Here is a 143,214-nt window from a genome sequence, read left to right on the forward strand (position 1 = left end):
ACAGATGAAAACATCACAAAAGCGTGAAAAAACGACTAAAAACGCTAAACCTAACCCTAACCCCAACCCCAACCCTAACCCCAACCCCAACCCTAACCCCAACCCCAACCCTAATCCCAACCCCAACCCTAATCCCAACCCTAACCCTAACCCCAACCCTAACCCTAACCCTAATCTCAACCCTAACCCTAACCCTAACCCTAACCCTAATCTCAACCCTAACCCTAACCCTAACCCTAACCCTAATCTCAACCCTAACCCTAATCCCAACCCCAACCCTAATCCCAACCCTAACCCTAACCCAGACCCTAACCCTAACCCCAACCCTAACCCCAACCCCAACCCTAACCCTAACCCTAATCTCAACCCTAACCCTAACCCTAACCCTAACCCTAACCCTAACCCTAACCCCAACCCTAACCCTAACCCTAACCCTAACCCTAACCCCAACCCTAACCCTAACCCTAATCTCAACCCTAACCCTAACCCTAACCCCAACCCTAACCCCAACCCCAACCCTAACCCTAACCCTAACCCTAACCCTAACCCTAACCCTAACCCCAACCCTAACCCTAACCCTTATCTCAACCCTAACCCTAATCTCAACCCTAGCCCTAACCCTAACCCCAACCCTAACCCTAACCCTAACCCCAACCCCAACCCCAACCCCAACCCCAACCCCAACCCAAACCTAACCCCAACCCTAACCCTAACCCTAACCCCAACCCTAACCCTAACCCTAACCCTAATCTCAACCCTAACCCTAACCGCAACCCTAACCCTAACCCCAACCCTAACCCTAACCCTAACCCTAACCCTAACCCTAATCTCAACCCTAACCCTAACCCTAACCCTAACCCTAACCCCAACCCCAACCCCAACCCTAACCCTAACCCCAACCCTAACCCTAACCCTAACCCTAACCCTAACCCTAACCCTAACCCTAACCCTAACCCTAACCCTAACCCCCTAACCCTAACCCTAACCCTAACCCTAACCCTAACCCTAACCCTAACCCCAACCCCAACCCCAACCCTAACCCTAACCCCAACCCTAACCCTAACCCTAACCCTAACCCTAACCCTAACCCTAACCCTAACCCTAACCCTAACCCTAACCCTAACCCTAACCCTAACCCTAACCCTAACCCAATCTCAACCCTAACCCTAACCCCAACCCTAACCCTAACCCTAACCCTAACCCCAACCCTAACCCTAACCCTAACCCTAATCTCAACCCTAACCCTAACCCTAACCCCAACCCTAACCCTAACCCTAACCCTAACCCTAACCCCAACCCTAACCCTAACCCTAATCTCAACCCTAACCCTAACCCTAACCCCAACCCTAACCCCAACCCTAACCCTAACCCTAATCTCAAACCTTAACCCTATTTTAAAAAGGCCATAACTTTTGATAGGAACGTCGTAGAGACTCCATTCTGGTACCAATGGAAAGCGTGTGGCCATAAATAGGGGGGTAGGCGACGTCTCAACAAATGAGCACCTAAGGGAAAAAAAATAGGCACACAATTGTTTAAGATCAAAGGGTTCCCGATGTCCGATAGCAACGAAACCAGCACGAGTGCACTCAGCATCCACGAAATAGGGGGGGTAGCCCAAGTTTCAAGTCTCTAAAATAAACCTAGCCCCTAAACCCTAACCCTAATCCTGAACCCTAACCCTAACCCTAATCCTTAACCCTAACCCTAGCCCTAATCTCAAACCTTAACCGTATTTTAAATAGGCCATAACTTTTGATAGGAACGTCGTAGAGACTCCTTTTTGGTACCAATGGAAAGCGCGTGGCCATAATTAGGGGGGTAGGCGAAGTCTCAAAAAAACGACTAAACAGAAGCAAAACACCACAAAAATGTGAAAAAACAACTAAAAACAGACGCAAAACACCACAAAAATGTGAAAAATTGACTAAAAACAGATGCAAAACACAAAAAAAATGAAAAAAATGAAAAAAACAGAAGCAAAACACCACAAAAATGTGAAAAAACAACTAAAAAGAGACGCAAAACACCACAAAAAGGTGAAAAAACGACTAAAAACAGACGCGAAACACCAAAAAAACATGAAAAACGACTTTAAACAGATGAAAAACACCACAAAGACGTGAAAAAATGACTAAAAAGAGATGAAAACACCACAAAAACGTGAAAAAACATCTAAAAACAGATGAAAAACTCCACAAAAATGTGAAAAAACTACTAAAAACAGATGAAAAACACCAAAAAAACTGAAAAAAACTACTAAAAACAGAAGCAAAACACCACAAAAATGTGAAACAAACAACTAAAAAGAGATGCAAAACACCACTAAAATGTGAAAAAACTACTAAAATCAGACGCGAAACACCACAAAAAGGTGAAAAAACATCTAAAAACAGATAAAAACTCCACAAAAATGTACAGAAACTACTAAAAACAGATGAAAAACACCACAAAAACGTGAAAAAACGACTAAAAACAGACGCAAAACACCAAAAAAACATGAAAAACGACTTTAAACAGATGAAAACATCACAAAAGCGTGAAAAAACGACTAAAAACGCTAAACCTAACCCTAACCCCAACCCCAACCCTAACCCCAACCCCAACCCTAACCCCAACCCCAACCCTAATCCCAACCCCAACCCTAATCCCAACCCTAACCCTAACCCCAACCCTAACCCTAACCCTAACCCTAATCTCAACCCTAACCCTAACCCTAACCCTAACCCTAATCTCAACCCTAACCCTAACCCTAACCCTAACCCTAATCTCAACCCTAACCCTAATCCCAACCCCAACCCTAATCCCAACCCTAACCCTAACCCAGACCCTAACCCTAACCCCAACCCTAACCCCAACCCCAACCCTAACCCTAACCCTAATCTCAACCCTAACCCTAACCCTAACCCTAACCCTAACCCTAACCCCAACCCTAACCCTAACCCTAACCCTAACCCTAACCCCAACCCTAACCCTAACCCTAACCCCAACCCTAACCCTAACCCTTATCTCAACCCTAACCCTAATCTCAACCCTAACCCTAACCCTAACCCCAACCCTAACCCTAACCCTAACCCTAACCCTAACCCCAACCCTAACCCTAACCCTAACCCTAACCCTAACCCCAATCCCAACCCTAACCCTAACCCTAATCTCAACCCTAACCCTAACCCCAACCCTAACCCTAACCCCAACCCCAACCCTAACCCAAACCCTAACCCTAACCCTAACCCTAACCCCAACCCTAACCCTAACCCTAACCCCAACCCTAACCCTAACCCCAACCCTAACCCTAACCCCAACCCTAACCCTAACCCTAACCCTAGCCCTAAACCTAACCCTAAACCTAGCCCTAAACCCTAACCCTAGCCCTAATCTCAAACCATAACCCTATTTTAAAAAGGCCATAACTTTTGATAGGAACGTCGTAGAGACTCCATTCTGGTACCAATGGAAAGCGCGTGGCCATTATTAGGGGGGTAGGCGACGTCTCAACAAATGAGCACCTAAGGGAAAAAAAATAGGCACACAATTGTTTAAGATCAAAGGGTTCCCGATGTCCGATAGCAACGAAACCAGCACGAGTGCACTCAGCATCCACGAAATAGGGGGGGTAGCCCAAGTTTCAAGTCTCTAAAATAAACCTAACCCCTAAACCCTAACCCTAATCCTGAACCCTAACCCTAACCCAAATCCTTAACCCTAACCCTAGCCCTAATCTCAAACCTTAACCGTATTTTAAATAGGCCATAACTTTTGATAGGAACGTCGTAGAGACTCCTTTTTGGTACCAATGGAAAGCGCGTGGCCATAATTAGGGGGGTAGGCGAAGTCTCAAAAAAACGACTAAACAGAAGCAAAACACCACAAAAATGTGAAAAAACTACTAAAAACAGATGAAAAACACAAAAAAAATGAAAAAAATGAAAAAAACAGAAGCAAAACACCACAAAAATGTGAAAAAACAACTAAAAAGAGACGCAAAACACCACAAAAAGGTGAAAGAACGACTAAAAACAGACGCGAAACACCAAAAAAACATGAAAAACGACTTTAAACAGATGAAAAACACCACAAAGACGTGAAAAAATGACTAAAAAGAGATGAAAACACCACAAAAACGTGAAAAAACATCTAAAAACAGATGAAAAACTCCACAAAAATGTGAAAAAACTACTAAAAACAGATGAAAAACACCAAAAAAACTGAAAAAAACTACTAAAAACAGAAGCAAAACACCACAAAAATGTGAAACAAACAACTAAAAAGAGATGCAAAACACCACTAAAATGTGAAAAAACTACTAAAATCAGACGCGAAACACCACAAAAAGGTGAAAAAACATCTAAAAACAGATAAAAACTCCACAAAAATGTAAAAAAACTACTAGAAACAGATAAAAACACCACAAAAACGTGAAAAAACGACTAAAAACAGACGCAAAACACCAAAAAAACATCAAAAACGACTTTAAACAGATGAAAACATCACAAAAGCGTGAAAAAACGACTAAAAACGCTAAACCTAACCCTAAACCCAACCCCAAACCTAATCCCAACCCCAACCCTAATCCCAACCCTAACCCTAACCCCAACCCTAACCCTAACCCTAACCCTAACCCCAACCCCAACCCTAACCCTAACCCTAACCCTAACCCTAACCCTAACCCTAACCCTAATCTCAACCCTAACCCTAACCCTAACCCCAACCCTAACCCTAACCCTAACCCTAACCCTAACCCTAACCCTAACCCTAACCCTAACCCTAACCCTAACCCTAACCCCAACCCTAACCCTAACCCTAACCCTAATCTCAACCCTAACCCTAACCCCAACCCTAACCCTAACCCTAACCCTAACCCTAATCTCAACCCTAACCCTAACCCTAACCCCAACCCTAACCCTAACCCTAACCCCAACCCCAACCCCAACCCTAACCCTAACCCCAACCCTAACCCTAACCCTAACCCTAACCCTAACCCTAACCCCAACCCTAACCCTAACCCTAACCCTAATCTCAACCCTAACCCTAACCCTAACCCCAACCCTAACCCTAACCCTAACCCCAACCCTAACCCTAACCCTAATCTCAACCCTAACCCTAACCCTAACCCCAACCCTAACCCCAACCCTAACCCTAACCCTAATCTCAAACCTTAACCCTATTTTAAAAAGGCCATAACTTTTGATAGGAACGTCGTAGAGACTCCATTCTGGTACCAATGGAAAGCGTGTGGCCATAATTAGGGGGGTAGGCGACGTCTCAACAAATGAGCACCTAAGGAAAAAAAAATAGGCACACAATTGTTTAAGATCAAAGGGTTCCCGATGTCCGATAGCAACGAAACCAGCACGAGTGCACTCAGCATCCACGAAATAGGGGGGGTAGCCCAAGTTTCAAGTCTCTAAAATAAACCTAGCCCCTAAACCCTAACCCTAATCCTGAACCCTAACCCTAACCCTAATCCTTAACCCTAACCCTAGCCCTAATCTCAAACCTTAACCGTATTTTAAATAGGCCATAACTTTTGATAGGAACGTCGTAGAGACTCCTTTTTGATACCAATGGAAAGCGCGTGGCCATAATTAGGGGGGTAGGCGAAGTGTCAAAAAAACGACTAAACAGAAGCAAAACACCACAAAAATGTGAAAAAACTACTAAAAACAGATGAAAAACACCAAAAAAACTGAAAAAAACTACTAAAAACAGAAGCAAAACACCACAAAAATGTGAAACAAACAACTAAAAAGAGATGCAAAACACCACAAAAATGTGAAAAAACTACTAAAATCAGACGCGAAACACCACAAAAAGGTGAAAAAACATCTAAAAACAGATAAAAACTCCACAAAAATGTAAAAAAACTACTAGAAACAGATAAAAACACCACAAAAACGTGAAAAAACGACTAAAAACAGACGCAAAACACCAAAAAAACATGAAAAACGACTTTAAACAGATGAAAACATCACAAAAGCGTGAAAAAACGACTAAAAACGCTAAACCTAACCCTAACCCCAACCCCAACCCCAACCCCAACCCTAATCCCAGACCGAACCCTAACCCTAACCCCAACCCTAATCCCAACCCCAACCCTAATCCCAACCCTAACCCTAACCCTAACCCCAACCCTAACCCTAACCCTAATCTCAACCCTAACCCTAACCCTAACCCCAACCCTAACCCTAACCCTAACCCCAACCCTAACCCTAACCCTAACCCTAACCCTAATCTCAACCCTAACCCTAACCCTAACCCTAACCCTAACCCCAACCCTAATCCCAACCCTAACCCTAACCCTAACCCAGACCCTAACCCTAACCCCAACCCTAACCCTAACCCCAACCCTAACCCTAACCCTAACCCCAACCCTAACCCTAACCCTAACCCCAACCCTAACTCTAACCCCAACCCTAACCCTAACCCTAACCCTTACCCTAAGCCCAACCCTAACCCAACCCTAACCCTAACCCTAACCCTAATCTCAACCCTAACCCTAACCCTAACCCTAACCCTAACCCAACCCTAACCCTAACCCTAACCCTAACCCCAACCCTAACCCTAACCCTAACCCCGACCCTAATCCCAGACCGAACCCTAACCCTAACCCCAACCCTAATCCCAACCCCAACCCTAATCCCAACCCTAACCCTAACCCTAACCCCAACCCTAACCCTAACCCTAACCCTAACCCTAACCCTAACCCTAATCTCAACCCTAACCCTAACCCTAACCCCAACCCTAACCCTAACCCTAACCCTAGCCCTAAACCTAACTCTAACCCTAATCCCAAACCTTAACCCTATTTTAAATAGGCCATAACTTTTGATAGGAACGTCGTAGAGACTCCATCTTGGTACCAATGGAAAGCGCGTGGCCATAATTAGGGGGGTCCTGACGGTTTTAAGAAAATAAGAAATTGCTCGACTTGTCAGGGTGCCCTTTGTTTCCTCCTCACTGCTCTGATATTAAAACGCTTCCACACTGAAAACAATGACTTTTTGTTAAAGTAAAATATATTAAATGAATCTAAGAAATTATATTATTATACACAGTAAAGTTAAAACTCAGTGGGAACTACAATATCTTAAGTAAACATTTGAATATTAACACATTTTATTCCTGTAATAAGTCACTGAATAGGAAGAGTTCATTTTATTCCATATTTACAGCCATTTCCTGTAAATGTGACCTTTTGTTCTCGTCTTTGTGTCGTATCTCAGGAACAGAAGGTCGGACGCACTCAGGGCTCACACCGTTGGAAAGTTCGTACATAAAAACACTAAAGAAACCAACTGCATGCCTCTACGACCTTCTGTCACCGAGTTACGGACGAAACAGTCTCACTGCAAACTCCCATCATGCACTGGGGCACAGATTTATCAATAAAACTGCATTTTCTCACCAATACCGCATCAGAAACACCAAGTGTGACACATCACTGTGTTGGTCTGGATCTCAGGATCATAAATATACTTATTAAGAAGAAGAAGAAGAAGAAGAAGAATTACTTTGTTAATCCCGCAACAGGAAATTCAATTTTTTCACTCTTATTATTCATGTTACACACACATGCACAAAAAGAAGACCAGCGCCCCGAGCAGTTGGGGGTTCAGTGCCTTGCTCAACAGCACCTCTACAGCCACCAGTCAACGCTCCATTCATGGTCCACACAGGGACTGAAACCGGCAACCCTCCGGTTCCCAGCCAAGCCGCCTATGGACTGAGCTGCTGCCGCCCCAAACACGTCCCACTGCGACAGAGAAGTCCTAATGATGATGATTCAGCACATTTACTGCTGACTGTGAGGGAAATATTCATGTTAAGCATCTTTATAATGATTCAACAGGAGTGTGTTAGTTTGTGTTCATGCATAAAAACACTAAAATCTACTTTCTATAAAAGATTTTAATGAATTTAGACAAATATAACTGAGAGTTTTAACAGAGTCAAGTCACGTTTACTCAGTTTAAATGAAAGAACATGACACATGATATTGTTGCGTGACTTTTTTTTTATATTCAACAGAAAAATTAACTTAAAAAATGGAGTGATAAAGATTTTATGAAGTAAATCCTTCGTTATTTTCCAGTGCTTCCACTATAACCACAGATACTTGCACTAAACAACTGTTTTCAGTCCGTCTGTGATATTTTTATCCGTCCCAATCAAATAAACCATAAATATATTCATATTTAGACACGTTGCTGTTTCGACTTCTCCGACAAAGCGAGGGAGTTTAGCCCCAGAGCTCCATAAATCCCGGCTGTACCCAGCGTGTCCCGGCCTTAATGAGCAGCAGATAGTGGAAGTATGTGTGAGGGGGCAGACGCTGTGGACACACACTCTCCTGGAGCTTCTCCTGGGTCTTTACATGGAAGCGTGAACACACACGGACAACGTGCAGCAGCCACAGGGCCGGAGTACGGAGACGCTCGCTCGGCAGGCGTTATGTAACCCCGCCCCCAACCCTGCCCCCTAACCCTGCACCCAAACCCTGACCCTAACTCTGCCCCCTAACCCGGACCCTGCCCCCTAACCCTGCTCCCTGACCCCTAACCCTGTCCCTTAAGCCTAACCCTGACCCCTAACGCTGCCCCCTAACCTTAACATTAACCCTGACCTTGCCCCCTAACCCTGCCCTCTAACCCTGACCTTGCCCCCTAACCCTGCCCTCTAACCCTGACCTTAACCCCTAACCCTGCCCTCTAACCCTGACCTTGCCCCCTAACCCTGCCCTCTAACCCTGACCTTAACCCCTAACCCTGCCCTCTAACCCTGACCTTGCCCCCTAACCCTGACCTTGCCCCCTAACCCTAACCCTGACCTTGCCCCCTAACCCTGACCCTGCCCCCTAACCCTGACCTTGCCCCCTAACCCTGACCCCTAACCCTGACCTTGCCCCCTAACCCTAATCCTGCCCCCTAACCCTGACCTTGTCCCCTAACCCTAACCCTGCCCCCTAACCCTGACCTTGTCCCCTAACCCTAACCCTGCCCCCTAACCCTGACCTTGCCCCCTAACCCTGACCCTGCCCCCTAACCCTGACCTTGTCCCCTAACCCTAACCCTGCCCCCTAACCCTGACCTTGCCCCCTAACCCTAACCCTGCCCCCTAACCCTGACCCTGCCCCCTAACCCTACCCCTGCCCCCTAACCCTGACCCTGCCCCCTAACCCTGACCTTGCCCCCTAACTGTGACAAAATGCTGAATTAAATCAGCGAAGGCTTATGTAACCGGGGAACCTCGGGAGGACCCTTAAAACAGTTAAAGTGTATAAGTGGCTAAAATAGTTTAAAGTAATAAATAAACGCTTAAATAAACCAGACAATTCTTCTTCCATACAATCAAAAGTCCGTCACACATTTGTCTTCATCATCATTTTTAATATCATCTCTTTTCAAATACATCAAACTTATAAATCTAATATTCATACAAACACACAACAGTGGAACATGCCGACGGAGTCAAACGCCTTTCACTGAGTTACAGCTGCAACCAGCGACAAACAAGTATTAATATTCATATTAAAATCATCAAAACAAGAAACTTAAAGGACTTTAAACCCTGTGTTCTGACCAGAATCACCTGCAAACGCATGGATCAGGATCAGGGTCAGGGTCAGGATCAGGGTCAGGGTCAGGGTCATAAACAGTTGCTGGTTGCAGCCCTACCACACACGTGTGTTCGGTCACGCGTGTGTGTTCATTCATAAACCCTGTCGTTCGGCTCTGAGCTCATATTCTTCATGAAAACAACAGAAACACGTGATCACAGAACGAAGGCACAGCCAAAGCAGAGGAGCGCCGCCCCAGTGCTTATGGGTGGTTCCTGTTGTTGGAATGCATAGAGAGGGAGAATTCTTGTGGATGGGGAACAAACACAATAAATATCGTTTCAAAACAATATTTATTGTTGCTGGAAATTACTAAGTGCCACTCTTCTCTTCCATAAAGTCTATTATTATTGTTTCAAAGGCCACGGATGAAAAGAATCAGCATGTTTCAGACGCTGCAGCTGCAGAATCATCTGCATAAATAAAGTTTATCATTATTAATATCTGACGCTTCAGTCAGACGTCATTGTGCTTCATTATCAGGTGTGTTAGTGTTGATTAGTGTCACAGTGTTTATCTCTAAAATCAACAATATGTCGTTATTAAAGTGACATTTCTGGGTCTTTTTCTGCAAATTCACTCGTCAGAATCCAGGAGAGATGCTAACAGCTGATGTGGCTAACAGTGGTTAGCTCAGGGCAGCACGGTGAAGGCATTCAAAGGTCTTTTTTTAAACACTAATGCTGCTGAAAATAACAGCAAACCTCTGCAGCAGCATGAGAAGAGTCCCTACACACAAAACAAAGCACCAATGGGCTCCTTCCACTGTAATGGACTTTACTATGAGAGGAGCTGGTACAGGGGCCAGTAGGTAAGTCTTTAAAACACTCTTTAATAAACTCTGGCTTCACTAACTACGCTGATGACGCTTTGTTGTGTGTGTAGGGACTCTTCTCATGCTGCTGCAGAGGTTTGCTGTTATTTTCAGCAGCATTAGTGGTTAAAAAAGACCTTTGAATGCCTTCACCGTACTGCCCCGAGCTAATCACTGTTAGCCTCGTCCGGCTGTTAGCATCTCTCCTGATTTCTACCTTAACATTCAGGTAAACTCGTCTACGTGAGTGAATTTGCAGAAAACGTCACTTTAAACGTAATAATCCAAACCGGAGTCTCAGTGTTTCATCACAGGCACACACTTCAAGTAATTTCAGGAATGAAGGAGGAGGATTCAAACCTACGCACTCGTGATTCAGCAGCAGGTCGTTAAAGCGCCCGCCCGTGTGAGGCGCAGGACGCCGTCACGTCTGGATTCTGCCCACGCTCACAAACAGGAAACGGTTTCTGTTGCATATAGAATTAAAGTCTTTACAAAAATATAGAAATGATCTGAAATAATCTGCAGGTAAAAAACAAACATGAAGAAATATATTTTATATTTTCTACGCTTTGGGTGAGTCGAGGTATTTCTGGGTGTGAGGGTTCAAACACGCGGCTCCTCAGGGTCCCGTCCAACATCCTGTCTGAGTGAAGGAGACGAGGCGGGTCAGCGCTGCTGCGTGAGAGGACAGAGACGGACCCAGAGACTGTTTACTGAACTGGACTCTGAGCCACATGCATGGGACTGAATGGGGCCCAGCACAGATTTAGGATCCAGGACCAGGACCAGGACCACAGCCACATGCATGGGACTGAATGAGGTCCAGCACAGGCCAGTTCTTATTTGATTGGAGGTTAAAGTTTATGAATAATTAGGGGCGTGGCCTCTTGAGTGACAGCTAGCCTCTGGCCCTCACTTCTCCTCAGAGGTAAACGTCAGCCACATGGACGTACGCCCCTCCCCCCAACGTCACATACATGCCCTTTTTTGGTCAGAGGAAATGAGGCGGAGTCAAAGTCAAGATGGCCGCTCCCGTAGACGAGGTCGACTGGATCAAAGTAAGAGAACGGAGCTGACGGAGACGCTGCGTCTGTTCTTTACACAGACTTTAAGACGTTACGTTTTTAACTTAAGGCTATAAAGACATGACGCGGCTAACCCGGACAGATTGTTCCGGTGTTGCTAGGCAACTATAAAAGCAGAACTGGAGGTAACTCTTTGGAAACATGTCGCACAGACAGCTGCCACACGGCCCGTGATCAGGGGGAGATCGAACCCACGGAACGACGTCACAGGTTCACTGTGCAGGCGTCAACACAGACACAGTTTGAACACTAAGAGACGCTACGTAACGCCCTTCCAAAATAAGACTTCCTGTCCGAACCTGGTGTTCCCGTAGTTTGAACAGATCTGAGTTATTGACCTTTGACCTCTTTCTAACTGAGCACAGAGCTGATCCTGATCGTTCACATGTTCGGACGTTGGTTCTGTTTTGTTTCAACGGAGCGTTTGGACCCGGAAGTCTTATTTTGAAAGGGTGTTAGGTCATAGTAATAAGGAGTGAGCAACTCTGACCAGAACCCTTCACGGCTAACTTTAGCTAGGTGCTAACTGAAGCGTAGTATGCCAGGTTTGTGTTGGGTAGGATCGAGCATCCGCCACGGTGAAGAGCGCAGACAGTGACTGAAACACACACACACACACACATACACACGCACACACACACGCACACGCACACACAGACACACACGCACACACACCTCTCTTCTAACACAACGGATGAGTTGAAATGCTAAATTGGCGATGGTCAAGAATTCTGTGATTCCAAACAACACGACAATGACGAGAACATCCAGACGACACGTTATGGAGCGGATCTGTCACACACTGGCACGGACGACATGGAGTTAAAAAAACAAAACAGTTGGGCACTTACACGGGTGTTCAAATCCAAAATGACCAGCGATGACTCATCATATTCACCTTGAGTCACGGCCTAAAGGAAGGAAAGTGTGTCCGTCTCAAAAGGCCCAACATGGCGTCTCTGTTTACTTTGTTTCTCCGGAGCAGTTAAAGGAGCAGGGAGCAAACGCGTGCACACGTGTGGGCTCTGCTGCAGCGACACATACACACACAAGGCGAAGGGAAACCGGACGGCGTGCTGCTGCTGACACGTCCCCCCGCGTTGATCCCAGCTCATCAGAGGACGTCCAGTCAGCGAGGCACTTTGGAGCGTCGTTAACCGTGTGTTCACTACGATTGAACACGACAGAAAAGTGCACTCACTGCGTGTTTCAACAGCACTAACTGATGCTTTAAAGTTTTACGTCACAAAAAAACAACAACAAAACATCTTTTTCAGACCATAAGTCGCACTTTTTCATGTTTGTCTGCTCCTGAGACTTAAACTCAGGAGTGACTTCTATATTAAAATATAACACGTCACACGCATTGATGACGTCATGGCGATGCGTGGCTTTGTTTCCAGATCTTTCCGTAGACCTCAGAGTTTTTGTGCGTCTTGTCGACTGTTTTTGAATCTTTTCATCGACCAAATCTGCAGTAAACACTCCACCTCCGCATCACACCAACGTGAACCTTTCACCGCCATTGTTTGAAATGTCCGCGCATGGTCCCGACTTTGCGGGACTTTCTTGGTGTTACCGCTTCATGCATCCTCTCAAAAATGCGACTTATATGTTTTTTTCTTCTTCATTACGCATTTTTTTATCTGGAGCGACTTAAAGTCTGGAAAATACGGAACTTTCCTGCATGTTGGTCACTGAAGTGTGAGGTCATTTACACAAACACTGATCCACATTCACTCTACTGCCTCACATGAGACGCGTACGGAAAGAGTTATTTCCAACGCCGAGAGCATCGTGTGTTCAGTTTGTCAGCAGCGTTACAGAAAAACCACTTTCCATGAAACTCGGTCGATCACGGGACGGAAACCAATTATGTCCTGCTTCTCCGCTGTTAGGGAGAGAAGGAGGAGGACGTTTCCCAGCATGCACCAGCTCTGGGTGCTGTTGTGTGGCGGTGCTTCACAGCTCCACCTACACACCTGATGTGCACGCAGAGTTCCCCCAAAGACTCTCGACTACACGCGGAACAAAAAGTTTCCTTTCTCCATCGTCTCCTTCTGAGCACATTTTACATTTCTGTTTCTAAATTTGAGCACTTTTGATGCAGTTTGGCGTATTGGCTGAGTTTAATGTTCTCTTTACTGCAGTTTTCAGGTGAATGCACTTATTTTAAGTCACTTTGCGTCAAAGCTTCAGCTGAATGAACGTAACGTAATTATATCAGAGGTGTTCGTTTGGCACGGTGGACAACAGGACCCTCCTGGCAGCTCTCTCCTCACTGTGCACCCTCTCTTTTAACTGCCCTCGTCTGAACACAAGCCTTCCTTTTTGTGAGCTCAGCATTTAAACATCTACAGAAGCAGCAGGAAGTTTTACAGCGAGGCCACGGGAGAAACCACGGCGTCGGTGCGGCCGCGCCTCTTTTCTCTTAAAACATAATCTGGGATCGTGCGGCTCCATATCCATCTTCTCTACAAAAATAACACTTTACATCTATTAACTACCTGATTCAGCATCTGCGCACATCCGGACAGACACAAGCCTTTGTGTGTGTGTGTGTGTGTGTGTGTGTGTGTGTGTGTGTGTGTTCTTCCAGTCCCAGCCTGGTAAAAAGTGGGTTTCTATCGTGTGAGCAGGTGCAAATAAAGCACCTCGCCCCCACACAGTTGGTAAAGTCCATAAACCTCTAAAATAATCAGCCTCCACTGATGCTGACGCTGTAAGAACACCTCCGTGTGGTGCTGTCGTCCTTCGAAACATTCTTCTGAGTGACTACATCTATGATCCGCCTGTCGCTGCCCTCCCTCACGCCCCCCCTGAGCTGAGTAGTGCGGTAGCTGGGGGGTCAAAGTGTGTGGGAAGGATCACAAGGCCGTCTCCTGCACCGTGTGAGCCGTCAGCTGACACGAGGGAAGAGCGACCCTCGTTTCCAGGTCCTCCTCGTCCGTTTGCGCCCGGTCACTCTCCATCTCTTTGTCCTCGGTGACCGTGTCCTCTTTGCAGTACGCCGCTCCGTTGCCGTCTCTCTTGGCCATCTGATAAGGCTGCGCGTTGGTTTCTTTGGGCTGGACAACAACGAGAGAAGACCGCTGATGCTCAGGTCACAGTAAAGGAACAAAGGAAGAGCACAGGAGTGTAACTGTGAGGTTACCTTGTGAGGAGCGGACAGAGGAGTGACGCAGCAGAGCTTCTCCCTGTAGCGTTCAGGCAGGAAGAAGAGCAGCGTGCCCAGGACTGGAAACACCGTGCCGGGGGTCAGGTCCTTCTCCTTCATAGGTCCTAACACGTGCACAGGAGCAGAGACAGGAGGCACTGATGATGCTCATCCAGCACATATGCTGAAAAATGACCATAGTGTGTGCACAAGTCTTTTCTATCATACACACACACACACACGTGTTTCAGGGCGCCCTCCCACTGTGCCTCCGTCCCGTGCCCCGTGCTTTAGGGTCCTTGTCCCCCCCTCCAGGCCCGTTTGTACTCACACTACCTGGGCCTCGGAGAATGCTTCTTGCTGCCTATACGTCATCACGCCGTAACACGTCACACGCATTGATGACGTCATGGCGATGCGTGGCTTTGTTTCCAGATCTTTCCGTAGACCTCAGAGTTTTTGTGCGTCTTGTCGACTGTTTTTGAATCTTTTCATCGACCAAATCTGCAGTAAACACTCCACCTCCGCATCACACCAACGTGAACTTTTCACCGCCATTGTTTGAAATGTCCGCGCATGGTCCCTCCTTCTTTTTTCTACGTCCCAACAGGCGCACAGGAAATGACCTCAGAACCGCCGTAGGCCTCGTGCTCGTATTTACTAGCCCACCTCTCCCAAACGGGTCGTGGACGGCAAGCGTGCCGCTCCTAGACGTGGTACGGTTGCACTCACACTGGTCAAAGGAACCAGACTTTAGCCCTGACACGTGCTGGGACACGGTACGGAGGCACAGTGGGAAGGCACCCTTACTCATGCCCAACAAACAAACTCAGTGGTTTGCAAACACAAAAACATCAGTCACAAACTAATGCATTTTGTTATCAAATAAGAAACGTACCAATCAAACAAACACAGAATGTTTTACACAAACAAAGAAACTTATTCCTTCAAAAAGAACAAACTAAAACATCTACAAGTGCGAAACTCAATATTCTGCATCGATGGTCCACACAAATGTCCTGTAATTTACCCTCAACCACAGCAGATGGTGCTGTTGGGTTAATTTGAGGACGCCAGGACGATATAGAGGCAGAGGTTGCAGTGGGCCTGGCTTAATTGCGAATGACAGGTCTCAAAGATGGAGAGCTGTCAATCAAACCCACAGCAGCCGAGGTTTTTCAGTTGAACTGGTTGAACTAAAGACACTTGAGCAGTCGGCTCCTCAGTTACATCTTATTTCAGGAGGACAGCAGAATCATTGTTGAGGTGAAACAGTTGGTTTTGAAGCTGACTTGTGTGAGTACCTGTGAGCAGGCTGACGATCAGCCCCACCACCACCACAGTGGTGGAGTTATGAGCGCTGTACCACATGTAGGACAGCGAGTAGAGCGCATCCACACCCGTCGGCCTGGAGGAGAGGGGGAGAGAGGGGGGAGACCAAAGATGAGCCTGTCTGATGATCATTAGGCCTGCACTCGACCTGCAGGGTTCCCACACCTTTCCAAAGTCAAATTCAAGCATTTAAAAAGGTGCACTGTCATGATTTTCCACTTTACAGCTGTAGAAAACTACACATCTGCCTTCAGTACACACATATAGAGATTATTTCAGTTGTTCATCACATTAAATTAGAGGTTATTGTGCTTTAAACAATGAAATTGATGCTTATCTTTCTACAGAAGGACGAACAAATTAAAGGAAACAAACGCTTCATGTTTGTAAGAAGAATTTAACGTCGGAGCTGCAACGATGAGTCGACAGAAATGAAATCAACTAGTTTGTAAATCATCAAGAGTCATTTTTCAGTTTCCTAAACATGCAGATCTTTTCTCTGCTCCGATAGAACAAACATTTCAGGCACGTCGGACGCTTCCTGCAGAGCTCAGTCAGAGTAACGGCGGCGCCACACGTCTGTGACACACGTCTGTGACACACGTCTGTGAGGGCAGCTCTCGGGACTCGTGCGTTACCTTGGCTTCACCAGAGTCGTCATGACGGTGGCGGTCATGTTGTCGAACAGCGGCAGAGCGGTGCCGTTCAGCGGGGGCAGTGGGTTGGGACCGGACACGCGCATCAAGAAGCTGCCGATGCCGATCCAGAAGGCCATGGCGAGGCCCGCGACCAACCCGACCACTGCACCCTGAGGAGGGAACAGACGGGTTTGTTCAAACCGCCACTCAAACCAGACGTGAACAGAATAAAGTCACATGTGAAAGGACTCACGGTCGGGTTCGCCCACGGGAAGAACATCCCCAGACAGAAGAGGCCCAGCAGAGGACCCCCCACCATCCCGAAGATGCTGAAGGCTGCCTGAGGACACAGAGGACACGCAGCGACAGTGACTCTTCGGCCCAGCGTGTGTGTGTGTGTGTGTGTGTGTGTGTGTGTGTGTGTGTGTGTGTGTGCTACTAAACTGCACTGAGGGAGCCATCCCAATGTGCCTCCGTCCCGTGCCCCAGCTTGTTCACGGCTAAACTCTGGTTCCTTTGACCAGTGTGAGTGCAACCGTACCACGTCTAGGAGCGGCACGCTTGCCGTCCACGGCCCGTTTGGGAGAGGTGGGCTTTAGTAAAGCACGTTTGCACATGTACGAGCACGAGCGTGCGCACGTGTACGAGCACGAGGCCTACGGTGGTTCTGAGGTCATTTCCTGTGCGCCTGTTGGGACGTAGAAAAAAGAAGGAGGGACCATGCGCGGACATTTCAAACAGTGGCGGTGAAAGGTTCACGTTGGTGTGATGCGGAGGTGGAGTGTTTACTGCAGATTTGGTCGATGAAAAGATTCAAAAACAGTCGACAAGACGCACAAAAACTCCGAGGTCTACGGAAAGATCTGGAAACAAAGCCACGCATCGCCATGACGTCATCAATGCGTGTGACGTGTTACGGCGTGATGACGTATAGGCAGCAAGAAGCATTCTCCGAGGCCCAGGTAGTGTGAGTACAAACGGGCCTGGAGGGGGGGACAAGGACCCTAAAGCACGGGGCACGGGACGGAGGCACAGTGGGAGGGCGGCCTAAACTGCAGTGATGTTGCCGGTTTACTTGTTCTCTCACTGCTGCAGAACTTCCCTGTTCTTCGGTCGAGTGCTGAGAAACATCTGAAACAGAGCTTCTTCTCTCCGTGCTGATGTGTGTGCGATGCATCAACGATTACATTTCTGTCTCCGGTGATTTTTGCATTATTTCACCACGATTCCTTTGTGAGAAGCGCGTTTACTCAGGTTCCTGTCACGGACGTATCACACGTCACGTGAGCACCGGCCCAGGAAGTGTGTCGGAGTTTCCCGAACTATTTAAGGTCCCATTAAAGTTTCAGGATCAGAAGAAAACGTAAAGATGGAGGTTTATCAGCGTCACAGTGTAGCAGCTAACGGTTGCTACGATGCTAACGCTGGTTTAGCCGTTTACTGCGTCTCTGCGTCCGACCTCACGTGACACCAGAGCACGACGCTGATCATGTGACGGCCCCTGAAGTCCATAAAACTCTATTTAAACGCACGTTTGCATCAAGATCGGTTTGAATTGTGTCCGAATCTGGATCAGAACATAAACTGTGGCGTCTTCGTGGACGTGACACCGTCATCATTCGTGGTTACCTGCAGCACAGATCCCATGATGGAGGCGAGGTAGGCCATAGCCAGACACACGAGGCCGTAGACCAGAGCTGAGGACGGGGAGAGGACAGAGACAGAGTTAGTGTTTGATTCTTCATCCCTCACTTTAATGAAGCTGCTCACTTCTGCTCCCTTTGCATCACAACCACCTCACAAACATCCTCTCACAGTGAGACGGAGGAAAAGTAGTCCCCGCCCTCACATCCTCCCGTTTCCATGACTGTAACTAAACTCTCCCTCTGCTGCTGGTTCTGAACTCAGCAGCTCCTCAGTCTGAACCGACGCCGTCACGTCTCTCCGGCTTCAGCCTCGCTCCGCTGGCCCCCTGTACGTTTAAGAACGGGTTTTAAGATTTGACTGATCTCTTTTAAGGCTCGTCGAGGTCTGGTCCCAGAATCCAGGTCAGACCTGCTGAACCCACACGAGCCTGTTCGCAGCCTTAGATCCACGGGCGGCTCAGAACCAGAGGTGACGGCGCCGACTCCGTCAGAGCGCTGCAGCTTTGGAACGAGCTGCCCGCGGAGATGAGTCTGAATCAGAGTCCTCTTTGAAATCAATGCTTCAGACTCTTTTTTACAGACTTAGTCTTATAGTCTTTTTTCATCTTTCATCATCTTTTATCATCTTTTATCGTCTTTTCATCATCTTTTATCATCTTTTATCGTCTTTTTATCGTCTTTTATCGTCTTTTATTGTCTTTAACAGTCTTTTTATTATCTTTTCATCATCTTTTTGCCGTTTTTAATCATCTTTTAATCGTCTTTTTATCGTCTTTCATCTCCATGGAGCTAATCTTGTATTTGTATGCAGCCAATCACTGACCAGCGTGATGACGTGTGCTGACGACGCTCTTTGCAATAAAGTGACTCAAGACACAAAATCTCAGGACATCAGCCGACTGTGAGACGGACCGATCAGATTCAGCTGTGAAGGGTTTTAGACGGGGACGCTCTACAACGGTCGTATCATAATCATAACACCTCGCCCGGTGCTCCTGATCGGCTCGATCGGAGCCTGAAGTCCCTCCCTCTCATCTGGTGATTAGAAAAGAGCAGCTACGATTTTAAAAAGACGGATGAAGTGAAAGAAAAAGGACAAAGCAGCGGGAAAAACCAGAGACACGAGATCATGTTACTATCACTGCAGCACTGGTCTTACCGAGTCCCTTGGACAGCAGCGTAGCTTTAGCTTCAGTCATGTTGGGAAAATACGGTTTAATCAGGTCCTCCATGGTTACCGTCGCTAAGGAGTTAAAGGCTGAGGAGATGGTGCTGGAGGGAGACAGAAAGGGGACGTTTACGGCTCGTCAGGAATACATTTCATTTCATATGTGATACTCACTAACAGACGTCATTCATGACTTTAAATGTCTGACGTCTGGCTGCATGCAGGTTAATCACAGTTGCACCAACATGAGAAACGGTCGTGGTTGGTGCCCACACCTTTAGGGATCAGCTGGCTGTGCTTAACTATGCCGTCAGAAGACGTTTCCCCTATCATCCAAGAGGCTTCATAAGTTCATGTACGCACCTGACCAGGACCAGGACCAGGACCAGGACCAGGACCAGGACCAGGACCAGGACCAGGCTGGGACTGGTCCAACTAACTGGTGTGAGATCCAGGTCTTTAACCTCTCACAGGCAGATGATGTCACTGGAACCCTTTGTGCTCCAAAGTCACAGGAGGCCCTTTGTGAACACAAACGTCCTCCAACGTCTGTCGTCAAGACTCAACAGAGCACTAACCAAGTCCAGACCAACTTCCCGTCAACCACTGGACCAGGACCAGGACCAGGCTGGGACTGGACCAGCACTAACCAAGTCCAGACCTACTTCCACCAACGACTGTCACTCTAACGACGGTCGTTGGCACTTGGAGCACAAAGGGTTCCAGTGACATCATCGGCCTGTGAGAGGTTAAAGACCTGGATCTCCACACCAGGTAGTTGGACCAGTCCCAGCCTGGTCCTGGTCCTGTCCTGGTCCTGGTCCTGGTCCAGTCCCAGCCTGGTCCTGGTCCTGATGCGTACATGAACTGATGAAGCCTCTTGGATGAGAGGTGAAACGTCTTCCTCGACTAGATGTGAACGTTTCCTTTGACCGTTGTTTCATTTACCTGAGCGCTCCGCTGAAGAGGCACGCCACGAACAGACCCGCCAGCCCGGGCAGATCCTTGAACACGTCCATCACAAAGTACAGCACCATCTGCACAACACGAGTAAACATGAGCGTGCACCTCCAGAGTCAGCAAAGACGTGGATATTCACTACGATGCAGGGAAACACTGATGCACATGAATGAATGAATGGACCTGGTCGTTGGTTTTGACGTAGCCCTTGTCCAGAGGGCTGTCCTCTCCGTAACGAGCGAACATGACCAGACCCATGAGGCAACCCAGACACAGGACGATCTGCTGGCACGGGAACACCACGTACACCGACCTGGAGGGACGCACGGGCAGATGAGACCGATGGAGACAAGATGGCCGACGTCATTAAAAAGGTATAGGTATAATATCTATACTTCTACTTCTACATTAGCCTTTTTAAACTCTAGTATCTATACTTCTACTTCTACATTAGTCTTTTTAAACACTAGTATCTATACTTCTACTTCTACATTAGTCCTTTAAACACTAGTATCTATACTTCTACTTCTACATTAGTCCTTTAAACACTAGTATCTATACTTCTACTTCTACATTAGTCCTTTAAACTCTAGTATCTATACTTCTACTTCTACATTAGTCTTTTAAACTCTGGTATCTATACTTCTACTTCTACATTAGTCTTTTTAAACACTAGTATCTATACTTCTACTTCTACATTAGTCCTTTAAACACTAGTATCTATACTTCTACTTCTACATTAGTCCTTTAAACACTAGTATCTATACTTCTACTTCTACATTAGTCCTTTAAACTCTAGTATCTATACTTCTACTTCTACATTAGTCTTTTTAAACACTAGTATCTATACTTCTACTTCTACATTAGTCTTTTTAAACACTAGTATCTATACTTCTACTTCTACATTAGCCTTTTTAACTCTAGTATCTATACTTCTACTTCTACATTAGTCTTTTTAAACACTAGTATCTATACTTCTACTTCTACATTAGTCTTTTTAAACACTAGTATCTATACTTCTACTTCTACATTAGCCTTTTTAACTCTAGTATCTATACTTCTACTTCTACATTAGTCTTTTTAAACACTAGTATCTATACTTCTACTTCTACATTAGTCTTTTAAACACTAGTATCTATACTTCTACTTCTACATTAGTCTTTTAAACACTAGTATCTATACTTCTACTTCTACATTAGTCTTTTTAAACTCCAGTATCTATACTTCTACTTCTACATTAGTCTTTTTAAACTCCAGTATCTATACTTCTACTTCTACATTAGTCTTTTAAACACTAGTATCTATACTTCTACTTCTACATTAGTCTTTTAAACTGTACTCACATGACGGCCTCTTTCTCCGTGCGTGAACTGAGGTACCTCTGGACCTGGGCCTGGTTGACCCCGTACAGAGCCAACATCAGGAAGACTCCTCCCACCCCCAGAGTCCAGAAGGTGTGGCGCTCCAGAGGGTCGGGGTTCAGGCTGCGCAGCAGAGAGCGAACACGACACGAGCGCTTGAATACGGACGCACTACGACACGTAAAGGTAATGAGGAAGGCGGCGTACTCACTCCAGTCCAGCGATGCGGCTGCCGTTCATGGCCTTCTTCCACACCTCTGTTATGCCCCCGGCCTGATTGGCCCCCACCACGATGACGGCCAGCTGGCCCGCAAACATGACCACCGTCTGGAACACGTCGGTCCAGATCACCGCCTTCAGACCCCCCTGAGACACGGGAGCAGCAGATTCACTTCGTTAAACTACGTCAGGTTAAGTTTGCATGAGTGACAAGAATCAACCTGGAGTTCAGTATGTTATCAGAGACAGTTCGACAGGCTGAGTGGAGGAAAGATGCAGGTACTCACCAGAGCAGTATAGACGGTGCACACCAGCCCCATGGCCAGCACTGCCCCCCACAGGTCAAACCCTGTCACTGCAAGTGAACAGAGAGCATTACCAAACAGTTCACACAGGAGCGTAAACGTGTGTTAAAGTGTCCTCTAGGAGCAGAAACGTGTGTTAAAGTGTCCTCTAGGAGACCAAACGTGTGTTAAAGTGTCCTCTAGGAGACTAAACGTGTGTTAAAGTGTCCTCTAGGAGCATAAACGTGTGTTAAAGTGTCCTCTAGGAGCATAAACGTGTGTCAATGTGTCCTCTAGGAGACTAAATGTGTGCTAAAGTGTCCTCTAGGAGCATAAACTTGTGTTAAAGTGTCCTCTAGGAGACTAAATGTGTGCTAAAGTGTCCTCTAGGAGCATAAGCGTGTGTTAAAGTGTCCTCTAGGAGCATAAACGTGTGTCAATGTGTCCTCTAGGAGCATAAACGTGTGTTAAAGTGTCCTCTAGGAGCATAACCGTGTGCTAAAGTGTCCTCTAGGAGCATAAGCGTGTGTTAAAGTGTCCTCTAGGAGCATAAACATGTGTTAAAGTGTCCTCTAGGAGCATAAACCTGTGTTAAAGTGTCCTCTAGGAGCATAAACGTGTGCTACAGTGTCCTCTAGGAGCATAAACGTGTGTTAAAGGGTCCTCTAGGAGCATAAACGTGTGCTAAAGTGTCCTCTAGGAGCATAAACGTGTGTTAAAGCGTCCTCTAGGAGCATAAACGTGTGTTAAAGTGTCCTCTAGGAGCATAAACGTGTGCTAAAGTGTCCTCTAGGAGCATAAACGTGTGTAAAAGTGTCCTCTAGGAGCATAAACATGTGTTAAAGTGTCCTCTAGGAGCATAACCGTGTGCTAAAGTGTCCTGTCCTTCCAAACGTCGATGCCGTCTCCAGGAGCATCAGTAACTGTGTTCCTGTGGTAGCACTGAGGTGAAACATGAGACTCTTACCTGCATTAAGTGCCAGGGCCGGGGCGTACAGGACCACTCCCATATAAATGACCTGCAGAGGAAGAGTACTGTTTTAAGTATCTAAGTATCTGTTTAGGGAACATTTTGTCCCAGTTGGTGGTGATTCGGTCGCCCAGAAACTAAAGTACGAGGAAAGCATGACGCAGACAAAGATACCATCTGAAAGATGAAGGTCACAGTCCCACAAATGCGAACCGTCTTGTTGAAGCGCAGCTCCAGATACTGTGTGGGGGGAGGGGGGTCACAGAAGAAGGGAACAAACACACAAAAGGCAGATTAGAGACATTCGTGCAACATTGTTCTGACGCACCAGGCTGCAGATAATGACCCACTAAAGATGTTCACATGTTCCTGTTGAACGTTAACGTGTCAAGGATGAGCAGATAAGAGCCTGATAAGGAAGATCCTGAGAGAAGAGTGAGAACAGAGAGAACTGGGGTCAAACGGCGTTCACCTCGTAGGCGCTGGACAGCCGCAGTCTGTAGAAGACCGGGATGAAGACGTGAGCCGGGATGAGCAGGCCCAGGAAGTAGGAGCAGCCCAGGAACCAGTACTGCGTCCCGAAGGTGTACACCTCCGACGGAGCGCCCAGGATGGCCACGGCCGACTGGAACGTGGCGAGCAGGGACAGGGACACGGGCAGGCAGCTCATGGAGCGGTCGGCCATCAGGAACTCCTGCGGAAAAACAAAATGGAGGCGTCGGAATAGATCCACAGCTTTTTCCCCACGACAACGAGGCGCACCTTAGTCTGGGGAGGGTTATTATTATATACGACGCTGTGTTCCTTTATCAGGAGAGGAGAAGCAAACGTGGGTCAACGGATTTACTGAGGCCGCGTTTATACGCAGCTTTAAGTCATTTTCTCATGTTTTTGTGGTGTTTTGCGTCTGTTTTTAGTCGTTTTGTCATGTTTTTGTGGTGTTTTGTGTCTGTTTCTAATCGTTTTGTCATGTTTTTATGGTGTTTTCACCTTTTTTTAGTCGTTTTGTCATGTTTTTGTGGTGTTTTGCGTCTGTTTAGTCGTGTTTTTGTGGTGTTTTCATCTGTTTATAGTCGTTTTGTCATGTTTTTGTGGTGTTTTCACCTTTTTTTGGTGGTTTTGTCATGTTTTTGTGGTGTTTTGTGTCTGTTTTTAGTCGTTTTGTCATGTTTTTGTGGTGTTTTCATTTGTTTTTAGTCGTTTTGTCATGTTTTTGTGGTGTTTTCATTTGTTTTTAGTCGTTTTGTCATGTTTTTGTGGTGTTTTAATTTTTTTAAGTCGTTTTGTCATGTTTTTGTGGTGTTTTGCGTCTGTTTTTAGTCGTTTTGTCATGTTTTTGTGGTGTTTTGCGTCTGTTTTTAGTCGTTTTGTCATGTTTTTGTGGTATTTTCATCTGTTTTTAGTCGTTCTGTAAACATAAAAACATAAAAAGGTAAACCCCCCTCCAGAGTGTGAAACATTAAATAAATTCTAAACATTACACCAACATTTAGATTTGGAGGTTAAACAGAAAGTTGAACTTTTTGCTGTATATCTGGCGGCTTAACCCCAAACAACACGTCGTCGTCTTCGCTTCAACAACAATGTTTCTAACCGTGAAACTCTGTTTACAGCAGCAGCTCGATCTTTTCAGGTCGGTGAAGCCGTCGTGTTCTGACACCAGGAAGGATCTGAAATGCCGTAAAGTGAGCGGGAGTAAACGCGTTACAGCGGCTCCTGGGGGCCACACTTCAGACTGAAGCTTGTGCTAACGTGGCAACAACGTTGATCCTGTAGCTCAAAGCATCTGCGGACTCGCGTTGACCACGTTTCAGCCCTAAATCAGTCGCCTGCCTTTCGTACGTGTGTTCGCTGCTTTGTCAATTGCGTGATTCACTGGTCCATCGAGATATTTCTCCTGTTCTTGGTGTGAGAGTAAGTGAAAGAGATGAGCGTCTTACCTGTGTCGTGCGCTGGCGCCCACCCGAGAAGGCGTGGAAGAGGCCGATGCCGGCCGAGGCCACCAACAACAAAGCGAAGATGACGTAATCCACCGTGGTGAAGTGCATCTGGACGACCTCCCCCATGATGACCGTGGCTGTGGGGTGGGGGGAGGAGACTGAGGGCTGTTGGGAGCACGACCTCTGGGGCTGATCACGACCTCTGGGGCTGATCCCGACCTCTGGAGCTGATCACGACCTCTGGGGCTGATCCCGACCTCTGGGGCTGATCCCGACCTCTGGGGCTGATCACGACCTCTGGAGCTGATCCCGACCTCTGGAGCTGATCAGACCTCTGGGGCTGATCCCGACCTCTGGGGCTGATCACGACCTCTGGGGCTGATCCCGACCTCTGGGGCTGATCACGACCTCTGGGGCTGATCCCGACCTCTGGGGCTGATCACGGCGTCAAAGAAAGCCCCTCACCCATAGGGAGACCTGCAGAGATCTGGAGGAAGAACCACAGGTGAGGAGTCGCTCGTTTTACTCCTCTCTCCATCAGAAAGTCGTGCACAAATAAAAACACTCTGGGAAAAAACTAGTTCTGCATGAAACACAGACGCAGAACTAAAGATTATGTAGCTGCCAGACTGCGGAGCGGGAGGAAACAATGAAAGGGCTCCTTTCAAAACCACAGTTTAATATAAGGAACATTATCTTCTTTGCATTAAATGTCGTCTACGCTGGCGCCGTAAAACAGTTTCTGTCAGACTCTGCAGATGGAGACGAATAGGAACTGCGTTAGAGATGATGGGTGAGTTCTAGAGGAGGATGAAAAAGATGCGTGACCGACCACAGAGGTGATCGTAATATTTAACATATTCGGCCAGAACTCATATTTTGAAAGGGTGTTACGTCAGAGTGAACAGGCGGATCAGAGTCAGGATCACAGGATGCTGGTGTCCCTTTAAACTACAGGTGCTCTTGCAAAAGGAAACAGATAAGACAGAAAGAAGTGCAGGCACTCAGGTGGGTTTGAAAAAATTAAAAACACTTTATTTTAGCGGGTAGACTTTTATTTAGTCCTGGTCGCTGGGCAGAACGATCACAGGGTGCTGGAGCCGCATGTGCCGGTCCTGAGCGGGCGCGGTAACGTGGCGTGTGCACGGTTCGCTGTCGTTCACACACAGCCAGCCAACAGGGGAATGATGCACACTCAGGTGTGTCGCCACAGCTGTAACGCTTAACACTCCCTCATGATTAGTGACTAAACTCCACATTTGGTTTTTTAATTTACCAGACCATAAGGAGCGTCTGTGGACTCACCACCGCTCTGCCGTGCTCCATGACTCTCGTGACTGTCGTCATTAGAAGAGGCCAAGTGACGCTGGACGACGGCGTTTGAGCAAAACAAATCAATCCATAAACAAATGCATCAAGAATCCGAGCAAATGTCACGACCAGTTGTGTCATCTAATATTTTATTCCACTACTTTTGATGAGGTTTCATGTTTCCACCATCGTTTCAGTATCAGAAAAGAGAGATTTTAGGCCGGTATCGTACCCACGCACCCACCAACACTGAGCTATAGCAGTAAAACAGAAGCGTAACTGTCTTTACTGTGATTAAGAGACACACACCCAACAAAAGCACACACTGCGTTGTGTTTGTGTCTAAATTACAGCCTCATCATCACAGCAATGAGTCCTACGCAACAACAACAAAGTATGCACGTACTGTAGTCCTCTCCTGAGTAAAATAACAAATATAATAAATATAATAAATAATAATATACCTACTAAGTTCAAGCTGCTGCTGCTCTCAGACGCTCTGGCTTCACCACCTCAGGTCACAGTCGCTGTGGAGGAGAAACAGAGGAGGGAAGTTCACTGTCACAATATTGTTCCAAGTGATTCGACACCTGTGCGATCCTTGTTCTTCTGGGCACACATCGTTTTAACCAAACAGAACTTTTCCCTCCTGATGTTTTTGCACAGAAGATACACAACAGCGTTCCCTGCAGGGGGCGTTAGTGCTCATCTGGAAACCCCTCTCATGTTCCACGACACAAAGGACCTTCTTCTTCTTCTGCACAGAAGGTTACAAACGTATGAGTAAGGTGAAGCGTGGGAAGAGAGAGCGAGCTCCACGTGTGAAAGACAGAAGATCGGTGTAGCTCTGTGTGTGTGTGTGTGTGTGTGTGTGTGTATGTGTGTGTGTGTGTGTGTGTGTGTGTGTGTGTGTGTGTGTGTGTGTGCAGGGAACAGAGCAAAGAAACAACTGCAGAGTCTGGAAACATTTAGGTGAGAACGGGATTCATTTACACTAAACAGCCGAACGACTGAGGGCGCCCTCCCACTGTGCCTCCGTCCCGTGTCCCAGCACGTGTCACGGCTAAACTCTGGTTCCTTTGACCAGTGTGAGTGCAACCGTACCACTTCTAGGAGCGGCACGCTTGCCGTCCACGGCCCGTTTGGGAGAGGTGGGCTTTAGTAAAGCACGTTTGCACGTGTACGAGCACGAGCGTGCGCACATGAACGAGCACGAGGCCTACGGCGGTTCTGAGGTCATTTCCTGTGCGCCTGTTGGGACGTAGAAAAAAGAAGGAGGGACCATGCGCGGACATTTAAAACAATGGCGGTGAGAGGTTCACGTTGGTGTGATGCCGAGGTGGAGTGTTTACTGCAGATTTGGTCGATGAAAAGATTCAAAAACAGTCGACAAGACGCACAAAAACTCCGAGGTCTACGGAAAGATCTGGAAACAAAGCCACGCATCGCCATGACATCATCAATGCGTGTGATGTGTTACGGCGTGATGACGTATAGGCAGCAAGAAGCATTCTCCGAGGCCCAGGTAGTGTGAGTACAAACGGGCCTGGAGGGGGGGACAAGGACCCTAAAGCACGGGGCACGGGGCACGGGACGGAGGAACAGTGGGAGGGCGCCCACAGTTTTGTGTTTGAGTTATTCCAAATGTTAACGCTAAGACTTTAATTTTAACTACAAATGCACTTCCAAACATTATCGTTCTCCTTGAGTACTAATAATCAGTATCAGCTCTGACAAATGATCCGTTGTGTTTCACTCTCAGATCAGTCTGGTGACGTTTGAGCAGTTTGAACCAATCAGCGTTGGTTTCTTTGGTGGATTGAAGTGAAACAGAAGAGACTGTTGAGTGTAAACAACATGGAGGCTTCCACGGATGAGATGAGCAGCTAAGGAGCGAGCCGCTCTCTAACTCTTTGTTCTCTGGATCCTTCTGTTGAATATGGACCGGGCTCCTGAAATTGGGCCTTTGATCCGTAAATTCACGTTAAACACAAAGGGAAAATCTCCTTTACCCACATGTTGTTTCCTTTCTGAGCTTTGCCTCCACGCTGTTAGCACGTCACACGCTTCACTCGTCTGATTGGTTGGTTTGGCCCGTATGTTGGTGACAGACAGATGGTTTATCCAATCAGAAACCAGGATTTTCACCCCTTCACAAAAGATCTTTAAACAGAGTTCACATGGATCTGCTGAGACCAGGAGAACCAAAATCTGGAGTCAGGTTAAATCTGTGTGTGTGTTTGTGTGTGTGTGTGTGTGTGTGTGTGTGTGTGTGTGTGTGTGTGTGTGTGTGTGTGTGTGTGTGTGTGTGTGTGTGTGTGTGTTGATGTGTACGGACAGGCCTGTCTGTGTGATACTCCGCTCAGGTTTGATCAAACGCCGGCTCTTGACCCCATTAAACCCGACTCTGGTCACTGAGGCTTAATATTCTTAATCTACCGGACGACGACTGGATGGGAACAGAAGCCAACACCATCATGTGATCGGCTGTTTAACGTCGGAGCACACTTCAGAGCGGCTCCATCACAAAATCCATTCACTACCTCTGTCGTCCTTTAGCAGAGTTTATGCAGAACGGCCTGGTTTGGCTCTGTGTGTGAGCCCGTGCTGTCATGAGGACCGCAAATCACCCGCGGAGGTCAGGGAGGCTGCGGTTGCCTGGCAACACAGGGACAATGATTGCACATGACAATGGGTTTAGTGGGAGCAGAGGCGACGGCACCAGTGCTCTCACCCCCCCCCCAGCAGGTAGAGCCTGGGAAGGCTTGCAGCTGCAAAGGCTTCACAGAATCCTATCAGAGGTCGCCGCTGCCGCACGCTTTCATTCTCCGCATCAGACATTTAGGTCCTGTTTCCACGGCAACGCTCCCGGATGATAATGACAAAATATCTGATCAAATGTGCCTTTCATGGTAGCAGGCTAACATTTGCATGCTAACCCGGCTGTGGTCGTTCGTGTGGTTGTGTTTCCATAGTAATAAGATGGTTTAGGAAGACGTTGTGTTAGCGTTAGCTCTGTTATGCTAATTAAATCGCCCTTGAATCCAGCCTGCTGTCTCTGACACAGACACTAGATGCTAATGCTAAAGTGGAGCAGCGGAGGATTGTGGGTGTTTTCCAGTCTGTTAGCGTGGGACTGAGTCGAACATCAGTTTAATCAGAAACGCTACTGCTCTTCACTCCTGGAGCTGATGTGAGCTAATGCTAATGCTAATGTGGAGCCGCTGGAATCTGCTCCAGAGACACGGGACTCCCACTCCCTCTAGCTGCTAACCTGTGCTGTTAGCCTAGCTCCCAGTCGCTGGAGATAATGTGGCTAATTCTGTAAACATCAGCCAGATGGAAGTACGCCCTACCCCCCAACGTCACATACATGCCCTTTTATGGTCAGAGGAAATGAGGCGGAGTCAAAGTCTGACAAGATGGCGGCTTCCAGAGGAGAATATGATTGGATCAAGTTAGAGAACGGACCTGACAGAGACGCTACGTCTGTTTTTATACAGACTGTGGTGCGTGTGCGTGTGCGTGCGTGTGTGTGTGTGTGTGCGTGCGTGTTGCTAATAAAGAAGTTCATGTTTAAGTACATGTGATCTTAGAAAATCCTCTTTTTTTACCGTGGTATCGAATCGACATCGAGAATCGTGTCATTTCCCTGGAATCTGCACCGACGACTGAATCTTTGTGGCGTTGTGAGATCTCTAACACAAACATGCAAACATCTTTGTGCACCCACGGCCCCAGACCGGCCGTATCTGTGCAACCCAAAGGCCAATAATGTGAGTAATGATTAAACCTTCAGCTGAACCCTGGCCTGCCCCGTAAAACCACCACCAGCAGCAAACTGAGATACACAGGAGGCACCGGCTGCTTCATGAACCACACAAAGACAAAACACCGCTGATTAATGTGCTTTAATCTGTTCTGAGAGACAGTGTTGTGAATAAAGACGTGCACGCGCTGCTCCACTGAGGCCAGATAACACTGAAGAAACTGTGACATGCGTTCTTCTTTGGTGATAATTGTTAACGGACACCAGATAAAACTGGTCTGAACAGATAACTCCCTGCTCCCTCTGCAGACGACCTGAGTAAAGACACAAACACTTCTTCTTCACGTCTGGGGAGGTGGAACAGTGTGTTTAAGTGTCCTCTAGGAGCATAAACGTGTGCTAAAGTGTCCTCTAGGAGCATAAACGCGTGTTAAAGTGTCCTCTAGGAGCATAAACGTGTGTTACAGTGTCCTCTGGGAGCATAAACGTGTGTTAAAGTGTCCTCTAGGAGCATAAACGTGTGTTAAAGTGTCCTCTAGGAGCATAAACGTGTGTTACAGTGTCCTCTAGGAGCATAAACGTGAGTTAAAGTGTCCTCTAGGAGCATAAACCTGTGTTAAAGTGTCCTCTAGGAACATAAACCTGTGTTAAAGTGTCCTCTAGGAGCATACACGTGTGTTAAAGTGTCCTCTAGGAGCATAAACGTGAGTTAAAGTGTCCTCTAGGAGCATAAACCTGTGTTAAAGTGTCCTCTAGGAACATAAACCTGTGTTAAAGTGTCCTCTAGGAGCATAAACGTGTGTCAAAGTGTCCTCTAGGAGCATAAACGTGTGCAAAAGTGTCCTCTAGGAGCATAAACGTGTGCTAAAGTGTCCTCTAGGAGCATAAACTTATGTTAAACTGTCCTCTAGGAGCATAAACGTGTGATAAAGTGTCCTCTAGGAGAATAAACGTGTGCTAAAGTGCCCTCTAGGAGCATAAACGTGTGCTAAAGTGTCCTCTAGGAGCATAAACATGTGCTTAACTGTCCCCTCACAACCCCCCGGGAACTGCCCATGTGTGTAACAGTTAAACAGGTTCATTCAAAGCAAAAGATAAATATTGTCTTGTTGTCGTACTCGGCAGCACAGCAGGAAGGTATAGCACCATTATAACACTATCATAGCACCATTATAACACTATCATAGCACCATTATAACACTATTATAGCACCATTATAACACTATTATAGCACCATTATAACACTATTATAACACCATTATAACACTATTATAGCACCATTATAACACTATTATAGCACCATTATAACACTATTATAGCACCATTATAACACTATTATAGCACCATTATAACACTATCATAGCACCATTATAACACTATTATAGCACCATTATAACACTATTATAGCACCATTATAACACTATTATAGCACCATTATAACACTATTATAGCACCATTAAAACACTATTATAGCACCATTATAACACTATCATAGCACCATTATAACACTATCATAGCACCATTATAACACTATCATAGCACCATTATAACACTATTATAGCACCATTATAACACTATTATAGCACCATTATAACACTATTATTGCACCATTATAACACTATTATAGCACCATTATAACACTATTATAGCACCATTATAACACTATTATAGCACCATTATAACACTATTATTGCACCATTATAACACTATTATAGCACCATTATAACACTATTATTGCACCATTATAACACTATTATAGCACCATTATAACACTATTATAGCACCATTATAACACTATTATTGTAGCATTATAACACTATTATAGCACCATTATAACACTATTATAGCACCATTATAACACTATCATTGCACCATTATAACACTATTATAACACCATTATAACACTATCATAGCACCGTTATAACACTATTATAGCACCATTATAACACTATTAGCATGTTAGCATCATAATGACCTTAAATATCAACATGAACTCATTCATTCCAGCTGCTGAGCTAATGTTAGCCACACACACACACACACACACACACACACACACACACACACAGACACACACAGACACACACACACACACACACAGCACGACCTTTAATAAACACGTGAACCGGATGACGGTAACGGTAACCGGGCTCCACATGCTCCTGTTGCCCAATAACCTCAACTTTCCCCCGCCGCCGCGTGCACCGCCGCGAGCCTAATGGCGTCCACGTTACCCGGTAACGCTCGCGCCCTGACCCGGGTAACCGTGGTTTACACCGACAGAAGCCGGTAGAGCTCTTACCTGGGACCCTGCTCACCGACACGGACCCGGTGCATCGCGGCTCGTGCCCGGCTGCTCGCGGTGATATGTGAGGTCACGCGGGGAGGACCGCCCACTCTCCTTGAGTCTCAGCGCGTGATGCCTTCACGTGCGCCCCGTAAACTACAAACCGGCTGAGTCAGACGGTTTTACCTTTAGTGTGTGTGTGTGTGTGTGTGTGTGTGTGTGTGTTTGCTGCGGCTGCCTTAAAGTGTTCTCTAGGAGCATAAACGTGTGTTAAAGTGTCCTCTAGGAGCATAAACGTGTGTTAAAGTGTCCTCTAGGAGCATAAACGTGAGTTAAAGTGTCCTCTAGGAGCATAAATGTGTGTTAAAGTATCCTCTAGGAGCATAAACGTGTGCTAAAGTGTCCTCTAGGAGCATAAACATGTGTTAAAGTGTCCTCTAGGAGCATAAACGTGTGCTAAAGTGTAGGAGCATAAACGTGTGTTAAAGTGTCCTCTAGGAGCATAAACGTGTGCTAAAGTGTCCTCTAGGAACATAAACGTGTGTTAAAGTGTCCTCTAGGAGCATAAACGTGTCCTAAAGTGTCCTCTAGGAGCATAAACGTGTGTTAAAGTGTCCTCTAGGAGCATAAACGTGTAGTAAAGTGTCCTCTAGGAGCATAAACGTGTGTTAAAGTGTCCTCTAGGAGCATAAACGTGTGCTAAAGTGTCCTCTAGGAGCATAAACGTGTGCTAAAGTGTCCTCTAGGAGCATAAACCTGTGTTAAAGTGTCCTCTAGGAGCATAAACGTGTGTTTAAGTGACCTCTAGGAGCACAAACGTGTGTTAAAGTGACCTCTAGGAGCATAAATGTGTGTTAGTGTCCTCTAGGAGCATAAACGTGTGTTTAAGTGACCTCTAGGAGCATAAACGTGTGTTACAGTGTCCTCTAGAAGCATAAATGTGTGTTAGTGTCCTCTAGGAGCATAAACGTGTGTTAAAGTATCCTCTAGGAGCATAAACGTGTGCAAAAGTGTCCTCTAGGAGCATAAACGTGTGCTAAAGTGTCCTCTAGGAGACTAAACGTGTGTTAAAGTGTCCTCTAGGAGCATGTTTAAGGGAAGCTAATTTACATAATCCTCCATAATTCCGATTTTCCCGAGGTCCCTGAAGCCGGCAGAGCTCGTGCTCCGACACACGCGCTGTTTAAGTGAATCATTGTGACCCTGACTGAAGTTTCGGGACCAGAATCCACGGGACCAGGTCCTAGAGAAGGGGTCGAGTGCACCTCTGCTGTAGGGACCGCATCACGGTTATTGATCACCATGGTGACGGCCGCCATCACGGTAATTAATCACCATGGTAACACAGCCATCACGGTAATTAATCACCATGGTAACGCGCCGATTGGTTCCGTGGACTTGTAATAAACACACGGTGGTCTGGATCTTACCGGTTCTGTTCAGCGTTGATGGGGGTTCCCTCTCCGCTGAGTCCCGGGGTTTGGGGGGAACCGGACCCGGGGACGTGATCACCGGGGGCTCCTCCGGTTGGGTTAAAGCAGCTGCGACTGTTCCTCCTCCTCATCCTCCGGTGACTCATTGAATTAAAGATCAGAAACAGCTTCGACTGTACTCACGCATCTGTGTGTGTGTGTGTGTGTCTCTGTGTGTGTGTGTGCGCGCAACACACCTAATTTCCCCTCACACAGATTTTCTTTCTCCTGCAGTAACTGAATCATTTCATGTCACCTCTCATTCTGTCATTTACCCTCACACACACACAATAACACATTTACAATAATAGTTTATTTAAAATCATTCAGCCCTGGGATTAAAGTCTGTTTGATCTATTTGTTTCTCTACACTTTACTTTTCTATATTTATTTAACTAAGTTTATTTGGTTACCTGTTTGTTTACCTTGTGGGCAGCGGCTCCTTAGGTCTGTGCGCCTCCGTTACATTTAACTGACATTCATCTGGTCTGGATGAACCCTGGGCACCTCCCTAGGGAGGTGTTCCAGGCACGTCCAGCTGGGAGGAGGCCTCCGGGAAGACCCAGGACCAGGTGGAGAGATTAGATCTCCACACTGGCCTGGGAACGCCTCAGGATCCCCCAGTTAGAGCTGGTTAATGTGGCCCGGGAAAGGGAAGTTTGGGGTCCCCTGCTGGAGCTGCTGCGCCTGCGACCTGATCCAGGATCAGAGACGGGAGCTGCTGCCCGAGACCTGATCCTGGATCAGAGGCTGGAGCTGCTGCCCCTGAGACCTGATCCGGGATCGGAGGCTGGAGCTGCTGCCCCTGAGACCTGATCCGGGATCAGAGGCTGGAGCTGCTGCCCCTGAGACCCGATCCGGGATCAGAGGCTGGAGCTGCTGCCCCTGAGACCTGATCCGGGATCAGAGGCTGGAGCTGCTGCCCCTGAGACCTGATCCGGGATCAGAGGCTGGAGCTGCTGCCCCTGAGACCTGATCCAGGACCAGAGGCTGGACCTGCTGCCCCTGAAACCTGATCCTGGATCAGAGGCTGGAGCTGAGTGGGTGAGAACTCAGTCATGGTTGCAGGAGCACTGAATGATTTTGGGCTTTTATTGTGAAAAACAAAACACGTTAAATCAACAAACAGATTCTTAAAGACACTTTTTTAAATGTGGTAAAGTCGTTTGTTGCTCGTGCACGAGGGAACGCCATCACGACCATCCCCTCGCGGTCCCGTTGCGTGTGGCGTGTAGCACCGAGGAAGCCTTTAACAGATAGTTTACACAGTTTACAAGTGATTCAAAAGGTTTTCAACAAAGAGCCCGACTCCCTCCGTCCCCCCGTCTGTCCTCAGTCTACTCTGGGTCCCTCTGCTGCCCCCCCGGCCTGTGACCAGAAGAGTGTGCGTACGGAAAGAAAACACTATTTTGGTTCCTTAAGAAATCAGGCGTCTTTATAAATGCTGCTGAGAGTCCGTCCTGCTCGCCGCCGTCCTCCTCCTCAGTTCAGCTGTCGGATGATGGCGTTAATGTCTGTGTTGCGGAACCCGGGGTTCCCGAGGTCCTTCAGGAGCCCGGCCTTGTCCTTGGCGGCGTGACGCGCCACCGACAGCTTGAAAGGCAACAGGAAGTTGTTGGCGGCCCGGAAGCCCTTCCCGACGGCGTAGATCTCGTGAATCAGGTCCTCCAGACAGATGATGCCGTGTTTACCTGCGAAACAAGGGAGAGGGGGTTAACGTCAGGACACAGACACGTACGCAGCCTTTGGTCTTTACGCCGCGTTCATGACGATATAACGATGTCTGAGGCACATCACAGCCTCACAGACCGCCGTTGCCTAAGATGCTGCCTCCGCGTTTGTCTCTTTAAGAGGTACGACTGTTCGTTCCTGCTCCGTGTGTGAACACACACGTGCGTTCTCCTGGTTCCTGCTCCGTGTGTGAACACAGACGTGTGTGTGAACACAGACGTCTGTTCTCCTGGTTCCTGCTCCGTGTGTGAACACAGACGTGCGTTCTCCTGGTTCCTGCTCCGTGTGTGAACACAGACGTGCGTTCTCCTGGTTCCTGCTCCGTGTGTGATCACAGACGTGCGTTCTCCTGGTTCCTGCTCCGTGTGTGAACACAGACGTGTGTTCTCCTGGTTCCTGCTCCGTGTGTGAACACAGACGTGCGTTCTCCTGGTTCCTGCTCCGTGTGTGATCACAGACGTGCGTTCTCCTGGTTCCTGCTCCGTGTGTGAACACAGACGTGCGTTCTCCTGGTTCCTGCTCCGTGTGTGATCACAGACGTGTGTTCTCCTGGTTCCTGCTCCGTGTGTGAACACAGACGTGCGTTCTCCTGGTTCCTGCTCCGTGTGTGAACACAGACGTGCGTTCTCCTGGTTCCTGCTCCGTGTGTGAACACAGACGTGCGTTCTCCTGGTTCCTGCTCCGTGTGTGAACACAGACGTGCGTTCTCCTGGTTCCTGCTCCGTGTGTGAACACAGACGTGCGTTCTCCTGGTTCCTGCTCCGTGTGTGAACACAGACGTGTGTTCTCCTGGTTCCTGCTCCGTGTGTTCTCCTGGTTCCTGCTCCGTGTGTTCTCCTGGTTCCTGCTCCGTGTGTGAACACAGACGTGCGTTCTCCTGGTTCCTGCTCCGTGTGTGAATACAGACGTGCGTTCTCCTGGTTCCTGCTCCGTGTGTGAACACAGACGTGCGTCCTGAGTCAAAATGGTGGCAGCGTTGTAGACGGCGGTGGTCTGTGAGACACTAAAGACGTCCCAGAGTGTGGCGGCTGAAAAAGAGCGTGCAGAGACATTTACCCATGTGCGTCTCGATGAAGCTGTTGTCGGTGAGGGGAACCCTCGCCTTGCCGACCCTTGTCTGTCCTCTCTTCAGAATGAGCTCACGAACCGACTTCAAGTTGGGGAATCTGTTGGAAACATGAAAGTTTGTTTGACATATGCAAAAACAAACAACCCCCCCCCCCCCCACACACACACACACACACACACACACACACACACACTAATCTGTCAGCGGCGTGTGACTCACCCCCAGGCCACGTAAGGCTCCACCACCTTCATCATGGCGACGGACGACTTGTTGATTTTGAAGAAGGCGCCGCTGAAGATCTTCCTCAACCGCAGCATCTGCACCACCCGCATCACTTTGGGGCTGACGCCTTTGATCCTACAGGAGGAGGAGGGATCACACACGTGCACACGAGTGGGTTTTTACTGACGCACAGACACGAGCACAGCTGTGGAGTTACACGTTTGTTGTTACGTCACAGCGACCTCTTGTGGTGGAGATCCCCCTCTTTAGGTTTAGGACCCTGTTTTTTCTGTTTTCATGCTGTTCTGACGTTGTTCTGAGACGTAATGGGATTCCACCTTATGTTGAATATTATAGGAACGTTCGTGTATGATGATTATACAGCAGATAACAAGTCTGTGTCATTAATGTTGTGGTTTTGTTTTATTTTGTGTCATTTCAGTTGATTCCCTGGCGAACGGCACAGTTACTGTTCAGGTGCTAGTTAGCTTAGCATGTGTGTAACGGAAAGCTAATAAACAAGTGGAAGACAGTGATCAGATGTTTCAGTGTGACACTGTTTCACTGGTTTAACGCGGAGTTATTACTTTAATAAACAACAACTGTATTCATTCACTAGACTAAACCAGAGGTGACAGGTGTGTTTCCATCAGGGTCAAAAGTCTCTGCTCGTACAGTTCCAGGTCACGTCCTCTCAAAAGTCCGTTCACTCTCCGTGTTTCATTAAAAAAAGCCCCAGAGGGGTTAAGAGACTCTGGAGGTGACGGATCACTCTGGATGGGTTTGGATCTGCGTTGATCAGCTGATCAGTGACACAGCGGAGCTCCGTTCTTTATACAGAATAGAAACAGGGTCCTGCTCTCCCACAGGGAAACACACGGACGCTCCAGAGACTCACGTGCACATCAGGGGCGTTTCACCTGCGGACCTGCTTCCGTGGCCGTGACTGTGTCGAGAGAAATTCTAAGGAAAGCCCTTTGAGGCCAGAGTACTCACTCTCTGATGCGGACTGCGAAGGCTAGCCTGTACTTGGCCGGAGGCAGCGGGGCGGCCGGGCGGTGCTCCGATCTCTGGATGCGAGTTTCATCCCGGTATCTTCGGTGGCTGTCTTTCAGGAAGTCTTCCAAACGCTTGAACTTCAGGGGTTTACCTTTGGAAACCTGGAGAAACAGAGGAATGCACATGAGTATAGAGCAGGACGTAGAAGCTTAATACACACACTGGCCTGCTCCAACATTTACACACAGTCCTAATGCTTTCCCTCTAGCGTCAGGGTTAGCCGGGGATGAGTTCAGTGAGAAAAGGGCTCAAAATGTGCTCTCCTCAGAAATAAGGCTGTAGTAAAGAGGCTGAAGGTCCTCGGGGCAGAGGCCGCGGGTTTGACTCAGACCTGTGTCCCTTTGCTACACGCCCCCCCCCCTCACCCCATTTCCCGTCTGTCCTAAATAATAAAAGGCTAGAACACTGACAAAACAGTTGTGCGGTTACAGGAAACCGCGTGTCCGTGCCCTGAACGTTCTACGGACACGAATCACTGACCTTCCTCTTCTCCAGCAGCGCCCGCTTGGCCTCGGTGGCTTTGATGGCCTGGTACGTTTTCCTCTTCTTCAGGAGGAACTCAGGGACCAGCTTGATCACCTTCTTGGACCTGGGAACAGGAGCAAACACCAACACCAGTGAGTGGAGACACAACCAGGAGGGGTGCGTGTTACAGCTCACCGGCTTTATTATTATTAACACTCTATACAGAAAAAAACTCTATACAGTCGTTACATCACAGTCATCACAGTGTTTCTTTATAATATAACTATGGATTAAACAGGGTTCCATCGTTTTCTATTGAATTAGACCTTTATTTACAGATGGGAGTAGAAAAATGCTCAAACTGATTTCTGATGAGCGCGTTGGTGCACTTTGTATCAGATACAGACTCCGTCACTGTCATTCATCTAAAGCCATTTACTGCGCTGAAGACACTTTAGTTCATTTGTACAGGAAAGTTCAACAACAAGGTTATTAAAAGTGCTTCACGTTAAACACTAAAAGCATCGGGAGAAATAACACATAAAACATAAATTTAAAACACAAATTAAAACATAAATGATTAAGATGCATAAAAGGTCATTTTTAAAACATCAAAGATAGTTACAGTTGCAGAAGTTACGGTGCAGTTCACTGAAAAGCAGCAACAAACAGAAAAGTCTTCAGTCTTGATTGAAAAGAGTCTTGATTTGTTCCAGATTAAACTTTACTGTTAAATATTAACATTAATATCAAAATATGAAGCTTTTTAAAGCCTGCAGATCTTCAGCTTCTGTCTTGTCAAACTATTTTAATCATTTATGCTCAAACTGAACCTTTGGGCCTGTGATGGAAATATTACATTATTACATATTTCTACAAATACATATTAAATTATTATTTCACCTTTTCTTTCCCATTAAAAGCGACGGCATCGTTAAAAACAACTAAAACTGTGTTTCGTGAAAACAGAAGGATAAGAAATTAATTTAAGAAAATTGGAACATTACAGTGGTAAATGACATATTTCTATTATTGAACCTTTATGTTTCACAATAAAATCACGAGATGGAATTACACCAAAGATGTTTCTCGTATCACCAGAAGGAGAAGAAATTCAATCATATTTCTATTCTATAAACATTAGTTGTGAAAGAAAAGGGGATACAATTTCAAGAACCAAAATCAAAGCACGTTTCAAACCTTGCAAACATTAAAATAAAAGCATTAAAGGATTTAAAGCTCCTGTGTGAACCCTGGGATCTGCACCCGTGCAGCTACAGCTCCACAGAAACACAGCAGTTAACTTTAACTTTCAGGGTTTCACCTGAAATGTGATCACTGGATTTTTCAGCCCAGAATTAAATTTAAGAATTAAATACTTCTCCATGTGCATTCAAGAGTTGGTTTACAGTGTTAATGTCCTTTAAATCTGTCCGGACAGAAGAATTTGGAGCTTCTTTGCTGTAACTTTGTCCCTGAGATGAATAATAAATACATAATAAATGAATAATGTGCCATGGAAACACTGGACACACGGCTGTGACACACTAGTTTATCTATAATTCTTTTAAAAGCTGACAAACATTGCACCATCTCCACTGTGTACATTTGGCCCCATGTGAAACTAAGCCTCCTAAACACGGACTTTTCTACCTTCCTGGGCCCTCAGCTCGGTAAATATCGGTCTCTGTGGTGTTGTTAGAACATGAACCTCTTTAATAAACTCTAAATAAAAAAGCTGCGGTTAAAGAAAGAGCGGATGGACTTCGATAACGTTTAAAATATGAAAAACATACTCAGATTCAGCCATGTTGATGTCGGGAGACTCAAACGTCGCTCAGAGATGACGTCAACGCGCCAGTGGATAGAAGAAGAATGACGTTGACGTTTTTACGTACTACGTCATTACGTTTGACGTGTACGCTGCGCGCGGGAGCTTTGGTTGCTGAACAGTCTGAGGGAGACGTTAGGAGGCGAGTCAGGACGGAACCGCGGCTAAACAACAGGTTTTTAATGTTTATGATTAAACACATTTAACATGTTAGAGTTTTATTAAGCTGGTCGCTTCGCTGTGACGCTGTTTTCACCAGTTTGGAGGTTATTTTATAATATTAACGCCGTATTAATGTGAAAACAGCGCTAATGCTAACGAGCTAACAGCGTCAACCACTGTTTAACCTGAGCCTGAGACTTAAACAGCGTTTCTGCCTAAAACACAGCGTTTCTGCTTAAAACACAGCGTTTCTGCTTTAAACACAGCGTTTCTGCCTAAAACACAGCGTTTCTGCTTAAAACACGGCGTTTCTGCTTAAAACACGGCGTTTCTGCTTAAAACACGGCGTTTCTGCTTAAAATACAGCGTTTCTGCTTAAAACACAGCATTTCTGCGGGTTTTAAAGTCTGAAAAGTGCTTAAATTATGGATAAAGTGCTTGAAAATACTTTTGGTATAATGTATATAAAAAACACACCAATTCACCTGTACATTAAATAAACACCAATAAGAACCTGTATATTCAATAAACAACAATAAGAACCTGTATATTAAATAAACAACAATAAGAACCTGTATATTCAATAAACACCAATAAGAACCTGTATAATCAATAAAACACCAATAAGAACCAAAACAAAGCAGCCAGAACATTAGAAAAACAATATTTATTCATATTTTTGGAGCTGCCATCATATATAACTGTGCATTTCTTTAATTTCTCATATATCTATCATTTACCCAAACACCTCCTTTTATATTTCATGGAAACACGACGTATTTTATGTCGTGCTGCAAAAATGAAATAACAAAACTTATGTTTGACACACGTGTTCAAATACAATAATAATTCACTGTCTAAGAAAGGCCATGACATGAGCTTTAATAGTGTTTATTTATTTCACTAAATCATGATTTTTTTGTTTCCATAAATGAATGTGTTTCTGCTTCCTCTGCGTTTTTGCTCAGGTTTTCACACCATCACCATGGCGATGAGGAGCGACACCAGGGTGGAGACGGAGGTAGAGGAGGAGGAAAACTTTGGGCCGCAGCCTCTGAGCCGACTGGAGGTATTTGTCCTGAAAACAGAATTAACCTGCGCGTAACAGGAAGGAAGTCGGCCATTTTCTGTCGGGGGGGTCGAAGTCTCCGTATGTGACGAGACGAGTGACAGCAAAAATGTACTAAACCAAAATAGTTTTCACGTCGTCTCTATGGGAAGAAATCAAACGTGTGTAACCGATTCACTGACTTTGTTTCTCCGCCCAGAGCAGAAGCTGGCACACACACACACACACACACAGACTGATCAGATCAGTGTAGAGACGGTTCACATGTTTAAAACACACAAACAGCGATCGATCGACTTGGTAAAATGGAAACCTATCTGTTCTGTTCGGTCGTCACACAGCTTCTTATCTCGCTCTCTGTGGAACAGTGCCTGTGTGTTGTCGGGCGGGGTTGTTATCCTTAACCTCCGTGAGTACCGTAGGCCTCACCGTAGGCTTCGCCGTAGGCTTCACCGTAGGCTTCACCATAGGCTGCACAGCGGCTAACACAAGTCCTATACAGAGACACCTGCAGCACCACAGCTGTCTGCTAAAATCCCCCCTGTAAAGAAAATACCATGTATCTGCTCGTCACACCCCTTATTCTGAATGTATTGTATATTTTCAAAAGAACACAATAAAAATGTGACGCTGAATTTGAAACAGCACATTCTGCATCTATTATTGATTTGGGCGGCAGCAGCTCAGTCCATAGGTGACTTGGCTGGGAACTGGTGGCTGGAGAGGTGCCAGTTCATCTCCTGGGCACTGCCGAGGTGCTGTTGAGCAAGGCACCGAACTCCCAACTGCTCGGGGCGCTGGTCACTGGCAGCCCCCTCGCTCTGACATCTCTCCATTAAGTGTGTGTGTGTGTGTGCGTGCGTGGTGTGTTTTCTCAGTCAATTCTTGCTCTAATATCTTGTATCCTCTGTCTCTGCGTGCAGCAATGTGGAATCGGTGCCAGTGACATCAAGAAGCTGGGGGAAGCCGGTTTCCACACCATCGAAGCCGTGGCCTACGCGCCCAAGAAGGAGCTGCTCAACATCAAAGGCATCAGCGAAGCCAAAGCCGACAAAATCCTGGTAAGAACCACAGTGGTGTTTCAGTGTCCCAGAGTAAACCAGACTTTAGCCGTGACACGTGCTGGGGCACGGGACGGAGGCACAGTGGGAGTGCGCCCAGAATTGGCCTCTGTGACAGACTCATTCAAATGGATACACACACTGTTTCTAAATGACATCATTTTAAATGTGTTTCTCATCAGCCGACACACACAACAGTGACATAAATGTTCTGTGTTCAGAGATTTTATTTCATTTCTCCTCCCATCTCAGACTGAAGCTGCCAAACTGGTGCCCATGGGTTTCACCACAGCGACCGAGTTCCACCAGAGGAGAGCGGAGATCATCCAGGTCTCTACGGGCTCCAAGGAGCTGGACAAACTCCTGCAGGGTGCGTACGTCTCGTTCATGATCCCTGCTCGTCCTGTGGGAAAGCAGCGTCCAGCCCGGACTGGGAGGGCGCCGCACAGACGGGAGGAACAGTGAACCTTCATTTGACCCGTTGTTTGTCCTGCAGGTGGCATCGAGACGGGCTCCATCACAGAGATGTTCGGGGAGTTTCGGACGGGGAAGACCCAGCTGTGCCACACGCTCGCAGTCACCTGCCAGGTACAGTCCTTTATTTATGAGGAGGAGGAGGATTATTAATGGATATATGTCAGAGCGAGGAGGCTGCCAATAGCTCAGTGCCCCGAGCAGTTGGGGGTTCGGTGCCTTGCTCAACACCAGTCCACGCTCCATTCATGGTCCACACGGACTTAAACCAGCGACCCTCCGGTTCCCAGCTGAGTCACCTATAGACTGAGCTACTGCCGCCCCAATATATATAATATACAAACATATCCCAAGTAATGTTGTCAAGTTAAAGCGTAGTACCAGCGTAAAATTGTTTTTCTGCAAATAAACTCATCAAATAATCCGTAGATGTAACTGTGACTGGGTTCCTCTGTCCTCTCCGTCCGCAGCTCCCCATCGATCAGGGGGGCGGAGAAGGTAAAGCCATGTACATCGACACAGAGGGAACCTTCAGGCCGGAGAGACTCCTTGCTGTAGCCGAGAGGTGAGTCGGCACTTTTCCTGTGTTTGCAGCAGAAGGACGATCTTCAAGCTTAACAGTTTAGAAGGATGCAGATGGAAGCGCAGACACCCTTTTGTTTGTTTGTGGACGTCAGACGGAGCACTTGATGTTGACCTCTCTGCTCTCAGGTACGGGCTGGTGGGCAGTGACGTCCTGGACAACGTGGCCTACGCCCGAGCCTTCAACACAGACCATCAGACCCAGCTGCTGTATCAAGCCTCCGCCATGATGGCTGAGTCCAGGTCAGTCCGCACCACGCGCTTGTGCTCGCAGAGTGTTAACTTTGTACTTCACCTGCTGTTGGGTGTAAAGACATAAACACGGTGAAGTTCCAAACTGCAAATGAACACACGCGGTGCACATGGAGCAATCATGAAGAGTTTCCAACAGTTATTGAATTGACCTTAGATGATTCTGATGACACCCGGGGCCGTATTCACAAAGGTCGCATGTTCTGCGTGTCCCTGCAGCTAACGCTCTCTCTCTCCGTGTGTCAGATACGCTCTGCTGATAGTGGACAGTGCCACAGCTCTGTACAGGACGGACTACTCCGGCAGAGGCGAGCTGTCGGCCAGACAGGGACACCTGGGACGCTTCCTCCGCATGCTGCTCAGGCTGGCAGACGAGGTAGGCGGCTGGACTGTGTGTGTGTCGGTGAACTGTCGAGGGTCTGAAACACCCTGATGTCACACGTTAGGACCACAGAGCCGGTGGTGAAGTGCCTTTAAGAGGCTAGTGTCAAATCTGATGTCTGTCCCGTTAAGAGTAAAATGAACCATAAAGAGGGGCGTGCTCTTGGACGGGGCTACACAGCGACCTGTGAATCAGGATGGAGGTTCAGCCATGTGTCTCCGTGACACCGTGCACGTTACAGAGTCCGTACGGGTGCTTGGACTTTAATGTTGTGTTTTAATATGATTACATTTCTTATCCCTCTGGTGTTATGGAACATTTTGGTGTTTATAGCATAAAAACGTCTATTTTAAAGTGACTTTAATGGGGAAAAATGAAGGTAAAATAATTATTTTCAATATGTTTACATGTTTTTGAAGAAATACGTAATTTACCTCAACTGTGAGGTGCAGGAAAAGCTTGAGAATGACCTTGAAAGTGCTCGAATTTGACCTTGGAAAAGATGCACGAACCCTGACGCTGTGAACTTTGATCCTCTCACGGTGATTTAACGTCATCAGAGTTGGTTGGAACATTTTGGTCGCCCTAAAAATGTCTTGATCAGTGTTTGGTGGTTGCACCTGGCTAATCAAGCTAGCTAGCATTAGCATTGGCTTGGTAACTTAAGTGAAACTGCCAATTTTCCATCAGCTCGGTGTGAACGCTGCACATGCAGGTGAATGGAGTCAGGGGCCACCACATGAATCAGCTCGTTAAAAACCAGCATTTAGCTTAGCACACGTCCCCAGCTCTGCGCTCTTGTCCAAATATGGTCGTTTGTGGCTCCAAAAAACAAGATGGCGACCACCAAACGCCAAACTGGAGGCTTCAGAACGCTGGTTTCCATCCAGACTTCCGTTTGATTCTGGTTCAGTCACATTCACACCTCAGTCCAGAAGGACGATGCATCTGAACTCAGCCGTCTGTAACATGAGTGTTTTTGCCTCCTATGTCACAACAGTTTGGCGTTGCCGTGGTGATAACCAACCAGGTGGTAGCGCAGGTGGATGGGGCGGCCATGTTTTCTGCAGATCCTAAGAAACCAATCGGAGGGAACATCATGGCTCACGCCTCCACCACGCGGTGAGTGACTCAGTCCGTGTCTGGATTCATCCGTACGGGATCCTTCAAGTGCATCTGTGAACGGCTTCATGACAGGGGGGGAACGCTAACGCCCAGTTCAGACCAAAGATCCGCACCAGTAAGACGAGAGGAGATCGTCTCCACAGCAACGCCTCTCTTAACTTCTTTCTAACCTCCGACTCTTCAGGCTCTTTTCGTAGCTGGATGTAATTTACAGCATTATAAAATATAAACGAGGGCAGAGACAGAGAGAAACTCGCTACAGCGCTCGCTCTCGTTGAGCCTCTGTCCAAAACGGCCTTTTCCACCAGCTCTTAATGACTTTTCCAGCAGACTTCGCTCAGACTTGATTTTCGTTCTAAAAGCAGCTGCTGCAGATTTGTGGAGCTGAGTCTCAGGAGCCGACATCAGCCGGTTTGAATCCAGAGGAGACGGGTCGGTTCACGCCGCTGAAACCTTCCAAAACAGTGTTGTCACGTTGTGAAGCTTTGGTCTGAACTGGGGTTAAAGGTCACGGCCTGAGCTCGATGACTCTGCTGTGTATTCGTTCTATAATGACACTTACTCCTCGTCTTTGCAGCCTGTACCTGAGGAAAGGCCGAGGAGAGACGAGGATCTGCAAAATCTACGATTCTCCGTGCCTGCCCGAGGCTGAAGCCATGTTCGCCATCAACGCCGACGGAGTGGGCGACGCCAAGGACTGAGGAGGAGAGGCAGGCAGCAGCGAGGCGGTGCTGAAGGTCACTGTCACACCTGCTCCACTTACTCTTGGACTGAACTGCACACAGAGCCTCGGGCTGACGGGGACTCAGGAGGGGACGTGTGATTAGGTGCGAGCGGCTCAGACGTCCAGGCTGCAGCTCTGGAGCTCAGCGCGCTTTAGTTTCACTCACCGAAGCAGAAACTTATGACGTAGTGTCTCATTATTACAAGATCTGCCACGACTGATACTATTATGAGAAACTACCACATCACTACAAGAACCGCGTCCCATGATTACGACTCAGCATCTGCGTAGTTCCACACACACGTCATGATAACGAGGTCGTGATTGTGTCAGATCCACTCTCATAAATACGCACGTTCATGTAATTATCAGATCGTTCGTGTGTAAAGATCGGATAATCCTGAGACACTAAGTCATAGTCAGAGGTCGGCTTCTGTCCTCGTTGAACGCACCTCCTGTGTTTTCATGTAAAGCGCTAAAAAAAGTCATTTTGTACAAACTATTTAAAGTAGTTTGAGATCTTTTCTTTGTCTTTATTTCTGTTGAGTCCTCGTTTGTTTCCTCAGAGTGCTTCAAACTCTTTCTTTTCTTCTTTTTACGTCTTTTCTTCAGTTTCACATCTTTCACTTCGTCCTCCTGTAGATAAATTAAATTAGTTTTACCATTAAAGTGACTTGTCTCATTTGTTACGTCAATATCACGAAGGGATTTCATGAGTTCATCGCATAAACCTGTGTTAAAGTGTCCTCTAGGAGCATTAACGTGTGTTAAAGTGTCCTCTAGGAGCATAAACGTGTGTTAAAGTGTCCTCTAGGAGCATAAAAGTGTGTTAAAGTGTCCTCTAGGAGCATAAACGTGTGTTAAAGTGTCCTCTAGGAGCATTAACGTGTGTTAAAGTGTCCTCTAGGAGCATAAAAGTGTGTTAAAGTGTCCTCTAGGAGCATAAACGTGTGTTAAAGTGTCCTCTAGGAGCATAAACGTGTGTTAAAGTGTCCTCTAGGAGCATAAACGTGTGCTAAAGTGTCCTCTAGGAGCATAAACGTGTGCTAAAGTGTCCTCTAGGAGCATAAACCTGTGTTAAAGTGTCCTCTAGGAGCATTAACGTGTGCTAAAGTGTCCTCTAGGAGCATAAACGTGTGTTAAAGTGTCCTCTAGGAGCATAAACGTGTGCTAAAGTGTCCTCTAGGAGCATAAACGTGGGTTAAAGTGTCCTCTAGGAGCATAAACGTGTGTTAAAGTGTCCTCTAGGAGCATAAACGTGTGCTAAAGTGTCCTCTAGGAGCATAAATGTGTGTCAAAGTGTCCTCTAGGAGCATAAATGTGTGTCAAAGTGTCCTCTAGGAGCATAAACGTGTGTTAAAGTGTCCTCTAGGAGCATAAACGTGTGTTAAAGTCTCCTCTAGGAGCATAAACGTGTGCTAAAGTCTCCTCTAGGAGCATAAACGTGCGCTAAAGTGTTCTCTAGGAGCATTAACGTGCGTTAAAGTGTCCTCTAGGAGCATAAACGTGTGTTAAAGTGTCCTCTAGGAGCATAAACGTGTGCTAAAGTGTCCTCTAGGAGCATAAACGTGTGTTAAAGTGTCCTCTAGGAGCATAAACGTGTGCTAAAGTGTCCTCTAGGAGCATAAACGTGTGTTAAAGTGTAGGAGCATAAACGTGTCTTAAAGTGTCCTCTAGGAGCATAAACGTGTGCTAAAGTGTTCTCTAGGAGAATAAACGTGTGCTAAAGTGTCCTCTAGGAGCATAAACGTGTCTTAAAGTGTCCTCTAGGAGCATAAACGTGTGCTAACGTGTTCTCTAGGAGCATAACCGTGCGCTAAAGTGTCCTCTAGGAGCATTAACGTGTGTTAAAGTGTCCTCTAGGAGCATAAACGTGTGTTATAGTGTCCTCTAGGAGCATTAACGTGTGTTAAAGTGTCCTCTAGGAGCATAAACGTGTGTTATAGTGTCCTCTAGGAGCATAAATAAGTGCTAAAAATGCGCTATATGTTTTATTTTGTAAGCGGTTTTTTTTAACCTTTTATTTTGTAAGTTGAAACCGGAAACGGTCCGTCGATGGCGTCACCTGTGACGTCACACGTTGGCAGCATCATTGGCCCGTTAGCTAACACGCGCACACACTGACGTGATGTAAACAGCGCGTTTGTTTGTTTATTATTAACATTTAAAACGCGTCGTTTCATTATAAAAACATATAAAAGCAGAGAAAGTGTCACAGCTGCGTCACTGTGTTATTTATGTATTAGCTGGTTAAGGCTAATGACATTAAGCTAACAAGCTAAGTGAGCTAAGCTAATTAACCAGAGGAGGAGGCTGCAGCAGACATGACTGGGGACCGTTAAAGCGCTGCTGTTATACACACATATATATATATATATATTAATATTATTATTGTTATATAAACGGGCCGTGTCTGGAGCGGGGATGAACACGCCGCTCGGGAGGACCGGGCTCCTCGGGCTCGCGGTCACAGCCACGGCCGGCTGCGGGCTGGTTGCGTTCATCATCTACCGGGAGATCAGCAGGAGAAGAGCCCGGAGACTGGGGCTGGAGGCCCGGGCACCTGCACGGCTGTTTGACGGGGCGGAGGAGGCTCTACTGCTGCGGGAGAGTCTGGACACACAGGGTGGGTTTACTCTGTGTGTGTGTGTGTGTGTGTGTGTGTGTGTGTGTGTGTGTGTGTGTGTGTGTGTGTGTGTGTGTGTGTGTGTGTGTGTGTGTGTGTGTGTGTGTGTGTGTGTGGTGCCTGCCACTATCAAAAGTTATTTTCCATGACTTGTAAAACAATCTCTCTTTAGTTATGATGATGAGTTTGTACCACATGTTAGTAAGGATCAGCCAGTGTGATAAAGTGTCCTCTAGGAGCATAAACGTGTGTTAAAGTGTCCTCTAGGAGCATAAACGTGTGCTAAAGTATCCTCTAGGAGCATAAACGTGTGTTAGAGTGTCCTCTAGGAGCATAAACGTGTGTTAAAGTGTCCTCTAGGAGCTTAAACGTGTGATAAAGTGTCCTCTAGGAGCATAAACGTGTGTTAAAGTGTCCTCTAGGAGCATAAACGTGTGCTAAAGTATCCTCTAGGAGCATAAACGTGTGCTAAAGTGTCCTCTAGGAGCATAAACGTGTGTTAAAGTGTCCTCTAGGAGCATAAACGTGTGTGAAAGTGTCCTCTAGGAGCATAAACGTGTGCTAAAGTGTCCTCTAGGAGCATAAACGTGTGTTAAAGTGTCTTCTAGGAGCATAAACGTGTGCTAAAGTGTCCTCTAGGAGCATAAACGTGTGCTAAAGTGTAGGAGCATAAACGTGTGTTAAAGTGTCCTCTAGGAGCATAAACGTGTGTGAAAGTGTCCTCTAGGAGCATAAACGTGTGCTAAAGTGTCCTCTAGGAGCATAAACATGTGTTAAAGTGTCCTCTAGGAGCATAACCGTGTGCTAAAGTGTCCTCTAGGAGCATAAACATGTGCTAAAGTGTCCTCTAGGAGCATAAACGTGTGCTAAAGTGTCCACTAGGAGCATAAACGTGTGTTAAAGTGTCCTCTAGGAGCATAAACGTGTGTGAAAGTGTCCTCTAGGAGCCTAAACGTGTGCTAAAGTGTCCTCTAGGAGCCAAAACGTGTGTTAAAGTGTCCTCTAGGAGCATAAACGTGTGTTAGTGCCATCAGAGAGTTAGCGGTGTTAGCGTTAGCTTGCATTTAATTGGTGATCAAAGTGAAATGTAATATAACATCCATCTCTCAGTATAAACTGTATTTGATATAAAGTCCAAACCTTCACCTCGGTGTGTGTGCGTCTCCTCCTGCAGAGGCGGAGGCCCAGCAGCAGGCCCTGGCGGCGGTGGAGGCGGTGGTGCAGGGCCTGTCCCCGGAGCAGCAGCTGGAGCTGAGGAAGCAGCTGGACCAGGTGCTGACCTGCGTGTCCTCGCTGCGCTCAGAGGTGGCCGAGCTGAGGGGCGGCCTGCAGGACATCGCTCTGCAGATCATCCAGGACGTGAAGTGAGTGGCAGCATCCCCCTCCCTGGGCCTCTGAGTGCGACCACGCTTAAAACACTGTTTTATCCGTGTGGACCTGAATCTCCACACATGGCTGATAAACATGCTCCGTGTTCTGATCCGTTTAACTCCAGGAGCAAGTGTTTGACTGATGCATGCGTGTTCTTTCTCCCCCGCGTTCAGGAAGGGGGTGGAGGACAGTCAGCGGGTACGCCGGCGACGCCACGTGCACAGGGAGCGCACTGACTCCACCGGCTCCAGCTCCATCTACTTCACTGCCAGCCAGGGCGTGACCAGCACGTACGAGACCAGCGAAGGGGGGTACGTCAAAAACCTGTGCATACATGTTAGCACACGTTTATGCTCCTAGAGGACACTTTAGCACACGTTTATGCTCCTAGAGGACACTTTAACACACGTTTATGCTCCTAGAGGACACTTTAACACATGTTTATGCTCCTAGAGGACACTTTAGCACACGTTATGCTCCTAGAGGACACTTTAACACACGTTTATGCTCCTAGAGGACATTTTAACACACGTTTATGCTCCTAGAGGACACTTTAACACACGTTTAGTCTCCTAGAGGACACTTTAACACACGTTTAGGCTCCTAGAGGACACTTTAGCACACGTTTATGCTCCTAGAGGACACTTTAACACATGTTTATGCTCCTAGAGGACACTTTAACACACGTTTATGCTCCTAGAGGACACTTTAGCACATGTTTATGCTCCTAGAGGACACTTTAACACACTTTTATGCTCCTAGAGGACACTTTAACACACGTTTAGTCTCCTAGAGGACACTTTAACACACGTTTATGCTCCTAGAGGACACTTTAACACACGTTTAGTCTCCTAGAGGACACTTTAACTCATGTTTATGCTCCTAGAGGACACTTTAACACACGTTTATGCTCCTAGAGGACACTTTAGCACACGTTTGTATTCTAACTGAGCTTTAATGTTGCATCTGTTTAAACCGGAGCTCACTTTAATGTGCTGTTGTTTGTTTAAAGGCTCCTTAATGAGCTTCTTAACGAGCTTCATCAGCTGCTTCCTGTTAGTCTCTAAACCAATTACAGGTCGTTACATCGAACCAAGTGTCACTGACACTGAGTCACTGACGGTGCCGACTGTTTCAACACAGACTGATGTGTTGAACGCTGAGTCACCTTTATTTTATCGGCACTTTTCTTTAAAGACGAGCAAATAAAACCAAAATGATCTGCGTCAAGAAGATACATGAGTTTAGTTCAGACCTGCAGACTGGGCTCCCACATTCATGTTAGATGCCATGTGTCAAACCCACAGGTTACACATCACTAAATAAAGGCGTGTGTGTGTGTGTGTGTGTGTGCGTGTGTGTGTGTTAGGTACTCGACGGCCTACGCAGAGTCGGACTACACCGACCGTGACACGGACAGAGAGGAGGGGGGGCGGGAGCCTGAGGAGGAGTCTGAGGAAGAGGAGGACAAGAGCTGTGCCACGGTCCTCACCCTGCGCCAGGAAGACTCCCAGGAGGAGGAAGGGGTGGAGGAGGTGGAGGAGGAGGAGGAGGAGCAAGAGGAGGAGGAGCAGGGAAGGCTGCAGCCGGTGACTGAGGTCCCCAGTGGGGAGCTGGCTCTCCTCCTGGCTCAGAGCGACGTCCTCCACACGGGAGACGCCCGTTTAAAGGCAGAGGGCTTTCGTCTGCTGCAGGACAACAGGACAGAGGTGAGGGACAGGCCGAGGGCGCAGAGCCATGCTGAGGACACCCGTGATTATTACAACGACAGAATAAAGTTAAACAGCCTGATATGAACCGTGCAGCGCGTAGAAATACACAGACGATGTGTGAGGAAATAAACCTGCTCTCACTTTGCATCATCGTTGTTCTTGCTGCAAAGTGTTTTCTGTATTTTTAACGTAACATTAGAAAATGCATTTCCTGAGGAAATATGTGTGGAAATGCTTTAATGCTTTAATGCTAAAGCTACACAGAGAAAAGGTTCATGTTTGCAAAAATATTTTTAAAAAGCTGAATATTAGAAATAACCTGCGTGTATGTAACGGCCGTGTGACGTCTCCAGGTGTGTTTATGTGGAGGGAGATCGTTTTAAAGGTAAAACGCTGTTTCAGAATGAAAACACAGCGTAAAAGTGTAGCTGCAGCTGCACAAAGAGAGAAAATGGGTCAGGAATTCAAATTCAAATGAGGTCAAATCGTCCGAAGAGCGGCGTTTAAAGAGCGCGAGGGCCGCTCTGAACCCTGAAACCATGGTGACAAGAAAACCTTCAGGAGAGACTTAAAGGAAGACGCTGAGTCCGCAGGTGTGAGAGTCGGAGCACTCACTGCATTAATGGGGTGTGTGTGTGTGTGTGTGTGTGTGTGTGTGTGTGTGTGTGTGTGTGTGTGTGTGTGTGTGTGTGTGTGTGTGTGTGTGTGTGTGTGTGTGTGTGTGTGTGTGTGTGTGTGTGTGTGTGTGTGTGTGTGTGTGTGTGTGTGTGTGTGTGTGTGTGTGTGTGTGTGTGTGTGTGTGTGTGTGTGCGTGCGCGCGCAGTACGGAGACAGCAGGGAGTTTCTATGGCGACTGGCTCGGGCTTACGGCGACATGTACGAGTCTGCACAGGACAAACAGGAGAAGACGACCTACGCGCAACAAGGTAAAGCACACAAGCGTATAATAATATATATATATTATAATTATAATAATAATAATGATTATATTAAGTGTTGACTGTTAGGGCGCCCTCCCACTGTGCCTCCGTCCCGTGCCCAGCACGTGTCACGGCTAAAGTCTGGTTCCTTTGACCAGTGTGAGTGCAACCGTACCACGTCTAGGAGCGGCACGTTTGCCGTCCACGGCCCGTTTGGGAGAGGTGGGCTTTAGTAAAGCACCTTTGCACGTGTACGTGCACGAGCGTGCGCACGTGTACGAGCACGAGGCCTACAGCGGTTCTGAGGTCATTTCCTGTGCGCCTGTTGGGACGTAGAAAAAAGAAGGAGGGACCATGCGCGGACATTTAAAACAATGGCGGTGAAAGGTTCACGTTGGTGTGATGCGGAGGTGGAGTGTTTACTGCAGATTTGGTCGATGAAAAGATTCAAAAACAGTCGACAAGACGCACAAAAACTCCGAGGTCTACGGAAAGATCTGGAAACAAAGCCACGCATCGCCATGACGTCATCAATGCGTGTGACGTGTTACGGCGTGATGACGTATAGGCAGCAAGAAGCATTCTCCGAGGCCCAGGTAGTGTGAGTACAAACGGGCCTGGAGGGGGGGACAAGGACCCTAAATCACGGGGCACGGGACGGAGGCACAGTGGGAGGGCGCCCTTAAACTGGATTAAGGACCCTGGGACTGTGGAAGATTCCCAGCAGAAACGGAGCTAAACAGCTACTTGAGCTATTCTGCTCAATTTGTGCACACAGGCCCTTCAAGAGTTCTTTAACTGAGGTGTGTGTGTGTGTTTGTGTGTGTGCGCGTGCGTGTGTGTGTGTGTGTGTGTGTGCGTGTGTGTGTGTGTGTGTGCGTGTGTCTGTGCGTGTCTATGCGTGTTGTGTGTGTGTGTGTGTGTGTGTGTGTGTGTGTGTGTGTGTGTGTGTGTGTGTGTGTGTGTGTGTGTGTGTGTGTGTGTGTGTGTGTGTGTGTGTGTGTGTGTGTGTGTGTGTGTGTGTGTGTGTGTGTGTGTGTGTGTGTGTGTGTGTGTGTGCGTGTGTCTGTGCGTGTCTATGCGTGTTTGTGTGTGTGTGTGTGTGTGTGTGTGTGTGTGTGTGTGTGTGTGTGTGTGTGTGTGTGTGTGTGTGTGTGTGTGTGTGTGTGTGTGTGTGTGTGTGTGTGTGTGTGTGTGTGTGTGTGTGTGTGTGTGTGTGTGTGTGTGTGTGTGTGTGTGTGTGTGTGTGTGTGTGTGTGTGTGTGTGTGTGTGTGTGTGTGTGTGTGTGTGTGTGTGTCTGTGCGTGTCTATGCGTGTGTGTGTTGCAGGGCGAGAGGAGGCGGAGTTGGCTCTGAAGAAGGACGGCCTGACCGCTGAGTGTCATAAATGGTAAGATGGTTCAGCTCGTATAGTTCCTGTTGCCCCGGTAACCGCTCAGCTGTGCTCTGATGTCCCGTGTCCTTCTGTGCTCTCGGCTCCAGGTTCGCTGTGCTGACAGAAGTGACCTCTCAGCACGACAGCATGCACAGCAAACTGAAGAGCAGCCACATCCTAAAGGTGACTCAGGCACACCGCGCTGGTGTTCAGCTCCTGTTGGGTTCAAGCACAGTTTTGCTTTACTCTTGTTTGGTTTCTCCGCTCAGGAGCATCTGGACCGAGCCCTCGCCCTCAGAGACGACGACCCCACGTGCTTCTACCTGCTGGGCCGATGGTGCTACGAGGTGAGACGAGGGGCTGCATGTGCCTGCTACTGTTAGAGGTTCAATGTGTAGAAGGAGCAGAACGGCTCCCTCTAGTGTCTCAAGATCGTCGTTGCAGTGAAGTCTCCTCCTGCTGGACATTAGAGAGACTGCAGCTTTAAGTGGTGTTTATAACAGTGTGTGTGTGTGTGTGTGTGTGCAGGTGGCCACTCTGGACTGGTTGGAGCAGAAGGCAGCTGCGGCCCTCTACCAGAGCCCCCCCACTTCCACGCTGCACGACGCCCTTGAGAACTTCCTCAAGGTACTGATTTAAGAAGATGTCCGCTGCTTCATTTAAGGGTCCTTGTCCCCCCCTCCAGGCCCGTTTGTACTCACACTACCTGGGCCTTGGAGAATGCTTCTTGCTGCCTATACGTCATCACGCCGTAACACGTCACACGCATTGATGACGTCATGGCGATGCGTGGCTTTGTTTCCAGATCTTTCCGTAGACCTCAGAGTTTTTGTGCGTCTTGTCGACTGTTTTTGAATCTTTTCATCGACCAAATCTGCAGTAAACACTCCACCTCCGCATCACACCAACGTGAACCTTTCACCGCCATTGTTTGAAATGTCCGCGCATGGTCCCTCCTTCTTTTTTCTACGTCCCAACAGGCGCACAGGAAATGACCTCAGAACCGCCGTAGGCCTCGTTCTCGTACACGTGCGCACGCTTGTACTCGTTCACGTTCACGTGCACACGTGCTTTACTAAAGCCCACCTCTCCCAAACGGGTCGTGGACGGCAAGCGTGCCGCTCCTAGACGTGGTACGGTTGCACTCACACTGGTCAAAGGAACCAGACTTTAGCCGTGGAACGTGCTGGGGCACGGGACGGAGGAACAGTGGGAGTGCGCCCTGACTGAGCGTTCTGGAAGTGATGATTTACAGAAACATTGGGAGCAATAGCCCACTCTCCTCCTCTCTCTCTCTCTCTCTCTCTCTCAAACACACACACACACACACACACACACACACATACACACACACACACACACACACACACACACACACACACACACCCCTCAGAGAGCACTGGTGTTGATTGTAAAACCCAAATGTTTGTGTGGTGATTTGCAGGCAGAGGAGCTCAGTCCAGGCTTCTCCAGGACGGTGAGACTCTACATCGCTCAGGTAAAAGATCAGAGACGCACACTTTTAATAACGTTTCACTCTTTAAAGTTTATTCAGTTACTGAATGTTTCCTTGTTTTGATTTTGGAGATTCTTCACGTTCAAACAGAGAGAGACGAGTAAAACCACGGTTTGAGAATCAGTCGACGAGACTTCCGTTTGTTTTCTACAGATCTCAAATCTAAAAATAAAAAGTATGTCATGTATGACATTGGGCGACTGTGGCTCAGTGGATTGTCCTCCACTTGAGAAACTCATGTGGAAGTGTCCTTGAGCAAGACACTGGACCCTGAATTGCTCCCCGTGCTGCACATGGGTGTGTAAATGTGTGTGAATGGTTAGTTTAGATGGCGTGTAGATGTCCACTGCATCAGTGTGAATGTGACAAACACTGTGAAAGCACGGTGAGTCGTCAGAAGACGAGACAAAGTTCGTCCCAAACTCTGTATTTGTTGCATGTTTCTCTCCAGATGTGTAACGTTGAGCCTTTCCAGTGCAGCTCCTTGTTCTTGTCGTGGTGTTTCTTCTGTTTGATTCTTTGGTTACAGCCACGGTGACAAACAGCTCTTTACCTTCAGACACAGATCATCTGCTGAAAGATCCTGTCCTCCATCTTTCTTTGGGGCGTTTTTCTGGTGTTTTGCGTTTGTTTTTAGTCGTTTTGTCATGTTTTTGTGGTGTTTTGCGTTTTTTTTGTCGTTTTGTCACGTTTTTCTGGTGTTTTGTGTCTGTTTTTAGTCGTTTTGTCATGTTTTTGTGGTGTTTTCATCTGTTTTTAGTCGTTTTGTCTTGTTTTTGTGGAGTTTTGCGTTTTTTTTTGTCGTTTTGTCACGTTTTTCTGGTGTTTTGTGTCTGTTTTTAGTCGTTTTGTCATGTTTTTGTGGTGTTTTCATCTGTTTTTAGTCGTTTTGTCATGTTTTTGTGGTGTTTTGCGTTTTTTTTTGTCGTTTTGTCATGTTTTTGTGGTGTTTTGCGTTTGTTTTTAGTCGTTTTGTCATGTTTTTGTGGTGTTTTCATCTGTTTTTAGTCGTTTTGTCACATTTTTGTGGTGTTTCCATCTGTTTTTAGTCGTTTTGTAATGTTTTTGTGGTGTTTTACGTTTGTTTTTAGTCGTTTTGTCATGTTTTTGTGGTGTTTTCATCTGTTTTTAGTCGTTTTGTCATGTTTTTGTGGTGTTTTGCGTTTTTTTTTGTCGTTTTGTCATGTTTTTGTGGTGTTTTGCGTTTGTTTTTAGTCGTTTTGTCATGTTTTTGTGGTGTTTTCATCTGTTTTTAGTCGTTTTGTCACATTTTTGTGGTGTTTCCATCTGTTTTTAGTCGTTTTGTCACATTTTTGTGGTGTTTCCATCTGTTTTTAGTCGTTTTGTAATGTTTTTGTGGTGTTTTACGTTTGTTTTTAGTCGTTTTGTCATGTTTTGTGGTGTTTTCATCTGTTTTTAGTCGTTTTGTCACGTTTTTGTGGTGTTTCCATCTTTCTTTGGGTCGTTTTTGGGGAGGGGTGGATTCAGTGTGTCTGCAGAGACTGGTAGTATGGATGCTCATGTGTGTGAACAGAAGAGTAGACGTGTGTGTGCTTTATACTCACGGGCCAGCTCTCAGAGAACCTGGATCTGATCTTAGGGGACAAATATAATTACACCACGGGCCAGATTTGGCCCACGGGCCTGAGTTTGACCCCCCTGCTTTAGGGCTTCAGAGTTTGTGGCTCCTTCTCTGGGCCCAGGGTGTCTCTGTTAACCTTCCTTCCCTGTGGCAGCACCAGCACATGTGTGTGACTGTGAGGATCAACTCTAACCGTCCTGTTGTTCGACTCTTAGTGTCACAAGGAACTGGGGAACATCTCTGAGGCCACCAACTGGACCGAGCTGGCGCTAAAGATGCCCGGAAACTCCCGTGACGTAAGAGCGCTTAACTCTCTGCAGCAGCAACACGACCCCCCCCCCCCCCACACACACACACAAACACACGTGCTGAACTCTTCCTGTCTCCTGTATGTCCCAGGGTGAGGCGGGTAAACTGGAGGCTCAGCTGCGAGTCCTGACCCACGGGAAGAACTGAAGGAAGTTCTCCTGAGACCCGGGAGACGGAGCCGCTCAGCCGACGGCTCTGATTGGCTCGTCAGGCCGCCAGTCCACGGTCGACCAATCACACACGCACCATCGGCTGTTTCATCTTTCCTTCACCGGTGGAAACCTTTGTCGTGCTGTCACTGTGAAATGAGATGGAGTTTATTAATGATGTGTAATTATTTTCTTTAATATGGCTGAATATTGATATTTGTAACTTATACTACAGCGTAATGTTTGTTTGTTTGCCTTTTTCTCTTAAACTCAGAGTTTAAACACAAGTAACTTCTGTTTTAGCACAAAAATACTTAAAGATTGAATCTGCGGAATCTTTATTAAAGTGATATTTTTAAGCAGCCAATAGCGTTGGGCGTTGCTGGTTGCCAGGGTTGTCTGTTGTTGGGTGCAGCTACTGTAGGCTGGCACTGGGTGAAATGGAGTTAGCCAATCCTGCAGCTGCTTGGGAGCCTCAGTGAAGGGGGCGTTCTTTGTCCCAGCAGCTGAGTGAGCGGAGACGGGCAACAACCAGAGTCACTATAGGCCGAGCATTCACTCCATGGACTGAGAGAAAGGAGAGGAACGCCATTCAAACGCACGCCCACATGGCTACGCTGCTCCTTGATGCTAACACCACTTTCATCTGCACTTAGCTGGAACGGCTAATGCTAACGGCTAACGCTAACTGTCAGTCAAACTCCTCTAATCCTTGTTTTGATGCTGTGATTTTCTGGAGGGGACGGGTTCAAACAGGCTCAAACAGACTCCGGTCTCCTGGAGCTACTGGGCCGGGTCTGACCAACCTGGCAACCCCACTGCTGGACTTCTTTTTTGTTGTTGAGACGACGATCTGGAGACTCTAGATGGAGCTGTTCTGCTCGCTCTACACATTCAAACTTTAACTCAACACACTTTAAACATCAGTTTTGTTTAAAAGCAGAAAAAGTGAAACTCACGCACAGATACAAGAGAGGACTCATTTATTTTTAATATTCAGTGTTTTTCTCGATGTTTTTGAGGAGATGAAGGGACCAGAGCTCAGATTATAAATCTATCAGTGGAACGAATGAACCACGGCACTGATGCATGTGAAAGAGCAGCTGCTGCAGTTTGATCAGGGATGTTTTAAGAGGTGTCACTGTAACATATTTATATTTATATATATATATGTAATATAATGAACTTTATTCTGTGGGTCTTTAACAAGAAGTTTGTTTTGTGGAGATGAACGACAAACGTAACAACTCTAACCCTTGTTTTCCACTCGTTCCGTAGAGAACGTAAAGTAGAGAACGTAGAGTAGATAACGGTAGAGTAGATAACGTAGAGTAGAGAACGTAAAGTAGATAACGTAGAGTAGAGAACGTAGAGTAGATAACGTAGAGTAGAAAACCTAGAGTAGATAACGTAGAGTAGATAACCTAGAGTAGATAACGTAGAGTAGATAACGTAGAGTAGATAACGTAGAGTAGAGAACGTAGAGTAGATAACGTAGAGTAGATAACGTAGAGTAGATAACGTAGAGTAGAGAACGTAGAGTAGATAACGTAGAGTAGAAAACGTAAAGTAGATAACGTAGAGTAGAGAACGTAGAGTAGATAACGTAGCTCTGATCGTCTGCAGAGAACCACAGAGTCGTGACTTCCTCATATTTCCTGCACCTTATTTTGCTTTGAGCGTGTTTGCTGCTTTTTGAACTTTGAGTTTTTGACGTTTTGATATTTTCTGAGGTGAAAGTAAAGCTGCGGTTTGATTCCAGGTTGTTCCTTTTGTGATTTGACGTTTGTGTTTTTCTATATTTCATTTATTCTTTTGGTTCGTTTTGCAGTTAAAGTGTTTAATTTCCTCGATATTCTAATCTGTGAAATCAGAAGTTAACGTGCACTGAAATGACACTGACGGAGAAAAAACTGAATAAAAATGTTTTTTTTTGTATTTGCAAACTTGTGGTTGAATGAGTGTGTGGAACATCGAGACCCTCGGTTGAGACACGCGGGGCACGGACGCGCTCTGCTGCAGGCGTCTGATAAAGTACGTGTCGCCCCTTTCCCAGCATTTTAGACTTGGTGGGTTTTCACTCGCAGTTATTAATTTCTCCTCAACGACAAAGGAAACTGTTGAGGTGCGTTTGAGCAGAGAGACACTAAAACCTGCAGGACAGAGGCTCCAGGAGGAGGACTGGACACCCTCAGGGGCCGTGTGTGTTTGTGAAAGCGCCCCCAGAGAGAGACTTCCTGTCTGGTCCAATCAGGAAGCTCCGTCAGCGTCAGTTCTCTGAGTGTCCACTAGGGGCAGGTTTCATAAGAGAGCAGTTTCTCATTGAGCCCCATGTTAAACAGGCCGTTTACACAGCATCATTAAACCTGTTTAAGGACAAAAGAACATTCTAGTCTGTGTGTTTAGCTCAGGTCTCCATGACAACACTGAGGGGGAGGGGCTAGTTTTTATTTTATCGGAGGTTAAAGTGTATGAATAATTAGGAGCGTGGCCTCTTGAGTGACAGCTAGCCTCTGGCCCTCACTTCTCCTCGGAGGTAAACGTCAGCCAGATGGACGTACGCCCCTCCCCCCAACGTCACATACATGCCCTTTTTTGGTCAGAGGAGTCAAAGTCTGACAAGATGGAGACTCCTGTAGACGAGGACGATTGGATCAAGTTGGAGAACGGACCTGACGGAGACGCTGGGTCTGTTTTTAAACCGTCAAACTTCAACTTTGATCTCTTCATAAACGCAGAATTCAATGATTTGCGGATCCTTTCAACATGTTTTCAACTGAATTCACTTCAGAGAAAAGATGTTAAAGGTTCAAACTGATGCAACACGTTCCACGAAGAGACGAGGAAACCTGTCAAACGTGTCTGGAAGACGCCGCTGAGCCCAGTTTCTTCTGTCGGCCTGAAACCAGAGACGGATGAACGCGTCTTTGTTTCCTTGAGCTGCTGCTGAAGCGCCAAGAATGCGTCTGATGGAAGAACAATCACTGATGAGTGAATCAGCTGCAGGGAGGAGGCGTCGGTCGGCTTCAGACACTTCAGGATAATCATCATAATAATAATAATGGTGCTTAAAGGTTAAACACGTCAAATCTTTATTAAAAGCATTATTTAAAACAATAACAGCCGCGGGCGTTTTGAGGGGAACAGGATGAAAGTTTAAATTTTCCATAAAATAAATGAATTTAGTCTGAATTAATATTTTTTAAAGGGAGTTTACAATGATTTTCTGTTTCCATGGCAGCAGCCAATCACTGTTTTTAGCATTAAACCATAAAGTCCTACGCTCCGTAACGTTGTAATGCCGTAAGCACTGTTCCCGTGGTGTGATGTCATCGATGACCAGCTGCTCACGTGAGCTGGTGACACAGAAATCTGACGACAGGCGACATTTAAAGACGTAAACGGTGTGTTTCCATTAAGGTCGAATCCCCAGAATGAGGCGGCTCTTTCTCCCTGAAACGCCCCTAACGTGCACGTGAGTCTCTGGAGCGTGCGTGTGTTTCCCTGTGGGAGAGCAGCGCCCTGTTTCTCCCTGAGAGAAGCCGGCTGCTGATTGGACGGAGCTCTCAGCAGGATGTGACGTGTGGTCGAACAGACGCCACAACAACACGGAGGAGAGGAGGAGACACTTTTATCCAGAGGAGAAGAAGAACACAGGAAATGATCTGTGCACGGGCATCTGTGCACGGGCGTCTGTGCACGGGCGTCTGTGCACGGGCGTCTGTGCACGAGCGTCTGTGCACGAGCGTCTGTGCACGAGCATCTGTGCACGAGCATCTGTGCACGAGCATCTGTGCAGGAGCTTGTTAAATGAATCTTTCAGGTGGACTGTGTTCAGAGGTGAACAGGTGCAGAGGGAACAGGTGCAGAGGGAACAGGAGCAGAGGGAACAGGTGAGAGGGAACAGGTGCAGAGGGAACAGGAGCAGAGGGAACAGGAGCAGAGGGAACAGGTGAGAGGGAACAGGTGCAGAGGGAACAGGTGAGCAGAGGGAACAGGCGCAGAGGGAACAGGTGCAGAGGGAACAGGAGCAGAGGGAACAGGTGAGAGGGAACAGGTGAGAGGGAACAGGAGCTGAGGGAACAGGTGCAGAGGGAACAGGAGCTGAGGGAACAGGTGAGAGGGAACAGGTGAGAGGGAACAGGTGAGCAGAGGGAACAGGCGCAGAGGGAACAGGTGCAGAGGGAACAGGTGCAGAGGGAACAGGTGCAGAGGGAACAGGAGCAGAGGGAACAGGAGCAGAGGGAACAGGAGCAGAGGGAACAGGAGCAGAGGGAACAGGGGCAGAGGGGCCAGGGGCAGAGGGAACAGGCGCAGAGGGAACAGGTGCCTCCGTCAGGTCAAAGGTGATTGATGCGTTGAACAAACACTCGTGGGTGGGACTGATGGGGAATGCAGACGGACTCGTTTGGTGTATGAACACAAACGAAGGCTTGGCTGCTCACAGGAAATGCTTCCAGGCACAGGTCAGGTGACGGGACGGGTTTGTGACAGTACTTCCTGTTTGAAGGTGGAGTTTACGGTTAAACCAAGAGCTTTTATAGGTCAGTTCCAAAAACACTCGATCCTACACTTTCCAAATCAGCAGCATCGGTCATGAGAGCCGGGGGAGCTAACGTGCTGCTGCGGAGCTAACCGTGCTGCTGCGGAGCTAACTGCGCTACAGCAGAGCTAACCGTGCTGCTGCAGAGCTAACCGTGCTGCTGCAGAGCTAACCATGTGCAGGTGTTCGGTTTCTCCGGGCTCCACCTGAGTGTCATCGTGCATTCACACCAGAAGCCATGGAGGCGCTGAAAGCGTCACGGTGCCGTTCAAAACCAATGAAAATGAAGCAATGACACATGATGTCGCTTCGGTCCATAGGTGACTCAGCTGGGAAACGGAGGGTCGCCGGTTCAAGTCCCTGTGTGGACCATGAATGGAGCGTGGACTGGTGGCTGGAGAGGTGCCAGTTCATCTCCTGGGCACTGGCAGCCCCCTCGCTCTGACATCTCTCTATTAATTGCATGTATATAGGTCCTGTTTGTGCATGTGTGTACTTCAGGCCTCTGTGTGTGTGTGTGTGTGTGTGTGTGTGTGTGTGTGTGTGTGTGTGTGACCTGAATAATAATAGAGTGAAATAATTGAAAAGGGAATTCTTCTTCTCCTTCCTGTGGGGAGCACAGTGCTGGAACTGGAAATGGATTTCTGTTCTTTTAAAAGCATCAGATCCCTGTTAGCATTAGCATTAGCATCACTTTCATTCAGCCCAACAGCAGAGCAGTCTGAGCCGGGGGTTAGCTTCGGTTAGCTTCAGTTAGCTAGCCACCGCGGCTGCTACCTGCGATTGAAGTGATGATTAAAAATGTGACAAATATGAGCAAGTGATACTTAACGATTCTCGTTAATCGCCTCCATCTCTTTTGGTGTGAACGCGCGGTGACGGATATCGAACCTGTGACACAAATGCCGCTCAACTGTTTTCTGACTCGTTTATGTGAAAATAGACATTTTGAAAAGTTAATTTAGCTTTAGCACTTTATAAAATAAGCTTTTAAGGCCTTCAGCAGCCTGTGGAGGTCTGTGTTCACTCTCAGGTAACACCCTTTCAAAATAAGAGTTCTGGGTCCAAACGCTCCGTTGAAACAAAACAGAACCAACGTCTGAACATGTGAAGGATCAGGATCAGCTCTTTGCTCAGTTTGACCCTTTTTCATCCAGAAGAAAGAGGTCAAAGGTCAATGATGATGTTTTTAAAAACTCTGTTCAAACAACAGGAACACCAGGCTCCAACAGGAAGTCTTATTTTGAAAGGGTGTTACATAGGGTCTGAACAGCGGGATAAGGGCCCTCCAGGATCAGGGCCCTCCAGGGTCAGGGTCCTCCAGAGTCAGGGTCCTCCAGAGTCAGGGTCCTCCAGGATCAGGGTCCTCCAGGATCAGAACCCTCCAAGATCGGGGCCTTCAAGGATCGGGGTCCTCCAGGATAGGGGCCCTGCAGGATCAGGGTCCTCCAGGATCAGGGTCCTCCAGGATCCTCCAGGATCAGGATCAGGGCCCTCCAGGATCATAGTCCTCCAGGATCAGAGCCCTCCAGGATCGGGGCCATCAAGGATCGGGGTCCTCCAGGATAGGGGCCCTGCAGGATCAGGGTCCTCCAGGATCAGAGCCCTCCAGGATCAGAGCCCTCCAGGATCAGGGTCCTCCAGGATCAGGGCCCTCCAGGATCAGGGTCCTCCAGGATCAGGGCCCTCCTGGATCAGGGTCCTCCAGGATCAGGGCCCTGCAGGATCCGGATCAGGGTCCTCCAGAGTCAGGGTCCTCCAGGATCAGGTTCCTCCAGGATCAGGGCCCTCCAGGATAGGGGCCTCCTGGATCAGGGCCCTGCAGGATCAGGGCCCTCCAGAGTCAGGGTCCTCCAGGATCAGAGCTTAATCTTATTATTATGACTTTTTATCTCATATTTATAACTTTTTATCTCATAATTATAACTTTTTATCTGTTTATTTGGTTTAAAACGTTGACAAATGTTCACAAACATTAAAAACATAATAAATAAAGACATTAGGACCGTAGAGCTGTTGCTGAGGGGCCGGGTCGGGCTCAGCTTTGTCCGTCCTCCTCTCACTCTCTCCGCCCTCTTTGGTGATAAAGCAGCCGAGCAGCAGCACCGGTCAGCGGGGGAACGACACAGACGCTGCCGCTGAACACACGCAACATGGCGGAGGAAGGCAGCGAGCGGCCGCGGTCCAGCCGCTCCTGAGCTCCGGTCCTGATCTCCGGCCCCACCGCAGCAGAAGAGTCCGGTTCCTCTGGAGCACGGAGCCGGGACGAGTTCAGAACAAGAGCGTGGAAGTGGAAACAAAGATGAACCGAGCAGCCGCAGGTACGAGACCAGGCAGGGGCGGACACAGGCTTTCTGCAGGGCAGGGGCGAAAACGGAAAAAAGGGCACTTTAACACCGATTATGCTCCTAGAGGACACTTTAACACACGTTTATGCTCCTAGAGGACACTTTAGCACACGTTTATGCTCCTAGAGGACACTTTAACACACGTTTATGCTCCTAGAGGACACTTTAACACACGTTTATGCTCCTAGAGGACACTTTAACACACGTTTATGCTCCTAGAGGACACTTTAACACATGTTTTGGCTCCTAGAGGACACTTTAACACACGTTTATGCTCCTAGAGGACACTTTAACACACGTTTATGCTCCTAGAGGATACTTTAACACACGTTTATGCTCCTAGAGGACACTTTAACACACGTTTATGCTCCTAGAGGACACTTTAACACACGTTTATGCTCCTAGAGGACACTTTAACACACGTTTATGCTCCTAGAGGACACTTTAACACATGTTTTGGCTCCTAGAGGACACTTTAACACACGTTTATGCTCCTAGAGGACACTTTAACACACGTTTATGCTCCTAGAGGATACTTTAACACACGTTTATGCTCCTAGAGGACACTTTAACACACGTTTTGGCTCCTAGAGGACACTTTAACACACGTTTATGCTCCTAGAGGACACTTTAACACACGTTTAGGCTCCTAGAGGACACTTTAACACACGTTTATGCTCCTAGAGGACACTTTAACACACGTTTATGCTCCTAGAGGACACTTTAACACACGTTTATGCTCCTAGAGGACACTTTAACACATGTTTTGGCTCCTAGAGGACACTTTAACACACGTTTTTGGCTCCTAGAGGACACTTTAGCACACGTTTATGCTCCTAGTGGACACTTTAGCACACGTTTTTGGCTCCTAGAGGACACTTTAACACACGTATTTGGCTCCTATGGCACTTTAGCACAGGTTTTTCAACAATTGGGCCACGAGGCCGCTGCCCCCCCCTGTAAACTGGTGTCTTTCACTGATAAAGTCTCAGATGTAGCCTCCAGCGTCCTCATCGCTTCACAGGCTGCTGCTCATCAGCCAGCTCTCTGTGAAGGCGGTGGGGAATGTGCTGGGCCCGTTCCTCCTGTGGTCACACGGCACCGACGGTTGGAAACTCTCGTCTGGCATGTTTTTAATATAAATAATCATTTCCCACACTCCTTCCAGACGTCCAGGAGTCGGTGCAGGAGCGCGTCCCCTCATCGCTGCCTGCGGATCATGTGCTCCACTCTGCAGCCGTCCTGTTCCCTGGTAGCTATTAATCCTTTTCTCCTGCTCTTCTGTCCGCAGCACAGAGGTGTGGATAAAGCTGTGGTTCCCACCCTGCTTAGGGTCAGGTACTCACAGCCCTGTTAGATGAACAAACTGCACTATTCACTGTGTAAAAGTAGATGTTGTTGTTTCTTTCCATACCGTTGAACTGTTAACGCTCGATCACATTCACTGAAGTGGACGCTCTGCTCCGATAGAACGTCACAAATCATCCGCGCCTCTTCGTGCAGGTAGAGCTTGTTGTTTGTTCCGTATCATCCTGTCGACTCAGCACAGTTCACAGTTCGTGCACACGCCACAGCCTCCATGTAGCGTGTACTCCATGCTGTTTATGGACACGGACGCATTCACAGGAATCTGGTGCACGTGCACTGACGAGCACTCGATGGGAGGGAGGGAGAAGCTCAGTGGGAGAGGGGGAGGGGCCAGACTTGCCGACTGCAGCTTTTGCTAACGTTAGCGGGCTCCGTTTCTAAGCTGTTGTTAGCTAATGTTGCACCCTGTTGGCTGTTATTTTCCAATCGTCAGTAAAATGATTAATACGTGTAAAACGTGACACACAGAAACTTTACTTTCAACTGTTTATCCATTACTTTTACTTTTAGCTTTTTTACTACAACTTATTAAAGCTGCGGTCGGCCAGTCTGGCAACTCTCACGCCCCTCCCCCTCTCCCACCGAGCTCCTCCCTCCCTCCCATCGAGTGCTCGTCAGTGCACATGCACCAGATTCCTGTGAACGCGCACGTGTCTTCTCTCATCAATAAACAGCATGGAGGTAGAGTGGCTAACTTACTCACAGATTACTGCTAACGTCATTTAGCGTATGCACGGACTGAACGGCGCTGAGTGGACAGGATGAAACGGGCGCAGTGGATCTTTTTGCTACGTGCACGTAGAGGCACGTTTCTTTTCTAAGACCGGATGATTTGAGTGTCGACTTCAGTGAATCTGATCATACTAACGTTACAGACCGGGACTTTAAAACCCTTGAGCTCCCTGTTTAAAGTTCTGTGCTCACCTGATAAATAGATTTCACAAACTGCAGCATCATGTCCGGGTATAACAGTCGACTTCATCATGATCTCCTTTTGTCTTCACATTAGAGGAAGTAGTCGCCCCGGGTTGGGAAACACTGGGGGGTTCTCGACTTGGAGAACTCCTCTCAGACGCTGATAACGTCCTGCACAGACTCAAGATACTGAAACTTCACAAACACTTGATTGATTGAATTAAGCTCCCGCCCGCGTGCTGGACTAAAGTGATGGTGTTCTCTGTTGCTTGACTGTTGTTTGCCGTGCGTTTGAGATCCTCTGGCGTCTCTGTGTGCTCAGGTACTTTTGATCAGCACGGCTGCCCTCTGATCGTGTTCCCAGCCGACGAACAAGCCAAACTCTGCTCCAGCCTCAGCAAAGCAGAAGTGGTGGACTTCATAAATTACTTTCTGTGTCTGCACAAGTACGTGGCGTCCGACAGGTTGATCGCGTGCGTGCGCGTGCGCATGCGCGTGCGTGTGTGTGTGTGTGTGTGTGTGTGTGTGTCTCATCTGTGCTGATGGTTGGATTGTTCTCCGTCCACAGTAAGAAGCAGGAGAAGGACAGTTTGGTGTCGGTGGTGGCTGATCTGAGACACGCCTCGCTCCCTACGACCAGGTTCATCACTGAGACGCTGCTTCTGCTCGAGGTAGAGTTCAGCTTTCCAAAGATCGTCTTCAAACTACGGCAGTCTCAGGAGGATAAGTCGCACTAATGAATAAGAAGAAACACGTGTAGAAGTCGCATTTTTCGGGGGGAAATTTATTTGATAAAATCAGAGACGGAGAACGGATCCTTGAACGCGTTCCTCTGCCGCTCCATCGAGCTTTTAGCTGTTTCTGTTTCTTCAGTGCAGTTTGAGAATCCTCCTCTTTTCTCTCTCACTCCACTCTTTCTCTCTGCTGCTCCGTCACCGTGTTCAGCTGCACCTTTCTCCACCTGTAGCTTGTGATCTGCAGAATCTGACTTTCTCTTGTGTTCAGTCGTTCTCAGTCGTCTTTATCAGTTGATGTTTACATCTTTAGAGGTTCAGGAGGAACAGGAGCAGCAGATACAGGCTCACAAGACAAGTGCGCCCTCTGTCACTGTGAACAGTTATTATAGATTAATATAGAAGTCGCACCTGAGTTTAAGGGCGCCCTCCCACTGTGCCTCCGTCCCGTGCCCCGTGCTTTAGGGTCCTTGTCCCCCCCCTCCAGGCCCGTTTGTACTCACTCTACCAGGGCCTCGGAGAATGCTTCTTGCTGCCTATACGTCATCACGCCGTAACACGTCACACGCATTGATGACGTCATGGCGATGCGTGGCTTTGTTTTCCAGATCTTTCCGTAGACCTCGGAGTTTTTGTGCGTCTTGTTTGGGGCGTATCCACTCTTCTATAAGGTTTTGCAAAGATGAGGGTCCTTTTTTTACAGGCTTCAAAGTCTTTATACATCATCAAAGTCTGGACAGTTGACCTCATGCAGTTGGTTGAAGTAAAAAAACTTCTTCTGTTCCTGTTGTTGTGGAGGTTGAGTTCACATCACGGCTTCCTGTCGCATGAGCTTGTGATTATCCAGCTGCAATATCTTCAAGATGATGTGGATTAAGGAGACCAGCAAACAGACTGGAGACCAAGATCCTAATGTACTTTTGTTATTTAAAAGGGTTTAGGGGGATTTTTCCTCTTTATTAGTCAGAGGAAACAGAACTGACAGGAAACACGGGGGAGATGGGCGTCACATAAACCCTTAGGCCACCAGGACGTCCCACAACAGTCTAAATGCTGATAGGAACGCATTTCTAAAAGATGGAAATGAATCATCCTGACGAGCTGTCATGGTTCTGCCCCGTGCTTTAGGGTCCTTGTCCCCCCCTCCAGGCCCGTTTGTACTCACACTACCTGGGCCTCGGAGAATGCTTCTTGCTGCCTACACGTCATCACGCCGTAACACGTCACACGCATTGATGACGTCATGGCGACGCGTGGCTTTGTTTCCAGATCTTTCCGTAGACCTCGGAGTTTTTGTGCGTCTTGTCGACTGTTTTTGAATCTTTTCATCGACCAAATCTGCAGTAAACACTCCACCTCCGCATCACACCAACGTGAACCTTTCACTGCCATTGTTTGAAATGTCCGCGCATGGTCCCTCCTTCTTTTTTCTATGTCCCAACAGGCGCACAGGAAATGACCTCAGAACCGTTGTAGGCCTCGTGCTCGTACACGTGCGCACGCTCGTGCTCGTACACGTGTAAACGTGCTTTACTAAAGCCCACCTCTCTCAAACGGGCCGTGGATGGCAAGCGTGCCGCTCCTAGACGTGGTACGGTTGAACTCACACTGGTCAAAGGAACCAGACTTTAGCACACAGGACTCATGTTGGTCCATGTTTTAAGACATCAGCTACCCCCCCATCTCTCCCCTGCACACCAGGGACGTAACACACTGACGTGGTACTGTTGAACTCACACTGGTCAAAGGAACCAGACTTAAGCTGTGTAACGTGCTGGGGCACGGTACGGAGGAACAGTGGGAGTGCGCCCTAAGGGCCAGCCTGCATGGCTCGCTCATCGCTGGATTCTGCTCAACCCTTTTGTCATTTCCTGTGGGAACAGAAAAGTCCAGAACTGAATTAGGTTTGAGAAGAACCTTCTGCTGCAGGCGAGTTTTTATTCAACCGCATGACAGGAAGTTGCTCACTGAGGGGATTTGGCCGTTTAATATAAAAAAAAAACCTTGGGAGGTAAACTTTCCTGAATGCATCATTTCCCTGTTACCCTCACTGTTACTGTGAAGGGTCCTAATGGGAGGCTGTGACAGGTGAGCAGGGGGCGGGGCTTAGAGAACAATGGGTAGAAAACGTTTGTTAGAGAGGACGTTTGTGTGCGGGGGTGACGTGAGAGGAGCTGGGGAGGGTTTTCACCTGGGTGCCAAAGGAATGGAGCTGTTTTTATGGTGGTTCCTTCACGTCGTCTGTGGAGACGATGTGCAGGGACCGTAACCATGGCGCTGACGCCTGCAGACTGAGCTGCACGCAGGATTTCCTCATCTAGAATCTGTATTTCTCTCCTTCTGGGGGTTTCAACTCAATCCTGGACTTTACATTTTAGTTTTTCGCTGGTGAAAGATAAAATAAATATGATTTTTGATTAGACATGATTCCTTTGGGTTAAAGGCCCCACTGAAGTAGAATATTCCAGGCTCAGGTCGACATGTGTTAAATAAATGTCTGATTATGGAACACTTAAAGCTTTTGGTGGTTAATGCTGAGAGAGTCTGATTAATGGGGTTCAAAGCAAAGGTACCTACTTCTTTTACTTAAATTTACAGTTACTCTCAAACTGAATAATGAGTCAAAGTAATAATTAACCTGGGAGATTGAGGGGGTGGTTATGATCGTGCATATTGAAGTGTTACGCAGAGCGATGATGAAACAGCCGTTGGGTCTCTCTGCCGTCGGTTCTGTGTGAATTCTGCATGAACAGGGTTTGGATCGGCTCCTCTGTGGACAGTGACGCGCTCCACTTGTGATCGCAGAGCTCTGTCTCACAGCATGAAGTTTGTTTTATTGATTCAAAGAGCTGCTGTCTCTTTAACGTGTGCGTGTGCGTGTGTGCGTGTGTGCGTGCGTGTGTGCGTGTGCGTGTGCGTGCGTGCGTGCGTGCGTGCGTGCGTGCGTGTGCGTGTGCGTGTGCGTGTGCGTGTGCGTGTGCGTGTGTGTGTGTGTGTGTGTGTGTGTGTGTGTGTCGACAGTGGACCGTGAGGGTCGTTGGTCACGTGTTTGCTTATTTAATAAAAAAAGCTCCAGTGAAATCACATTAAATGAGCAGAACTCTGTAGAGATGCTGCGTGTTCACACCCAGAGCTCCTCCGTCAGCGTGCAAATCGACATATTTTAAGATTTTTACTAATTACAAACTGCTGCGACAGGAAAAACCCTGACTCGTGACGACCACTCTGTCTTAAGTTACGTGTGGTCTGAACTTGATTTGTGATTTATTTCTTTTAGGGTTTATTGACTTTTTGCGTTGCCCGTAGAAAGCAGGTACTTCCTTGGAAGAGTGTTAACCCAACGAGCCTTTAGGTGCCTAAGTGTAGCCCGTCTCTGACACTGGGACACACGCAGAGGTGCTCGTGTACGCGCTCTCTCACACCTACAGACAAGCTTCGACGTTCATCAGTGAGGTGTTAACGGATGTATGTAAGAAAACATTTCCGCTGCACTTTAACACGTGTTGTTCTGCTGCTTCAAAAGCAAATAACCCTCACAGTAACAATGACATCATCATCATATCAGTTAAAAATGGTCTCAAAATGGCAAAATATTCACTTCTCGCAAAACTTTCTGGGACAATTTATCGCCCACCGACACCCGTCTTAATGAAATCATTACCAAAGAAGTAAATAAATGTGTTTCTGAGCTGTTTCTTTCCCTTTGTGTTCCAGCTGCACAGGCGGACGGTGCACTGCGTGTACATCATTCAGCCCAGGAAGAAGGACGCTGTGAGGCTGCTGCTGAAACTCCTGTTCCCCTCAAAGTCTTACGCCGCCTCTTTCAAGGTGAAGGAACGAACACGTCACGTCCCCCGGGGTTGTTTCAGATTTGACTTCAGTAGGTAACACTGACCTCACCTGTTATTCTGCAGAAAGTTCTTCTGAAAGAAGTCTCGGAGCTCTCCAACTACATCGACCGCAGCCAGCTAACGGCGTCGTTGGGCGGCTACTTCATGTACTGTCACCAGAGCTGGGTCGCCTTCGTCAAGGTAACTTAAGGATGCTCCGGTGTTACGACGACGCTACAAACTCATCACAGCTGTGCGAGCGGGAACATCGGAAACATGTACCCACTGTTTGGACACATGTACCCGCTGTTCGGAAACACATACCCGCTGTTCGGAAACACATACCCGCTGTTCGGACACATGTACCCGCTGTTCGGACACATGTACCCGCTGTTCGGAAACATGTACCTGATGTTCGGACACATGTACCTGATGTTCGGACACATGTACCCGCTGTTCGGACACATGTACCTGATGTTCGGACACATGTACCTGATGTTCGGACACATGTACCCGATGTTCGGACACATGTACCTGATGTTCGGACACATGTACCTGATGTTCGGACACATGTACCTGATGTTGGGGACATGTACCCGCTGTTCGGACACATGTACCCGCTGTTCGGACACATGTACCCGCTGTTCGGAAACATGTACCCGCTGTTCGGAAACATGCACCCGCTGTTCGGACACATGTACCCGCTGTTCGGACACATGTACCCGCTGTTCGGACACATGTACCTGATGTTCGGACACATGTACCTGATGTTCGGACACATGTACCTGATGTTCGGACACATGTACCTGATGTTCGGACACATGTACCCGCTGTTCGGACACATGTACCCGCTGTTCGGACACATGTACCTGCTGTTCGGACACATGTACCCACTGTTCGGACACATGTACCCGCTGTTCGGACACATGTACCCGATGTTCAGACACATGTACTACAAATCACAGTATCAAAACAAGGATTAGAGGAGTTTGACTGACAGCTAGCGTTAGCCGTTAGCGTTAGCCGTTGCAGCTAAGTGCAGATGAAAGTGGTGTTAGCATCCAGGAGCAGCGTAGCCATGTGGGCGTGAGTTTGAATGGCGTTCCTCTCCTTTCTCTCAGTCCATGGAGTGAATGCTCGGCCTATAGTGACTCTGGTTGTTGCCCGTCTCCGCTCACTCAGCTGCTGGGACAAAGAACGCCCCCTTCACTGAGGCTCCCAAGCAGCTGCAGGATTGGCTAACTCCATTTCACCCAGTGCCAGCCTACAGTAGCTGCACCCAACAACAGACAACCCTGGCAACCAGCAACACCCAACGCTATTGGCTGCTGCCATGGTTGTATTAATATTAAAATATGAATTTAATAAAGATTCTACAGATTCAACCTTTAAATATTCTGACCTGTTGTGAAACACAGAGCTCCAAAGGAAGTCTCATAACTCTGTCTTATGATCAGTCAGAGTTGGAAACACAGAGGTAACACTGTCCTCTGCAGCGGTTACACACACACACACACACACACACACACACACACACACACACACACACACACACACACACACACACACACACACACACACACACACACACACACACACAGAGTGCTGAACCCACTCAGTCGGGGGATGATTTCATGTGTGAATCCATTCATTGGCGTCGGAGCAGCCTGCGTCTATTGTCCGTTACCGTGGTGAAGCTCGTGCAAATGCCTGGCGTGATCAGCTGACCCTATTACCAAGTGAAAGGAGCCCCTCTCCCCGTCACATTATACAGTCGCTCATGTTCGTCTGGGCCGTGATGGAAGGATTAATTAACCCCGGCAGCTCTCTGCTGATAGGAAACCTGTTTAAGATGTGCAACGTAATCTCCACTCGACCCACATTTACGTTGTGGGTGTCGCCTGATTGCAGCATTATTATAAAAGTATTACGCTATTAAAGTAAGAGGAAATCAAACGTTTGAAACCCACACTTAAAGCTAATGACATGCATCTGCTAATAAATATGTTCTGTGATTATTAAACAACACTTGCATGTTTTGGGGTTTATTCTCATAATTAACACGATGAACAGGACGAATGGTGTTTCCACACTGATGCTGTTGTCGATGTGAGATAGCAGCAGTTTTAACACGGTTTTCATATCTCAGTGTTTAATACACTCTTATGGATTTACTTCGTTTTATTGTAGTTTTCAATGTGTTTGTTTTTGAGTGAGATTAATTCCCACACCTGTTGTGTTTTAGATGAATCAAATCAAATGCACAGATATAAAAAGTAACGTTTACTGTATCACAGTAACCAATGACGCACGCGTTCGGGTTCACTGATGAATGAGGACGTGTTCTGTTCTTATGGTTCGTTTGGATCTCTGGCAAATAAAAAAAGACAACGTTAGTGAAGCCAGAGTTCATTAAAGAGTGTTTTAAAGACTTACCTACTGGCCCCTGTACCAGCTCCTCTCATAGTAAAGTCCATTGCTGCTTTGTTGTGTGTGTAGGGACTCTTCTCATGCTGCTGCAGAGGTTTGCTGTTATTTTCAGCAGCAGTAGTGGTTAAAAAAGACCTTTGAATGCCTTCACCGTACTGCCCCGAGCTAACCACTGTTAGCCACGTCCTGCTGTTAGCATCTCTCCTGGATTTCCACGTTAAGTCGTTACACAAAATTCTTACTTGATGAGTGTATTTGCTGAAAAACTGCAACTTCAGCTGCAGCAGAGTAACGCGAGACCAGCTGCTCTCTGTTTGCACCTGCACACACACGCCCACGTGCACGCGTGTGTATCAGAAATAACCTGCGTCCATATTAACACACGCATGAATATCACATGAGCAGAGAGAGATCGTCATGCATGCAGTGCTTCTGTGCTCACTGATCCTTTAGTTTGAGTGTTCTGGTGGTTTTCCAAATATACACAGGTCCAAAGTTCCAAAATATGACCGTGTTCATAACATGATGTTCATAACTGTGGCGTTTGAATGGACTGCTACTCTGTGCTGCCCCCTGCAGGAGGTCTCTGGGTTTGTTCAGGAGTTCCTGTCTGTGGTGCAGCGGCTGCCCTCGTGCATCTCCACCCTGCAGGCTCTGTCCCGGCTGCCGCTGCCCTCCACCTTCAGCGAGCTTCAACACTTCTGTTCCACCAACGAAGCCAAGTTCAAGCAGCTCAGGAGGTCTGACTGCTTGTTTTTTGACTCTCAAATCTTGATGAATGAATAAAGCAGTCTTCTAAATGTAAATACAGAGTGTAACAGTTTCCCCACAGTGGTAACGAGTATTCCACCCGTGCAGATCTCAGAAACACTGAAGATAATATTTTCTTTTACCCGTCAAACTCACCCGTGTTAATATGCATTTGTATGCAGGGAGTTGGGGCTGGACGAGCTGCTGCGGCGCTGTGAGACTGTGGTGGAGAAGCTGCGTTACCCTGAGAGGGAGCCGAGCTACCAGGCGATGGCCGGCACCGCCCTCTTCACCCACACCACCTTTGACATGCTCCAGAACCACAGCAGGTACCGCCGGCTCCCACAGGGCTCAGCCTCAGGGAAGAGAAGGCCTTTATCTTAATCCTCTGTAATGCACTTCCCACACATACCACACCGTGCTGCAGCGGTCCGGTGTTGCATAACCGCTGAAAAGAATCTGAGCAGGGTGGTTTTTCTTGGCGTTGTTAATCCAAACAGTCATAGTTGACATTTTATGGTAATTATGTGACTTTTTTACTAATGTGTCTTTGCACAACGCCCAGATAATGCTGTGCTTTGGAATTTTGTTGGTGTGTGAGCAGTTTGAGTGTCCGAGCTTAAGCAACATTGCGTATTATTGGTAATTCTTGTGATTTGGTGCAGCTACAGTTTGAGTTTCCCTGCAGTTTGACCTGAACCTGAATATAATCAGGGTTTTAGTCACCATGGAAACAGCGTCCCCCGGGTCAAACCAGAGTTCACAGACCTAGAGTACTCCTTCAGTCCCTGATTCTTCCTCATGGAAACATCTTCCCCGGAGTAATCTTTCTGGTCTGCACATGCTCCGTGGGTTCGATTCCCCCCCCCCCCCCCCACTCCACTGCAGCGGCTTTAGACCCGGAAACAGAAGAAACCAGGAAGCAACGGCGCCCAAAACAAGGTGAAAACACCAACAACAATAAACCCAGGGAGGACTTCACCATGGCAACCAGCATCAGTACCAAGAAGAGGCGTTTGTGTCCTGGTTCTGTCCAAAAGTCGGCCATTTTCCCCACGCTGTGATTGTGACAAAGGTGAAGGTGGAAATAAAGGCGTGTTCAGAGCAGCTGGATGTTGGTGGAGCTCCACCTACTGTACCGGAGGAAGAGTTACTCCCTCATTTCACCATTCAACCCCCGCACATGGACACCAGGGACCTTCAGTCAGCTGGTTGTTCCCTGAACCGGGGGAAGAACGCTTTAGGGAACTGATGGAAAACACACTAAAAGTCATAAATATGGACGCATGCATTTGTTATGCTGACATCACTCAGCATCACAAACTAGCTGGTCGACCACTTTTCTAACACAAACATGGAGCAGGTGCAACAACACGAGACACAGCGAGTGGCTCCTATCACTAACTAGTCCAGCAGCTCGGTGTTCGTCCTGCAGCCTCTTCTTTCCTAAAAGCTTTCTCCTTTTTGCTCCATCACTCTCTTCACTCCTCTTCCTCCATCTGTCATCTTCGTCTCTGCTTTGATGTCTGCTGAAGGCCTGAAACACCGACACTCTCTGGTGCTCTGAACCCCCAGTCCTGGCAGTACGGTTAACCGCTAACTAGCTAACGGAGCGGCAGTTAGCTGTTAGCATTACTTTAGCAACAAGAAAAGCTTAATGTCGGAGCATACCTATGTTCCTCGCTTTGTTTGTGACCGGTCTGATGTTCCGCATTTCACAGAAAGGCTCCTCTGTTCCCCGGTCTGTTATTGTTTCCACCATCAGTGCCCAATTCCCCTGAAAATCTGTCTCTGTAGACCCCAACACTACCCCCTGACCCTGACCCTGACCCTGACTGTGACCTCTGACCCCAACAAAATGCTGAGTTAAGTCCGTGGAGGCAGATGTGTCCGGGGAACACAGGGATGAGCCCTTTCTGGCCATCAGGAAACTGTAAATCAGAGTCGAGGCAAAGCAGCCGGAGTACATCAGAGGAACCAGGAAACATGGAAACAGTGCAAGAACAGATGTTGAAGGTGCAGATGTTGCTTTAGGACCGTTGTATTCCAGAGTTTCCTTGCTCAAGGAATAACCTAAGTCCTTTCATTTTGGTATGTGAAGCTGTTTTGGCAGCGTCTCACTGGCCTACAGTACCTGTAATAACTCTGAACTGATGAAGCAGCTGTTGGATAAAGGTCTCTTTGATGTTTCGCAGGATCACTGCAGCTGTGGAGAAGGTGGAGCTGCTGTGGCAGCAGGCCTTTGCGAAGGCCCATCTCCAGCTGCAGGTGTTCCAGCTGCGAGAGGACGGGCTGCAGGTGAGTCTCAGGGAGCTTTAACACCCAACATATAAAGGAACTGTGGTGCTTTAGAGCTGGTTTGAGCTGTCAGTCAAACTCTGAACAGGGTCGAGGTCCCCTGAAAAGTCCAGGTTGTGTATCAGACGTCCACCGGAGATCCAAACCCATTCAGAGCGATCCGTCACCTCCAGAGTCTCTAAATCCCTCTGGGGCTTTTCTTAATGAAACACGGAGAGTGAACGGACGATTGAGAGGCCGTGGACTGGACCTTTACCCTAATGGCCTACAGTAAGTGTTTCCCTCTGTGACCTGAATGTGTTTCTGCTTCCAGATCACAGAGCTGATCAGAATTCTCCTTGAGGAGAAACTCCAGCCGTACAAAATCGAGATCGCCAAGGATGCAGCCAAGGCGGCGATGTTGGTGTCGCAGTTCGAAGAGTCCATTCACTCTCCTGCTATGGTAGGCCTTCAGCTGGTGTTACTACTCTGTCTAACGTGTTGTAGAGCAGCTTGAATCCGACTCTATTGGGATTCAGTCTTGTAGGATTGGGTGATCCGGTGTGGGGGGGGGGGGGGGGGGGTAATGTGGTGTTTAATGGTGCTCATAAATAAGCAAAGTAAACTCTCAAAACCGTACACCTTTTCAAACTCATGTTTCTCTCTTTCCCTGAGCAAAGACGTTTTTAAAACTTCATTCAAACGAAACAGAAACGAGGTCAAACCCAAATCTGGAGACTTCCCAAATCCTCCTCCATCCTAGAGACAAACGTGTCCCTGGTTCTGGTCTTAGTGGAGACTTTGGTGACTGTTCTGCACCCAACACTCTGCAGTTAGTGTCCTCACTGAGCAGAGGGGGCTACTGGGAGCCCCTTCACTCTGCAGTTAGTGTCCTCACTGAGCAGAGGGTGCTGCTGGGAGCCCCTTCACTCTGCAGTTAGTGTCCTCACTGAGCAGAGGGGGCTGCTGGGAGCCCCTTCACTCTGCAGTTAGTGTCCTCACTGAGCAGAGGGGGCTGCTGGGAGCCCCTTCCCCGTCCCAAAGCACTCCCAGGCGCCACTTTCTCACCACATTTAGAGACTTTTCACAGCTTCTTAGAACTAGATTTAGAAACAGAGCCTAGAGCAGTTTAGCTCCTTATTCAGAGCATCAGGGAAAAGGGAGACATCTGTGCTGGGCCTCATTCAGTCCCATGCATGTGGCTCAGAGTCCAGTTCAGTAAACAGCCTCTGGGTCCCTCTCTGTCCTCTCACGCAGCAGCACTGTTGTTGTTATGTGACGCCGCGGGGTCAGAGGTCGGAGGTGGGGCCTTGACGCCGTCCTTTAACAAAGTCTGAGCTTTCACTGTCCAGACCACAACGCCATGGGGGCGTTTACAATCTTCACACTCTGGGACCAGGTTTCTAAAGATCATGTTTTCAGGCTCCGATAACGAACCAGACTAAACCAGGCTGAACCAGGCTGAACCAGGCTGAACCAGGCTGAACCAGGCTGAACCAGGCTGAACCAGGCTGAACCAGACTGAACCAGACTGAACCAGACAGAACCAGACTGATTTACTTTGTTCACTTCTATCTTCACACCTCTCCCCTCCCAGGCCCTCATCGGCTGTGCTGAGGACGTGATCCAATCCGTAGCAGAGATCCTGGTGCTGGACGGTAACACCAGGGAGCACTGGGTCCTGAATCTGCAGAGGCTGAAGGACAAACTCCACTCCGCTGTGCTCTTTATTCTCCAAACCCTCAGAGCCGTTTCCAGCTACCATCATTTCTACAACAAGGCGAGTCGTCAGCGTTTGAGCGCTCAGCGACTCTGTCTGGACCTGGAAAGTAGTCCACTGGTTCTCAAACTCGGGTTCTCAGGCTCTCTCTGGTGGTTCTTGAAGGAATTAATATAATACTGAGAAAATACTTTAAAATAGGCATTTCCTATGAGCGTGAGTTTGGCTGGAGAATCGGAGCAGCGGGGGCGGAGCTGCAGTCGCTCTACCGCACCGTTGTGATGAAAAGAGAGCTGAGGAAGGCAAAGCTCTGGATCTACCGCTCAGTCCTGGTTCCTACCCTCACCTGTGGTCATGAAAGCTGGGTCAGGACCCAAAGAACGAGGTCCAGGTCCAAGCGTGTGAAATGTGTTTCCTCAGGAGGGGGGCTGGAGTCTCCCTTAGAGAGAGGGGGAGAAGTTCAGCATCCGTGAGGAACTCGGAGTAGAGCCGCTGCTCCTTTGCGTTGAAAGGAGCCAGTTGAGGTGGTTCAGGATCATCTGGATCAACTTCCCTTTCCCGGGCCACATTAACCAGCTCTAACTGGGGGATCCTGAGGCGTTCCCAGGCCAGTGTGGAGATCTAATCTCTCCACCTGGTCCTGGGTCTTCCCCGAGGCCTCCTCCCAGCTGGACGTGCCTGGAACACCTCCCTAGGGAGGCGCCCAGGGTTCATCCTTACCAGATGATCCTGAACCACCTCAACTGACTCCTTTCAACGCAAAGGAGCAGCGGCTCTACTCCGAGTTCCTCACGGATGCTGAACTTCTCCCCCTATTGTACTTTATACTCTCACCCTGGCTGAACAGAGTCAACAGTAAATAATCTTCTGATCAGGAATTAAGCTTCCTGTCTGTAGCTGAACCGTGTCGGTCCACGCTGCTGGGTTTGAACATCGGTCTGAGGGACCCGAGAGAGCCCGGTATTTTCTGAGGACAGAGTTTGAGAACCACTGGATTAGTTGATCACGAAACATCTTTTCCAACAAGAATTATTTTTTACATCTCATAAACTGAATTATCTTCTTTAGTTAGTCTTGTTGCAACCTCCCCAAAATCCAAATCCAAATCCTGAAGCAGGTTGTACTGTTCCTCTTCCAGGCCAGCAGCTGGTACAGGCTGGTCCTCTGTGAGAACTTCCTGCCCGTGGTGCAGTCGGGCGGCAACGCGGACGGCGTTCCCACTCACAGGCAAAGGAAGAACTGGGGGACGATCCCTGCGTGGAGGTACAAACTGTCCACGTTCCTGAAGGAGAATCCCCCTCCAGATACGGAGGAGCTGGTGCATCTGGCTCATCTGTCCAATGCCGTCCCAGATGAGGAGGTCCAGGCGGCGGGCCGGCAGATGTCTCAGCGGTGAGAGAGTATAGAGTTTGTCTGTGTCGTGTGCCCCACAGAAATGTCAGGAAGGTTCATCCGCACAAGGACTTTGCTCTGTTGTTTTAATGGAGGTGATCTATACTTTAACACACGTTTATGCTCCTAGAGGACACTTTAGCACACGTTTATGCTCCTAGAGGACACTTTAACACACGTTTATGCTCCTAGAGGACACTTTAGCACACGTTTATGCTCCTAGAGGACACTTTAGCACACGTTTATGCTCCTAGAGGACACTTTAGCACACGTTTATGCTCCTAAAGGGACACTTTAACACACGTTTATGTTCCTAGAGGGCACTTTAGCACACGTTTATGCTCCTAGAGGGCACTTTAACACACGTTTATGCTTGTAGAGGACACTTTAACACAAGTTTATCCCCGTAGAGGACACTTTAGCACACGTGTATGCTCCTAGAGGACACTTTAACACACGTTTATGCTCCTAGAGGACACTTTAACATACGTTTATGCTCCTAGAGGACACTTTAACACACGTTTATGCTCCTAGAGGACACTTTAACACACGTTTATGCTCCTAGAGGGCACTTTCGCACATGTTTATGCTCCTAGAGGACACTTTAGCACACGTTTATGCTCCTAGAGGACATTTTAGCACACGTTTATGCTCCTAGAGGGCACTTTAACACACGTTTATGCTTGTAGAGGACACTTTAACACAAGTTTATGCTCGTAGAGGACACTTTAGCACATGTTTATGCTCCTAGAGGACACTTTAACACACGTTTAGGCTCCTAGAGGACACTTTAACACACGTTTATGTTCCTAGAGGGCACTTTAGCACACGTTTAGGCTCCTAGAGGACACCTTAAGACACGTTTTGGCTCCTAGAGGACACTTGAACACACGTTACACAGCCTGTCTTTTGTTTTTCATTCATCAGGTGCTTGACCCTGAGGAAACTCCTGATGTCTTCAGGACCCGTGGCAGTCGGTCACCTCCAGCTGGCGCTACAGTGGCTGTACGAGTTGTTGCGTAGCAGCCATGAAAACCCTTCATTTTCCGACAGCGCTGCAAACAGGACAGCTAAGGACGTTCAGCACCTCCCCAAGTGTGAAAGTGGTACGGAGGCAGCCCGACTTCTTGGAACATCTCCTTCGTCTGCTGTTTCTGGGACGGTGTCAGCTGAGGACAAACCCATGTCCCTCAGCTCGGTCGACTCAGGCTTTGATGGAGCTGGGAACAGCCGGCCTGAAGCTCGAGGAGGGAGGGAAGGAATGGAAGATCTGTCCAGATTTACTGCAACCAGGGACTCTGTGAGACCTGCAGTAAGCCCGCCTCCAATCCACATAGAGGAGATCTCCAGTGTCTCAGATTGTGGAGATCACAGAGATGAGTTTGACCTCGGCTCTTTGGGAAACTCCTCTGGGGCGAGCATCCAGGTCATCCCTAAAGTAACCGCAGATTCTTTGAACTTGGAGATCAAAGTGAAGCGCTCGGCTGCGCCACCAAATAACCCCTGGCTTAGCTTGCCGGTGGACAATCTGGAGAACTCGTACACGGTTACCATCACACAGAACCCAACACCGCAAAAGAGAGAACGCCAATCCTACAATCCCTCTGAACCCTGCACCCAGTCCAACAGGTCCAGAGATCAGCCCACACAGACCGAAGTGTTGAGCGGCACGCAGCGCCGAGAGCCACAGAGCAGGGTGCAGGTAACACGCTCGCAAAGCAGTTTGGAGGATCCTGAACTGAGTCCCATTCGCAACATCCTCTCCAGCACGATTACAGACGAAGGAGACAAGTCCATCTGCACCACGGAGGGGGTTCCTACTCTCACCTGGGATTCTTATGACCTCCACGACCAGAACCAGGATGCTGTTGATGGGTAACACACCTGTCCTCTTTATCAAAACGTCATGTTCAGATAGGTCTACTGAATTTGAACACAGTTCTAGGTCCCTTTAACCCAGGTGTCTCAAACTGATCCAGTAAAGGGCCGAGCAAGAACACACCTGATCCAACAAATCCAACTGTGTGAAGGCGATTCAGCTGGTTGAAGAGGTCTGGTCAGGTGTGTTCTTGCTTGGTTTGAATGAAAACCTGCAGCCACAGCCACAATGAGACACCTGCTTTAACCTGAACGCTTCGAATCAGGCAAAAATGCAAGAAGTCTTATTTAGAATAACGTATGTGCTGGAAGATTGGCAACTCGCACTTTCCCTATCTTTCCCCAGTTCGATGGATCTCTCCCTGAACGACTGGGACGTGAAGGAGCAGGAAGATTTGATGGAGGTGGAAAAGATGCTGGGCAGGGCTGGTGAAATACTGGAGGTAAGAGCTGCCACTAAGGGCTGCAGCTAGTAAAAAACCAGCAGATGTCGTTTCCGATCACTTCTAAGAAATGAATCCTTCTTGCTCTGCAGAAAGAAGAGAATGTCCTGGCTCAGGAGGCTGTGCTGGACGCCCTGCTGAGGTCTGCGGACAGGCGCAGTCAGTGGCCCGCGTGGAGCACGGAGGACCAGCACAGTGTGGTACGTTACTGTAGATTTCCATCTATTTAAGTTCCTCTCTATCACAGAGGGAGTTAAAACAATGATGATCATGTGACCCACTAGTTTTACTCTACCATCTTTAGTCTGGTTTAGTCTGGTTTAGTCTGGTTTAGTCTGGTTTAGTCTGGTTCAGTCTGGTTCAGTCTGGTTCGTTATCGGAGCCTGAAAACACCTGATGAAAGCTCAGACTTTGTTAAAGGACGGCGTCATGGCCCCACCTCCGACCTCTGACCCCGCGGCGTCACATAACAACAACAGTGCTGCTGTGTGAGAGGACAGAGACGGACCCAGAGACTGTTTACTGAACTGGACTCTGAGCCACATGCATGGGACTGAATGAGGCCCAGCACAGATTTCTCCCTTTTCCCTGATGCTCTGAATAAGGAGCTAAACTGCTCTCTAGGCTCTGTTTCTAAATCCAGTTCTAAGAAGCTGTGAAAAGTCTCTGAATATAGTGAGAAAGTGGCGCCTGGGAGTGCTTTGGGACGGGGAAGGGGCTCCCAGCAGCACCCTCTGCTCAGTGAGGACACTAACTGCAGAGTGAAGGGGCTCCCAGCAGCACCCTCTGCTCAGTAAGGACACTAACTGCAGAGTGAAGGGGCTCCCAGCAGCCCCCTCTGCTCAGTGAGGACACTAACTGCAGACTCCACCAAGACCATAACCAGGGACACGTTTGTCTCTAGGATGGAGGAGGATTTGGAGAGGAACTCTCCGGTGTTTGGATTCTCCACAGCGTCTCCCCGTCTCTTCTTCTCCGTTGTTGGTGTGTTTCTGTGGCAGTTGCAGCGCCGCCTCCAGGCCTGGCATGGGTACTACAGCGTTTGGAGTCGCTGCACCTGGACAGAGAAAAAAGTAGTTTTCCATCGTGTGGACCTAACATGGAAATATTCCGCCATGTTAGCGATGCTTCCCTGCAGTTACATCTTTGCGCCAAAGAGGCCGCTAGAAACAACGTATCTCAGTTCTTACAAATTTAAATTGATAGAAATCATAATTTATGTGTAATTTGTGGCACATTTACTTTTTGTCACTGCTGTTCTTCTTCTACTTCCTGTTTACACTGGTTTGAGCATGCCCAGTGTATGAAAGGTGACGTGTGTGTGTGGATGTAGCCTAAGACCTGTCAGGTATGAGTCATTAATGTTCACTAAGGTGACGGCAGAATCAATAGGATTCCCGTTGGTTTTATTTATTATGCTTTATCTGCTTATTCTTAATCTTTCTTCCTTTTTACAGATGTCCTACAGTGAGCTGGCTGAAGCCGGCGTTCTTGGCCTTGAGGATTACCTGGACCCTGCAGAATCAGACCTCAGTGAACCCAAATCAACCAGATCTGAAAGTGGACCTGAGGCTTCTAAGGATACCCGGCGCAGTGCTGAAGGAGCAGCGACCACAGCAGCAGATCTACTTCACAGCAGGCCGGACCTGCTGACGGAGCTGAGGAAAGTCCACGTCCTGGATGAGCTGATCGTGGAAGAGAACCTGAAGATCCACGAGCTCCGAAGGAGCGAAGCAAACGCAGAAGAGGAACCCAAACCTCCAGATGCAAACGGGCCGTTGGGCCTGAGCAAAGAGGCGGAGGCTTTTCGCTTCCAACTGGAAAAGGAGAAAAGGGAGGTGGAGAAGCTCGAGAGGAGTTTGGACGAAGAGCGTAAAGTGAAGAAGCACAAGGACCGAGCTCGAAAGGTTGTGAAGTGTTCTATAATGAGGAAGGGTAGAAGTGAAGACAAGGAGGATAAAGCCCTCTGTGATGAACTTTTATCACGTAGTTATAAGAGATCCCAGAGAGCACATTCGACGTCTCTGATCCAGAGTAAGGCTCAGGCTCAGGAGACGTGTAGAACTGGAAATACTCAAGACAACGTTCTCGAAGAGGCTACGCCACAAGACTCTGTTCAGCTTCCAGATGTGAAGGCACCTCCTGGAGAAGTGGGAACCACACCTCAGGGATGCATCCGTGGGAGGGAATCGGACGGACCTGATGAAAGTGCTTCTGTAACCTCTGAAACAAGGCCAGACGATGGAGTGTTCGACCCAGGGAGAGAACCACGCCTCCCTCCTGTGCCGAAGCCAAGAAAGGCTTCACTTCCTGTGAACGACGACCTCGCTGAACGCCAGAATCTGGCTCACTCCTCAGTCGCCCGAGATCTCGGGCAACTCGATCTACGGGACGAGTGGCTCGAAGCGCTGCCAGAGAACGTGACTCCCTACGTTCGTCTACAGGACGAGCCACTCGAGGCGCCGCCAGAGAACGGGACTCCAGCCGTTCGTCTACAGGATGATCCGATCGAGGCGCTGCCAGAGAACCCGACTCCAGCCATTCGTCTACAGGAGGAGTATCTCGAGGCGCCGCCAGAGAACCCAACTCCAGCCGTTCGTCTACAGGACGATCCAATTGAGGCGCCGCCAGAGAACGGGACTCCAGCAGTTCATCTACAGGACGAGCGGCTCGAGGCGCCGCCAGAGAACGGGGCTCCAGCCTTTCGTCTACAGGACAATCTGCACGAGGCGCCGCCAGAGAATTGGACTCCAGCCGTTCGTCTACAGGACGATCCGCTCGAGGCGCCGCCAGAGAACGTGACTCCAGCAGTTCATCTACAGGACAAGCTGCTCGAGGCGCTGCCAGAGAACGGGACTCCAGCCGTTCGTCTACAGGACAATCTGCACGAGGCGCCGCCAGAGAATTGGACTCCAGCCGTTCGTCTACAGGACGATCCGCTCGAGGCGCCGCCAGAGAACGTGACTCCAGCAGTTCATCTACAGGACAAGCTGCTCGAGGCGCCGCCAGAGAACTGGACTCCAGCCGTTCGTCTACAGGCCGAGTCGCTCGAGGCGCTGCCAGAGAACTGGACTCCAGCCATGTGTCTACAGGACGAGCCGCTCGAGGCGCTGGCGAAGAACGGGACTCCAGCCGTTCGTCTACAGGACGAGTGGCTCGAGGCGCTGCCAGAGAACGGGACTCCAGCCCTGCGTCTACAGGACGAACTGCTCGAGGCGCCACCAGAGAACGGGACTCCAGCCGTTCGTCTACAGGACGATCCGCTCGAGGCGCCGCCAGAGAACGGGACTCCAGGCATTCGTCTACAGGACGATCCGCTGGAGGAACTGCCAAAGAACTGGACTCCAGCCGTTCGTCTACAGGACGATCCGCTCGAGGCGCCGCCAGAGAACTGGACTCCAGTCGTTCGTCTACAGGACGATCCGCTCGAGGCGCAGCCAGAGAACATGACTCCAGGCATTCGTCTACAGGACGAGCGGCTCGAGGCGTCGCCAGAGAACTGGACTCCAGCCGTTCGTCTACAGGACGAGCCGCTCGAGGCGCCGCCAGAGAATTGGACTCCAGCCGTTCGTCTACAGGACGATCCGCTCGAGGCGCCGCCAGAGAACGGGACGCCAGCCGTTCGTCTACAGGACGATCCGCTCGAGGCGTCGCCAGAGAACGGGACTCCAGCCGTTCGTCTACAGGACGATCCGCTCGAGGCGTCACCAGAGAACGTGACTCCAGTCGTTCGTCTACAGGACGATCCGCTCGAGGCGCCGCCAGAGAACGGGACTCCAGCCGTTCGTCTACAGGACGATCCGCTCGAGGCATCGCCAGAGAACGGGACTCCAGCTGGTCGTCTACAGGACGAGCCGCTCGAGGCACTGCCAGAGAACGGGACTCCAGCTGGTCGTCTACAGGACGATCCGCTCGAGGCACTGCCAGAGAACGGGACTCCAGCTGGTCGTCTACAGGACGAGGCGCTCGAGGCACTGCCAGAGAACGGGACTCCAGCCGTTCGTCTACAGGACGAGGCGCTGCCAGAGACCGTGACTCCAGCCGTTCGTCTACAGGACGATCCGCTCGAGGCGTTGCCAGAGAACATGACTCCAGCCGTTCGTCTCGTCTCGACTCTCAATCCGAATGTGAAGGAACACAGCAACAACAATAACAACAACCGTGCTCTCACAGAGACCTGTGGAGCGACATGGGACCGCCTGTCTGACGTTACCACTGAAGAAGAAGATGAGTCAGTGGCTCCTGCACGCTCGCTGCAGACGGACTTGGACTTATGCCTAGCAGATGAAGTCCGGACTTTACCTCCTGCAGATGAGCGCCAGCATCAGCCGTCGCCCCCCCGGCTGCCTCCGGAGCGGTATGTATCTGTATTCAATTATTTCGTCCGAACAAGTAAAGACAAATAGTCAAACAATTAGACATACAAACCAATTTGCTGCATAAAACAAAATGGAGATTAGTGCCATTGTTTATAACGGTTATGTATCAATAGTATTTCAGTGTATTATCATTTACACACTGTATGAATTAGACCGTAGACACATTTAACCACAGACAAACCCGAGACATTTTTAGACCTGCATACAGACACATTTATACACACACCTGATAAACACAAGTCATATGTATGATAATAAACTTTTACCCCTGTGTGCCAACCTTCCCCTTCACCCCTGCACCTTTTGATAAACATTTCTTTTTGAGCTGGTTGATGTTTGGACGTTGCTTTAACTCCACAGAGCCAAAGACGATGACCCCGGGGGCAGAGACGAGCAGGAGGACGTGGCTGATGGCGCTCAGAGCTCCTGGGCCATGAGGACATCAGGCTGTGGCTCAGCTGGGACTCAGAACCAGAACCAGCTGAGCGTCAACACGCGAGAGGTACACCAGCCACGTCAATACGCAGGTCGTGGTTGGGGGTGGGCGACATGACGAAGGATCCAATCCACGCTGTCACATCCACGCTGTCACATCCGCGCTGTCACATCCGCGCTGTCACATCCACGCTGTCACATCCACGCTGTCACATCCACGCTGCCACATCCACGCTGTCACATCCACGCTGTCACGCCCACGCCGTGACATCCGCGCTGTCACATCCGCGCTGTCACATCCGCGCTGTCACATCCGCGCTGTCACATCCACGCTGTCACATCCACGCTGTCACATCCACGCTGCCACATCCGCGCTGTCACATCCACGCTGTCACATCCACGCTGTCACATCCACGCTGTCACATCCACGCTGTCACATCCACGCTGCCACATCCACGCTGCCACATCCACGCTGTCACATCCACGCTGTCACGCCCACGCCGTCACGCCCCACGTCACGTCCACGCTGTCTGTCCACGCTGTCACACCTACGCTGTCACACCTACGCTGTCACACCCACGCTGTCACATCCGCGCTATCAGATCCGCGCTGTCAGGTCCGCGCTGTCAGGTCCGCGCTGTCAGGTCCGCGCTGTCAGGTCCGCGCTGTCAGGTCCGCGCTGTCAGGTCCGCGCTGTCAGGTCTGCGCTGTCACGCCGACGGCGTCTGTCCACGCTGTCAGGTCCACGCTGTCAGTTCCACGCTGTCACACCCGTGCCGTCAAGCCGTCACGCCGCCACGCCCACGCCGCCACGCCCACGCCGCCACGTCCAGGCTGTCTGTCCACGCTGTCATGTCCACGCAGTCACGTCCACACTGATCCACAGAGTTTGGGGGACAAAATGTAAAATACGCTCCAATAAAAACAGATAAGTGTCCCGTGCACCAGCGGACTCATGGGTTTAACAAGGAAGCAACAGTTCACAGAGGAGCCTTCTTCCCAAACCTGACGCACACACGCACGCACGCACGCACGCACGCACGCACGCACGCACGCACGCACGCACACGTACGTGCCTGAATGAGCTGAGCTGCTGCCACGTGATTGGCTGATTACAAATGTGCGTTAAGGAGCAGGTGGACAGGTGTACCTAATAAAGTGGCCGCTGAGTGTATATTTTATAATATTTAGGATTCTGTCAGGTTCATGTTAAATAAGAGGCTTCATACTGTTTTGCAGAAAGATAGTTTAGTAAATGTGAATTTTCAGAATGTATTTTGTATTTTTTTTACACTAAAACAAACAGAGAACTTAGAGGTTCTCCTTATTTGTGGTTGTGCCGACACTCCTGCTTTATTTAGCATAAGGAGAGTTCTCCAACGCTGGTGCCCGTCCTCAACATTAAAACTCATGTTTCTGTCTTAATGTAGTTGCAGTTGACAGATTTCAAGACCCCCATCGTGCTGGACACAGGGTCGGGTCTGATGAAAGCAGGATTTGCAGATCAGGACCTCCCTAGCACCATATTCCCAACAATCATCGGGACGCCAAAATATGAGGTGAGGACTAACCCTTAAACTGCTGCTTCCTGTTCTCTGTTAAAACACTTCTGTCAGTGACGTGGCTCCATGATCAGAAGCTGGTCTTTGCAGGGAATAATGCACGATAACCTGGAGAGGGAAATCTACATCGGACACGAGGCCCAGCACATGAGAGGGGTCCTGGCTCTGAAGCACCCCATAAAGAACGGCGCCGTGCGGAACTGGGACGACATGGAAAAGGTACAGGAAGTTAGGGAAGCGTGCGTCTGACACGAGAAGAGACGTCACTGCGTGTTTCTATGAAAAAGGATGAAAAGCTTTAACGAACACCCAGACACCGTGCTGTGTTTCTGCTCGTGCACTGAAGCCGCTGAGTTTGATATCAGTCATTTATGCTTTGGTTTCATTAAGTGTCCACAATGTGGAAATGTGTCTTTGGTCTCATGAAAGCAACGAGCAGGACGTCAACAACAACAGCAACAGGCACACGCAAACATCCTCAGGGCAAAGAGCAGGACAGCAGCTCTGTTTCACTTCATGCTGCTTTCAAGTGCCGTGGGAAGTCCGAACGCTTTATGTCACATTATTTAAGGTGCATAACCAACTCATTCCCCAGCGTTCAGTATTCCTGCTTCCCTACAGCGCGCCAGAAGTATCTTCAATAAGCTTTTATCCTTCTGTCGGACTGTTTTTGGTATTTTACCAGATATTAAGGAACAAAAGTTACATTAATTTAATAACTCCCACCGTAATGGGTGTTTTAAACTGAGGTGTCACACTCCGATTACTGTGTTCCTGTATACACACACGTGCTACGCTAACTAGCACCTGAACAGAAACCGCGCCGTTCTCCAGGTAATCCGCTCGGTCCTGCCACTCAAAACAAATGGCGTCCATTCGAAGAAAATCCGGCAGGTTGATGCATCCGCCCCAAATAACCTACCGGGGGGGTTCGACCACAAGAGGTCACAAATTTGGGATAAATTTACAAAGAGAGCAGTCTGAATCCATCCCAGTTATTTTATTGGTCTTTCTCCGGAACGACCGGCTTTTCGGACGGGCTTGAACTTTGACCTTTTCCGTCCTTGACGCCGCTGAGTGCAGCTGTGACAGACTTAAAGAACCAGACCGAAGACGCTTGTTGCTGTAAATGTGACTCGACTTTCTAAACGGAGCGTTTGTGGTTTCAGATCTGGCATCACACGTTCCAGCAGCTGTGTGTGGATCCAGGCGACCACCCTGTCCTGCTCACCGAGGCGGCCATGAACCCGCTGATGAACCGCCAACGCATGGTGGAGATCATGTTCGAGTGCTTCGGTGTTCCCTGCACCTACGTGGCGATGCAGGCGGTGCTGGCGCTCTACGCAGCAGGGAGATCCACTGGTAACATGTGACTCCTCACGGTGGAGAGATGTGAAAGTGCGGTTCTTCTCCTCCTCTGATCCAGATCCTCGTTGTGTTCGCAGGTGTGGTGTTTGACTCTGGAGACGGGGTGAGTCACAGCGTCCCCGTGTTCGAAGGATACTGTCTCCCTCACGCCGTGCAGCGCTTCCCTCTGGCTGGTGTCGACGTAACCATGCATCTCAAAAAGGTATTCACAAGCTTTTCCACGTCCATGAAGACGAGGAACAGAGAGAGAGAGAAGAGTTATCACGTTCACGTCGGGCTTCACTCACCGAATATCACGTCCACTTTACTTTACTTTACTTTACTTTACATGACGGAGAAGTTTTGCTCTGCAGCATCATAATTATGCAAAACTGAAGTTTATTCATAGATATGCTTTTACATCAAACATGGTTGACTTAAAATAACAAACCGCCTCTGTCGCCTTTCGCTTCATAACAAGTCTTTTAGGGCGCCCTCCCACTGTGCCTCCGTCCCGTGCCCCGTGCTTTAGGGTCCTTGTCCCCCCCTCCAGGCCCGTTTGTACTCACACTACCTTGGCCTCGGAGAATGCTTCTTGCTGCCTATACGTCATCAAGCCGTAACACGTCACACGCATTGATGACGTCAAACAATTAGATTTAAGCGATAATAATAAACTCTGGCTTCACTAACTACGCTGATGACGCTTTGTTGTGTGTGTCAGGACTCTTCTCATGCTGCTGCAGAGGTTTTCTGTTATTTTCAGCAGCATTAGTGGTTAAAAAAGACCTTTGAATGCCTTCACCGTGCTGCCCCGAGCTAACCACTGTTAGCCACGTCCGACTGTTAGCGACTCTCCTGGATTTCTACCTTAATAAAAACTGTCTCCATGGTTACTGAGGATTAAAGTGCAGAAACAGACCCTGGAGGAGGAGTTTAGGTGAAGTTTCTGCCTGTTTCTTCTGAACCTGCCCCGGTGACACGCGGCCTCTTTGACTCTTTGACTCTTAGGTTTTGTCTCCTGCAGAACCACAAGTTAACCTCTAAATCTCTGAGCGTAAATGTTCTGGTGTCCCTGTGCTTGCAGCTTCTGCAGGAACAGGGCGTGAGCATGCGAACCACCGCCGAGGTGGAGATCGTGAGGGAGATGAAGGAGAAGTGCTGCTGCGTGGCTGTGGACTATGAGGCGGCGCTGAGTCAGCGAGGGGCGTCCTGCAGAGAGATGCATTACACCATGCCGGACGGACAGACGGTCACACTCGGCACAGAGAGGTTCAGGTAACGGTCTGCACGTGTCCTGCTTTCATCGCATCAGCTGTTAGCATGGGGGACGGCTAGCTGAGGGTAGAACACACCAAACAAAGGGCTCTGTAATGAGTTTCAGGACTTTGTCGTGGGTCATGTTCAGTGTGTTTGTCGTCCAGCTGAGGACTCTCTCTCTGCGTTCTGAGGGCGCCCTCCCACTGTGCCTCCGTCCCGTGTCACAGCTAAAGTCTGGTTCCTTTGACCAGTGTGAGTGCAACCGTACCGCGTCTAGGAGCGGCACGCTTGCCGTCCACAGCCCGTTTGGGAGAGGTGGGCTTTAGCAAAGCATGTTTGCACGTGCATGAGCGTGCGCACGTGTACGAGCACGAGGCCTACGGCGGTTCTGAGGTCATTTCCTGTGCGCCTGTTGGGACATAGAAAAAAGAAGGAGGGACCATGCGCGGACATTTCAAACAATGGCGGTGAAAGGTTCACGTTGGTGTGATGCGGAGGTGGAGTGTTTACTGCAGATTTGGTCGATGAAAAGATTCAAAAACAGTCGACAAGACGCACAAAAACTCTGAGGTCTACGGAAAGATCTGGAAACAAAGCCACGCATCGCCATGACGTCATCAATGCGTGTGACGTGTTACGGCGTGATGACGTATAGGCAGCAAGAAGCATTCTCCGAGGCCCAGGTAGTGTGAGTACAAACGGGCCTGGAGGGGGGGACAAGGACCCTAAAGCACGGGGCACGGGACGGAGGCACAGTGGGAGGGCGCCCTTAAATCCAGAGAGCCTCGTCCTTCATGTGCTGCACGTGTGAGGCAGAGCAGACTCTCTTATAACCGGGTCCACTTCCATCCAGGGCCCCTGAGATCCTCTTTAAACCTGAGCTGATCGGACGGGACCATTACGGGATGCACGAGAGCGTCTTCAAGTCCATCCTCAGCTCCGACATCGACCTGCGGCGCTGCCTTCTGGGAAATATCGTGCTGTCAGGTAAGAGTCCACACTTTGATCCCCTCTCGGTGCTGTTCCGGTGAATCTGAGGGTCTTCACTGACCCGTGCTCTTGAATCTCTTGCTGAAGGCGGGAACACTCTGCTGCCCGGCCTCCCTGAGCGACTCCAGGCTGAAATCAAAGGGCTGCTTCCCCGCGACACGGGGGCGAGCGTCCGGGTCACCAGCCCCGAGGACAGGGACTTCTCGGTGTGGAGGGGGGGAGCGGTGCTGGCCAGCCTCCCCACCTTCGGCCCCACGTGGATCAGTCAGGAGGAGTACGAGGAGTACGGCTCGCAGATCGCCCTCATGAAGTGCTTTTGAGACGCACCAGCGTGGACTTTAAACACACACACACACACACACACCGCTCTGACCGTGCCATGGATTGGTATGAGCCATTCTAACTCTTGTGTTTGTCTCGTGTACTGAGTTTCTGTCCGTGGGTTCGTCCTCACCTGCAGCTTCATGCTTCGTCTGCTGGGATCCACCGATGTGGCGTGGACCAAGCTGGTCCCAGTGCATGTTATCGTCCTCTTCAGTGTCTTCAATCTGTTTCTGTGTCTCCAGAATTTAAATTTAAATCCTGGCGTTTAAAAATCATCCCAGGGTCTTTTTCAGCAAATACTCAACTAACAATACTCAAATAACAACTGACGCTAGCAGTGGTTAGCTCGGGGCAGCACGGTGAAGGCATTCAAAGGTCTTTTTTAACCACTAATGCTGCTGAAAATAACAGCAAACCTCTGCAGCAGCATGAGAAGAGTCCCTACACACACAACAAAGCATCATCAGCGTAGTTAGTGAAGCCAGAGTTTATTAAAGAGTGTTTTAAAGACTTACCTACTGGCCCCTGTACCAGCTCCTCTCATAGTAAAGTCCATTACAGTGGAAGGAGCCCATTGGTGCTTTGTTGTGTGTGTAGGGACTCTTCTCATGCTGCTGCAGAGGTTTGCTGTTATTTTGAGCAGCATTAGTGGTTAAAAAAGACCTTTGAATGCCTTCACCGTGCTGCCCCGAGCTAATCACTGTTAGCGTCAGTTGTTATTTGATGATTAAAGTGCAGAAAAAGACGCTGGAGGAGGATTTTACGCCTGAATTTCACCTTAAAGTTTCTGTTTCCTGGAGCAGAACTGAAGCTTTCCTTTTCTTGACGCCATCTTTGTGTAAAGCAGCTGAGCGACGTACAGAGAACTCAGAGTGCTGACTCCTTTATATGTGTTTATAATATAAATATATATGAATCTAATATGAAAGGGTGTGTTTACGCCACAGTTTTTAAAGTAAAGCTGTCTGTGATCAGTGCATCTGTGCAGAGTTCACAACTATGATTCTTTTAAAAAGGTTTTAAAGCTGAATTCAATTCTTTAAGGTAAATTATTAAAACCACTTTATGAATAAAATAATATAAAGAATAAAATAACTTTACCCCCTCTTCATGTTACTTTTCTCCCCCCTTTGTTGTTAAAGTGTGTTTTTCTAACAGTAATATTCAGATTATTTTGTTTTTAAAGTCCTAAATGTTGAAATGTTCCTGAGGGTTGATTCTGGGTCGTGTGACGTGTTGAGGAGGAAACGGTGAGGAAGAGTCTCGTGTTGCTGAAGGTCGTTTCCCTCGTGCTGATCCTCCGCGACGTGAGTCGACGTTTGGTTGGTGACGTTTCTGTGAAGTCGAGTCCATGGAAGAGCTGTGCCGCACGATACCAGTGCGGTACGATACCGGTGCGGTACGATACCGGCGCGTTACGATACGATACTGGTGCACTACGGTACGATACCGGTGCGTTACAATACGATACCGGTGCACTACGGTACCGGTGCGTTACGATACGATACTGGTGCACTACGGTACCGGTGCGTTACAATACGATACCGGTGCACTACGGTACGATACCGGTGCGTTACGATACGATACCGGTGCACTACGGTACGATACCGGTGCGTTACGATACGATACTGGTGCACTACGGTACCGGTGCGGCACGATACCGCTGTGATACGATACTGGTGCGCTATGGTAGGATACCGCTGCTGTACGATACCGATGCGCTACGGTACCGGTGCAGTAAGATGCCGGTGCACTACGATACCGCTGCTGTACGATACCGGAGCGGTAAGATGCCGGTGCGCTACGATACCGGTGCACTACGGTACCAGTGCCATACGATACCACTGCTGTACGATACCGGTGCAGTACGATACCGGTGCGGTGTGATAGCGGTGCAGTACGATACCGTTGCGGTACCGGTGCAGTACGATACCGGTGCGGTGTGATACCGGTGCAGTACGATACCGGTGCGGTACCGGTGCAGTACGATACCGGTGCGGGACTATACCGGTGCGGTGATCATGGGTTTAGAGTCTGCTGAATAAGCAGATGTTACATTAATAAAACTGCTGCAGGTTCAGTTTGTCTGAAGGTGATTTTCTATTTGAGTGCAGTGTCTTGTTTTTTCTAAAGCGTGTGATTTTTATTATTATTATGTTCAAACGTGCAGAGCAGTGTTTATTTCTGGGAGAGTTGTTGCCATGGTGCCAAAAGTCCCGCTTTTCTCTCAAACCCATGGATGCTGAGCAGATCCTTTGCCAACCCTTTGTTTTTCTGCAGGTTCTCCCTTTAATGCTTGTTTTCGTGTTGCATGGACTCTTCTGATGCTTGTCCTTTGTGTTGCATGGACTCTTGTGTGTGTGTGTGTGTGCATGTTGTGTGTTGCATGGACTCTTCTGATGCTTGTTTTTGTGTTGCATGGACTCTTGTGTGTGTGTGTGTGTGCATGTTGTGTGCAGTGCCTCTTTAAAGCGATGCTCGATCCTGAGGTTCAGCTCAGGTGGAAACCCCTAAATGTGACTCTTTCTGTCTGAACCGTTAAACGAGCTCATCACAGTCACAAAGTTCACTTTCACCCTGAACATGTGACGTCACGTCTGTTTTAATAAATATCTTTGTCCTCATTCTTTTGGGTCATGTCTTTTTATTGTTCTGCAGAAACAAGTTACACGTCCATTTAGAGGAATTCATTTATTCATTTAGAGGAAAGTTGTTTTTTATTTTTTGTATTAATTTAGTGGAAAGTTGTTTTCATTTTTATTAATTTAGAGGAAAGTTGTTTTTTATTTAAGAGGAAAGTTTTTATTTTTTATTAATTTAGTTACTTTTTTATGTTATTTATTTAGAGTTAAGTTGTTTTATTTTTTATTCATTCATTTGGAGGAATTTCTATTTATTTTTTTATTAATTTAGAGTAAAGTTATTTGATTATTTACAGGAAAGTTATTTTTTATTCATTAATTTAGAGGAGAGTTGTTTTTTATTTTTTATTTATTTATTATTTATTGTATTTTTTAATGGATTTTTTTATCGCTGATATTCTGGATTATTTCATTTTAATTTGTTGCTGATCTTAAATTTTTTATTATGTGAAATGATTCATTTTTTTAACCGAAATAAATAAAATAAAATAATTAAAATAATAATAAAATATATCAGGTTTAACAGCGCCCTCTGCCGGACACCGGCATTACTACATCTGTAACAAGTGTAACCATGACAACCGGTAACCAACAGGCTGTCGGTGGACACGGTGAACTTTACCGTGAGCTAACGGTCAGATACGAAACTCCCGTCGGTAGAAATGTCTCGCGCTCACGCAGAAAGCGTGATTAGGAACATTATCGGTGAAATAGTGCGGGAGTGTGCGGGGAGAGGACATGCGGTCACGGACACGCTGGTGGCGTTCACGGTGAGTTACCGGCGGCACCTGTCGAGCTAACGCTAATAACTGCCGTTAATAACTACCGTTAATGTGTGTTAAAGTGTCCTCTAGGAGCATAAACGTGTGTTAAAGTGTCCTCTAGGAGCATAAACGTGTGCTAAAGTGTCCTCTAGGAGCATAAACGTGTGCTAAAGTGTCCTCTAGGAGCATAAACGTGTGCTAAAGTGTCCTCTAGGAGCCTAAACGTGTGCTAAAGTGTCCTCTAGGAGCATAAACGTGTGTTAAAGTGTCCTCTAGGAGCATAAACGTGTGCTAAAGTGTCCTCTAGGAGCATAAACGTGTGCTAAAGTGTCCTCTAGGAGCATAAACGTGTGTTAAAGTGTCCTCTAGGAGCATAAACGTGTGCTAAAGAGTCCTCTAGGAGCATAAACGTGTGTTAATGTGTCCTCTAGGAGCATAAACGTGTGCTAAAGTGTCCTCTAGGAGCATAAACGTGTGTTAAAGTGTCCTCTAGGAGCATAAACGTGTGCTAAAGTGTCCTCTAGGAGCATAAACGTGTGTTAAAGTGTCCTCTAGGAGCATAAACGTGTGTTAAAGTGTTCTCTAGGAGCATAAACGTGTGTTAAAGTGTCCTCTAGGAGTCTAAACGTGTGTTAAAGTGTCCTCTAGGAGCATAAACGTGTGCTAAAGTGTCCTCTAGGAGCATAAACGTGTGTTAAAGTGTCCTCTAGGAGCATACACGTGTGCTAAAGTGTCCTCTAGGAGCATAAACGTGTGTTAAAGTGTGGAGCATAAACGTGTGTTAAAGTGTCCTCTAGGAGTCTAAACGTGTGTTAAAGTGTCCTCTAGGAGCATAAACGTGTGCTAAAGTGTCCTCTAGGAGCATAAACGTGTGTTAAAGTGTTCTCTAGGAGCCTAAACGTGTGTGAAAGTGTCCTCTAGGAGCATAAACGTGTGTTAAAGTGTTCTCTAGGAGCCTAAACGTGTGCTAAAGTGTCCTCTAGGAGCATAAACGTGTGTTAAAGTGTCCTCTAGGAGCATAAACGTGTGCTAAAGTGTCCTCTAGGAGCATAAACGTGTGCTAAAGTGTCCTCTAGGAGCATAAACGTGTGCTAAAGTGAACTCTAGGAGCATAAACGTGTGCTAAAGTGTCCTCTAGGAGCATAAACGTTGTTTGCTGTCTCAGGTGAAATCTGTGGTTCTGGACCCGAGAAACGGGTTCAACGTGGATCGAACTCTCACCAAAGCAGACGTCCAGAGACTGCAGCAGGTGAGGAACCAGAGGTGGAGAGTGATGAAGCACATTTACTCAGATACTTGAGTTCTAGGTTCATGTTTATTTCTCTGTCCTGCTCCTTTAGTCTTGTACGTCACTGACGTCACATCCTGTGACTCCACTTCCTGTGTGTCACGGCTTCAGTCACTAAACCTTAGATCCCCACTTCAGCTCTTCTCTGCGTGTGTCAGACCTCTTTAATTCTTCACGTGTTTAAAAACCTTCTCCTCGCTCCTCAGCTGTGTCTGGATAAACTGCTGGAGAAGCTCAGCCCGTCCCTCGACACCATCAAGATGCAGGTGTACTTTGATCTGAACTACACCTCCAGACGTACGTGTCTTTATAAATGACTGATATACAGAACTGTCTTCAGCGTGGAGTCAGGTTAAACGCCTGTCAGCCACTCTCAGGGCTGTTGATCTCACTGTGTCTGTGCAGGTGAGTTCCTTGAGGAGGTCCAGCGGGTGATGGCGTCCAGGCTGAGTCCCGTGAGCAGAGACATCACGGACAGCAGAGCCCGAACACGCGAGGACCTGGACGCTCTGTACCGGAGAATCATCTCCTACATCCAGCTGCGCTCGGGCATGAGCTCCCCTACGGACGCCAGCGCTGTGCGAGAGGCCACAGGTGTCACTCTGTTCTTTGGGTTTCTGGGGAACTCGTCAGTGGGGACGGGCACGATGGTTCGAGTCTTGGTTGTTGACGACACTATTCGTGCTGCGTAGGCGTTCACAGAGCGAGGCCCTCTGTTCATGATACGCAGGAAAAACCCCGCTGCGTTGTTCGAATCCGTCCTCTCACGGCACTGAGGAGCTGCTGTCGTGCTCCACATCAGCCTCAGTGTTTCCGCTCTGTCGTGATGCAGTTTCTCCTCCCTCGTTGCCGTGACGACGGCTCGTACTCAGGCCAGATGAAAGTGATCCGCTCGCCGAAGCCTTCCACAAAACTAAACGGGAGGTTGATCCGTGTCCGTAGAGGCCGACAGCGTCCTCTCTCTCCTCTCCACTCGCTCTTACATCACTTTAAAAGCTCCAAACTGAAGCGATGCAGAAGCGTGAACACGGAGCTCGTCCACGGAGGAGGAGAAGAGAGAGAGGTGCTTCTGTCTGCAGGTGACTCACATCAACAGGAACCGCTCTGACGTGTAGATCTGGACGTTAAAGAACCAGAGGACTCGCTTTAATCATTACTTTAGTTTGTGATATTCAGAATATGAATTTATCATTTCCACGACACGTTTTAGTCAGAAAGGGACAGAATCAGGACGATGATGATGATGACGATGATGTGAGCTGCGAGTGAAAAACCCCCAAACCTCAGTTTCTTTTGGTGTTTTTTTACTCAGGGCGTCCTCCCACTGTGCCTCCGTCCCGTGCCCCGTGCTTTAGGGTCCTTGTTCCCCCCCTTTACTAAAGCCCACCTCTCCCAAACGGGCTGTGGACGGTCAGCTGGCCGCAGTTATGCGCGCAGCGGTTTGCACTCACACTGGTCAAACGCACCAGGCTTTACCTGTAAAACCTGTTTGGGCCCGGTGCGGAGGAACAGTGTGAGTGCGCCCTTAGAGTACTCGAGTACCCGTTCCTCGGGTAATGAGAGTGTTTGAGTATTGAAATGACTTAAAACACCCGTCTACTAGTCAGTAAAGTGCAGTGTCAGCATTACACTGGCTGGGCCACACATACTCTACTGGCCTCAGGTAAATCAGGTAACTAGTGAACTCCTCACTTTGAGCCTCTACCTCTAAAACCTTGTGTTGCTTTGTGCTCAGTACGTAAAGTCATCTCTTACACAGGAAGCTTGTGCAGCAGCTCTGGATCCTGCCTGACTCTGCTGTTCTCTGGTCCCAGCGGCGCTGCAGAGCGTCTTCCCTCCCACGGAGCTCGGAGCCTTCATGGTGCTTTTAAAGAGGGACAAGGAGCAGCAGCTGGCTGAGCTCAGCATGGTCGTCACGGGGATCCGACTCTTCAACAGAGCCAGCAAGAAGGGGGACGGAGAGGCCGACCTGCAGGAACTAAGTACAGCTCATAAAAACAGCGTCTGACAGAAACAGACACTGTAACGTGCCTTTGTTCAAACATAAGATATTAGCAGATTTAACAAAGACGGGCTTTTTATGTCAAAGACTGACACGGACTGAGTGAAGCGAGGCTGGTTCAGAAGAACGCCTTAGTCCAGCTGAGCATCCCTGTGTTCATCATTCAGTTCGTTTAGTTTGTCTACTATATTTATATTTATTTATTTGTCTGAATATATTTATTGGCAGTCTTCTACTGTCAAAAAAAATACCGTATTCTCCGCACTATAGTCGCACGTAAAAACCTTCAAATGTCTCCAAAGCCGACAGTGCGCCTTATAACCCGGTGCTCCTTATATATGGACCAATATTGAGCCACAACAGGTCTCCAACTACGGTGAGCAGCCGCCGACTCTATTTTCCCCCGTAGAAGAAGTAACGCGCGGTGCATGTTGAGATATACTACTGCGTGAAGCGTGCCGTTTCATTTCCATGTGTGTGTTTGTGTAAAGAGCCCAAAATGGCTCCTGTTAAGAGACACGCTTACGACGCAGAGTTTACACTCAAGGCCATTAGTCACGCAGTAGAACACGGGAATAGAGCAGCAGCCAGAGAGTTGAACATGAACCAATCAATGGCAGCAGCCAGAGAGTTTAACATGAACCAATCAATGGTGCGGAAGTGGAGAAAGCAACAAGACGACCTCCCCTGACTGTTTTGTTAAAGTTCCCTTTAGCGCAGCTCCATCTAATGGATGCAGAACGTGACCCCAGCCTCCACTGTAGCGTCTGTTCTATGCTCCTTATAATGTGGAAAATACGGTACTTCATTCTCCTCCCGCCATCTTTCATCTACAGGAAAAAAAACAAGATGTAATGTGGCAAAAAGCACGTAAAGCGATGTTTCATATTAATTTCATCTCATTTAATGTTAAGAAACTGCTCATTGAGAACCAACAATGGCAACACTTGTGCTATTTTCCACTTTTAACATGACTGACTGACTGACTGACTGACTTCTATCATCTGGCGTTTGATTGTGTCCACTTATGTTGGTTAAATGTATTGTATTTGCTTTTTTACAGTTAGTTTTTAATATTCGTTCCCTTTAGAGCAGCTCCATCTAATGGATGCAGAACGTAACCCCAGCCTCCACTGTAGCGTCTGTTCTATGCGCCTTATGATGTGGAAAATACTGTAAATAAATAATAATACCAATAATAAAATGCCATTCTTTAGTGAACCAAGTAAGTTTGTTGCCTAAACAGTAAAAAGGAGAAAGAATAATATTAAGAACTTATAATTCTTTCATTAATTCAACATTAATGAACTTCAGGTGCTTGAATTTTAATGTTGTGTTTAATGATCTGCACGTCTTTCACAACATACAGCGATAGAAGAGGAATTTCATCACATTTTTATCCTTCTGTTATTAAAAAACACAATTCTAGTTGTTTATAGCGTAACACCATCTCTTTCAATATGATAATAAAGTGAAATAATAATTTACCACAGCTGTGAGGTTCTGGAAAAGCTTGAATTTGACCTTGTGTGTTCATGTTTATTCAACCAAAGACTTCAGACTGGTTAATCCGTCTCCCTGTGCTCTGTAGTCACGGTCGTTCCTTGTACTTTCTCTCTGCAGTGCCCCAAAGTCTGACTGAAGCGCTCCCAGTCACCGGTGAACTGATAGAGAAGGAGCTGAGTGCGTCGCAGGCTCTGGCGTGGAGATACTCGGCGGTGCTGGAGCGGCTGACGGACCCTGACGCACAGCCCGGAGAGTGCGACGTCGTCCGGCTCAAACAGGCTCTTTACAACGTCAGGCAGCATGAAGTGTTCCTCAAAGCGTTACTGGTGAGGCAGCACAACACCACGGTGTGTGTCAGTGTGTGTGTCAGTGTGTGTGGTCTAATCAGGAAGCTCGGTCAGCGTCAGTTCTCTGAGTGTCCACTAGGGGCAGGTTTCATAACAGAGCAGTTTCTCATTGAGCCCCATGTTAAACAGGCCGTTTACACAGCATCATTAAACCTGTTTAAGGACAAAGGAACATTCTAGTATGTGTGTTTAGCTCAGATCTCCATGACAACACTGAGGGGGAGGGGCTAGTTATTATTTTATTGGAGGTTAAAGTTTATGAATAATTAGGGGCGTGGCCTCTTGAGTGACAGCTAGCCTCTGGCCCTCACTTCTCCTCGGAGGTAAACGTCAGCCAGATGGACGTACGCCCCTCCCCCCAACGTCACATACATGCCCTTTTTTTGGTCAGAGGAAATGAGGCGGAGTCAAAGTCTGACAAGATGGAGACCACTGTAGGCGAGGACGACTGGATCAAGTTCGAGAACGGACCTGACGGAGACGCTACGTCTGTTCTTTATACAGTCTGTGGTAGCGTGCGGGGGCCGTGGGCGTAAAAGGGGCTGAATACTTCTTCTTGAAAGTCACCGTGACGACGGGAAAGACTTTATTTTACTCACAGGTCAGGTTCAAGGACGAGGCCACGCACACACGGCAAAACTAGAAGCCTCTATGGTGCGTCTGTGTTAACGGTCCCCACCAAAACAAGGGTGCCACTCGTATTTATAAAAAACAAACACATAATAGTCTCCAGGTTTACTCTATTAGAATGTGATGTACGGTGCTTTCCCTTCGACCCCAGGCTGACGCGTGTTCCTGTGCCAAGCATGTGGAGATCCTGCAGACTGAGCTCTCGTCACAGATGAAGCTGCTGAAAGACGTTGTGCAGTCGAGGACGGCTGTACCCACTGCCAGAGTGTTCGTAAGTCTCCTGGTCCCTGCTGCTGTGGTTGTGTCTCGTTAAATGAACCTTTCACAGCCCCATCTTTGTCTTTCAGCCACTGTTCAAGTCCCTGTCAAAGCTGTGGTCCGGACTTCGGGACGAGGCTGAGCTGCTGAACATCCTTAGTAACATCATGCACAACCTGCAGCCCTTCATCGCGTCCCAGGCCGAGGTGTTTCCTGAGGCTTATTTGGACAGCCTGCTGGAGACGTCAGAGGTGAAGACGGACGAACAGAGAATGGCCGAGTCCTCAGGTACGTCAGCCTCTGAAGCAGGGGGGCCCCGGTCCTGGAGGGCCACTGTCCTGCATGTGTCAAGCTTCTCTAACACACCTGAGGCTAAAGATTTTCAAAACTGTGATGAGCTTCAGATGCTTGATAATGAGCACATCAGACTCAGGTGTGTCAGAGCAGAGAGAAACCTAATACATGCAGGACGGTGGCTCCAGGACCGGGGGCACCCGCGCTCTAAAGCAAGTCTTACAAAACTGGACTCCAGAGAGGGAAATGTCTGAACCAAGCTGATGTAATCGCTGAGCTCATATGCGGTCGTGTTTCCTTCTTTACGCCGTTCAGATGAGCGAGTTGTTCCGGCTGAGATGAAGACGCAGGAGTGGCTCCTGCCGGAAACAACAGCCAGTTTCAATGAGCTGCTGCTGCAGTACAACGGAGTCTGTGGCTACACGCTGGTGACCAGAGACGGGCTTCTACTCCCAGGTACTTTCACACCTGTGTGATGTCAGCAAAGGTAATTGGATGTTCCTCGGGCATATGTGCAAAGGCCTCAGCATGTTCCAGCCTGCTGTCAGAGCCTCCTCCTGGCTCTTTCTCCTTATATAAGATGTGTTTGATAAGCATCCTTAGTCTTGCTGCTGTGCCTGAAGTGCGTTCACTTTGGCATCTTTGATTCTTGTGTTGCAGGTAATCCACACATCGGAGTCCTTAAACACAAGGAGAAGCTTTATGTTTTCAGGTCCAAAGAAGCCGCCTTAAAATTTGCCTCCAGTCCGGACGACTTCATCGCAGAGGTGGCAGAGAAAGCCAAGCAGGCCCCTGAACTCATTCAGCTGCTCAAACTCCACCAGCAGTTTTCCTGCGTCAGTCCTTACCCCGAGGTGAGCAGCCTCCTCCACACGGAAGGCCCCGTCACACGATCCGCAGTTAAAACGCTTTGCTCTGGCAGTTCATTTACTGTGCAGTAGGCGTTAGCCCCAATGTAGAGGCGTTAGCCCCAATGTAGAGGCGTTAGCCCCAATGTAGAGGCGTTAGCCCCAATGTAGAGGCGTTAGCACCAATGTAGCGGCCTTAGCACCAATGTAGAGATGTTAGCACCAATGTAGAGGTGTTAGCACCAATGTAGCGGCGTTAGCACCAATGTAGCGGCGTGAGCACCAATGTAGAGGTGTTAGCACCAATGCAGCAGCGTTAGCACCAATGTAGCTGCGTTAGCACCAATGTAGCGACGTTAGCACCAATGCAGCGGCGTTAGCACCAATGCAGCGGCGTTAGCACCAATGTAGCTGCGTTAGCAACAATATAGCGGCGTTAGCACCAATGTAGCGGCGTTAGCACCAATGTAGCTGCGTGCTCCGCTCAAATTTCCTCTCAAAGTTCAAATCAGCTGAACTTTGACCTTTCAAAAGCTCGACCAATGAGACCATGATGACAGCTGGGAGCTTAATCGGGTCCTGGTTGTTGCCTCGTGCGTTTGCAGATGCAGCCAGGAGAGAGTTTATTGGTGAAGCCCATCACCAAATGTGAGAGCGGCACACAGACGGACCTCCACCCACTGGAGACAAACATCGCCAAGTCATACGAGTGGAACGAGTGGGAGCTGCGGAGGAAAGCCATCAAACTGGTGAGCCAGACTTCACCGTTCTCTGTGTAAAACTCTTTTATTTATCGACACTTTTGAGCGTCACAGAAACTCACCAGCTGTTTTTGAATGGCGTGGTTCCAGGCTGACCTCCTGACCAAAGTGACGCTCTCAGTGCAGACCGATCTGAGCCACATGAGACGGGAGAACGCCACGCAGACCTGGCTGCCCAAGGACGCCGCCTGTCAGAGCAAGAGAGACGCTGAGAGCAACGTGCCCAAGCCTCAGGTCTACCTGGCCGGGCTGAGGGGACAGAGGGACGGACGCGTGGACAAGACAAACCTAACCAGGTCTGTGGACGAATGATCCAAAGGAAAACATTTAAATAAAAGTTAATGTCAACCTTTATTGTTGTTTTTCTCCCTCTTGTGTTACTTAATGAGGATTCTGCACACGACTGTATAAAGAGCAACAGCACGGACAGATCATACAGCTGTTTAAGTCTTTGTCACATTTATTTAAGTCTATTCTTCATGAATGCACAGATTTGTCCTTCAGAGCTTCTTCAGATTAGCTGTGTTTGAAATTTAATACAGTAAAATTTAAATAAATAAATCAGACATAAAGACATAATAATGTGAGCGGAACATTTTAGACCCTTTAAAGCCTTTTCTTAATCGTCTTGAGTTGACTTTTTTATATTTCATTGACTTTTTAGTGTTTTTTATTTAATAGTTCACCAAAAAGAGTTCATAAATAAATGAGACTGTGAGATGTGTCATTACTCAGTATCAGACGTAACAGAAGGAGAGAGCTTTAGGGTGGAAGGGCCCGTCCACACGGAGACGCTCCCCGGACCTGGAACAAACTCCCAGAACACTGCAACTCTGAGTTCCTTTAATCCAGACTGAACTGACTTTTCTGATTTTCAGTGAACTGCACGGTAACTTCTGTAACTGTACCCATCTTTCATATGTTATTGTACCTTTTTACCTTTTTTGTTGAATTGTGCTGTACAAATAAACTCGCCCCCCATGGCGTTGTGGTCTGGACGGTGAAAGCTCAGACTTTGTTAAAGGACGGCGTCATGGCCCCACCTCCGACCTCTGACCCCGCGGCGTCACATAACAACGACAGTGCTGCTGCGTGAGAGGACAGAGACGGACCCAGAGACTGTTTACTGAACTGGACTCTGAGCCACATGCATGGGAGTGAATGAGGCCCAGCACAGATTTCTCCCTTTTCCCTGATGCTCTGAATAAGGAGCTAAACTGCTCTAGGCTCTGTTTCTAAATCCAGTTCTAAGAAGCTGTGAACAAACTCTTTAGAAATAAAGTGTATTATTATTAAATGTGCATCTTTATCTTTGGTGTTGTTGCTAAAGGATTCCACTGTCAGGGGTGGAAGTAAACGAGTTTAGCTAATTACGTATCTGCGTGATCATTGTCATTTTGTTTCATGTGCGTAGGATCAAATATCTGAACCATTTGAACCATAAACGCACAGATGTGAGGGTGTTTCCAGTGACCTGCACCTGAAATGTCCCTGGTTTTCACTTCCTCCAGTGGCGTCAGCACGGTTCAAATAATTAAAGATGAACAATCTGCACAATCATATTCCAACAGCAGCAGGATGAACCAGAAGTTTAAGAAGTCGTCTGTTCTAAATGGGTCGTCTGTGATTTATGTCCAATCAATCCTTTATGTGTTAGGGTCAGTGCACATTAATGAACAATAACATATCACTGTAAAAGTGCCGGATTATAGCAGAGATGCTGATTTGCATCCGTAGTCTCTGATAATAAAATAGAACAAATACAAATAGAAGAGACAAGACACACTTCACAACACATGACACACTCAGGAGGACCCCAGACCCACACAGGGGTGCACACTCATGTGCAATATGACACAGTCGAGTCAGTGGTCGGACTGTTGATTTGATTTAAGCCACTTTTTGAGTTGAGCTTTAAAAGAGGAACATGTGGGCGTGCTCTTATTGTGGAGGGAAGACTGTTCCAGGTTTCTCCCCCCCCCCTACAACAGACGACACACTCTTCCCAAACGCAGTGCGCCTGTGGGGGATCTCACAGTCTCCTCTGACACAAGCCCTGGTGCTCAGACCCTCCAGAGTCCTTTTCTGTATGAGTTCAGTCAGTGGTGGTGGTGGAGCGAGACCGTGTAGACTTTTATACACACAACATGCAAAATCTAAATGTTTTAAAATGATGGAAACTTAAAAAAGTGTGTTTATTAAGAGTCTTGCAGATGTGGCATGAGAAGGGTTTTGTATCCAGAGTCTTTAGGGCTCTTTTATAGAGACTGTCTGTTGGTTTAAGTGCTGTCGTACACGCCGGTGACCAGCTTGTGAAGCAGTTTAGTTCGACTCTGGTGAAGACGGGGAAACTTGAAACCAGATCTTCTCTAAAACCATGAACCAGAGGAACTCCTTCAACACGAACTTTGACGTTTTCATCTCTAACTCTTCCCCAAGTCTGGTGAAAATCCTCTGGTTTGGATGAAGTGTGTGTTTACCTCAGCTGGTTTCATGGCTGTTCTTGATCTCTGCAGGAAAACTAACTCATTGTTAATCGATTCATTTGCATTTAAGGAGATATAAGTTGAGATAAACTGCTTTATGAAGGGAAAGGGCCGCGTCATGTGTTAGTTTTTTATGTTTCGGAGGTTTTTTTTACGTCTCTGAACTGAAAAATGTCCCCGGACGTTGTTTCAGAAGTCTGGTTTCCCGAACTGACGTCCCCTTTACACCGACACGCTCCCGTTAAACCCACTTTACTGTGTTTCAAATCCACCCGTTTGACCTTTGAACCCTTTTCCTCCTAATTCTGACCTAATTTCAACAAATGAGACTTCAAACAATATTCTTAATTCAAATGATAGTTACTGTTCAAATGCAAATGTCTGATGAATCCAAATTCTTTCCAGTCTTGTTTCATGTGCTCACAGGTGACACTGAAGTCCTACAGTGTCACCTGTTCTGCTTTTATTTTGAAGGGCACCGTTTTCTTCTTCTGTTGTTGTTGTGACGCTGAACTTCCGGTTGTGGTGACGCCGTCAGAGAAACGGTGAAACTCAGAAACACGTGAGTCATTCATGCTTTTCATGTTTGAATCCTGTGAGAAAAGAGTTTCGTTTGTGATTTACTTTGTTTTTATTCTTTAGTTTTTTTCTCAGAGTGAGAAACTGAAGGAGAGCGACGATGGATGAAAGTCTCTAAAGTGTGTTCTATTATTATTATTATTATTATTATTATTATTGTTATTGTTATTGTTATTGTTATTATTATTATTATCAGAAGATATTGTTTTAAAGGTTGAATCTGTAGAATGAGCAGAACAGCTCCATGTGTCTCAAGATCGTAGTTGCAACAACAAAAAAGAAGTCCAGCAGTGGGGTTGCCAGGTTGGTTCGTGCAGGTGCTTAAATTTTAATGTTGTGTTTTCAAGGTTGTGCTTAAAAAATCCCACAATAAAAGATTTTCGATTATGCATTTTTTGAATTTCCTATCCTTGGATTATGAAATAATACCATCTCTTTTAGTGGTGGTCAGCACTGTCACCTCACAGTGAGAGAGTTCCTGGTTCGAATCCCGGCTGGGTCCCTTCTGTGTGGAGTTTGCATGTTCTCCCCGTGTCTGCGTGGGTTCTCTCCGGGTTCTCCGGTTTCCTCCCACAGTCCAAAGACGTGCAGGTGTTCGGTTCATTGATGACTCTAAATCACCCGTAGGTGTGAATGGTTGTCTGTCTCTGTTCGTCTCTATGTGTCCTGTGATAGACTGGCGTCCTGTCCAGGGTGGACCCCGCCTCACGCCCAATGTCAGCTGGGATCGGCTCCAGCCCCCCCCCGACCCCGACAGGGACAAGAGGCTGAAGATGAATGAATGAACCATCTCTATTAACATGATTTAAAAAATTGAAATATCATGTTTAATATGCAGGGTATTTATTTGTAGAGATGTTGAATTTACCACAGATTTAAGGTGCAGGAACCCTGGACCTGGCCCAGTAGCTCCAGGAGACCGGAGTCTGTTTGAGCCTGTTTGAACCCGTCCCCTCCAGAAAATCACAGCATCAAAACAAGGATTAGAGGAGTTTGACTGACAGTTAGCGTTAGCCGTTAGCGTTAGCCGTTCCAGCTAAGTGCAGATGAAAGTGATGTTAGCATCCAGGAGCAGCGTAGCCATGTGGGCGTGCGTTTGAATGGCGTTCCTCTCCTTTCTCTCAGTCCATGGAGTGAATGCTCGGCCTATAGTGACTCTGGTTGTTGCCCGTCTCCGCTCACTCAGCTGCTGGGACAAAGAACGCCCCCTTCACTGAGGCTCCCAATCAGCTGCAGGATTGGCTAACTCCATTTCACCCAGTGCCAGCCTACAGTAGCTGCACCCAACAACAGACAACCCTGGCAACCAGCAACGCCCAACGCTATTGGCTGCTACCATGGAAACTCGTCATTGTCAAACCCGTCAAAATATAACTTTAATAAAGATTCTGCAGATTCAACCTTTAATGAAACGAGACGATGATGATGTGAACATGATAAACGTGAATTATTTGTATTTATTCTGTTTCTTCTGTAGTTTTCAGGGTCCGACCTGAAACCAGACACTCCACTTCGCACTCTGCATTCGGGCACGACGTCACACGGACACCAGCTTAAGGTAAAACAACAGATGCAGAAAGAAACTCTGGATGTTAACGAGCATGTTCGCACGAGAGAGAGAGGGAGAGAGAGAGAGAGAGAGAGGGAGAGGGAGAGAGAGAGAGGGAGAGAGAGAGAGAGAGAGAGAGAGAGAGAGAGAGAGAGAGAGAGAGAGAGAGAGAGAGAGAGAGAGAGAGAGAGAGAGAGAGACTTCTGTGTGCAGGTGACTCACATCAACAGGAACCGCTCTGACGTTTAGATCTGGACTCGCTCTAATCATTTACTTAGTTTGTGATATTCAGAATATGAAGGTTTCATTTCCACAACAAGCTTTAGTCAGAAAGTGACAGAATCATGACGGTGATGATGATGATGTGAGCCGTGAGTGAAAAAAAACAAAACCTCACAGTTTCTTTTTGGTGTTTTTTTACTCAGAGAGAGAGAGAGACTTAAAAAGTGGGGTACACTTGTGAAAAAGACCCAGACTCTCCCGACATTTTCAACCAACCCAACTGCAGCCCGAACCACAAGTATTAATATTAAAATAGCTTAATAGCTCAGATCCCATCTGTTCAGGATCACCTACAACAACTCAGATCCGTCATCTTCTCTTCACGTGACGTTCTTTTGTTCTGGTGTTTAACGTCTTTTCTGTTTGATGTGTATTTTCTGTAAAGCGTCTTTGAATGGTAAAGAAAGTGCTGATCTATTAATATTATTATTAAATCATAAACCCAACCCGCTTATTCTGAACCTGCCCAAAACCTGAACCGCTCTTCACTCGCTAGTGCACTTTTTTTGGATTAAAATGGAGTCATGGAGTGAAAGACGGAGCAGTCCTTTAATGAAACAACACCAAACAGAGCCCAGCAGAGGGTTTAGCATCAGTGTTTACTGCCGCACCGCCCAGGGCTGATGTAGAGGTGACGAAGCTCTGAACCAGTGAAGAGAAAACCTTTATTAACAAGTGTCAGAGAACTTGTTGAATTCAACATTTCCAGACGCAGCTGAACCATGAAGCCACATCGGGCAATCCCAGTGCTTTGATTGGCTGATGAAAGCTCGATTTGCTCGTGTTCAGCCTGTTTCCTGGTGCAGAGGTGCAGCAGAGTGTGTCTGCGGGGTTAAGTCTGTGCACCAGTCTGTCTTTGGATTGTTCCATATTCTTTCTGTTAAATTTGAAGACACAAAAACCCCGATGTGCACGCTCAGTCCTCCCTGTAGCTTAGCTTAGCTTAGCTTAGCTTAGCACAAGTCTCCGCTCGACGTAAGCGGAGGATTCTTCACACCCTGGGTCTGTTTGGTCACGCTCGTGTCAGCAGTAGATCGACCAGTAGATGACGTTGAAGAAGATGTAAGATCCAGGGAAGAGGACCCGGGAGTACTTGTCGATGGCGTGCGTGTCGATCCAGACGTTGCTGTAGGCGCCGGAGCCGACGTGGCCGGTGACCTGATCGCTCTCTATTGCGAGCACCAGCATCTGCTCCCGTTTGACCCCGTTTGCTGTCGGCATGCCGTAGTTCCCTGTGGTGTTGGCATCCACCTCACTGTAGCTGGCTGACATCACGCCAGGATGGGCCAGACCACAGGTGCACGGCAGCTGCAGGGAGAGACACAACACTTAACGGCTTTCAAACTCTACATGTTCCCAAAAACACATTCACTTTTTTAACTCCCAGGGTTCCTACGCAGGCTGGAAGAGTCTGGAGTTTAGGGCGCACTCACACTTTCCTTCCGCACCGGGCCAAAACAGGTTTTTCAGGTCAAGCCTAGTGCGTTTGACCAGTGTGAGTGCAACCGTACCGCGTCTAGGAGCGGCACGCTTGCCGTCCACGGCCCGTTTGGGAGAGGTGGGCTTTAGTAAAGCACGTTTGCACGTGTACGAGCACGAGCGTGCGCACGTGTACTAGCACGAGGCCTACGGCGATTCTGAGGTCATTTCCTGTGCGCCTGTTGGGACATAGAAAAAAGAAGGAGGGACCATGCACGGACATTTCAAACAATGGCGGCGAAAGGTTCACGTTGGTGTGATGCGGAGGTGGAGTGTTTACTGCAGTGCCACTCACCCCCTCTCGCAGAGCCTTCTCCCTGCGCTCCTGTAGCGTGGACAGGTAGTTGACTGCAGCGTACTCGATCACCGACAGGAACACAAAGACAAAGCTGACCCACAGGTAAATGTCCACTGCTTTGATGTAGGACACTCTGGGCATGGAGGCGTTGACTCCGGTGATGATGGTGGACATGGTGAGCACCGTCGTGATACCTGAAGCAGGACAACGGGGTCAGAACAGGGGGATGCGTCTCACATCTACGGGGGAGTTAATATGATAAAGAAGGGCGTACCCAGGGATACTCTTACCCAGGGGCACTCTTACCGAGGGGCACGCTTACCTAGGGGCACTCTTACCCAGGGACACTCTTACCCGGGGGAACTCTTACCCAGGGGCACTCTTACCCAGGGACACGCTTACCTAGGGGCACTCTTACCCAGGGACACTATTACCCAGGGACACTCTTACCCAGGGACACTCTTACCCAGGGGCACTCTTACCGAGGGGCACGCTTACCTAGGGGCACTCTTACCCAGGGACACTCTTACCCGGGGGAACTCTTACCCAGGGGCACTCTTACCCAGGGACACGCTTACCTAGGGGCACTCTTACCTAGGGGCACTCTTACCCAGGGACACTCTTACCCAGGGGCACTCTTACCCAGGGGCACTCTTACCCAGGGGCACTCTTACCCAGGGGCACTCTTACCCAGGGACACTATTACCCAGGGACACTCTTACCCAGGGACACTCTTACCCAGGGGCATGCTTACCTAGGAGCACGCTTACCTAGGGGCACTCTTACCCAGGGGCACTCTTACCCAGGGACACTATTACCCAGGGACACTCTTACCCAGGGACACTCTTACCCAGGGGCATGCTTACCTAGGAGCACGCTTACCTAGGGGCACTCTTACCCAGGGGCATGCTTACCTAGGAGCACGCTTACCTAGGGGCACTCTTACCCAGGGACACTCTTACCCAGGGGCATGCTTACCTAGGGGCACGCTTACCTAGGGGCACGCTTACCTAGGGGCACGCTTACCTAGGGGCACTCTTACCCAGGGGCACTCTTACCCAGGGGCACTCTTACCCAGGGGAACTCTCACCCAGGGGCACTCTCACCCAGGGGCACTCTTACCCAGGGGCACTCTTACCCAGGGGCACTCTGGCGGGGACGGCCCTGCGGTCGATCCAGAAGGACACCCAGGACAGCATGACCATCAGAGTGGCAGGGAAGTAGGTCTGCAGCAGGAAAAAGAAGACGTGACGCCGCAGAGTGAAGTTGATGTACAAACGATTGTACCAGCCTGGAGGAGAGACGAGGTCAGAGGTCAAAGAGACCCGAGGTGGTGTCGCTATGGGTCAGAGCTGTGCTTTCTGACGGTACCTGTGCTGCTGTAGAAGGCCAGCTTGGTGGTGGTGTGGAACTCCTGGATGAGGAACTGGGAGAGGGAGATCCTGTCGTCCGTGTTTAAGGACTTGTTCCCTTTCTTCCAGTACAGCATGAGGTCGTCGTCGGTGTACGCATCTGGAGAGACGAAGAGAATCAAACAAATATCTACACAGCGTTTCAGAAAGTCTGTGAACGACAGGCGTCCAGATGCTTCCTGGTGTCAGGACACGAGCAGTTACACGGTTAGAGATGGAAACCTGTTGTGTTTGGCGTTGAGCTGCCTGATAAACAGCAAAAGGGGAAGTTTTATCGAGTTCCTTCAGAGTTCGACAGAGAAGAGCGACGGACTGAGGAGGAGGAGGAGGAGGAGGAGGAGGAGGAGGAGCCTCTTCTGAAGGACGGGGAACAAACCTCCATCATCGTATTTGTGGAGACGTTCCCACAGAGAACAGATCTGAGTCCACAGACGACAGTTTTAGACTAACCTCTATCAAACTTCCTGTTTAACTCCAAATCTAAATGATGGTGTAATGTTTAGAGTTCATTTAATGTTTTTAAACTAAAGTCTAACTTCTTCTCTTTGGATCCAAATCTGGTTTGAACGTCTGACTGATTCATCTTCGTGTGAACCAGAGTAGTCAAAACGACGCTAACACGCTGAATTAGCCGTGTGCTAACCCTTTAGATCTCCTCTCCGTAAACACTGGAGCTGCTGGTCCTTCACAATAAAAGCACATCAATGTTGTCCAAACATCCAGGACCAAACTTCAGTCCTTCACAATAAAAGCCCATGCTTTAACAGCTCCAAAATACAGCGTAAAATCTTCTTCATTTCCATTTGAATGGTTTTAACTGATTTGACACGGAAACGTTCATGCACTAATATGACATTTACCTGGAGATTCTTCCAAGAGTGTAAATTAATTCTACCTCCAGTAATTAAAGACACTTCCTCTGTTTTGTCGGTCTGAAGGGTTTGTTTACTCGCGGTGCCGTCGAAGAACGAATATTATTGGTGAATTGTCGTATTGTAGCTTGAAGACTGTACAGTGAGGTACGTAAGGAAACCCTCTTTTATTATGATTGAACATTTCCATAGTAACAGAAAGATGACAGGAGGATAAGATGAGACTTTCTACAGCCGTCACAGGAACGATCCAAATGCAGTTGGTAAAAGTGTAAGTGCTTCGACCTCATCAGTCACTTACAGCTCTCGATCTCCAAAGAGCACGTCTGCGTGTCCAGAGGAAAGCGGCTCAGGTCCATGCTGCACATGGATGTGACCGTCACCCTGCAGCCACAAAACAAAGATGGAGTCTTTAAGTTCATTCAATACATCACGTTCGTTCTTTAAAGATGCAAGAAGTAACAGTTACTAAACTCCATAGCTCACAACAACTTTATCGTATCTGAGTAGGGATCGATGGATGGATGATGGTTCCTTACCTGCTCAGGATGCAACTGGACAGACTTTGAACCAATGAGAGCACAGAATGAGACGTAGCCCTGACTGAGTGACGTGTGTCTGTGTTTTCACTTTGCCTGATATCTGCAGGCCAGATCACTAATGCGATAGCTATAAGTAAATACAACAGATGAATAATCGAGTAAACATTGTTTCTTTTTCGTTGGATTGGTTTTCTTTCATTGTCTGTTGATCCTCCTTTTGTGAGTCAGCAGTATTTATTTGGACCTGATGTTCAAAGTCTCACTAACAGAGCGCTGCATCTGAGTGTTGCCAGAGACCCTCAAATGCGTTTCTGGGCAAAGAGACGTACACGTGCTTTCATTAGTGGGTCATTTAACCAATCACAGCTGCTTGAACACAGCGGCGGCACGCTTGCCGTCCACGGCCCGTTTGGGAGAGGTGGGCTTTTGTAAAGCACGTTTGCACGTGTACGAGCACGAGCGTGCGCACGTGTACGAGCGCGAGGCCTACGGCGGTTCTGAGGTCATTTCCTGTGCACCTGTTGGGACGTAGAAAAAAGAAGGAGGGACCACGCGCGGACAATTAAAACAATGGCGGTGAAAGGTTCACGTTGGTGTGATGTGGAGGTGGAGTGTTTACTGCAGATTTGGTCGATGAAAAGATTCAAAAACAGTCGACAAGACGCACAAAAACTCTGAGGTCTACGGAAAGATCTGGAAACAAAGCCACGCATCGCCATGACGTCATCAATGCGTGTGACGTGTTACGGCGTGATGACGTATAGGCAGCAAGAAGCATTCTCCGAGGCCCAGGTAGTGTGAGTACAAACGGGCCTGGAGGGGGGGACAAGGACCCTAAAGCACGGGGCACGGCACGGAGGAACAGTGGGAGGGCGCCCTCAGTCACAGGAGCTGACAAACCATGAAAAAAGTGCGACTTATGGTCTAAAAAATACGGCACGTACCGTAGATTGTGTGGCTTTAGTTTCCATAACGCTGGGATGGGTTAAACAGCACTGATGCTGTTTATCATCATTGTGGAAAGGTCACGCAAACACAGTGAGAAAGAGACTCATTCCTATCAGATGACAAATCTAATATCATATTGTATGTGTGACCTTGAGCAGATCATCACCCCTCCACATTCCCAGGCGTGCTGTCACGGCGTGGGTCGAGGGCTTCAGCACAGATTTGGTTTCTAACACGGAGATGATGAATGAAAAAACGTAATCCAGCTCATAGGACGAGAGGAAGACACACGGGCTGCAAACCTTCACCCAGCTGCCAATCTGCAGCCTGGAGCCTCTCCAACAGCACCAGCCCATCACAGATTAACCCGGGCCACGCTGATACACACCACTTAGCATCAGTCCTCCCTCACACACACACACACACACACACACACACACACACACACACACACACACACACGAATCAATCACCCTCCGTGCTAACATCCAGATACTCCTCATCAAATACTGAAGGCCGTGCGACGTTGAGTGCTCACAGCAGGAGGCAGATGGCCGTCTCCTAATCTCTGCCAGGATCTGTAACGTGGATTAAAGAATCAACCATCTTGGCTCCTATCGCTCGCCAGAATCACAAGGTCCTGCTCGGCAGCATTAGCGGTCCTAATTGGCAGCGTGTTATCCCCTTAAATACACATCTTGCACTGTGGCAGCTGGAGCCACTTGGTCTTTGCAGGGAAGCCGATGGCGGTCACGTCCCTGAACACCCACTGACACCCTGACCTGCCCCACTTTAAAGGACCACAAGGCCCGTTTGGATCTGGAGCTGGAGACAAGCAGAATAAACTGACAGGCATCATGTGAAACTGTCAGTTTGTCAGACACTCAGACGGCGTTCTGCACTGCAGTGCTTGTGAAGCAGTAGGACTCTACCACACATCAGCATCGATCTCAACTGTACGAGGACGTTAGAGATCAAAAGTTCCACGTGAGGAGGACGGTTGAGGTGGTGGACGAGTCCGACACACGCAGACCCGCAGAGTTTAGGTTCTTTAGGCAAACTTATTTAAACAGCATCATTCGTACAAACAGCAGTTCATGGTGTTTTAAAGGAAAAATAAAAGAATCACATCGTAAAAGGACGACAGAACAATCATACAACGCAGTTTAGTGTCTTTCCCTGAACATCAGTGCGTCTCCACAATACACCACAGTTCTCGTCCCCCGGTTCAGACCCAGAGAACTCCTTCAGTCCCTGATTCTTCCTCATGGAAACATCTTCCCCGGAGTAATCTCAGGTTTCTGGTCTGCACATGCTCCGTGGGTTCAAACCCCTCCTCCCCACTCCACTGCAGCGGCTTTAGACCCGGAAACAGAAGAAACCAGGAAGCAGAATCTGTTTTTACTCATTTTTCATCTGTTTTTGCTAATTTTTCATCTGTTTTTGCTAATTTTTCATCTGTTTTTACTCATTTTTCATCTTTTTTAGTAATTTTTCATCTGTTTTTACTAATTTTTCATCTGTTTTTACTCATTTATCATCTGTTTTTACTCATTTTCCATCTGTTTTTACTAATTTTTCATCTGTTTTTACTCATTTTTCATCTGTTTTTACTCATTTTTCATCTGTTTTTGCTAATTTTTCATCTGTTTTACTCATTTTTCATCTGTTTTTACTCATTTTTCATCTGTTTTTACTCATTTTCCATCTGTTTTTACTAATTTTTCATCTGTTTTTACTCATTTTTAATCTGTTTACAGTCAGTTTGCATCATTTTAAAGTATATATTAAGTAACCTCAGGTTTCTGGTCTGCACATGCTCGGTGGGTTCGATCCCCCCCTCCCCACTCCACTGCAGCGGCTTTAGACCCGGAAACAGAAGAAACCAGGAAGCAACGACGCGCAAAACAAGGTGACAACAACAACAACAAACCCAGGGAGGACGTCACCATGGCAACCAGCATCACTACCAGGAAGAGCCATTTGTGTCCTGGTTCTGTCCAAAAGACGGAGACAATTCATCGCCCAGGAAAATGTGTTATGTGACGCTTCTACTTGCTCATTGCAAGGCTCTGTGTCACAGTCGCATGCATGTTGGGTGTTGGTGTGATTACCGGAGGCTGTAGAGGACTTTGCCGTCGGGGTAAACTCGCAGCATGACGTTGTCAGTGGTGGTGTCGTGGGTGAAGGACCTCTTAGAGTGGACAAAGAACATGTCAGGGACCCAGATCTTCTTCACCAGGCGGCCGTCGAAGGTCATGCTCAGGTTGTTGTTGCTTTTAAAGGACAGGCGTTCGTCCTTCCAGTAGTGCCTCAGGTACAGGGTCATGGTGAAGTCCTTAAACCAGAACATACATGTCTGTTACATTATTATCCCCACCAACAGCACACGTGACTTTCCTTACTTACTCCAGACGTACCATATCAACCTCTGAGATAGCATCCAAACTTTCCACCTGGACGTCCACTCCAACGGGGACCGCAGGCCCTGGAGGAACATGCAGCGGTTTACAAACACGTCACTCACAGCAGCACGGACACGAGTGCGAGCTAAGCCGGTGTAACGCAGGTGCCTCGCTCTGAACCCTCTGGATTATCTGTGTATTTGGAGGTTGTGACTCCTTTTTAGGCTTCAAACAACGACTTCTGCGCTCTTTCATCCAAATCCCCGTCAAAGCAGCCGGGTGCAGATTTCACACACAAGGGCACAGAGCCAGTGGACGCAGTACTCCAATCCTAATTATCAGGGCGCCCTCCCACTGTTCCTCCGTCCCGTGCCCCGGGCTTTAGGGTCCTTGTCCCCCCCTCCAGGCCCGTTTGTACTCACACTACCTGGGCCTCGGTGAATGCTTCTTGCTGCCTATACGTCATCACGCCGTTACACGTCACACGCATTGATGACGTCATGGCGATGCGTGGCTTTGTTTCCAGCTCTTTCCGTAGACCTCGGAGTTTTTGTGCGTCTTGTCGACTGTTTTTGAATCTTTTCATCGACCAAATCTGCAGTAAACACTCCACCTCCACATCACACCAACGTGAACCTTTCACCGCCATTGTTTGAAAGAGTTACTCCCTCATTTTACCGTTCAACCCCCGCACATGGACACAAGGGAACTTCAGTCATCTGGTTGTTCCCTGAATCGGGGAAAGATCGTTTTAGGGAACTGATGGTCACATGGGGAGGAGGAGTGTGTACAACTGCTTGCCGGTTGAGAGAGGTGGGCTCTAGTAAAGCACGGATGCACATGTACGAGCAACGGCGGTTGACGGTCAGATGAAAATATTCAAAAACAGACAAAACTAAATCTCAGAGGGGTGAGGACGTATAAGCAACACACATTCGAGCAGCGGCTGCAGGGGTAGAGGGAGGGGGCAGTGACCCTAAAGCACGGGGCACGGTACGAGTGGACAGTGTGAATGCGCCCTAACTCGCTCATCCACTGCCGCTCTCTCTCACGCTCGTTGAGTCTCCGCCATTCCGACGAGCTGACCGCTTGTAGCCAACTAAAGCAGACATGTCTTACGGTCTAAAACCAATAGAGTAGACAAGCTGAGTCACAGACAACACAGCCCGTTGGCTCGAGTCCGCAGAAAAACGATCTTAAGCGCTTTAATCTTTAACCCTCGTGTTACACCGTTTATCCTCGGGGTCAAATTAGGTGCGTCTGCACTGTGGTCGACTGCCCTGAAGGAGGCGGGTCTATCTCGCTAAAAACGCCCCTGATGTGCACGTGAGTCGCTCAGGAGGCCGTCTGACCGGGTAGAGAACAGCCCTGTGGGAGAGTAGGACCTCTGTCTACCCTTAGAGAAGCCTGGCTGCTGATTGACACACACACACACACACACACACACACACACACACTTTAACAGCGCCCTGAATCTTTAAGGTGGACTGTTTTCTCTCCTGGTCCTTGTTCATAAGGTGACGTTGTGAATCACACATCCACCTTAAATCAAACTGACTCTATTCTGTGTTTCTCACTTTGAGGAAGAACGGAGCTCCGCTGTGTCACTGATCAGCTGATCACCGCAGATCCAAACCCATCCACAGTGATTCGTCACCTCCAGAGTCTCTAAACCCCTCTGGGGCTTTTTTTAAATGAAACACGGAGAGAGAACACACGTTTGAGAGGACGTGGACTGGAACTTTACAAACGGAGACTTCGTAGGGCAAATGGAAACACGACTATTGACTTCAAGAATAACAGGAGGGTTAAGTTACTCTGTGTTACTGGAAGAGAACAACTCTCGTACGGTTTCACTTACACGTTGTGACGTTGGCACGCCGCCCTTTCTGTCAGGAGGTGGTTAATACTCCATGAATTCTGCTTTTAATTTATAGCGCTGTTTGAAAAATGTTCTTGCACCTCTCACTTAGGGCGCACTCACACTTTCCTTCCGCACCGGGCCAAAACAAGTTTTTCGGGTCAAGCCTAGTGCGTTTGACCAGTGTGAGTGCAACCGTACCACGTCTAGGAGCGGTACGCTTGCCTTCCACGAAACGTTTGGGAGAGGTGGGCTTTTGTAAAACACGTTTGCACGTGTACGAGCACGAAAACTCTGAGGTCTACGGAAAGATCTGGAAACAAAGCCACGCATCGCCATGACGTCATCAATGCGTGTGACGTGTTACGGCGTGATGACGTATAGGCAGCAAGAAGCATTCTCCGAGGCCCAGGTAGTGTGAGTACAAACGGGCCTGGAGGGGGGGACAAGGACCCTAAAGCACGGGGCACGGGACGCACGCACAGTGGGAGGGCGCCCTTACAGAATTCACTTTCCATTAAAAAAAACATTTTGCACAAGAAACTTCCAGTCATAATGAGATCTGATCCAGTGACTAACAGAAACAAAGACTCAACGTGAAGGCTTTCCAAGAACTTTATGTGAGATTTTATAGTGGAAATGCAGGTGTGAGAATTTAAGTAGCGCACAGCTTCTGGCTCTGAGTGCTGCTAATGTGCCAGATTAAGATGATTAAGAGTTATTGTAAAAAGCTACAGACTGTGGCTGCTGGGTAATTAATCTCTGGCCCGCAGCAGCCTGGCTCAGACATAATCCCACCCTGTTATGTCATCTCTCCATCCAGTACTGGACGATCCCCCCGCCCGCATTCAGACACTGGAGCGCGTGGATCAGATGACGTGAGCTGGGGTTCAGTCCAAAATCTGAAGCACACTCGACGTGACTTATGAATGAATGAATGGATGAATGGATGGTTTCCTGCATGAGGGGTTGACACTGATGAATTCAGAAAGATGGACCACCTCACCTCCAAATCCTGGTCGCATCGTGAAGTCGTGGTCGTCTATCCTCAGCAGCTGCTCAGACTTTGTGCGCCGGGCTTTAGTTAAGTCAGGACTCCTCGTCAACATGTGGCTGATGGAAACAATATGAAGTTTCAGGTCATTAAGAATTATTTTAGTGACATTTTGCACTTGCATGACATTCCTGATGTGACCAACTGAGGGCGCCCTCCCACTGTTCCTCCGCAACGGGCCAAAACAGGTGTCACGGCTAAAGTCTGGTTCCTTTGACCAGTGTGAGTGCAACCGTACCGCATCTAGGAGCGGCACGCTTGCCGTCCACGGCCCGTTTGGGAGAGGTGGGCTTTTGTAAAGCACGTTTGCACGTGTACGAGCACGAGCGTGTGCACGTGTACGAGCACGAGCGCGTGCAGTGGTGAAAGGGTCACGTTGGTGTGATGCGGAGGTGGAGTGTTTACTGCAGATTTGGTCGATGAAAAGATTCAAAAACAGTCGACAAGACGCACAAAAACTCCGAGGTCTACGGAAAGATCTGGAAACAAAGCCACGCATCGCCATGACGTCATCAATGCGTGTGACGTGTTACGGCGTGATGACGTATAGGCAGCAAGAAGCATTCTCCGAGGCCCAGGTAGTGTGAGTACAAACGGGCCTGGAGGGGGGGACAAGGACCCTAAAGCACGGGGCACGGGACGGAGGCACAGTGGGAGGGCGCCCTGAATGAAACCTTATGAAGGGGGGAGTTCTGTTTTTTTCAAGCCTATTTCCTCACTTTACTTTCCTCGGCCTTTACTAAAAGTTACACAAGTTAAAAACAACACACACACACACACACACACAAACACGTTAGAACACAGAACATCAAATACAACACACAGAATCACAAAAGGACAATAAGTAACGTGTGTGCACGTGTGTGTGTTTCAGTTTCTTTGTTACTCGTGGGTTAAAAACCTTGAGCTCGGTCGGTGTGTTGATGTTCGGTGCTGATGGATCCACAGTTTGGTTCCTAACACTGAACCGCGATCGTCCTGATGTTGTTCTACGGTTACCGCAGGTTGCAGCCGTGGTTCTGATGCTAACGTTGTGTTTGTTTACCAAAGTATTTCTGGAGCGAGGTTGTTCACACACTTGGAAATAAGTTTTCATGAAGCTGTCAGAACCCAGTCAGTTCTGTTTGTGGAGGTTTCGGCGTTGGTGCCATGGAACAGGTGTCTGATCCGTTATCCTCTGTGTTATTTTGCAGAAAGGTGTTTTGATAATAAGCTTTTTTTACGTTGTGTTCACCCGACAGTGTCTCGGTGCTCTGCTTGGGTGCGTTGTAGCTTGTTGTCATCGTACTGAGTTTAAGCTGCACAGCAGAATAATCTTATGAATTTACTAATTCTGAGGGATAAGGACGGATTATATTGGGCTTAGTGAAATACGTGGAAGCAGCCGATCCTCCTCACTAGATACTGCAAACAATAGTGTGATTAAAATGTTGCCCACGCTGCTTTAATCTCCAGAGTACGATCCTCCGAGCTGCTGTCATTGTTCTAATTGGACTAAAGACAAAGGGAAAAACACACATGCATCATAGCTGCCGATCCTAAGAGTGGATCCTTCTGTCAGAGGCGTTTCCCATTCGGATCTGAAAGGAGGAAGAACATGATATGTTTCAAGTGAACCAACTGGGCCGCGGCCGGCAAGCGTGGCATACCGTGCCGTGCCGTGCCGTGCGATGCCTGGCTGTGGATCAGTTGTACCCACACGAACCAGACGTTAGCCGTGAAGCCTGGGCGCGGTACGAATGGACAGAGTGAGTGCGCCCTTCAGCAGGAAGTGATCAGAATGCAAACTCCTAAAGACGTTGATCTCAAGCCAGGAACCCCCAAAGTGTCACTGAAGGAGTTCCAGAGGGTCAAACTTATGTCCAATGTGAGTAAGAGAAGATCTTTCAGATGGAGGTCCCTGAAGCTACATCCTCTCAAACGGGAGTCTGGGACCTAATGCGTATGAAAAGGAACAGTGAAGAATGAACTAAACTACTGAACTGACTCACCAGTGATGATGCACCCACTGTAAAGACCATGTCACCTTCTCTCCAGAGCAAACACACCCACAACATTACAACACATATGAAGGTTCGTCATTGGTTGTAGTCCAAAGTGTTCTTAGCTGAGCGAGGTTGTTGTCTGTCCCTCGTGTTTGCAGTAAGTATTCAGACCCACTGAAGGATGTTAGAAGAGTCATGAAGGACTAGAACTGGGAAAGGTAATTGAAACAAGAGGTTGGATCACTCTTAATGGTAGTACCTGAACTCATCAGCTTGGACGCAGTGAAACTGAGAAATGATTAAGGGTGGGATTAAGGATCGACCAAAGAGCGGAAGAGCTGTCAAGGCACCGTCTGCTACGATTCACAGCCTTTGACCCTGAAACAAAGTTGACTTGAGGATACTGACGTGAGACTGCTGCAGTCGGGATGGGAATTGATAAGAAGTGACCAATGCCACGGTCGATTCTGCTCATAGGTGTGATTCCTTATCGATCCCAGATCAGTGTGTTACGTCCCTGGTGTCCAGGGGAGAGATGGGGGGGGGGGGGGGGGGGGTAGCTGATGTCTTAAAACATGGACCAACATGAGTCCTGTGTGCTAAAGTCTGGTTCCTTTGACCAGTGTGAGTGCAACCGTACCGCGTCTAGGAGCGGCACGCTTGCCGTCCACGGCCCGTTTGGGAGAGGTGGGCTTTAGTAAAGCGCGTTTGCACATGTACGAGCACGAGCGTGTTCACGTGTACGAGCACGAGGCCTACGGCGGTTCTGAGGTCATTTCCTGTGCGCCTGTTGGGACGTAGAAAAAAGAAGGAGGGACCATGCGCGGACATTTCAAACAATGGCGGTGAAAGGTTCACGTTGGTGTGATGCGGAGGTGGAGTGTTTACTGCAGATTTGGTCGATGAAAAGATTCAAAAACAGTCGACAAGACGCACAAAAACTCAGAGGTCTACGGAAAGATCTGGAGACAAAGCCACGCATCGCCATGACGTCATCAATGCGTGTGACGTGTTACGGCGTGATGACGTATTAATGTGTTCTTCTGTCACATGTAAAACTTACTCCCTAAAGCTTGTGGAGTTACGTACCGTGTGGTGTTTTGCACCTTTGATTCCCTGAAATGTAAACTAAAGCAGGTCGGACGTTGCGTTTGCATTGTAAACCGTCATCACTCTGTTGGGATTAATGGATCAGGTCAGAGTTATTTTTAGACGATGTGCAGAATCTTTTCACTCACAGATTTTCATGATCTGGTGTTTTTGATCCAGCAGCGTTTAGAATGATTATAATGATCTGCTCCTCTTCAGTCCAACATGAGCCCTTGATCCTGAGGCTGAGTCAAATGACGCCGTACACGCCCTTTTTAGGACATCATAGACGCTAACGCTGATCCCGCGGCTCCACTGGTGAACTCTAAAGGGAGCTTCACCCCTCAGGTGAGCCGGGAGCCAAACCTGAGTCTACGGAGCGGGACAAGAGAACATTTCATTGTTACCAAATGAGGCTTTTCATCCGTCAGAGGTGGATTGTGTTATTTTCTGACGCGGCCTCTGGTCCGAGGTTCGCAGAGATGAGCTCATAACGAGCCTGAAACCATGTTTACTGGTTTAAGGATGATGGCAGCCTGGCGTCCCCGTGTTTGCTGACCCGCAGGTCCGCTGGGATTGAGTCCTCTGTAAAGCTGATTTACAGATAATGGACTCATTACATTCATTTGTTCCAAACTGCTGCCGTCGCTGACACACATTCAAACGCAGCATCAGAGGAGGAGGAGGATCGTTCAGTGACAGAGGCAGCGACGCAACTAACAAAGTCAATTTCCACTCATAACATCCACTAAGCTGCTTAAATGCTGAATTGTGTCTTTCCACAGATGCACCTGTTTTTCATTTGTTTGAATAAAAATGAGGTTTAATTGCTGGCCTGGTTTCCAGCCGACGAACCTGTCAAGCCTCAACAAAAGCAATAATTCAGAAAGCACATGAACACACTTAGATTACAGGTTACGCAATCAGAGAGAGTGCTGTCTCTAACCGGGCGCACGTCACCTCTCATTACCAAGCTCCTAGAGGGCACTTTAACACACGTTTATGCTCCTAGAGGACACTTTAACACACGTTTATGCTCTTAGAGGACACTTTAACACACGTTTATGCTCTTAGAGGACACTTTAGCACACATTTATGCTCCTAGAGGACACTTTAACACACGTTTATGCTCTTAGAGGACACTTTAACACACGTTTATGCTCCTAGAGGACACTTTAGCACACATTTATGCTCCTAGAGGACACTTTAACACACGTTTATGCTCTTAGAGGACACTTTAACACACGTTTATGCTCTTAGAGGACACTTTAACACACGTTTATGCTCTTAGAGGACGCTTTAGCACACGTTTTTGCTCTTAGAGGACACTTTAACACACGTTTATGCTCTTAGAGGACGCTTTAGCACACGTTTAGGCTCCTAGAGGACACTTTAACACACGTTTATGCTCCTAGAGGACACTTTAACACACGTTTATGCTCTTAGAGGACACTTTAACGCACGTTTATGCTCCTAGAGGACGCTTTAGCACACGTTTAGGCTCCTAGAGGACCCTTTAACACGTTTATGCTCCTAGAGGACACTTTAACACACTTTTATGCTCCTAGAGGACACTTTAGCACACGTTTATGCTCCTAGAGGACACTTTAGCACACGTTTATGCTCCTAGAGGACACTTTAACACAGGTTTATGCTCCTAGAGGACACTTTAACACACGTTTAGGCTCCTAGAGGACACTTTAGCACACGTTTATGCTCCTAGATAGTATATTAGTAATAGTATGTTGTTTGTTTTAATGAAAGTGTAACTTGTACTGAAGGATCATTGTATCAAGTAAAACGACAATAAAGAGAATTCTGATTCAGACTGAAAACGACATTTTCTCTTCATGCGTATTTACGCGCGGTCCATTGGAATCAGCCTCTGCCTCTCACGTCTCCACCGTGATGAACTGACCTGACGCGACTGTGCGGCTGCAGCTCCCCGGACACACCGACCATCCACAGCAGCAGGCTGAGCAGGACCGCATCCTTGAGCATGGTGTCCGGAGATCCAGCCCTCTGCAAAAGTCTCAAACCCGCAGGCTGCTCCCGCGACTTCTCCCGCACAGGACGCGCATTCCGCACCCGCTCCGCGCCGTGGACACACTGAGAGTCCGTGCACGGGTCCCGCGCTGTTTAATCTTAGAGGGGGGGCGATTTGCTCTCCGTGCGCTCGGTGGAGTCGGAGCAGGAACGCAGAGTACTATTTTGCTCCGCGGAGGGTTTCACCTCTGCGCGCACGGGTCGTTCCTGTTCAAACCGACCCGCAGCAGGGGTCCAGACCCGGGTCAGGATCAGACCACACCTCCATAAGTCACAGTTCATCATTCATTTAACTGTTATATTAGTAAATCATCATTTATTTAACTGTTTTATTAGTAAATCATTTATTTAACTGTCATATTAATAAATCATCATTTATTTAACTGTTATATCAATAAATCATCATTTATTTAACTGTTTTATTAGTAAATCATCATTTTAATAACTGTTATATTAATAAATCATCATTTATTTAACTGTTATATCAATAAATCATCATTTATTTAACTGTTTTATTAGTAAATCATCATTTTAATAACTGTTATATTAATAAATCATCATTTATTTAACTGTTTTATTAATAAATCATCATTTATTTAACTGTTTTATTAGTAAATCATCATTTATTTAACTGTTTTATTAGTAAATCATCATTTTAATAACTGTTATATGAATAAATCATAATTTATTTAACTGTTATATCAATAAATCATCATTTATTTAACTGTTTTATTAATAAATCATCATTTATTTAACTGTTTTATTAGTAAATCATCATTTTAATAACTGTTGTATAAATAAATCATCATTTATTTAACTTTTATATTAATAAATCATCATTTATTTAACTGTTTTATTAGTAAATCATCATTTTAATAACTGTTATATCAATAAATCATCATTTATTGAACTGTTATATTAATAAATCATCATTTATTTAACTGTTATTATTATTAGTAAATCATTTTAACAACTTATAGTAATACATTTATTTGCAGTGTTGCAGATGTTGATTCATATTCACAGTGCAGACGTTTAATCCATAGATGTGAAAGGCACTTTACCAATTACTGATATTGTATCTGCGTTTACGTAACGGCGCGTTAATCCAGGGTGAGTCTGTACATCCTAAACCCTGCTGGGTGAGGGAGCACTCGTGTCACCGGGGTCATGTGCTCAGCCATCACCGTGTTGTGTTCAGGGACTCGAGGCTCAGGTGAGGATCTTTAAATTCACCCAAACTGAGCTGTGAAACTGCCGTAACTTAAGTTTTCCCACAAATGGAGGATATCCAGCGTGTGTCAGGCTCTGATCTGATCTGATGGTCCTCTTCTGCTTAAACATCCAAACCTGCAGTGACAAGTATGTCATGAACGGAGCGGGGACAAACACGATGAATCGGACCCAAATGCAGACGAGGACACAAAGAACGGTTTAAACGAATGTTTAATAACACAGAAAACAAGGGAATCCAAAAACAGGGAAACAAACAAAATGTGGCGAGACGGTCGAGGGAACGGGATCACGGGAAACTAAAACAAAAGGGAACAAAGATACAAATACGCGAAGATTCAAACCGACTAAGTACGGGAGCCGACCGACAAGAAGTTACCACGTAAATGAGGAACACCGTCTGGCACCGCATGGCAGGTCATCAGTGGAACTGGATCCAGCTGGGGGGAACCACGCCTCCCAGCCCCAGGCAGACACACACCAAGAGGGGAGACACACACACCAAGAGGAAAGGAAGAGGCTGCCAGAACAGGGATCCTGACAGAGCAGCCACAGCGCTGCATGTGTCAGTGACAGTTTCTGTTTAGTGACAGAGGTGATGGAGGTGTAGTGAGAGCTGAGACGGTCTCTGCTGACTCATTTGTAGATCTTCCTATTTTCACGATGCATCTTTCTGCAAAACTACGTCCCCCAGCTGCGCCTCAATATTCTGTGTATGAAATTCACAAAACATGCACTGACCCACACTCCGAGGTACACGGCCGTACGCGTCCGAGTCTACTCCGCAAATCTAAAACCTGCAGTATCCTGACAGGAGCCGGTCTGCGCGCCTAAGGAGGATGCTATCTTTAAGCACGTCCTATACAGCATTCTGAACAGTCTGTTCACTGTGTTTAGGTCCAGATGGGCAACTGTGGCTCAGTGGAGGAGTGGGTCGTCCTCCATTGGAGTGATTGGCGGTTTGATCCCCAGCTCCCCCGGTCCACATGTCGAAGTGTCCTTGGGCAAGACACTGGACCCTGAATTGCTCCTCGTGCTGCGCATGGGTGTGTGAATGTGGTGTGAATGGTTACATTAGATGGTCCGTAGACGTCCACTGCATCAGTGTGAATGTCACTGTGAAAGCGCCTTGAGTAGTCAGAAGACGGGAAAGACAAGACCAACAAGTCCATTTACCATTTATCATTCAGATCGGTATATTAAAGTAAACTGGAACCCGTCCCCATCAGTTCATCAGCATCTTTAAATCCCATAACACCGAGCTGTTAAACTGAGAGACCCTGTGTCTGCGCCTGCATCAGCTGCTCACGATGCCTCTGAACACAGGAGGGAAAGTGTGATTCCATGTTTGTGTTTGTTAAACCAGAGGCCGACTGTGTAACAGTGGAGCAGCTCCACCTGCTGCTGGTGACAGGAAGAGTCCAGTCAACAATGAAGAACATTTAAAAGCATTTAAAGCCACAGTAAGGTTCATACGGCTGCGTGACAAATGGGAAAGTGCTTGAATTTTAATTTTAATGCTGTTTTTTCAAGGTTTGAAAACTATTTTTCACAACAAATAGTTATAGAATAGAAATATGATTGAATTATTATCCTTCATAACAGTTTTAGGTGTTTATGACATAATTTTAAATGTGGTTTTTAATGAAAAAAAACAGTGAAATAATCATTTTCAGTGTATTTGTAGAAATATGGAGTTCACCACAGCTGTGAGGTTCTGGAAAAGCTTGAATTTGACCTTAGAAAAGGTGCAAGAACCCTGAATATAGAAAAACAGGAGAGCGTCTGTCACCGTTGAGTCATCCAGCCCTCAGTAGTTTTCCATTGCTCCTGCCTCTGCCCCACTCAGCCTGTCAGCCACGCCCACCTCGTCAGTTCACTCTCCTCACCTGTGCACACAGCTGCCTCTCATCATATGCAATCAGCCCAGCGTATAATCACCAGCTCCACACTCACTCCTCTGCCAGATTGTTCGATGCCATGCGAGACTTCCCAGCGTTCTTCTGCCCGTCTTCCCGGTACCGACCTCGCCTGTCTCTGATTCCCGGCTTCGTCTGCATCCTGGTAAATGGACCCAGCCTTCTGTCCCCGACCAAGATTTTAGCCTCTCCTCTCCTGATCCTGTTTGCCGTTTGCCAAACTGTTGAAATATGCTGCTACATACTCAGAGACTTATTTCTGTGATCTTTATTTCCAAAAGTTAATCACTACATTTACGTAATGTAAGAAATACTGTGAGCAAGTACAGAGCAGGTGGTGCTGCTGCATCTTAGAGTGAAGTTACAGCGTCGCATCATCCCAGGGTCCTGTCTATGGAAAACACTCTCATCAGGTTAGCCGTGAACGATTAACAGATAATGATTAGCTCGGGGCAGTACGGTGAAGGCATTCAAAGGTCTTTTTTAACCACTAATGCTGCTGAAAATAACAGCAAACCTCTGCAGCAGCATGAGAAGAGTCCCTACACACACAACAAAGCGTCATCAGCGTAGTTAGTGAAGCCAGAGTTTATTAAAGAGCGTTTTAAAGACGTATCAATGGCGTTCCCTCTTCAGTCAGAAGCTCTTCTAGGAATCCTGATGTTTGCTGCAGACAGAGATCCTCTGCCTCAGCGTCTCAGGTCCAGATCCAGAACAATAATCCACAGGTTCATCAGAGATCTGAGACCAGAGATCTGCGTCACGCTTCAGTGCTGCAGAGAAAGATGCTGTCTTTCCCAAACCTTTTACATCTGTTATTAACTCATATTTCACCAAACTGACACAAAACACGTTCATCAGCAATGGGCTCCTTCCACTGTAATGGACTTTACTATGAGAGGAGCTGGTACAGGGGCCAGTAGGTAAGTCTTTAAAACACTCTTTTAATAAACTCTGGCTTCACTAACTACGCTGATGATGCTTTGTTGTGTGTGTAGGGACTCTTCTCCTGCTGCTGCAGAGGTTTGCTGTTATTTTCAGCAGCATTAGTGGTTAAAAAAGACCTTTGAATGCCTTCACCGTGCTGCCCCGAGCTAACCACTGTTAGCCACGTCCGGCTGTTAGCATCTCTCCTGGATTCCTCCGTCAATCGTTCACACACAGAATAAATTGTCTTGATGCTTTATCAGAAAAAGGCCCTGGGATGATTCGATGCTGTAACTTGACTCTGACGCGGGCTGAGCCGCGGTCGGCATCATCCTCTGAAGCATGTGGTGATAAACATTCAACAGCATAACATCATTTTGCAGAACAGCATGCCTTTTATGTTCCATGTCTTAGTTTTCTTTTGAAGCCTGAACATTTTGTGGTCTTTAAAGCGTTTTTTAAAGACCTTGCATTTGCTACATTCACACTAGCTACGGTTCCACTCTGTGGTGTGAACGCAGCATCAGACACGTGGTGTGCACACACAGATAGTGAGTATGTTGACATGAGACTGGGGAGTGAAGGGGGAAAAGACACAGTTGCACTGTAATACAATCAACTGCACAGTTCACATGTTTATGCACGTGATGTCTTTTCCCTCAATGGGACATTTTGAGCATGAAAAGGTAAAGTTCTGTTTGTGTGACGCTCGAGAGACCACCAGCATGGCTGAGCGCTGCAGTAACGCTTTATATGAAGGTCCTGTAATAAGCATTAGTAAATATCCTTGTTATTAGCATTAGTTAATAGCTAATAAGAGCCTTAAGTCCTTATACGATGCTTGATTACAGCATGTGTTAATGAGACGATAGAAGTGTTTATAACAGCATCATAAACACGTTCATCATGATTTATAAGCACCTAAGAGACACACTTACAGAGAACAATTCCCTATTTTATTATGCACTTATTAGCAGTTAAAGGCTGCAAATGTAAAATCTTTAAAAGCTTTAAAATAATCCACCCATGGGCGTTTAGAAGGGTGCACGATAAAATATATTTAGTCTGAATTAAAGGTTGATTGTGTAGAATGATCAGAACAGCACCATCTAGAGTCTCCAGATCGTCGTCTCAACAACAAAAAAGAAGTCCAGCAGTGGGGTTGCCAGGTTGGTCAGACCCAGCCCAGTAACTCCAGGAGACCGGAGTCTGTTTGAGCCTGTTTGAACCCGTCCCCTCCAGAAAATCACAGCATCAAAACAAGGATCAGAGGAGTTTGACTGACAGTTAGCGTTAGCCGTTAGTGTTAGCCGTCCCAGCTAAGTGCAGATGAAAGTGATGTTAGCATCCAGGAGCAGCGTAGCCATGTGGGCGTGCGTTTGAATGGCGTTCCTCTCCTTTCTCTCAGTCCATGGAGTGAATGCTCGGCCTATAGTGACTCTGGTTGTTGCCCGTCTCCGCTCGCTCAGCTGCTGGGACAAAGAACGCCCCCTTCACTGAGGCTCCCAAGCAGCTGCAGGATTGGCTAACTCCATTTCACCCAGTGCCAGCCTACAGTAGCTGCACCCAACAACACACGACCCTGGCAACCAGCAACGCCCAACGCTATTGGCTGCTGCCATGGAAACACAACGGGACAGAAAGTCAAACATTTAAAATATTCATTCAGACTAAATATAGTTTTTTATGGAAAAGCAAAACTTTTCATGGGTGGATTACTTTTTTTTAAAATATACCTTTAAATAAAGATTCTACAGATTCAACACTTTAAGTGTCTTTGTGCATAATAAAGGATTTTTTAACCCTAACAGGTCGTTGTTCTCGCTTTAGATCCAGCAGCTGCATAAAGCTGCTTAAATCTGGAGACGTGGCTCAATTTAAATAAAAAATAAAATAACATTTTTCTGATTCTGATCTGAAGTAACGTTTATTACAAGGACCTCATATGAAGAGTGACCAGACTCAGGACCAATAAACACCACTAAATGCCCCAAATGCATCAAAAAGAGGAGTTGTATTTCACATGAGTTCGGTTCTCAGGAGCCAACGTTCCGTCTCTGCATCATCATCAGAGTTTGAGAAAACATCACAGAGGTGCTCGGCTTCTACAGAAGGTTGTGTGTGATCGGGGCGTTCGGTGCCTCTGAGCTTCAGGAAGCATGACTCAGCTGTGGCGGCTGCGTCCTGCTCGTCCCCTCTCAGCTCCTCACGGCAGAAAAACCAAATCCAAACCCCGAAAAATGTGCCTTCAGAAGCTCCCTGGTGCTCCGAGCGTCTGTGTTTCTCCAAACGTCTCTCACAGTGCTCTTGATAACCTCATCCGTCCCCTCGTTGGTGTTGAGCCTCTTGCATTATGGCTTATCTTCCGTTCTGTTGCCATTCGTTGTCATGGAGTGCAGGTGCAGACAGTGTCCCTTATGACAGCGTGACGACAACAACACACTGGAACAACACGCCCTGAGATAGTGTTCGAAGAGGTCATGATCTAAGGAGCCTGTTTGGACGTTGTACTGAGGAAAAAGCTTGTTTGACGACCGTGCACAACAGGAAGTGGACCTATGTTCAACGCTTTGTTTGTGATCGCGGAACTGTAGACCTTTATTTTTTTTAAAACAGGGTCCTGTGTTCCCCGGTCTGTTATTTTTTCCACAATCAGTGTCGAAGCGGGCAAATAGGCCTATGTAGACCCTAACACTACCCCCCAACCCGGACCCTAACTGTGACCTCTAACCCTGAACCTGACCATTAACCTCTGACCCTGACCCTAACTGTGTCCTCTGACCCTGACCCTGACCGTGACCTCTGACCCTGCCCCTAACCGTGACCCTCTGACCCTGACCCTAACCGTAAACCTCTGACCCTGACCGTAAACCTCCGACCCCGACCCTAACCGTAAACCTCCGACCCTAACCGTGACCTCTGACCCCGACCCTAACCGTGACCTCTGACTGTAACTAAATGCTGAATTGAATCCGCGGATGCAGCGGCTGATGTGAGCGAGGAACATGGGGATGACCCCACACAACGTGTGGCTGGCATGTTCTGAATCATGTTCATTTACATTTAAAAGCACATTTTAAGAATTGAGTTTCAGTAGGAAACATAAAAAACAACATGACGACACACGGTGGACATTCAACACATTTCTCATCTGTCACTTTTCCACAGTCGCTTTTTTTGGGTTATTTATTTTTGGCTGCTATTATTTTTGGATATTACTGAATATGTTCTGACATAAGGAGTCAAAGCACTGAGGGCCCGTCCACACGGAGACATGTTTTACTGTAACTGCACAACTAAAGTCTTTAGTCGCCCATCCACAGCAGCCAGCGTTATCAGAGCCTGAAAACAGGATCTTTAGAAACCGGGTCCCAGAGTGTGCAGATTGTAATCGCCCCCCATGGCGTTGTGGTCTGGACGGTGAAAGCTCAGACTTTGTTAAAGGACGGCGTCATGACCCCACCTCCGACCTATGACCCTGCGGCGTCACATAACAACAACAGTGCTGCTGCGTGAGAGGACAGAGACAGACCCAGAGACTGTTTACTTTATTAAAGACGTTAAAGGGGAGGTATTCTGCCAAACCAGCATCAGCACATCCACATCCGTTTGGTTTCCATTCGCACCCGTGTTTTCATTTGATACTAGAGGCTATTTGCATGAAGACACAGTCATTGTTAACAAGCTGCCAGACGTGTGAAATGCTAACAATTAGCTGCACATACATTTGAATAGTCAGTAGCCTACATTACTCTGTCTCATGTCATATCAATGACACTAAGCCTACATTTTATTCTTAAATATTTATTTGGATATGGCAACGTACCTCCCACAGTATTTCTATCAAGACTTCACCCAAAACAGCCGATCACACTGGAACACTCCGCCCTCTTTGTTAGCTTAAGACTTGGAGTTGGTCTCAGCAGCTTTGTGAAGAGGTTTGGAGAGGACACTTTAGGGCCTCGTCCCCACGAACACGGGTGTGTTTGAATGTTTACGGCGCCCGGTTAGAAAAGATTCCCGTCCACATCCACGGGTGTGATCAAAAATATCTGCTTCCACATGGAACCGCAAACTCCTCCTCCGTCAGCTGCTCACGTCTGGAGCGCTCCACACGTCTCCATCGTACAATGTGACGTCAAACACTGGTTTTCCTGGGTCATGACCCAAAGAACGAGGTCGTGGGTACAAGCGGCCGAAATGGTTTTCTCAGGAGGGAGGCTGGAGTCTCCCTCAGGCCTAGTCCACACAAACGCGGGAACTTTTATGCCTCCGTCAGCTGGTCACGTCTGGAGCGTTCCACACGTCTCCATGGATACTGACTGTCTAGCGCTGACACTGGTTTTCCCGTCCACACGTGACTGCTGACACCGCACTTTAACAAAAAACGCTGGTTTCAGGAGCAACAGCTGAGGTTAGTGTGGATGAAAGCACGAACCAGGAAACAGAAACACACGTTCATGTGGACGGACCCTTAGTGAGGAACCTTTAGAGCTGTTTAGTGGAAAGATCAAATGTTTTGTGAACACGGGCCGTCAATTTGCTTCTAAAGTCTGCACCAACCCAATTCTTGGAAAAGCAAACACCAGCATTTCTTCCTCTATCATCAGTATTAATCCGTATTACCTCACCTCAGGCGTTGTGCACATCCAAAGAGGATAACCAGTAGCTTCATGTTGGATGAACACACAGAGCGTTAAGGTTCGAGCACCAAAAACAACGTGCGGGTCCGTGCACGCGAGTTTTTACCGCAGGAGAAATTAATCTTCTAGGCTTTCTGCGAGGTTCATTTAACCCCATACTGCTATCTTTTAGTAAACTGAGCCAATGTGTTGTGTTTGTTTGCAGAAGGCGTTCTGGCAGTAAGAACTGAGGGCCGGTGTTTCTCATTTTGCAAAGTGGGTCTTGAGTTTTGATCGACCACACAGAAGACCTAGCTGGTGAAGGCTAACGCAGTTCTGTGTCAAATCAGCGGCCTGTTTAAAAGAAACCCAGGTCGGACACCAGCCTGTTGCATGAACGTGTTCAGTGTGATATCCAACAGAGACGCATGCACTTCTTTACAGTCCACGTTGTGTGTCTGCATAGGTGGATGTGTTCTCACAGCAAGTACAGTTGTGCGAAATCTTATTCAAACACGATAAAGTCCATTTGTTCCTGCATCAACACGGACCGTACCCACCCCCCACCCCCCCCTGTGTATTAGACATCTGTGTGCAGAAGATTATAAACGGACCCACAACCTTTGCCAACACTTGAGCCCTCTACAGGTGGGTGTATTGTTTGCTAACATGAAGCAGAAGATATTCAGTGAACGCTCCACATCCAGGGAACAAGTATGTTTGACCTCATCCCTCATCCTCACACACATCCACGGGGCACAATGAATATGTGGACATTACAGTATATAGCACAAAGGGTCATGTGTTGTCCCCAGCGTAAACTCATCCTCCAGGGTCTTTTTCTGCAAATACACTCATCAAATAAAACATGGAGAACAACTATTAAGGTAGAAATCCAGGAGAGATGCTAACAGTGGTTAGCTCGGCAGTACGGTGAAGGCATTCAAAGGTCTTTTTTTAACCACTAATGCTGCTGAAAATAACAGCAAACCTCTGCAGCAGCATGAGAAGAGTCCCTACACACACAAAACAAAGCACCAATGGGCTCCTTCCACTGTAATGGACTTTACTATGAGAGGAGCTGGTGCAGGGGCCAGTAGGTAAGTCTTTAAAACACTCTTTAATAAACTCCGTCTTCACTAACTACGCTGCTGATGCTTTGTTGTGTTTAGGGACTCTTCTCATGCTGCTGCAGAGGTTTGCTGCTATTTTCAGCAGCATTAGTGGTTAAAAAAGACCTTTGAATGCCTTCAACGTGCTGCACCGAGCTAACCACTGTTAGCCACGTCCGGCTGTTAGCGTCTCTCCTGGATTCCTCCGTTAATAGTTGATCTCCATGGATTATTTGTTGAGTGTCTTTGCAGAAAAAGGGACCCTGGGATGATTTTACGCTGGATTTTCCCTTCAAGCACACGGGAATCAGGGCGAACTAAGGCACTAACGGTGGTTTTTAACCTTTCGTAGGCGTGGACACTTTCTATGTGCCCATCTGAATATGCAGCTCCTTTGTTCCAAGTGTTTTCTCACCCTCGTTCACTTTGGTCTGCTCTGGAATAAACTCGTCGTGTGGTTTGCAAGCTTCCACAAACAATGGGAAATCAGACAAGCTCGTGTTGCACTCCTTGTCTTCACTCTCATCCTCCTCTTCATTCTTCCGTTTCCCTTCATCTGCAGTCGGCGCGCTGCAATCGAAAGTAAGCGTGCTACAGCCGTAGGCTTCGCTGCGAGGCCTGCGCGCCTCACTCGGGATGTTCTTCTTCAGGTCACGGTTCCTGTTGCGCTTGGCCAGCTTGGTGACGGAGCCCAGGCGATTAAAAATGTTGTCCTCCGACGTGGTCTGATGGTTGGAGCTCCGGTCGCACTGCTCGGGCCCTCGCGACCGAAGGTTGTTGAGTTTGGAGTCAATGCTCTCCTGGGACGAGGTCTTATAGCTGTTGGTGTCCAGGGCGTTGAAGATGGCGCGGCGCTCTGGGGAAAGGATGTCCAGAGACACGGCACGCTGGTCCAAGCCCAGCTGCCGTCTCTCCATGCTCCGGATGGTAGCGGCTCGCTGCAGCTTGTCGTGTACCTCCACGCTCATACGCCGGCGCGTCTCCCGGAATTCCGCTCGCACATTTGCTTTCCATTCTGCTGCATGAGCCTTGATCTCTCCAACCTTGGCCAACGACAAAATCAGTACATCAGTTATCACCGCATTCATACTTTGGTCAAAAATAATTCTGCAATACAACGGTGATGATAGCGACCGACACAGCGCCCCGTAGCTGTGAGAGGCATTTGGTTGACTATTTGGGGGCAGCCCTGGCAACATAAGTACCAACATGTTCATCATATGAGTGTTGGCATACCTCCTCTTTAGTCTTTTTGGACAGCACCCTCAGCCAGTCACCAATCATGTTCAGCACTGCAGCAAAGTAGGCCAGACCACCCAGGATCCAGAACCACACCAGTGGTCTGTACCACTTCCTGTACTGAATCCTTCTGTCTCCCCCTAATGAGAGAAGAAGACATTAATGACTGAGGACATGTAAATCCTGTTTGCTGCTGCTAGCATGTGTCGCCACCTGAACAAGGAATAAAGATCTGACAATACGACAATTCACCGTCACGTCACAACAATAATATCTCCGACGGCTCCACGAGTAAACAAACCCTTCAGACCGAGGAAACAGAGGAAGTGTCTGTAATCACTGATCTGCACCGAAGTGGAAGCAAAATAAATTTACACACTTAATAAAGTGACGCTGATGAGAGAAAGCAGTCAGAACGTTTGATTGTTCAGGAACATCGGCCTGAGCGGCTCACGTGGTGGTTTACATTCAAAATGGAAATGAAGAAGACTTTACGCTTTATTTTGGAGCTGTTAAAGCATGGGCTTTTATTGTGAAGGACTGAAGTTTGGTCCTGGATGTTTGGACAACATTGATGTGCTTTTATTGTGAAGGACTGAAGTTTGGTCCTGGATGTTTGGACAACAGTGATGTGCTTTTATTGTGAAGGACTGAAGTTTGGTCCTGGATGTTTGGACAACATTGATGTGCTTTTATTGTGAAGGACTGAAGTTTGGTCCTGGATGTTTGGACAACATCGATGTGCTTTTATTGTGAAGGACTGAAGTTTGATCCTGGATGTTTGGACAACATTGATAAGCTTTTATTGTGAAGGACTGAAGTTTGGTCCTGGATGTTTGGACAACAGTGAAGTGCTTTTATTGTGAAGGACTGAAGTTTGGTCCTGTATGTTTTGACAACATCGATGTGCTTTTATTGTGAAGGACTGAAGTTTGGTCCTGGATGTTTGGACAACATTGATAAGCTTTTATTGTGAAGGACTGAAGTTTGGTCCTGTATGTCTGGACAACAGTGAAGTGCTTTTATTGTGAAGGACTGAAGTTTGGTCCTGGATGTTTGGACAACATTGAAGTGCTTTTATTGTGAAGGACTGAAGTTTATAATTATATGTAAGAAATGAATCCGGTCATCAGGAACATTTTGCGTGATAAGCGTTCACCTGCGACGTAGTCCCCGATTCCAACGGTCGTCAGCGTGATGACGACAAAGTAGGTGGAGTCCAGAGCCGTCCAGTCCTCGATGTGTTTGAAGATCACGGCCGGGATGGTGACGAACAGGATGCAGCCGGCGAGGATGAAGAGGAGGGTGGAGGCCACGCGGATCTTAGTCTGACTGATCTGGTTGTGTTTATTCTGCGAGAGGAGGTCACACACACACACACACGCACACGCACACACACACACACACACACACACACACACACACACACACACACACACACAAACACCATTCGTGAGGAACTCGGAGTAGAGCCGCTGCTCCTTTGCGTTGAAAGGAGCCAGTTGAGGTGGTTCAGGATCATCTGGTAAGGATGAACCCTGGGCGCCTCCCTAGGGAGGTGTTCCAGGCACGTCCAGCTGGAAGGAGGCCTCGGGGAAGACCCAGGACCAGGTGGAGAGATTAGATCTCCACACTGGCCTGGGAACGCCTCAGGATCCCCCAGTTAGAGCTGGTTAATGTGGCCCGGGAAAGGGAAGTTTGGGGTCCCCTGCTAAAGCTGCTGCCCCCGCGACCTGATCCAGGATCAGAGGCTGAAGATGAGATGATGATAAATACCTGATTGATTCTGAGACACGTGTACCTCCGCTCTGCGTTAACTCACAACAGGGGGCAGATTGGAAAGCCACAATACCGAGGGGGGAGTGAACATCCCACCGATCATAGCGCTCATGAATGAACACAGCGCTGTGATGCCTGCTTTGGTTTATATGTGCTCACACTGGCGGAGTGCCTCCTGTACAAGAGGTGGGGCAGGAGTTGTATGTGTGTGTGTGTGTGTGTGTGTGTGTGTTCGAGACATATTCAGGCGTGGGGGCGCGGTGTGCATGGGTTTACTCAGGATAGTTATAAGGTGATGGTGATCTGTGTCAGCAGTGACATGGAAGTCTTTTGCTGCAAACACCAGTGCTAACGTTTCTGAGCATATCTGGACTCAGGTGGTGTGAGGGCACGTGATGCGAATGCCACACGCCTCCCCTGCTGCAGGCACACCGCCCAGAGACTGTGTTTGGAGGCGTCTGCTGATATGACCGCTGGCTTTGATGCAGAGGAGGATGAGGCACTGCCTGCTCCAGCTTGTTGAACACCACATCATGGGCGTCATGTCAGTGCCACTGTACTGAGGGATGCATTTGGATGGCTGCTGTCGTGCCCAGAAACTGCTGTAGGGCGTGTTTGTCCTGTGGCTTCTCCATCTCACAGACGCTCACAGGATCTGGTGTTTCCCACGTAGTCTGTGCAGTTGACTCTGAATTTGCACTTTGAGTCTAAGGTCGATGGCTCGGATCATGTTCAAAACCTGTGTTCGGCGTTCATCAGGTTCTTGTGGTGTACATCCCCAGACGAGGATGTCATTGACCGTGACCTCGCAGGGTTGTCCAGCAGATAGCTGTTCCATCACGCTGCCTGTGCGTAAGACGTATGGCATTCTCAGGAAGGTCACGATTCCCTTGACGCCATTCACAGTTAATTGCCTCATTCATTCATGCAATCCATCATTTATTCATTTGTTGGGCTCTTTAAATCTTCATTTACAAAGAGCTTGATCTTGTGGTTTGTCTGAATGAAATATATCGATCCGAACGGAACGAACGGGGAAGGAGCCAGCAAGCGAGCTCTGGGAGTAATGGCAGTGCCTTAGCCTGGGTTTCTCTGCGTTAAATTTCATAAACCTAACACCGGTCGACTGCAGTATATGGCAGTGTGTTGACCTCCAGCACCATCTGAAGGAATCTCACTGTTAAAACCAATGGAAAGGGATTCGATGTGTCGTTTTGCCATTGTGCCGCGCTTCCTTCACACCACAAAATGTGTTATTTGTGCAGTGAAAAATGCTTCTGGAGCAACAACAAGGTCACCCTCCCCCAGACAAACGCTTTGACCATTTAATGATGGGCTTTATGCAGTTCACCCCGTCTGTCCAGTCAAAGTGTGTGTTCAGGGAATGGGTCCAAGTCTTCGCTTCTTCCAAACGATGCAGGAACGGGAACCAGAGCAGTGTGAGACACTTGTGATGTCCTCCTGTGGGTCATTCAAAGCTGTGGCCTCTACACTTCCTGTTCATGTTTGAATCCTAAAGCTGCGTTCACAACAAACGCGATTTGAGCATCAACTCTACGTTGAAAATCAATGTAAATGGCGCAATGACACGTGATTCAGGCAGCGGCGGCGAGAATGAAGCGTCAAGCACCCGAAGCGACGCAAAAACAGTTGAAGATATCAAACTTTTCAGGAGGCATCGCACCGCTTCATCCCGTCACCATTTAGATTGTGGTAAGCATCATTGAAGTTCTCTGTCAAACGTCCAGGGGCTTTAACTTTTGTTGTGATTTAGCTCTGTAAATACAATTGAATTGAACATTGTCTCACTTTATTACTGAGTACCTTGTCCTCTCTTGTATTACCATCCATCAGACCGCGTTCACGTTATTCCGTATCCCTATCATTTCCACACAGCTGACTGGAGAGTGACTCACCCGGAACATCTTCTCCACCTTGGCGATGCTTTTGACAAATATGGTGCCGAGCTGGTCGCCGACTCCTGCCAGGAGGAATCCAAACAGCGGTATCCCAAATATCGCATACATGATGCAGAAGATCTTCCCTCCCTTAGTACTGGGGGCGATGTTACCATACCCTGGAGAAGACAAGGCAAACAAGAGGGGATTTCACGGGACAAGCAGGATAAAGCAGATTTACACATGCTAATGAGTAAACAACGTGCACAACATTGGTGTGAATTCAACAACAGCAGTGAATGAAATCTAATCTGCTCACAGCGTTACTGAGAGTTAACCTTGGGCCCTGATTTTCAACTACAATCAAAAGTGGGAAAACATAAAAATGGGCTCCTTCCTTTGGGATTGACTTTGGTAATCCACTGTAATGGACTTTACTATGAGAGGAGCTGGTACAGGGGCCAGTAGGTAAGTCTTTAAAACACTCTTTAATAAACTCTGGCTTCACTAACTACGCTGATGATGCTTTGTTTTGTGTGTAGGGACTCTTCTCATGCTGCTGCAGAGGTTTGCTGTTATTTTCAGCATCAATTAATAAATACAAATGTGACAAAGAACGTGCTTAAATGTGACTTTTGTTTCTGCAGCTTTAACTAAGAAGAGAGAAAGATGCAAAAACATCCCAAAAAGATGCAAAACCAACCCAAAAAGACGCAAAACCACCACAAAAAGATGCAAAACCACCAGAAAAAGATAAAAACACCACAAAAATATACAAAACCACCACAAAAAGATGAAAAACCACCACAAAAAGATGCAAAACCATCACAAAAAGATGCAAAACCACCACAAAAAGACGCAAAACCACCACAAAAAGATACAAAACCACCACAAAAAGATACAAAACCACCACAAAAAGATGCAAAACCACCACAAAAAGATACAAAACCACCACAAAAAGATGCAAAACCACCACAAAAAGACGCAAAACCACCACAAAAAGATAAAAAACCATCACAAAAAGATGCAAAACCACCACAAAAACATACAAAACCACCACAAAAAGATGCAAAACCACCACAAAAATATACAAAACCACCACAAAAAGACGCAAAACCACCACAAAAAGATGCAAAACCACCACAAAAACATACAAAACAACAAAAAAAAAGACTCAAAACCACCAGCGGCTTCACTAACTACGCTGTTGGTGCTTTGTTGTGTGTGTAGGGACTCTTCTCATGCTGCTGCAGAGGTTTGCTGTTATTTTCAGCAGCATTAGTGGTTAAAAAAGACCTTTGAATGCCTTCACCGTACTTCCCCCGAGCTAATCACTGTTAGCCACTTCCAGCTGTTAGCATCTCTCCTGGATTTCTACCTTAATAGTTGTTACAGAAAAATAATGTAATGTAGTATTCATCAAACCGGACACAAGAAGCTTCTGATGACTTCTTGATATTAATCTCACTGATGTCTGAAATGTGTCAAGTAACAAACAGCTTAATGACAGGAACGTGAGGAGCTGAATCATCACTTTTGTCCCTGTGACCAGAACGAGAGATAGCAGCTACTAGCAAAAACCCAACTGCATACATTCATACAGATAAGGTGGAGTACAGGCAGCACACACTGCATCATAAGGTGCATTTCCTATATTAAATATAACCCATTCAATGTGAGCCCTTGAGTCATTCCATGGTAACAGTACCTATGGTTGTGATGACAGTCCCAGCAAAGAAGAAAGCACTACCCAGGTCCCAGTGGCTGGAGTTGTAGGAAGTGTCACCGCTGGGATTCACGCCGGCATTCACAGCCTCCACAGAGTGCTGCGGAGAGAAGCAGAGGCAGAGGGCGGTGTTGGTGTTGGTGTTACTCTGGCTGTTGAACATCATGTCCTACTGTGATCTGGATTCAGGATATCTTAACTTTCGTTGACATAGTGGTAAAAAACGAGTTCTCTCCCTATGAGTGATTTAATCCTGGCTCATGCAGTTGGCAGTCGTCGGCTTCATCTGGCCCAGAAATCACCTCCCAGTGGCCCAGAAGAGTCTGATACTTTATGTCGTCTGGCTTTAATATAGACTGTAATGTGCTGTTTACAATAAGACTGTCTGTCCTGTTTGTGCTGATGTGCCATTAACGTGCCCAGAGTTGGATTAATGCACTAGGGGCCCCACGTGTGCAGGGGCCCCACGTGGGCAGGTCAGACTAACCTCCTTTTGGGCCCTTAGAAACATTAAAAAGTTGCTGATTGGCTCGATATGGGACACATTTGCCCAGTCAGCTGCCATCATGTGTCCGGGTCCAGAAGGTTTGTTTAGTTGTCAATGATTCGTCACTCGCTGTTTATAGAAAGTATAATGACGTTAGCCACTCTACCTCCGTGCTGTTTATTGATGAGAGAAGACACGGGCGCGTTCACAGGAATCTGGTGCACGTGCACTGACGAGCAAGGGAGGGAGGTGGGAGAGGGGGAGGGGCGTGAAAGTTGGAAACATTTGGATTTCACTTAGGACTTAGAGACGAGGTTTCCTGTAACCGCTCAACTTCAGTCTGGTTTTGGCAACCAGAAAGAAAACAGGATCTTTAGAAACCGGGTCCCAGAGTGTGAAGATTTGAAAACGCCCCCCATTTGAAAACGGGAAGGGGCTCCCAGCAGCACCCTCTGCTCAGTGAGGACACCAACTGCAGAGTGAAGGGGCTCCCAGCAGCCACCTCTGCTCAGTGAGGACACTAACTGCAGAGTGAAGGGGCTCCCAGCAGCACCCTCTGCTCAGTGAGGACACTAACTGCAGAGTGAAGGGGCTCTCAGCAGCACCCTCTGCTCAGTGAGGACACTAACTGCAGAGTGAAGGGGCTCCCAGCAGCACCCTCTGCTCAGTGAGGACACTAACTGCAGAGTGATGGGTGCATCAGAGTCCAGAACAGCAGCAAAGTCTCCACTAAGACCAGAACCAGGGACACGTTTGTCTCTAGGATGGAGGAGGATTTGGAGAGAAACTCTCCGGTGTTTGGATTCTCCACAGCGTCTCCCCGTCTCTTCTTCTGTTGTTGGTGTGTTTCTGTGGCAGTTACAGCGCCACCTCCAGGCCTGGCATGAGTACTACAGCGTTTGGAGGCGCTGCACCTGGTTTCTGTGGACGCACACATCTAGGATCCAGGACCAGGACCAGGACCAGGACCAGTGGACAGAAAACTTTTTAAGAACGACACCAAGAGTCAACTCCATCTGCCAGACTTGCCGACTGCAGCTTTAAGACTCTACACTTCTGTATGTCCTAGACAGCTCAGTTTGGTTTGTATCTAATTACAGTTTGGCTGGCAGAGTGCAGAGTGTGTGTGGAGTCAGATCGATATGAAACTCGGGTTTCAGTAAACCACATCCAGGGCTGAGAGGCTGCAGTATCGACCGACAGCTGCTCTTACCTTGATGAGAGCCTCCAGCTCGTCTGGGGACACGCACGGGTGGTTCTGCAGGAAGGCGGCCTTCTCTGCTGTGATGGTGATCTTATGGTGGTTTTCAAAGGGCTGCT

General features: G+C 47.8%; 7 protein-coding genes across 7 annotated transcripts in view; 3 read left to right on the forward strand and 4 right to left on the reverse strand.

Moving 5' to 3' along the window:
• Positions 1 to 14,272: 14,272 nt before the first annotated feature.
• Positions 14,273 to 25,319, reverse strand: slc5a6a (solute carrier family 5 member 6a; the record flags this gene model as incomplete). Its single annotated transcript, XM_083933676.1, has 16 exons — positions 14,273 to 14,586; positions 14,673 to 14,800; positions 15,980 to 16,083; positions 16,646 to 16,815; positions 16,899 to 16,985; positions 18,275 to 18,342; positions 19,451 to 19,563; positions 20,408 to 20,496; positions 20,603 to 20,732; positions 21,763 to 21,903; positions 21,992 to 22,146; positions 22,287 to 22,354; positions 23,251 to 23,302; positions 23,428 to 23,493; positions 23,726 to 23,947; positions 25,194 to 25,319. The coding sequence occupies 16 exons, from the start codon at positions 25,317 to 25,319 to the stop codon at positions 14,386 to 14,388; spliced, it is 1,920 nt and encodes a 639-aa protein (XP_083789802.1). The 3' UTR covers positions 14,273 to 14,385.
• A 9,797-nt stretch (positions 25,320 to 35,116) lies between these two features.
• Positions 35,117 to 40,413, reverse strand: rpl7l1 (ribosomal protein L7-like 1). Its single transcript, XM_083934511.1, has 6 exons — positions 40,375 to 40,413; positions 38,594 to 38,702; positions 38,051 to 38,214; positions 37,052 to 37,189; positions 36,820 to 36,929; positions 35,117 to 35,723 (listed from the first exon to the last, which is right to left on the reverse strand). Exons 1-6 carry the CDS (start codon positions 40,386 to 40,388, stop codon positions 35,515 to 35,517), a joined length of 744 nt encoding a protein of 247 aa, XP_083790637.1. The 5' UTR covers positions 40,389 to 40,413; the 3' UTR covers positions 35,117 to 35,514.
• Positions 40,414 to 40,524: 111 nt separating this feature from the next.
• Positions 40,525 to 46,909, forward strand: rad51 (RAD51 recombinase). Its single transcript, XM_083934008.1, has 10 exons — positions 40,525 to 40,584; positions 41,540 to 41,640; positions 42,564 to 42,701; positions 42,954 to 43,071; positions 43,198 to 43,289; positions 43,646 to 43,740; positions 43,887 to 44,000; positions 44,256 to 44,385; positions 45,392 to 45,513; positions 46,094 to 46,909. Exons 2-10 carry the CDS (start codon positions 41,557 to 41,559, stop codon positions 46,215 to 46,217), a joined length of 1,017 nt encoding a protein of 338 aa, XP_083790134.1. The 5' UTR covers positions 40,525 to 40,584; positions 41,540 to 41,556; the 3' UTR covers positions 46,218 to 46,909.
• A 1,406-nt stretch (positions 46,910 to 48,315) lies between these two features.
• On the forward strand, positions 48,316 to 58,254 carry rmdn3 (regulator of microtubule dynamics 3). The gene is made up of 12 exons (XM_083934631.1): positions 48,316 to 48,866; positions 50,041 to 50,230; positions 50,411 to 50,548; positions 51,607 to 51,946; positions 52,773 to 52,875; positions 54,199 to 54,259; positions 54,352 to 54,427; positions 54,514 to 54,591; positions 54,773 to 54,871; positions 55,689 to 55,742; positions 57,558 to 57,638; positions 57,742 to 58,254. Exons 1-12 carry the CDS (start codon positions 48,665 to 48,667, stop codon positions 57,796 to 57,798), a joined length of 1,479 nt encoding a protein of 492 aa, XP_083790757.1. The 5' UTR covers positions 48,316 to 48,664; the 3' UTR covers positions 57,799 to 58,254.
• Positions 58,255 to 96,029: 37,775 nt separating this feature from the next.
• Positions 96,030 to 104,377, forward strand: cfap206 (cilia and flagella associated protein 206; the record flags this gene model as incomplete). Its single annotated transcript, XM_083933756.1, has 12 exons — positions 96,030 to 96,137; positions 97,297 to 97,380; positions 97,626 to 97,716; positions 97,825 to 98,013; positions 99,234 to 99,401; positions 101,045 to 101,253; positions 102,056 to 102,175; positions 102,252 to 102,450; positions 102,772 to 102,912; positions 103,117 to 103,310; positions 103,910 to 104,053; positions 104,156 to 104,377. 12 exons carry the CDS (start codon positions 96,030 to 96,032, stop codon positions 104,375 to 104,377), a joined length of 1,869 nt encoding a protein of 622 aa, XP_083789882.1.
• Positions 104,378 to 109,984: 5,607 nt separating this feature from the next.
• Positions 109,985 to 119,884, reverse strand: LOC310961834 (gamma-aminobutyric acid receptor subunit rho-1-like; the record flags this gene model as incomplete). Its single annotated transcript, XM_083934087.1, has 8 exons — positions 119,785 to 119,884; positions 116,933 to 117,000; positions 116,627 to 116,850; positions 113,324 to 113,406; positions 112,110 to 112,250; positions 111,877 to 112,029; positions 110,736 to 110,932; positions 109,985 to 110,269 (listed from the first exon to the last, which is right to left on the reverse strand). The coding sequence occupies exons 1-8, from the start codon at positions 119,801 to 119,803 to the stop codon at positions 109,985 to 109,987; spliced, it is 1,170 nt and encodes a 389-aa protein (XP_083790213.1). The 5' UTR covers positions 119,804 to 119,884.
• A 15,246-nt stretch (positions 119,885 to 135,130) lies between these two features.
• The window catches only part of kcnk10a (potassium channel, subfamily K, member 10a), a gene marked incomplete at both ends in the record, with an annotated part of 10,736 nt that continues 2,652 nt past the window's right edge, over positions 135,131 to 143,214 (reverse strand). The window contains 6 exons of the mRNA XM_083933941.1: positions 135,131 to 135,808; positions 136,002 to 136,144; positions 137,164 to 137,356; positions 139,700 to 139,860; positions 141,390 to 141,507; positions 143,108 to 143,214. The exon at positions 143,108 to 143,214 is cut by the window's right edge and continues 279 nt beyond it. Coding sequence (XP_083790067.1) covers positions 135,131 to 135,808; positions 136,002 to 136,144; positions 137,164 to 137,356; positions 139,700 to 139,860; positions 141,390 to 141,507; positions 143,108 to 143,214 — 1,400 coding nt within the window. The remainder of the gene's footprint in view (positions 135,809 to 136,001; positions 136,145 to 137,163; positions 137,357 to 139,699; positions 139,861 to 141,389; positions 141,508 to 143,107) is intronic.

The sequence above is a fragment of the Echiichthys vipera genome (genome assembly GCF_963691815.1).
Source record: "Echiichthys vipera genome assembly, chromosome: 19".
NCBI lineage: Eukaryota > Metazoa > Chordata > Actinopteri > Perciformes > Trachinidae > Echiichthys > Echiichthys vipera.

Coding starts and splice junctions, on each gene's coding strand:
- rmdn3 (XM_083934631.1), top strand. CDS start 48,665: ATGAACACGCCGCTCGGGAGGACCGGGCTCCTCGGGCTCGCGGTCACA. Junction 50,231..50,410: donor CAGATCATCCAGGACGTGAA/GTGAGTGGCAGC, acceptor CCCCGCGTTCAG/GAAGGGGGTGGAGGACAGTC. Junction 54,872..55,688: donor CCCTTGAGAACTTCCTCAAG/GTACTGATTTAA, acceptor GGTGATTTGCAG/GCAGAGGAGCTCAGTCCAGG.
- rpl7l1 (XM_083934511.1), bottom strand. Junction 38,215..38,593: donor CGCTGCTGGAGAAGAGGAAG/GTCAGTGATTCG, acceptor CTGTTTCTCCAG/GTTTCCAAAGGTAAACCCCT. Junction 35,724..36,819: donor CTTCATCGAGACGCACATGG/GTAAATGTCTCT, acceptor CTTGTTTCGCAG/GTAAACACGGCATCATCTGT.
- rad51 (XM_083934008.1), top strand. CDS start 41,557: ATGGCGATGAGGAGCGACACCAGGGTGGAGACGGAGGTAGAGGAGGAG. Junction 41,641..42,563: donor AGCCTCTGAGCCGACTGGAG/GTATTTGTCCTG, acceptor CTCTGCGTGCAG/CAATGTGGAATCGGTGCCAG. Junction 44,001..44,255: donor GCCATGATGGCTGAGTCCAG/GTCAGTCCGCAC, acceptor TCCGTGTGTCAG/ATACGCTCTGCTGATAGTGG.